The sequence below is a fragment of the Leptinotarsa decemlineata genome, unplaced genomic scaffold, assembly GCF_025532065.1.
Source record: "Leptinotarsa decemlineata unplaced genomic scaffold, Ldec_3_MD MMD2_P_RNA_scaffold_6, whole genome shotgun sequence".
NCBI lineage: Eukaryota > Metazoa > Arthropoda > Insecta > Coleoptera > Chrysomelidae > Leptinotarsa > Leptinotarsa decemlineata.
This window is the reverse complement of record NW_027412533.1, coordinates 12,479,402-12,623,580: the sequence shown is the minus strand read 5'-3', so window position 1 is coordinate 12,623,580 and position 144,179 is coordinate 12,479,402. Positions and strand designations below refer to the sequence as shown.

Below are 144,179 nucleotides of genomic sequence, written 5' to 3'. Positions count from 1 at the left end.
AACTTTGCTGGTTGGGAGTATTATTAATTTTCATCAAGTGACAGGTCAGAGTATTCATAATATTTGCAAACATTGTCTGAACCAGATCTGTAAAGGTAGATACATACCTATGCATTAAAAGAAAAAAATAATATAAAAAACCAATATATGTTTCTACGTTCGAATTGATAAGATCAAACAAGAAAACAGATTTTTTGGTTCTTCTGAAATCTACTGGAACATCCAGCATACTGTAAACTTACTAGTCTACATTCAACATCAACAAATCATTGTTTTGTGATATCGAGTCTGGTATCATTGAGATCATATTACACGATATATGGATATTTGTTAAATGTGTTAGCAGTGGTTTGTTATAGTAAATCATACAGTGTGTCACATCTAGCTTCCATTAGAAGTTTGATGTGATGAAATGATGGAATGAAATTACCAAAAAACGTTTCTTATAAAAATTTTAGATATCAACGCATTTTGCTCGTTTATAAGTTTTTCCAACATACAAATAAACTATGAAAGTAAATTGGGATGCCTATTCGAATAAATAAGATTTATTATATATTATTATTATTTTAAAAATGTTTAAAATATCCATGTTTAAAAAGGTTAAAAACTGTTTACAGCAAACAGTCATTTTGATACACAAAAAACGAAAATACGGTAAATAATAATAATAATTGCTTTTATTGACAAAATGCAGTACAACATATAGTAGATATACAAAAAAAAACAGGCAGTTCTTAAATGATATCCTACATTTTTGTCAAAATGAAATTTGATGTGAAATAAACAATTTCAACCATAACCATTTTAATACATGATAATAAGAATATCTAGTTAATAGCAAAATACTGAAATCCATCGCCAGCAAGGATAATGTTTCACTAGGAATACTAATGAAATGAAAGGAAATAATATCAATCCATTAAAGAAATAATCGTGACATATAAATAAGCGAAAACACACTGTTAGACAAACAAAATTCTAGAGAATGAAAATATAACACTTACGTGGTCACATCTGCGTAAGATCCATGAGATTCGTTCTTACACAAGAAATTTGTAAAATTTGAATTGAAGGGGTTATATTTTTAGGAGTAATTAATTTTCGGGAAAGAAAGTTTTTGGCTTTCTACTACTCCATCTTGATACAAAAAAAGGATGAGGGAATCTTCCAAAGAAAGGAAGGAAGTAATCAATTTGAAAATAAGTAAATCTATATATGGATGTGTAGATCATGCAAAGAAGTAACTTTCAGACACAAACTGAAAGAAAGTCCTCCTGAAACAGCTTCTTTCAAATAAACATTGAATTATACGAAAGAAAAAATTCTTTTGAAACAAATACTTCTATATGAACACTAATTATACAGAAGATACTTTTCTCTACTCAGTTTCTATTTCAAACATTCGTTGTGGAATAAAAATCAGATATCATTCACATGAGTTCTACTTTAAATGAATGGTAAGAAATTGCACTTACATGGAACACTGTCATCCTCACTGGTATACATCGATGTTTCGCCTTAAGACACTTGCCCCAAGGCTCTTCAGTACCAAATTGGATAACATTATAGAAAATACACACAATTCATTCATAAATTACGATTTTTGATGTCACGGAATAAGCTTGATCTGCTTATGTCTTATGATTACTTCCTTCCTTTCTTTGGAAGATTCCCTCATCCTTTTTTTTGTATCAAGATGGAGTAGTAGAAAGCCAAAAACTTTCTTTCCCAAATTAGTAAAACTTATTGATTATAGTCGAATAATGTCTCTAATATATTGGAAATCATTGATCAATTATCCACTAATATTGGATCAAATGTATGATTTTCAGTTATACAGTGCATTTCTTTAATGTCCCCCCTTTTAATTTTTGAAAAAATTGAAATTTGGGATAATGAAATTAATGCATGAATAGGTACTTTATTTTGAAGTGAAATTGACAGATAAAACGTTATTTTTTTCTGAATATTGGGTATGTTTTCCCGTGAAACGTGAGGGTTGATGTCACTCCAATAACGGCAATTTTGTCTGTGAACATTGCCGATTAAAAAAATGTACATTCGTCACTAAAACAAATATTGTGGAGATAGGTAGAGGATGCTTGCAATGGTTTCCGTCATGATTTCGCAGAATTCTGTTCATGGTCATCTTCAGTTAATTGGTGTACCATTTTAGTTTTGTATGGATGATACATATTCTTCTTCAAAAGTCTCCACACAGTAGAAGGTGTAATGTCAGTAGGAATGTGCCTGGACTATAATACTTGTATAAAAAGTTATCTGTGACGTCCTTGGACAGGGCTCTGTGATTTGGTATTTTAAAATTGGAAAAATATAGTTATTGAATGAACCTTGAAGGTGTTTCATTTAGATGGATGACAGACATCATTATAAGTGGCGACGAGGATGGACGTATATTGAAAATTTAGTCTAACAAAGGATTTGTGGCGACGGGACAATTTGGGTTACAAACGGAGTTCTATCCAGACATTTATGATTACTGCTAATGAGGTGGCAGAGGAAAGTAAACAGCGAGCAATGTTGTTGATAGCCTTAATCCGAGTGCATTTGCCTTACTCGAGGACTTATGTGTTCCCGATAAACCAGAAAATAAAGGTTTCAAATTGTTGGTTAAGTTATTGGAGAAACATTATCAACCACAATGGGCGGTTTATGCAGAAAGGTATGCTTTTTATTCTGCGAAAAAGCTTAAAATAGAAAGCATTCAAGAATATTCAGTACGTCTTAGAAGGCTTGCTACACATTGTAAATTTGGTACTTATTTAGACAATGTACTTCGGGATAAATTTATGTGGTTTGGAATGTGCCTGGACTATAACACTTGTGCCTGGACTATAACACTATAATACTTGTATAAAAAGTTATCCTTAGATGGATGACGGATATCACAGAAGGGGACACCTCACAACATTCGCGACGGAATAAGTAGACTGTTCAGGATTTACTACCATCTCACCGATTATTTGCACTCGCTGTTCTTCCGGAATGGACGGATGACCTGGGGGCTTTTTGTTATGTATACTACCGGTAGTTGTCAATTTGGATACAAGTTCCCTCAAATATTTTCTACAGGTAGGACGATTAGGAAAACGTTCACAAAATCATTTCGGTCTCATGAAAGTTATGCGTCGCACCGTAAATAAAATCGCTTAAATTTTTTCTTCCAATGGACGAGAATTGGCCATTTTAGAGATTGTTGACGTGGTACCTTTCTACTAGTAAAACCGAAAACTAAATGAGAATATTCTAACTGAACAATGATGTTCATTGTCGTACTGACATTTTTTGTCGTTTTTATAAACAAAAAATAACAAACTTCATCAGGTGGTTGGAATTGCCATATGGCAGATAAAAAGGAATATTTCTAGAAATATCGATATCAATGTGTTTTTCTTCAGGAAATTTCAAATTTTTGAGTTGATCCATTGAAAAAATAAAAGGGGAGAGACATTAAAGAAATGCACTGTATGCCACAAATCGGTAGATGTTTTGCTTCGAAGAGTTATCCTTTTATGAATGTATGGTTTCGATTGAATTCACCATAATTGGTAAATATTCTTTCATTTTACTGTAGTGAATTGCCTTCAAAAATTGGGTCAACATGAATTTCAATTTTTCTTATAACGCTATCTTAAATGTGATCATTTCTTATCGAATACCTTCAGATATTTTCCCAGATATTGAGACCTTCGTATATAATTAAATGTCACGTTATACAGTCAACGTATAAAACCATACGTCATAAGTAGAGGAAGATAATGGATCTCAAGCAAATATAAACACACTTGAATGAAAATATGTCCCATTTAGATATTATCTCAACAGAACCAATAACCGTCATCGCCGTCGATAGGTTTCAAAGCTACACTAGAATCAATATTGACAATCAGATTACCTCATTTCAATTCTACTTGAGTCATTTGAATTTCTTGATTTCTAAATTGTGATTTTATCCCGTTAAGGGGATAGCCGTGCCATATGCCACTTTGCCCTAAAGTTTTCGGTCGCTTACTCAAATGATAACCTTTTTTTTCGAGAAGATAATATTCATAAAAAAGTAACCTTTTTGGGAGGGTTTTTTTTCAGTTTGTGTCTGTACATAATCTCCACATATTTAAAATGAGTTTTTATTGTAGTTTTTTCTTTCTTCATGAAAAATGAGAAATGAAACTTTCTATGTTTTTTACCACTTTTATTTGTAACTATTGTTACTACAGTTTCGTCCTATATGGATATTTTCAAATTAATACAAAAATATTGTATTAGTTTGAGAAATGGAACTTTCTATGTTTTTTACCAATTTTGTTTGTAACTATTTTTATTACAATAGTTTTGTATTAGTTTATTACAAATAAAAATGGTAAAAAACATAGAAAGTTTCATTTGTATTAGTTTGAAAATGTCCATATAGGATGAAACTACAATAACAATAGTTACAAATGAAAGTGGTAGAAAACAGAATTTCATTTCTCATTTTACATGATGATCTCCTACCACGTAGTTGTCCACATTTGTTTATATGATTATGGAGAAATAGAAAGCCAAAAAGCTTCTTTCCTAAAAAACTCTGAATTAAAAATGTTTCCTTTTCAATTCACAATATAAAAAAGTAAATACAACTCAACTTATAATACATCATTTATCAATTCTGAGCTCCTACAAAGCTTGCTCGATGAGCTTCTTAGCAAAAAATAACCTAATAAAATCCATAAGTGAAATGTTCTGAATATTGAAAGTACTACTTGAGATAACATGCTTCATCGAATACGAAAAAAGGAATATTACTGGAGTTCATTACTACACCAAAGGTTCCAAACAGTGCATCACAAGTACGAAAAAAAGAGTTGTGCTTAAACGATATTGACTGATGAAAACCGGTTATTAGTCTTGCAATGGAAGCATATTTTATATATAAATACATCTCTAATATTTTCATACATATTAGCATCGTACTTCAACTCATACTTCAAAAAAAAATATACACCTAATAAAAACTTATATTACTTATAAATCATTATTTCAACAAAACATCAAAATAAAAAATAATTGATGACATTTTGAATACCTATTATACCCACCTTCCAAATTTTTGAAACATACCTACAGGTATTATTTAAAAGTTATTTTTTTGGCTTCTATTGCAATAAAGTCCACATAATAATATTGCGAATATTACTACTGTGGAAAATATCTGGTTCTGTAGATATTAACGTTGAGTAAAAACTCAGTAATAACATTAACTTTGGTAAAATGTTATGCTATACTTATTAATATTGAAATTCGAAATTTCAATGATTGTTTTACAGAGTGATTTCTGTTTTTGCATAACTCCTTGAATCTAGATATAATTCATAAAGTGCGTGATAAATTCCAGGTAAATAATGCTTAGATGGAGTTTTTGAGAGTTTCTTTAAAGGTTACTCATTGACATCGTTTTCGTAGAAATTACGATACGATTTCAAATTAAAAAGTTTATTCTACTCAGTTCTCCTTATGTCGCACTTGTTTTGTAGTATAGTGTATTTAACTTCACAATCACGGCAGTTCATTGATATTAATGATTCGATCAGTAAACAAAGTGAATATACTTGATAGATAGCGATATAAGACGCCTAGGATATGAGTCTGTTGGAGTTGAACTTTTACGGGCGCCATATGCCGATCACGAGACGTGAAAACTTGTTTTATTCGAGTAAGTGTCAATGATTCAATCATTTATTTATCTGAAATGAAAATGCAGAATAAACTGGAAAGGCTAAAAGAACTGTGTCGCTTGTATCCTGAAAAAAGTAGCTGAAAATAACAATGAATTTTAAAAAGATATGGTGTATATCCTAAATGTAGAGAAAAATGAATTAGCATGTGTTCAAAGTAGGATAGAAAAGTGTGCAATAATAAGGTGGGAGTAGAAAGAAACTGTAACTTCGGTAGAAAAAAACATGTTACCCTTTGCCAAAGAAAATGTATGCTAGATGAAGAGAGGAAAGCATAATGTTAGGTAATAAGAGAAACTATATATATAGTTGAGTCTGTAGCAAAAATATAAATAAAACAATGAAAAGTTGGAGATTGTATGGAAAATGAAAACACAGGGAATCACTAGATTAGGACATTCCAACACGAAAAATACCGTGCATCCTGAATCAAAATTCAGGAGCAGAAGAAACCAATGTAGTCTATATTGATTTCAGAAAACATTGCAAAATGTATCTCATATAGAAAGACAAATAAAACATTATAAGCTTGATCTGCAAGGACAAAATCCGAAAAAAGTGAACACCAAAGAGAAAATCATGGTATTCTATATCTGAAATTCAGGTTCAAACTAATTTAGTCTGTATCCGAAATAAAAGGGCTGGTGTTAAGACAGATAGCCTGTGGCTTTGCGATATTGCTGATTATATATTACCCTCTATACTAAATGTAATTTAGCAAGGTAGCCTTTAGACTACCTGCTTGTTTGAATGTTTAATGCAATGTATACTCTTTTTCTTTGAACACATTCTTACAATATTCAAAAGAGAAACGGTAGATATACAAGTTATCCTCCGATGGATTTTATTTATTTGAATAATATATGCCCTAAATACTTACTTACTAAATAGAACATTGTAGGAAAGTGTAAAAATAAGTTTGTATACCTAAGTCTCCTCTGCAAAAAAGTGAAGTGGACCATTCAATTGAGCTCTAGATAGTAAGTACCATATGATATACATATTTGTTGTAGCAATGGTGTTAGTATTTATTAAAAAAAAATAATAATAAATAGAGTTTATTCTATGATTTTCACTATAAGGGTTTTACAAAAACTGCGACACGTGTTTCGCTATACAATAGCTGCTTGAAGAAGCTCTATTTATTAGTTTTTTTTTTAAATATGGATTTTCATCAAGTATCGGCCAGTTCTATTCAATTAGTATTTATTGCTCAAGTGTTTTTTTGTAAAAAAAAAGGTAAAATAAAATAAGGAGTTCATTGTATAAGTTTGAGAATGTCCATATAGGACGAAACTGCAGTAACGTTAGTTACAAATAAAAGACGTAAAAAATATAGAAATTTTCATTTCTCTTTTCATTATGATCTCCTACCACGTAGTAACGGCTACATCCATCAATTTAGTAAAATAATTTTGTTGAAATGTTTTAATAAATATCAGAAGTTACTGTAGCACATGAAACTTTGAACAAAGTGACGAAATACTTTTTAACGAAGGTTTTAATTAATTCGTACAAGGTATGGTGCCAACATTGGCAAAAATATTTCATAGCATTAATTTTGAAAAATAAGAACTTTATTGTTTTGAGATATACCGCATTGACAATTTGGATCCTAATCGATGAAAATAGCAGTAGGTACTCAACAGGGAATAAAGAAAATTGCTAGATCGATTGTGAAGTCGCAGCTATTCACAATAATTACTTTTAATCTCTGTCGAGTACCTTCCCTACCTGATGATTTCATCTTTCAGGATTAAATTGTTCTTTTGATGTATTTCTGAGAAAACTATACAATTTAGATCGTTACATCCGACAGGGGAAGAAGCAAAGTTTCAATAGAAATATGATGCTCTAATATCTACTAGAGATTGGAGTTGGAAAAACAATAACTTCTTAAAGCTTGGTAAAACTAGCTGTACCTCTCATCTCAGATAAAGAGGAATGGTAACTGTCCACTACCTATTTATCATGTACAATCGGGAATAAAATTTTGGAACTTCTATTCGTCTTTTTGTGAAAGTGGAAAATAATTGAAGGATAATGAGTGATATATAATGGAAAACAATGGATATGTATGTACATTCTCCTTAGAGATAAATGAATTCAGAGAAAATGGATGAACCTTTAATTGATAGATAATTGAATGCGTAGTTAGGTACTAGAAATGCTTATGAAACGTAGCAGGTAGATAATCTACAAAACATTGCTTGTAATATTTATGATAATATACCACTATACAATAGTAATGGTACAATTCATATACCTCATATTTTCGAAGATTGGTTGCCTAAAGATAGTATGATAATTTGCCTACTGTTGATACATGTTTTTCGTTAGGAAGTGTTTCGATTCCGGATAGATTACCATCTTTATTTTCTGAAACGTCATCTTCGTATTCCTGTTCCGATGCAGTGTCACTATCCTCATTATACAGGGTGTTTATTAAACACGCGGCAAAAAATTAAGGGACTATTTGTGGACTATTCTAAGAATATTTTGTTCTTAAATGATTTTTGATAGGGCGCTTTGTTTCGAAGATACGGGGCGAAAAAAATGTCGACAATAACAATTTTGGTTATTTTAAAATTATGAACGTAGTCGAAATAAAAGTACAGCGTACTACACTGGACCTACCAAGTAAAAGGGGCCACCTAAAGTCATTAGTTTATACTACTCCAGTGGAAGGTGTGAAAGATTTGAAAAATCGGATAATTGCTGTAACGCAATCAGAAACGATCCTGGTGTTTTTGAAGGAGTTCGGGAGTCGATGAGGAGATTGGATTCTTGCATCCGAGCAACGGTAGTCATTTTCAACAGTTCTTGTAGATTCAGAAACATTACATGTAATTTTTGGTAATTAATTGTTATTGTCGAAATTATTTTTCGCTCCGTATCTTCGAAACAAAGCGCCCTATCAAAAATCATCAAAGGTCAAAATATCCTTAGAATAGTCCAAGGAACAGTCCCTTTGCCGCATGTTTAATAAACATCCTGTATATAATCAGTGGTCAGATCATCCACGATGATGTCTATTATAGGTTCATTTAGCATGAAATCGTTTTCAAATTTCTTTGTTTGGTCACAACCAGATTTTCATTGCTCGGAATAAAAATGATGAAAAAAAACATCGCAATATTGCATGACATGGTTGAAATTGAAAGTAACATGTTTATTTACCACATAATCTTTCAGTCCAGCCCAAACCAAATCAATTCAATTCAAATCCTGCTGATATGGCGGTAATTATCGTACAATGTTGTGATCTGCTGCTGGAAAGAGCTGATCTATTTCATACCGCTTGAATTTTGACTTATAGGGTATAAAATTCAGATTTCGGTATGTTGTTTTTTTTTTAAATGGAATATTCTTCTCTGATAACCATGATTGCATTTAGGATTTTTTGTTCGATGTCGTTGGTATTTTGTCGTTTTGTTTATTATGATATGGTGCATTATTGATTACCATAACGACAAATTCGGATTCAACTGTTATACCCAATCAAAATTCATCATAACGTTGTGATAATCACCTGTATTGATTTTCATCTAATGTAAGCATTCACCACCCGCATGTATTATGGTGTTTCATCAATATTTTCCAGTTATTTTTCACCTTTCTCCATGGAAATCCAAGTTTATGAATTTGTTTTCGCAAATACTCTCTGCAAACATGTTATTCAATATATCGGATGATAGTTTTATGAATTTCCATAAATGTAGGAACTCGTTTCTCTTTGATATGGAAGTTAATAATGCATCTGAGTAAAGTTGCCAAATCATACATGATACTCGAAATTATTTGCAAACCGAGGAACTGAATATACACTAGTGTGCTCAGAAAATAAATGCTTCACAGACCTTATTACAAGAAATTCGTGAAGAATTTGTAAACGAAACTCTCCAGTATTCTAAAACTTTATGCGAACAACTTGGAATTTCTTTCTTTCGAACCCCCAAGACGAATAAGGGCTTGTACACAAAACTGCGGTGCGACGTCGCAACGCAAAAATCTGCGAGCTCTCACTACGCATCGCAAGAACTTACGAATTGATTGGGATGAACCCAAAATCTCCTTTGTTTCTTTTGCCTGTATCTCCTAACCAATAACAAAAGTACACATTTCTTTTTACGATCCACGTCACCTCCCACATCTAGTACCTGTACACGACCTAGTTTTCAAAATACGTCCAGTACGGTTGACGGTCGTCGAAGCAGGAATGGCCACTTGCCCTACGGGCTTGTACACAAAACTACGGTGCGACGTCGCAACGCAAAAATCTGCGAGCTCGCAATACGCTTGGCAAGAACTTACGAATTGATTGGGAAGAACCCAAAATCTTCTTTGTTTTTTTTGCCTGTATCTCCTAAGCAATAACAAATGTGCACACTTTTTTTTACGATCCATGTCACTTCCTTCATCTAGTACTTGTACACGACCTAGTTTTCAAAATACGTCCAGTACGGTTGACGGTCGTCAAAGGAATGGTCACCCTAGGGAGCCGCAAGAAAGCGCATCGCAGCAATTCGTGTCGCAACTTTCTGCGTTGCGAATTCGCATCGCGTCACATCGCAGTACTGGACGTATTTTGAAAACTAGGTCGTGTACAGGTATTAGATGTGGGAGGTGACATGGATCGTAAAAAGAAGTGTGCACTTTTGTTATTGCTTAGGAGATACAGGCAAAAGAAACAAAGAAGATTTTGGGTTCATCCCAAGCAATTCGTAAGTTCTTGCGATGCGTAGTGCGAGCTCGCAGATTTTTGCGTTGCGACGTCGCACCGCAGTTTTGTGTACAAGCACTTAGTATATTAGAAAATATGTTAAAAATGGATTCGCTAAAAAAATCCTGGACAGACTATTTTTAATTATTTTTTGAAAAATGATTTTTAATTAAATTTTGCAACATCAAAATAATAAGAAAATTTTTGTCCTTACTTGAAGTATAAAACGTATAGAATGTGCAGCCGTTGGGTTGTCTATTATTTACCTGGGCGAACTACTGGTTTGTCAGGTATAAACAGGTATATCGATGCCAGTTACTTTCACTAGATTAGATAATAAAAAAAATGTTATATCATCATAAGTGCTGTTTCATTGCGAACACGTTGATATAGGGTTGTCTTCAGAAAATTTACTCCTATTAGGGGTTCGCGAACTTTAAAGATTTGAATTTTAATGCACGTGGAAATGTCTGACAGAGAGATCCGAGTCACCTTGAATATTAGAAAGTGCGCATGCTCGGTATGTAAACTATAGAGGTACCTCTACCACCCTCCAAATAGCAAACAGTAATAATATATCTATAATAGACAAGTTTTTGTAATCTCAAAATATGATAACGTGAATAATAAAAAAATCAATTACTTTGAAATTTTTGAACTCTTTCTGGAAAAAAATCAAGAGAAACAAAGTGGACAGCCGAAAATTCAAATTAAAAAATAGTAAAAAAGATGGACTGAACATCTCGTATTAAGTTTAAAAAATTTTATTACAGAACAGCATAAATACAAACATCATATTAATGAAAAATAAATATTCTTTATTCTATATCTGATTCATCAGAAGTATCATTGTCGCCCTCGAATTCTTCTGATTCATTAGATTCTTCCTCCTTCTCTTTCATTTCGACGATGTCCTGGATTTTCAAAGGAGTTTGATCTCCGATGAAACCTGTTTGACTTCGCACATGTAGAATCAGTTGCATTGAGCCACATAGTTTACCTTCTATAGTTTACATACCGAGCATCCGCACTTTCTAATATTTAAGGTCCCATTCGAGGCGACTACGATGTTGGGTCCTTTATTATTACACAGTATACTTACCTCGGATCTCTCTGTCACACATTTCCACGCGCATTGAAATTCAAATCTTTAAAGTTCGCAAACCCCTAATAGGACCGAATTTTCTGGAGACAACCCTATATCAACGTGTTCGCAATGAAACAGCGCTCGTGATGATATAATTTTTTTTTATTATCTAATCTAGCGAAAGTAACTGGCATCGATATACCTGTTTATACCTGACAAACCAGTAGTTCGCCCAGGTAAATAATAGACAACCCAACGGCTGCACATTCTATACGTTTTATACTTCAAGTAAGGACAAACATTTTCTTATTATCTTGATGTTGCAAAATTTAATTAAAAAAAATCATTTTTCAAAAAATAATTAAAAATAGTCTGTCCAGGATTTTTTAGCGAACCCATTTTTAACATATTTTCTAATATACAATATACAATAATATATATATAATATACAAAACTGAACACACATGCTCTTTCAAAGTTTCTTTTCCTATGGACAGTATTGAAGTGGCCTATAACCCTACTATATGGCCCAAAGGATCCGTTATTAGACGTTTTAAACTTAAGGAAAATTTTCAAATGAACTCCGACGCCCTAATCCAAGAGTAGTAATTAATGAACTTGACGTAAATTTTTGTGAATTTCAAAATACTGTTAACGACTCAGACACGGTGAGTATGTTCCATGTAAATGCTCAGTGTATTTCAAACAAAATAGAAGTATTTAATGCTTATTTAAAATAATTCAACTTTGACATAGTAGGTATTTCTGAGCATTGGCAGAGAGAAGCAACTATCAATAATATCAGTCTAGATGGTTAAATTCTCGCAAACCATTTCTGTAGAAAAATAAGAGAACATGGAGGTACTACACTATTTATAAAAATACTTTTGATTTCCACCCCTTAAACTTACAGCTGTATAATAGTGAACTAAATGCTGAATTTTGCGGCATAGAATTGATGAATCCTAAAATTAAAATCATCATTGTCTATAGGTCTTGCAATGGCGATATCGATTTGTTTTTCAGTAATCTAGAAAATCTCCTAAATGATATGGTGAAGGCTGGTACGAAAATAATAATCTTGGGAGATTTCAACATTGAGTTTAAAACTGATTCAAATGTCCTCAATGAGCTCCATTGCCTACTGCGTTCTTTTGGATCAAATATTATTATTATACATGAAGATACTAGAATAACAGTCTCATCCTCTAGTCAAATCGACAGTATTCTCACAAATTGGATAGTGATTATATTCATACAGGAGTTTTTGAACCCTGTATAGCTGACCACAAGGCCCAATATATCATTTTAAATGAAAAACCTATACTAATCAATAAAACTACCTAATTATTCCAGGAGAATAACCAAAGCAACTTTGAATAAATTAAAATCCTCCCTTTCGGAAACGAGCTGGGATATTTTTAAAAGCTCTACTGATGTTAACATGCTTGCTTCATATTTGTCCAACAGGTACACTTCTTTGATTCACAAACACATGCCTCTAAGGAAATCCTCACCAATTACCAATAAATCTCCAGTAATCTGGTTCGACGATTCCCTGAAAACTTTCAGAAAGACATTGCCTAACGTCAAACTTATAGCTGACGTGAGCAAAGACTATTCTGATGTTGAGCTATATAAGTAAAGAGGGACTATAAACAGCAAATAAAACTTGCTAAAAAACGAGCTTATGATGATTACATTCGTTCAGCAAAAAATAAATCTAATGCTTGCTGGAAGATCATCAATTTCGAACGAAATAAAAGAACTTGTCAAATTGCTTCCCATATCTCACCGGAAATTTTCAATGACTTTTTTGTGGATATTGCAGAAAGTATCATAAAATCTTTACCTAAATTACCCATATCTGATTTACAAAACTTTAAAAATTTTCCAGCTCCCTGCAACACCTTTTTTCTCAAGCCCTTTACCGAGCTTGAAATCACAGAAGCGGTAAAATCTCTAAAAGATTCAAACTGCCTAGATGCCCAAGATTTAAATAGTTCTATTATCAGCTATAATATCCCAAGGACATTGATAACTAACGAAATAATTTTATCACAGTTTTCGAAAGCACGTTATTTGGTAACATCCCGACGCCGAAGGCGGAGGGATGTTACCTAAAATAACGTGCTTGAGGAAGTTGTGATAAAATTATGAGTTATTTATCAATGTTCGAGGGATATTCGGTGAGATTTTTTTTTGCAATTCGAACAAAATTATTTATTGAACACACAGTTATTAAAAGAACAATTCGTATAATGATATTCCGTTGATCTTGCTGTATTTGCCTCGGTTACTGCATAGGTGTTTCCACGCATACTATTGATTATTTGGTTATGATGTTCCTGATCAATCAACAACTTTATTGTGTTGGTTGCTTAGCAATGTCATGACATAAGTGATAACTACCCGTGAAAACTATCCATGGGTAGTTATCAGTGTAATGATGGTTTCATTGGTTATTTCGACACACATGACTAGAAATAGACAAATTTGATAGGATAATTTTTTTGGCAAAAAATTTTCAAAGTAACCCTCGACATCATACTATACCCGTTAAACACGTTAGTGAATTTGATTTTTGAAACAGGCATATTTCCGGATTCTTTTAAGTTCTCCAAAGTGATCACAATATTTAAAAAAGGAGATATTTCTTCCTTGGATAATTTCCGTCCTATTTCCATTATAAAAAATTTTTAGTAAAATTGTTGAAATAATTTTAAAAAGACGCCTATATTCCTATTTTGAAACAAATAATTTTTTCTCAAACTCCCAATATGGTTTCCGCAAAGAAAGATCCACCTCGCAAGCTGTTTTAGATATAGTTGGATATGTCATTGATGGCCTTGAAGATGGACTGCATACTGCCATTACACTTTTTGATTCATCTAAGGGTTTTGACTGCGTATCACACACGCTGTTACTTGAAAAATTACAATATTATGGGGTGAGAGGAGTTTCGTTAACACTTATCAAATCGTACCTAACAAATAGATATCAAGCTGTTTCTTGCAATAATACCATTTCTACGTTCAAACCTGTAGTACATGGAGTCCCTCAAGGATCTATCCTTGGGCCCTTACTTTTTATCATCTATGTAAATGATTTCTGCAATTTTAAGGCGCCAAATAAAACAATTCTCTATGCTGATGATACCACCTTAATCTACAGTGGAAATAGTATCAACAAACTAACAGAAATATCGGAAAACATTGGAAATAAAGCTAATACTTAATTTCTAAAAAATAATTTGAAATTAAATACCAATAAGACACAACGTCTTCAATTCTCCACTGTAGGCCCCTCAAATGATAGCGTGAAATTGCTTGGCATAACACGACAATACCTTATATTGGCATCAACATACAAATCAGCTTAGGAGCAAGTTATCCAGCACTATTTATGTTCTACGACAACTTCAAAATATTACCAGCTTCGATATATTAAAAATTACTTATTATTCGCTTTTTTATTCTCACATTGGTTATGGGATTGTTCTTTAGGGAAACTCACCTGGTTCTCTCAATATCTTTAGGTTACAAAAATGAGCCATTCGAATATTGGCAGATGTAGGTTTCGGGAACCGTGTCAGCCAATTTTTAAAAAACAAGGTATCATGCCTGTACCAACGTTATTCATTTTTCATGTTTTGCTAGAAATCCACAGAATTGCGAGTACCTTACCTAAACGTTCTAATATTCATCAGTACCGTACGAGAAACGCTGAAAAGATCTGTACAAATCGCCTAGCTAAATCCCAAAAAAATTCTTTGGATTACAACTTATATAACTGTTTCCCAGTCAAGCTGAAAGATCTTAGTATGAATAAATTGAAACAATCCATTAAACAACTACTTATTGGAGGGCTGCTTTTACTGTCTCTCTGATTACCTGGGGTATTTTCAAAATCGCTCCTAAGTCTCAACATACAAGCAACATACTCATCTGACTACCGTAAATATGCTATATCATTATATCATGTTGTTCTTTCATGTGTTTAATGTTAATCTTTATGTTGCTCTACTTTTTATCTTAAATTATATTTTATACTCATCCAATCTGAAATTATTTTTGCTGTGAGTAAGAATATGTAACAAATTTGTCATAACTTGCTACAAACATGTAAAGTGTAATGTGGTTAAATAAGCTTCTATTCTATTCTATTCTATAAAATATATTTCATTCTATTATCAGCTCGGTGAAGGTCGATTTAGGTTCGGATCTTAGACTAGATAAGGAGGAAGCATATTTTTGGTAACGGAGATGCCTTTTTAATGCCCGCTGTAATGTTGGGCTCGGTAGAACTTAACCGAAATCAAGCTCCTTATGACATGAATACAGAAGAGTTTCGACTTGAGCGCCTACGTCTACGAGCTTTCGTAGTTACAGACTCAGATTCATTAAATCTGGTTTCCTGACCTCATTAAAATATATTATTCAGTTTAAACTAGAGAAAGGCTTACCCAACTTAGTCATAATGTTGAGATTTTTTTTTATTTCTGCCATAAACAATGCTAGTTGTGAAATAAGTTTTGCAAATCTTATATTAATTGAAAATTACCCAAGATCAACTATACCCACCTTGAAATTAACAAATTTTGCCATTCTTGTTTCAAAAAACTATGTTGATATAGAAGATTATGTAAAGGACTTTGCGTTAAAAAAAAACACGTAAAGTACATTTTCAATCAAATTTGTGAACAAAGAAATACTCTAGCTAAGGGATAAGTGCAGGTTGTATGAAAATAGGTTGACGGATTTACCTACTGACTTGATGTCGATGTTAAGTTACCCTGCAGGCTGCAGAAGGTCTATTGCCTTTTATTAATTCAAGTTCATCTCAATTACTGTTATGAAAATCGTTGAATCCTAGCTAAAGGTGAAGACCCATGTTTAGCGGTAAGCAACGATTCTCCTAATTTAAAATGCAAAGTAAATTCATTAATCAAGTTTTTTTGTTATCTGCGTTAGGCGATTCTAGTTGGCTCTTGTCTGCCACTCAAGTATAATCCGTTATTTCTTTTAATTGTATTAAGTTAAGCTTTCTAGTCTACGTGTACGTACGTATGCAAAACAAGGTTCTGGTTTGTTTTTATTGTTGTATGTAGGTATGTACCTAGTGTTAATTTGATTCTTTTAAAAGATGAACTACGTGGGAATTTCTGATGTACGATGTACCTACCATGTATGTGCGTACATACTGAAGCAGTGGCATAAGTTTATCTTGACTTTCAATAAGTTGTACGGATTACTACTTACACCCGTTAAATAAAATATTTGGGCTTCGAACAACTTAGCAATATGTAGGGAGCTTTTGAAGATTGATCACATGTTAAGCAAAGTTTATTTGTTTTTGACCCTGTATAAGGTAACTTCCATGAAATATCTATTTTTGAAAAGATATTTTGTGTCTCAGGTTGATATACATCGATATTGAAAAAAATAGTTCAAGTGAATAGTCAAAAATTTTCAACTAAAAAAACGTGTATAAAACTTATTCTCATTTAAAAGTCAAATTTTTGTTCAATCACAAACCATTTTGACTTTTCAGTTGAACTATTTTCCCAATATTGATATATGTATCATTCTCAGGCACAAACTATCTTTTTTAGATATTTCATGGAGTTATTTTATACAGGGTCCAAAACAAATAAATTCAGCACAACCTGTGGCCTCCTTTTAAATTGGCCACAGTTTTTAAAGCTATCATGAAAAAAATCACATATGATGCGGATTTTACTGGTCACAGTGTTTACAGTGAGCGGCTAAATTATGGAACAAATTCGTTATGAACTTTTGACAAAATCATGAAATAGGTCTACTCGTATTTTTGAATGCGATTTTCAAATGCGTAATTTGAAGATATTACATCACTGGTTTTGTCGTAGTGACGCCATTGGTGATTTTTTAAATTGAAATATAGGTATTGTAATACTTCATCTGAAAGGTTTTTTAATACTGCATTCAGTGATGATTATCAATTTGATATATTTGTACTGGGTGACAAGAAATTTATTTGATTTCATTGGGAGAATATCTTTATATTCAACAAAATACAATAGTTAATTGAGATGTTCAAACAGCCATCCATTTATCTCTTGACAATAAGCAAATCCACGAAAACATTCCTCTTGCACATTGTGAATAACTTCTGAGGCGATTTTGCTAATTCCGACCGTAATTTCAGCTCCTCTAAATTTTGTTCCGCACAAAAATTTGTAATATGTACCTAATTGGTAGGTAAAGGTTTGTGTTAACAAAGTTATCTCAAAATGAAATAACGAATCTAAAAATGTGAAAAATTCACGGGGTGTTCCATTTGCAATGGGTGATTTTCTTTACGTGCACTCTCATCGTGTTGAAAAAACGATGTTTATAACACGCCCTGCACGTATAATCCAGATTTTAAATTTATATCAAAACTAGATTTTGTTGAAAAATAACGAAAAAAATGGCCATCCATCATTTTCAAAATGGATTGGAACTTAAAACAATTGGTAGGAATAAAAGTTGTTCATAATTCAACGTAGAATCTAAAAATATGCAGGGTGATCTATTTGAAAAAACAAAGTTGATATAAAAATCAATACAAATGGTAAAATACCTCAGAATCATATCATAAGATATATTCAGAATTTTGATTTTCTTGTGTAGAAATAATACTTTAATTTGAAGGTGGTTGACAATGTTTCGTGGTGTATTTCATCAGTTCGGACTTGCATTGTCTAATATAATATAAATTGATTTGAAATCTCTGAAAGAATCTGTAAAAAATTAAAAAGATTAACCGAAAAATAACAATTTTGTTAAACAAAAATCTGAAATTACAAAATAATAACATACAAGCAACAACCAAAAAAATAAAAAAATAAAAATAATAATACAAGTTGAAAATTGAAAAATGTAAAAATATTAATAACAAAAAATGAAAAATACAAATTGAAAGATTCAAAACCAAGTTATAGTCACGACGTTTCGATTGTTAGTATCCACAATCGTCTTCGGGTGATAACTGGACTTATTCCTCCGAGATCTGACTATGTCTAGATCATTCAAGTGGTTTCACCTATCCCCTCTGCCCTCTCTCCGCTTCATTGGGTTTAGCGGGAGATGACCGTTTGGCGGAAGTTGGTCGTTTTCCGCTTGATTAGAGGTTTCCATATATTACGTATCTCTACGCGAGCTTGACTAAATGCGTTGTTGGACAACATATACGCGGCTTCTTTGAATTTTTCCTAAACCAGTGTTCCTCCTTGTGGATGATTTCAGCTTGAGCCCATTTGCTGGTTTCTCCTCGCTGTGTGTGTTTTTTGTGCTCAGCAATGCGAACTTTCAATGGCCTCTTAGTTTCACCGATGTATTATTCTCCGCACTCGCAGGGTATCCGGTAAATGTAATTCTTGGAATCGCAGTCCGCGTTTGGTGGCCTGGTTTTCGTGAGGCTGCTACGGATAGTGTTCCCAGATCTGAAGCAGGTCCTGATTTCCTATAATCCGCTAATGTAGGGAAGTACAAGTACTGGTGTGGAGGCTTCTCCTTCTTGTGGAGCTCTTGCTGTCTTTTAGCTAAAGCCTGTTTTACCATCACTCTGGAGTAACCATTCCATTGAAGGTCATTTTTGATGATGCCTAGGCCCTTTTCGAGACCTTCCTTTGTATTACAGGGCCCGAAAGCACCGTCTAGTAGATTCTTGATGATTCCTCTCTTAGTCGATTGATGGTGGTTGGAATTTCTGGTTCAGATACTGTCCTGTGTGAGTGGGTTTTCGATATACAGATGTTTCCCATTTAGTGTCGGTCCTCTTCACCAATACTTCTAAGAAAGGCAATTCGTTGTGGACTTCCTTCTCCATTGTGAAAGTGATGTAAGTGATATATATATATATATATATATATATATATATATATATATATATATATATACACTACACTTTCCTGAAGCACATCAACAACTTAAGTCCTTCTATCACTTTCACAATGGAGAAGGAAGTCCACAACGAATTGCCTTTCTTAGAAGTATTGGTGAAGAGGACCGACACTAAATGGGAAACATCTGTATATCGAAAACCCACTCACACAGGACAGTATCTGAACCAGAAATCCAACCACCATCAATCGATCAATCGACTAAGAGAGGAATTATCAAGACCCTACTAGACCGTGCTTTCGGGCTCTGTAATACAAAGGAAGGTCTCGAAAAGGAACTAGGCATCATCAAAAATGACCTTCAATGGAATGGTTACTCCAGAGTGATGGTAGAACCCGAATGATCTATGAATAGTCAGATCACGGAGGAATAAGTCCAGTTATCATCCGAAGATAATTGTGGATACTAACTTCCTAAACGTCGTGACGTAACTTTGGAATCTTTTAATTTTTATTTTTCATATTTTGTTAATAATGAATTGAAGGGATATATATATATATATATATATATATATATATATATATATATATATATATATATATATATATATATATATATACAGTGTGACCCATTTAAAATGGAACCACCCCTGTAGAATGTGCATTTTTCAATCAATCTCAATTTTTTTTAATTGAAATATTAAGCATGAAAAACTGTATCTTGACACTAACTTTCACAATTTTAGTTTCATTTCCAAGGCACTCTATGGTTTTTTTTGTTTGTCAAAAACGGCAAAAGTTTATTAGGCAATTTTTGTTTTCAAATTTGACTATACCACTGGATTCGTAGTCGTTATAAATCAAAACTGTCAAATTTTCATTAAAAAATATTTGTTAACAACGAAGTTACAACAACTTCAATTTTGGAAACAAAGTATTTGTTTGTAATTTTTATTCAGATTATAGACATATTTGAGATCTGACAACACTGTCATCACCAAGTAGAACACCAGTGAATTTGTACAGTGAAAATCCGAAGTCAACAGCTCAATGCGTTCTACAGTTATAACTCCTGAAAATATGGTAATGTGAGAGATTTGTGGTGCAAGCGTTTTGTAATAAAAATCTGACTACGCCACTGGATTTGTGGATAATATTCCCTTAAAATCATTCATTTGAGTGTAGGTTACGAGAAGTGTATTCTAGAATAACAGAAAATTAAAAATTCATTTTCAAGTTATGCAGTACTTAGTACATTCTTCCGCATAGCCGCTAAAATCAAATTGATTTAAAGCATGGAAATCATTTATTCAATAATAAAACAGAGAGCAGGACAAAAATTGTTCCCTGTAAATTCTTCATAACTCAGCTAAAACAATCTTTTAGAGGAGATATCAATAATTTGAGGAAGCTGAACTCATTATGCAAAGGTTTTATAATAAATCAACAGTAGGCTGTGATTTTGACAGTTAATCATAAATAAAATAATAGTTGTTAGTTACGTGCATTTAATAATGGCTTTGCAATTATCATTAGAAGAAAGAATTGAAATTGTGAGAATTTCTGGGGACAATTATCATAGTGAAAGAGAAGCAGCTAGGATATTTAATCACAGACATCCAAATCGACTTCCCATTGACAGAAGCACCGTCAGTAAAATTAACAAAACATTTAAAGAAACCGGTGCAGTCAGCAAACATATTTTAAAAAATAATTACCGAAGAAGAAATTTAAAGGAAGGTGCTGTTTTAGATTATTTTAGAAACCACCCAAACAGAAGTTTACGAGTCAAGTAAAAAGTATGGAATTTTGTTTGTGGGCACAAGGCGAGTACCTGAATACAAGAAATTTTTTAAACTGCATAATTTTTAGTGATGAAGCTTCTTTCAGCACCAATGGGGTAGTTTCATCGCAAAATGCTCGGTATTGGGCTACGGAAAATCCGCACTGGATCATAAATTGTAAAAGTCAATATACCGAAAAAGTTAACGTTTGGTGTGGTATAGTACAAAATAGAATAATAGGTCCATATTTTTTTGATGGAAACATAAACGGGCAAAATTTTTTGGAATTTCTAAATAACCAATTATCGGACGAAAAGATGAAATGCCTCTTGCGGAACAAGTAAATTTATATTTTCAGCTCGACGGCTGTTCCGTGCACAATTCGAGGATTGTTAAAGAGTGGCTAAATAACCAGTTTCCAAATCATTGGATAGGACGAGGTAGTGACTTAATTGAATGGCCACCTAGATCGCCTGATCTAACAATATTAGACTTTTTTCTGTGGGGTATTCTGACACAAAAAGTATACAGAACAAGACCAACGAATCGAGCTGAACTCATGCAAAGGATACGACAAGCTTGTGCCGAAATTACAGTTCAACAAATAAGAAATAGTGTAAACAATATTCGGAAGAGATACGATAAATGTATTGAACTTAATGGAGGTTTGGTAGAAGCCACAAAAATTTGAATGTTTAGTTTTAAATCAATGTTTATTTTAGTATCAGTTTTTTCTTAATGGCAATTAATTGTTGAATAAATACTTTGAAACTTGTTTGTATACATTTTGTTTTCATCAGCTATAGAAGAAGGTAGAGTAAGTTCAGAATCTCATAAAATGTGATTTTCCAGGTGCGCTGTTACAAAAGTACTATTATTTATTATTGGGAAACTTCCAAAAAGCTTACAAGTATGACCATTAATACTTCAAGATTCTATCAAGATTTGGTAAAAGCGCAATTGGGAGATCCCATGACATGAGATTCTGAACTTGGTCTACTACTGCGTAACTTGAAAATGAACTTTTAATTTTCTGTTGTTCAATTATTCAATTTTTATTTTAATTTTCACTTCTCGTAACCTACACTCAAATGAATGATTTTAAGGGAATATTATCCACAAATCCAGTGGCGTAGTCAGATTTTTATTACAAAACGCTTGCACCACAAACCTCTCACATTACCATATTTTCAGGAGTTATAACTGTAGAACGCATTGAGCTGTCGACTTCGGATTTTCACTGTACAAATTCATTGGTGTTCTACTTGGTGATGACAGTGTTGTCAGATCTCAAATATGTCTATAATCTGAATAAAAATTACAAACAAATACTTTGTTTCCAAAATTGAAGTTGTTGTAACTTCGTTGTTAACAAATATTTTTTAATGAAAATTTGACAGTTTTGATTTATAACGACTACGAATCCAGTGGTGTAGTCAAATTTGAAAACAAAAATTGCCTAATAAACTTTTGCCGTTTTTGACAAACAAAAAAAAACCATAGAGTGCCTTGGAAATGAAACTAAAATTGTGAAAGTTAGTGTCAAGATACAGTTTTTCATGCTTAATATTTCAATAAAAAAAATTGAGATTGATTGAAAAATGCACATTCTACAGGGGTGGTTCCATTTTAAATGGGTCACACTGTATATATACAGATAGAGATTTTATCAAGTGTGTATGATACAAATCAAGAATGAAATAATTCGTGGACACAACACTCCAAAAAAGGGGGGCAAACCGCGGACACGTGTTTCTGGCTATTGGCCTCATCAGCGCGGTGCAGCCAAGTGTAAAGATGAGCAACACTTGTTTGCCGAAAGCAGGAAACAACACATACGCACGGAGTCAACAACAGAAGCCAACCGCACATTTGTGGTTCCAGTTAGAAGACCTAGAATTCCTAGGCTACATCTAACATGACCACGTAGGCAGCTATAGCTACCTGCGTGACATCCGGGTCCAGGACATAAATACAGATAGAGATTTTATCGAGTGTGTATGATACAAATCAAGAATGAAATAATTCGTGGACACAACACTCAAAAAATAGGGGCAAACCGCGGACACGTGTTTCTGGCTATTGGCCTCATCAGCGCGGTGCAGCCAAGTGTAAACATGGGCAACACTTGTTTGCCGAAAGCAGGAAACATTGTTAATATTGTTAATAATATTTTTTAATTTTTCAATTTTCAGCTTGTATTAATATTTCAATTTTTATTTTTCTGTTTGTTGCTTGTATGCAATTTCTTTGTAATTTCATTTATTTATTTAATAAAATTGTTATTTTTTGGTTAATCTTTTTAATTTTTTACAGATTCTTTCAGGGATTTCAAATCAATTTATAATATATTAGATAATGGAAGTCTGAAGTGATGAAATATTTTATACTACTGAGTTCATTTATTTTTGAAGTAATTTTATCTTTTGTAATTACTATTTATTGTACTGGGTGTCATCATGCCACCTTGTTTTGGATGTAAAAAATTACTTCACTTCAGAGTATTCTTTATTTCTCATAGGTGAACCGGCATCATGTTCAATGAACGCAAGAAATTGGTACCACCGGATGGCGGATGGGGGTGGATTGTCGTTATCGGTGTTAGCGTCGTCAACGTAAGTGTTCCATCATTATAATTGTTCAAAACTGTCTTGGCTGTGACACTGGCAATATGAAGAAAGATATATGCGAATATGAATTTCACAATAAATTTTCGAAAGTTTCCTAAAAATTTTTGTTATGTATATGCTATATTGTACGGAAGCGCAGAAGGGCCCAATAAATATTATTATTACTTTATACATTATTTTCGGAAAAACTGACTTGAAATGTCAATATTCCGAGTTTACCGTCAAAATTTCAAGATTAGCCGAAATTTCAAAGTGGAAATTTTGAGATTAAAGTCGAAATTTTGAAATTACAGTCAAAATTTGTAGTTCAAACATTCGTAATTTCGAATTTAAATTTATAAGCAAATGATTGCAACAATAATCGTTTTATTAAACTATGCACCTATGCTTTTCATCTTTCCAAAACTATTCAGTTCATTTTAAAACTTCTTGAAAATATATTCTGTAGCCAAAAACCGCGAGACACCTCTAATTTCATATTAAGGAAGCTAGGACCTCTAGCTAGAGCTACTACTTCATATTTGTTTCAAATAGAAAAAGAGGTTTGATCGTATACACTATACGACCTTGGTTGCCTTTTGCATATCTATGAATACACTATCGAGGAATTATTTTCTGATGAAACATCAAGTAGAACTTTACTGTGAGATTTTCTCTGAATAATCTACAAAATCGCAACACGTGTATCACTATACAATAGTTTCCTCAGTATCACCCAATTATATCACATATCAATTAGATTTCCTGTGAGGTTGTCATTTTTTGCTAGCATTCCTTTCATCATACAGAAATTCTAGATGAAAAAAAAATGTTCTCGAAAAAATAAACATTAACTACAAAAACAGATATTGTGCATACATTTATTTTCTGATTTATCACAGTACGCAGTGGTCATGCATCATTTTCATCACCAATGTGTACTGAAATGTTTATTAACAAAATTGAAACCTAAACGCAAAATTCAACAAAAACTATTAATATTAATAGAGAAGAAACAGGCGAAAATGTTGGTTTACCGCGGGTAGGTATAGTAAAATGTGTCAGTAAAAAAATATTTTCTGAGTACAATAACAACAATTTAAAAATTGGATTTTTTAATGAAAACAGTGAAAATTAAATATCAAAAAAAAATTGAGGTCAATAAAAACGATCGTAAATATTTATAGGGCTGTATGAATGATATTTCATAGTCTTCAAAACAGAAATCTAAAATTGATTAAATGAACACTTTTGCAAAAGAACTATAACGGATAATTCAATAGAGATTTCAAACTCATCTGAAATGGGTGAAAAATATGCAGACAAATTAATAAATAAAGCAGTCACAAAACCAAGTAGAAGACAAACTATATATTTCACAGAGACAAAGCCAACCGAAATGATAGAAATATCATAGTTGAAAACATACCCCGGAGTTGATGAAATTCGGCTGAAATTCTCAAAGATTAAGCCTCTTCATAAAAATAGCGAATATCGTCCAATTTCGCTGATATTAAGCATAGTCAAAATATTTTAAAGAATAATTCAAAAAAGATTGATATGATTTATCAGTAAACGTTCAAAAATTTTTCATTTTATGTCCGTATCACGACTATCGTCCTATTTCGCCGATATTGCTTTGTCAAAATATTTGAAGAAATAATACAAAAAGATCAATCTGATTTATCAGTAAACGTTCAAATTTTTTTAATTTCATGCCAATATCATGAGAGTGCAAATCAAATAAATACTTCTAACACAAAATATCTTCTGAAGTGCGATAATCATTCGTTAGGGATATTGCCAATATAGGGTGAGACGAAAACCTCTGTTTTGTACAGATTAGACAAGCTTTAAAATGTTCTAGACGATACATTTTACAAACAATGGGTGGAATTTAGCCAGATTGTTGTTTTACGGATTAGAAGCCAAGAAGAATTTCTTCGATTGTGTTTGGAAAGAATTCAATTTCATTTACGTTAGGTTGAGAGTTCACCTCGATGGTGGTTCATGCAGTTTTAAACGAGAGGGAAACGTTTAAACAAAAATATTTTTCTTGGAAAGCAAGATCTGTTTTGTGCATCTATAAATCACTTTTTTAAAAGATTGGAACCAACTATGACAGTCGTCCCGTCGCGACAGTTTTGGTCAATTTTGCTAAACTAGTTTGTTCTATTCTACTCTTTTCACTGCCAGGTGTGAAAGTCTTTATGAGGATCAAAATGGTTTATGAAGTATTTCAGCTTATAGGATCAGGTCATTTAAGCAGGAAAACAAATGTCACGTTTGAAAAGGAGATGAATAATATTTGGCTGTGAAATCGATCGTTATACTATTATTATTTCACGTTTTTATAAACATTTCAGCTCTGCACAAGATCGATCGAGCAATCGTTTGGTCTGCTTTTCGGAGATCTTCTCCGGGAGCTTAATGTGGAGACCACAGGAGCAGCCATCATCATGAGTACCCTGGACGCTCTCATCAATTTTTCTGGACTGCTGGTGGGGCCGTTGATTCGTGCCTTCTCTTATCGTAAAGTCTCTCTATTTGGAACAGCTCTCTGCAGCCTGGGGTTAATACTCACTTTTCCCGCCAAAAGTATGCCACATATACTTGCAACATACAGTATTATTAATGGTAAGTATTTGATTCCGATTTATACCTATATTAGAGAATTATTGAGATTTGGTTTATCAAAAATGATAACTTTTCGCATACCAGAACCAAGTTAGCATCTTCCAAAGATGATGAAACCAAAGCCCAAAGACAGCTTTTGTTTCGACCGGCCATAGTTGAACCACCTGGACTCAACTGAAGACAAACGTGAGTAAGATGAGGCGATGATACTTTCCCTTAAGAATACGCTATCTATGGGATCGACAGAAGACTAAAAAATATCTAGCACCTCCGATTAGACCTATGACCGGTCGAAACAGCACTGTCTGGTGTTGCATCACCACAACACTGAGAAAAATAATTTGTCGTTGATGTAGGATTTCCCAGCCGAGGTTCTCAGTGTGAATATACTTCGGCTTTGAAGGCCCTGGATTTTTGGAATTTCTTCCTGGCGTTTCGCTGGCGCGAGTGGCTAGCTTCTTCGGAGGTTTATACATCTTGAGTTAATATATCCAATGACTGGATATTATGGCTACGTAACGCGTTTTTATGTTGACTCCTCAGGTAGTTTGGTGTGGTTATGCCCGTACCTAGCTTAGATAAATTTCGTAAAGCATGTTTCTGTTGATTCAGGTAGTCTGGATTTGGTTAGGTTAGGTCAATAACATCTGATGACCTTTTTCTACCTGCCGTCACAATGTTTGTTATTCTTGCTATTCGATTGAGGTTCACAACTTCTTCTTTTCTGTTGAAAGTATCCGTATGTTTGTGGATTTCTATTGCCTCCCTTAACAATCCACGGCCTTCAAACCCGAAGAAAATCACACTGAGAACCAAATTATCCTCCTTGAGTCATCTTTTTCGTATGTGGCATCATCAGTGAGACTTCTGATTCATAGTCACTTAGTATTAGTTCGAAATTAGCCAAGTCCCTCATAAATTGCTCCAAAGTTTCATAAGCTAACATGAAACTTGCAAAAGAGAAGTCGATACATCAGGAAAAAACATGGCAAACACATTTGGACTCTAATAAAACCAGTCCAAAGTCTCATTCCTTTTGAAATTGTATTCAACAATCCGTTAAGTACTATTATTGCCATATCCGAGCAGGATACTGCCTCAATGATCAAAACATATTTCATATAGAGTATCTTAGACAGTAGGATATTTGTTTTAGCTCTGGTTTGCTAATATTCTCGCGGAAATTAAATAATTCATGTCAAAATTTGAACCAGCAATCATGATGAAAATGAAAACTGTGGTTTCAAAACTAGATAATAAGTGAAGCTCCGACATTATTAACAATGAATTATGCTGTGAGTTATAGGACATGTCATATTGCACTTTGTTAATACTTCGCTACTTACAGTAGCGAACTTGAAATCAGCACAGCTGTTCCACTACGTAAAATAAATAATAACCGAAGCTAGCAATTTTCGTCTCATGAATACCCCATCGTCATTTAAAAAGTCATAGAAACGCCTGTGAACGTGAACCGTTATATGAATATATACAGAATAATTCCCTTTTAATGGAATATCAATCAGGGTTTAGATCTAATCACTTCAGATAAATTTATCGAAGTAAAAGTAGCGATTGATGTAACATTTCACAATTCGATTAATGTGCTAGCCTACTATTTTTACTTGCTACAAAGTTCATATCTTCATTGTAGAAGTTACAGAATAGGGGAATGCTAATGCTTTTGAAGTGTAACAGATACATCCCATTAGGATGATATTTAACTCTTCTTCATGATTTCCATACTCAAAACGCTGTCTGAGTTAGCACCTCCTTACTTCAACCTGTTCATTTTTCCTGAACATTGTAAAATTTGGGTTCCTTTTTTTTGGACTCTGTGAAGTACTAACTTCACATCAAATTTTTTTTCTTGGATTAGTAGGCTATGTCCGAAAGAAAACATGAATTCGGCCTTTTGCACGAAGAAAAGGTCTTAAGTAGATTTTTCTTAGAATTTTGAGAGTTCGCAGCTTTTGTTTTTTCTTTTCTAGGAGGTTACGAAGTTGGAGTTTTGAAAGAAAACTCGACTTTGTAAATAAAATATTATATTGAATAATAAAAAAATAAAAACTGAGGAACAACAAAACAACAGAAAAATGTAATAATAAGAATCGGTGGATGATAAACAAACCGAAGGAAAACAAACTAAATTTCTGATATGCAATACACTAAACAATAAAAAAAATATAACCGTGTACTGAAGGTACTACTAGTTTTTACTTCCTAACGTCAACATCTATTTTTGCGTGCCTTCGCCGACTGTGCTATCGTATACGGAGAATGATTGTAATACTCAGCTCGACCAGCCTATGACATTTTAATACTGGCTTGAAACTTTAAAAGAATCAAAACACACGAAAAACATTTGCGCCACTCTGTATACTACTTTTTGGCTAACTCCTTCCCAAAATTCATACAAATGTTATTCAGACAAGTACATAAAATCTCACCAACGACTATTTTCCAAATTTTTCCTCGGCTAATCCAAAAGTTTCGATCTCGAGTGGACGTAGTAATCCGTTATTCAATGTCGTGTAAAAACCTCACTTCACGGAGAGAATTCACTCTCTTTACCGGCCACGGTAGACAAAATTATTATTCCGAAATTTCACTATAAATCCGCCAGATATACGCTCATACGCTCAGATTAACACTTCTTTATTTCCCTAATAAACCATATAAATCGCGCTATTTCTCCAATCTTTAAAACATTCCTTATTATCGCTCAAATAAACGCTCGACCGCGCGTTCTTTCCGCTCTATCCCCTCGCTCCCCTACGCTTAAAGACCTCCGTCCACGACTTTTCTTTTCCCAATGCCTCTCTCCCGGCCACTTTTTCAAGATCCGTTTCCCTGTTCCAAAATCTTCGTCACCTCCCTCGACCAATTCCGGGAGGCTCTCTTTCTCTCGGGGCCAACTTCAATTAGTCGAGATCATGATTAATTAACCCATAACCCCGCCTTTTTTTTTAATGGACGCTAAGCTCGGTTTCAAGTCTCAGAATTCCGACTTCCCACGAAATTTTTCACTCAGCAAAACTTCGAAAGCCTTTTGTTCAGATTACTGTCGCCACTCTACAAGTCTTTATGACCTAGGCTGTTTATCTTATCCAAGATTTCCGTCCAGCGGTCTAGTTTTTGAAATAATAATATATGACCCACAAGTGTTCTCACATAAACATTTTCTCCTTCTCGCTAGTTAGACGATAAATTTTAAACTGTTATTTCCTTCATGACTGAAATCGTTTTATTTTTTATTTATTTTGTTCTCAAAGCGATATTTTTTTTTTCGAACGTCGCCGGTGAAATTTGTGGATTTCATGCAAATGATTCTATATTTTAAAATACGCGACCATTCCACAAGAACCAATTACAAGATATGTTCCTCGTTCTTATTATTACCGAATAATGAATTCTTTATTTCATAAAGCAAGAGTGAATTAATGTACTTCTTTTGGAACTTCTGAACGTGAACTGATGGATCCCTTAAAAGCAGGATATCTTTTTATGATTATCTAGTGTTGCTTTGAATTGCTTCAAATTTAAAATAATCATATATTGTCTCTATAATTACTACTATGTGGACTATATATGTAAATTAGGATGCTATTTATTCGAACATTAATTATCATTATTATATGTGGTTTATTCTGTTGATATGCATTACGGAAGCATCTCATTAGCCATCTTATGGTGATGTCTGGAGTTATAAGTGTATATTTCCATTATACTTTCAGGTTTAGGTGTTGGGTTAGCATCCTCATCAACATTTGTTGCTTTAAGTAATTACTTTGTCAACCGACGAGGACAAGCAATTGGATTTTCTCTGGCTGGTACTGCTCTTGGAATGATGCTTATGCCACAAGCCATACGGTACTTATTGGAATGGTATAGTTTCAGGGGGGCTATACTAGTACTGGGTGCATTCGCAATGAATGGTATTGCTGGATCATCAGTGCTTCAACCAGCCGAATGGCATTTCATTCCTGAAAAAAAAGATGAAGAGGCAGAGGGTGGATACCATCAGGTACGTCTGAAATTGTTTAGTTTTTAAAAACATTGATATTTGAAAGGTAAAAATGGTCATTTTCTTAGATTGGGAAATGAAGTTTTTTTTTGGTCAAATAATAGAAGATTTCAAATAATAATTGCGACTCTCATATCTAGTCGAACTTTCTAATTCTCTCCTTGTTAAATTTTTGGATGCAACTAAGTTGAAAATCAATGTCAGAAACTTCATAAAGAATATTTGATTAAGGTGGAATCATAATCACAGTCTAAGTTTCATATAAAATTTAATCATATTCTTATCGAAGGGTTGATCTTTTTTTTTCTATGAAATTTCATAAAAACTACCAAGCTATACAGGGTCCTGCAACAGTGGCGCGGTGTTCCATATCTCTATATAGGAAGCAGATAGGAATCTAATTTTCTATAATATTACCTTATTGCTCGAGCTCGACAAAATAAAAATATTGGCGGTCACACAGGGTGTTCGATTTTTTCTGGGCGGATCCCAACTGTGTCTTTTTAAATGGCAACCTATATTTTTTATCGCTTTTTCGGTTTCTTCATAGAAAATAAAATAAACTTTATGTATATCTGCACTTCGAAAATATTGATGGTTTTCGAGATATCTAGCATGACAGGTTTTTTTTTCCAATATTCGTCACTCAGAATATTTGAAATTATAAAGTGGTGCCAAGTCCAGTTGAAATTTTTTTTTGTCGAATATTCTACATTGGTAACTCTCTCAAACGATATATCTGAAATCGACCTGTGATATACAGGGTATGAAAAACCGCTTGCCAAATATTGTAAATGAAAATTTGCAAAATCTTCCTTATATTAAATGTTCTCTCTAGAGCCGCGGTCAGCAACAGGCGGACCGCGATCCGTTTACGGATCGCGAAAGGTTGACCCGCGGACCGCCCCAAATATTGTATTATATACAAAATACATATAAAAATTAAAATAACACAAATAAAATCTAACTTAGTACGTATTCTATTTCAAGTTGCCCGGGTAACATGTTTTACTTACTACTAATAAGTTTCCTATCCTGTGTGTGCGAATCAGACTGATGTGATTTAAATATTTTCAAAGCGCACCGCGTACTTGCTCCTGTTTTGTTTTGTTGAAAGAAGCACGTGCGCGTATCGAAATCGATAGTGGGGGAGTGAGAAAGTATTGACACAGTATACTTATACAGTAATCCCACTTCGGGTGATTTTTGGTTTGAATTTTCCACACGCAGACCCAGGAGTTGCAGTCTCAGGTCTGCGCAAACGACGAGTTCAAGACAGGCACGCAACCCTTCCATAGTTGTCGAATTTCATGGGTTTCATCCAACCTACTACACAATTACTTTTTTACTTCTTCAAGTCCTAAATAGTACTACATAATTCGAAAAGAATAGGCTGTACAGATTCTTAAATCTTCATTGATGAATTCGATTAGGAATATTTTTAATAATTGTCCCTTGATATTATCGAATCGGCAAACTCGTCCGCCATCTTGAATTCTCAAATCAATAAATGAATATGCTATATTTGACCCCAAAAATCACTACAAAGAAATTTCGCATGGATTCGTACAATGGTTCATGAATAACAAAACTCGTTCTTCATCTTGTCTTTTCTTTTGTTGAAAAGATATATTCTGTCACATCCGAATATAAAAATCTGCCGATCCCATGAATTTTTAAAATCTACTTGAAACATAGTTCATCATTGTCCAAATGATCTGGGTTACTTGAATATTACACAAATGTAAAATTATCATTTGTACAATTTTCTCAGGTGTCCAACATGGTTTTCATCGACTATATTTTTTTGAGCAGTTTATATGAATAGTTGTTATGTTGAGCAGTGTTTAGACGCTTTGGTTGAGATTGTAGTAGGGAGAAATGTCATTAGTGTCAAATACGTCAGCATTGTAAAAACCGAAATTCCTGGATACCAACATCAAAGGGGCCGACGCTAAGTGGGACTACTGTATATAAGTATACTGTGGCACTGAAAGCAGACGGCCATTCATCAGTCGCAGCACAAACAACGGATTAACCGGAAATTTGTTTTATGATTTCTGTCGTTTTCGTTCGTTTGATAAAAAATCTTTCTGTACCTACTTTGATATGGATCCTGGAACACGAAAAGTCTACACAGAAAATAGAAGGTTTTTGACAGAATGGATTGAACAATATTGTTTTACGCTGCCTGATAAGCCTCAAGCGGTTCCAGTGTGTCTTATATGCAATAAAACTGTCGCAATTGTTAAAAGTGGAAATTTGAAGCGACACTACGAATCAATTCATCAGCATTTCCACAAAAACTTTTGTCTTGGCAGTTAGGCTCGCAAAGAAAACAATCAGACATATCTCGGTTCTTACGAAATAACTAGTTCATTGCATGAGCAACCAAGAAAAATCCACAGAATCAGAGTTACGTGTGTGCTGGACGCTTAATAAACACCAGAAACCATTTTCAGATTATGAGATAGTGAAGGAATGTATGTTGGCAGTGGTTACGTCACTTTTTGAAGAAAAAAAAAGATGTCTCTGCAATTCAAAGTATTCCATTGTCAGCGAGCAGTAATGAAGAACTGAAACTTTAGCTGCGAACATTAAAAACACTCTTCTTGAACTTCTGCAAAACACCTTGCTACGCCATAGCACTTGAATCATGTGACATTGTTGATGATGAACAAATGCCAATTTTCGTAAGATTTTTCGACATTGAGTGTCAGATTTTTAGGGAAGAGTTGCTATATATTGCCGTTGAAAGGTAACACTCGAGTAGAAGACTTATTCAAACCCGTTGATAATTTTATTACGGAATATAATATCAGTTTTGATAAAATAGTTTCGCTTTCAACTGACGGGGCCCCAGCAATGATTGGCAAAGAAAAAGGTGTAGTAAAGAGAATCAGAAAAATTCAGGTTTTATATTGTATCAGTGTCTCTCACCAGGCAGCCCTTCTCTTCGTAGAATTTTAAAGAAACTAGATTTCAAATAGAGAATGACTGAAAATAATAGAAAAATGTTAGTAGAGAAAATGGACATTAGAACATTGAGGATCAAGTATTTCCAAAAAATCTATTATTTTCGTAGCCAACAACGACCAATTGTGTTTCTTGATGAAACATACCTTCATAGTGTACATACATCTTCCAAGAACTGGACGGATGAATCAACCAAAGGATTATTCAAAAACATTTCGAAGGGACCACGACTCATTATTGTCCATGCAGGAGGGACATTGGCTTTATACCTAATTGTCTTATATTTGAATCAGGCACAACATCAGCGGATTATCATTTAGAAATTAGTTCTGAAAATTATGGTTTATGGTAACAAGAAAAGTTGATCCTAAATTTACCTGTGAATGCGGTATTCCAGCCCCCAACACAAATTCTAGCAAGGCTGACATGGTGAAGTGGCTGCACAAAAAAAGCATTATGATCACTCCTAACATGTTCAAACCCGAATCAAACGAGTTGATCAAGGTAAATAAAAAGCATCAAATTAGATACAAATTATATGAGGTTCTGCTTGAACACGGACATAACGTTGTGCGGCTTCCACCCTACTGTCAAAAACAACGTGCCCCAAAAGAATATAACTTTCAAGTTGGAAGATGTGAGGAAACTGGCCGACAAGGGGTTTATTGTAATTCAATAGTAACTTAGTTGGGACAGTCTATACTTGCGCGATCGCTCGCCATCTCATTTGGCGCTTGCTCTATTTGAGTTAGGAACCTCAACATACATATATAGGTAACTTTACACAAAGATTTGTGAGTCATCTTTATATTTGCTGAATTAACGTTATATTATCGAGGAAGGAACTACAACAAGCAATATTGTGACTGTGGAATTTAAAGTGGAAGTAATTGTTTGCGTATTTTATCTTGAATTTCGTAAAAATGTTCCTTATTTTCAATTTTTTTATAATCAATTTCGTTTTTATTTCGATCAGTTTTTTAAGATACCTTTGTAAAGAACTCACTTTGATCTACTCATTCATTTATTTATTATATTATATAAACGGTAACTCGGTAACCAAATTCAGAATGAATACACAAAACTTGAAGCTATATAATGATCATTATGAAATATACGCAATCATCATAAACATGGAATAAAATATATAAAGTTGCATATAACTTCGTTAAATTAAGGAAAATATTGTTTTTCAGAATTATGGACATGCTTTAATTTTTTTCAAATTTCAGATATCCCCCGAAACATAACTTTTTTTTTATATTTACAAATTGTTTTGGAAACTACAAAGTTTTTGTTCCTTTCTCGGTGAATCGTTTTTAATGAAAAATAACATTCACGTCTTGAAATTTTGGACGGTAATTATGTAACACAATCATTTGTCATATTACTCTTTCTTTTCTAATGCTGCAGCAGAAGATACTGTTTTTCTTTGCGTCCACAGAGGTAACCATCAGAAACAATTACAAAGCATGGATAAGCATATACATTAGTATTTTATATTATCATCATCAACCATAAAATCACAAATTTTTGAAACAACTGATTCCATAATATGGTATCAGATATGTAGAAGTTAACTTGATAATCGGACATCTGGGTTAATCTTATCCAAGAAAATACTTGCCAGAAAAGAATTTTATGAATATATTAATTTTTAGATTGCAAACCATTAATATAAAAATTCAAATGCATATATCTTTAATTTAGAAATCATTTAATTTAGTTATGAAATGTTAGTCGGAAGAGTCAAAAGTGTGAATTTAAAAAAGATAAATATTGTTATGCCCTCAAAGAAATTACACAATTACTATTAATTCTTCTGCCAAAGACAAACTGCAGACAGCCAGTTATTTTCTTCAAGATTTCCCTGTTGTAATACAAAAAACAGCCAAGACCGGCACTAATGAGGCCCAAACCCGATGGGTATTCTCGGCCCAAACCCGATGGGTATTCTCGGCCCAAACATTGACACAGCTCTTTGTCGGTTGGCAATTTGAATCATTCTGTTACGAAGACCAAGACACTTCCATCATAAAAACCTACCTCCAGTATATTTCTTGTGAGGAAGTATCAATTTAAGATAAGTTTTTTTTTGGAGTTTTATTATCATTCAATTTATCTATAATGTTTAACATTAGTATGTTTAGTTTAGAATATGTTTTGCAAGCTCTCTCACTTTGTTAACGGTTTCAGCATGAAGTTTTCATTTTGATAATTTTTCACTTCATACTTCTTAGGTTATGTGAATAAGTAATAAGAAACGTATACCCTTTTTTGAAAATATGTTACTGACTTATTTAAATATTCGATGAACAGTAGATGAAGTTACAGCTTGCAGCTTGTCAAATTGAGGAAGAGACTTGAGAATTCTCTCTCTCTCTCTCTCGCTCTCATAGTCTTCTAACGAACGTACTTCTACTGGCCGGTACCATAACGGAATTCAGAAAGTTCTTCCTACATTTGACAAGCTGTACGAATATTTTATCCACCTAGCCTGATGCCATTTTTTGCACGAAAATCAATTTTTCTTCAAATTATATTTAGTGTTTAGATTGTAGTGTCGATTTCAATTTTTCAAAAATCACTAAATTATCGTCATTTCTCCTCCATTTGAAATTATTCACCAATATAAACTCACTTTGCATGTATTTAATGCATTATACATTCTTTGTTCTATTGTATTTATGATTTTGGACAAATGTAAGTCCTAGCACCAGGCAAGAGTGTCCATATAGTTTTCAACGTGAGGATAAATCGAAATAAGTATGTAATAGTACATATATGGACTCCCTTGAACCAGACCGAAATATAAACTTCAGTAAAATTAGGAAATGTTCCTAATTTTCAAGGGCAGATTTATGGGGGGTAATCCCTCCCGACATCAACATGCAATACTAAAATTAAAGGTGGAACTGAAATATCTGGCGTAAAATAAATTCAAAACAAGCAGTTTTTCCAAACATCAGAACTGGAACACTCTTCTCTAATCCCTGCTATTAAAATGGATGCAACGACGATGCACTTCGCACTGAATCTTACTACGCATCTGCAATTTGTAGCAGTTTATGGTCGTTTGACCAATAACGTTTCAGATTCCAGCAAATCTCAAGGTGATCATGCCCTGATCATTGTTTATGTGCGCTGAATCTCATATTGAAATATATTTCAATTGCTAAAATATGTAAGAATAGTAACTCCTCGTTGTTTTCAATTTCATATGTAAATTGTAACGTAATAATTACTGCAGATTTACCAGGCTAGTGCAGTAGAGATTGAAGTGGTGTTCTTTGGACTGACTTGCCAGTTTCAGATTGTATTAGGTGTCAAGCAAGGCTCTTGAAATTGAATTTTGGCTGGACGCCAGAATTTTTTGTTTTTAGAAAAAGGATAAAAATTCGAACTTCCCTTAAATATAAGTACGTTAAAATATTCAAGTGACGCATTCCTGAGACGATTTTAAGAAAAAAAGTCTATATGAACTTGTGTCCGAAAATGCTTCATTTCGGAGATACGGGGTGTTGAAATTGAATTCTTTTGTTCGCTTTTTGAAAATAACTCTTGCAAAAAATAAGTTATTTGCACGAAATTCGGTGCCCGGGGTTTTTTTGACGTGGGAAATCAGAATTTCGTATTCATTTTCATGTTACATCTAGAGGGCGCTGCGTACGCTGTCATTATTTATTTTAAATTGTTCTAACTTTTTTGACAGTAAACTTTTGGTACTTCCATCCAACTTCTCATTTAACGTGCTTTCGTGCTGCCTGTAGAAACAGTTGTTGAACTGGAAGCAATTCTGCTTGTTGCAGGTTTTGTTCAGTTTTATTTATGTAGTCGTCGATTAATTCTCCATCGAGACTATTGACCTTCAGAAGACCCACCAAATATTCAACTGTTTTTGTTATAAGGGCACTTGGAAGCAAGGACGATACAACAAAATTCAAATTTCTCCATTTCGCCAATAAACCTTAATTTCATCTATGGATTCATGTAATTAACAAAACTTGAAATTATTTGTGACATTGAGAAAGTTGCAAATTGTTTGGTTAGCCATTTAGCAATTTTAAAAGTGAGGAAACTTATGGCGGAGATAATTGGTCGCACCGACTTGCCAGATTTGTGAATTTTTGGTAGACTATATATAGTGTATATTTTAGGAATTGTAGAATAATAAATCATCTTCATCTTTAAAGCTATCAAGTTTCGACACTTCTTGAATGTGTTTTTCATTTCTGAAACCATCTTAGGCAATGGATTCCTTTATAATTCATTATGGAGACAATTCTCAATTAAATTATCAATACTCCCGTGGTAATCTTACTTGTCCAATATAAATCGGTATATAACATTAGATTTTTGCGGGAATTTTCACAATAAAATCACCCGCGAATGTCAACTCTAAATCATTGATGTGTTTCTTGGAGTGAAAGTGTACCCTGTTAGATATAGAAACCAGTTTTAGAGTCATGATTCATTTCATCTCCTAAAGACGCCAACGCGCGTCGAGAAGAGTGTTGCAGTTCTGGTGTTTGGGAACAGTGTTTGTTTTGAACATTCAATACATTTCAAATGATTATTGTAATATAAACACGCACTTACCTGCTTATATAAATTATTCCCTCCCCAAAATTCAGAAACTACCCTCACCATAAATTTAGATCTAAATTCGCCATAGGGCGGAGTCAAATTATTTTGTTTCAAATGAGTTATTTTGTAATACTTTATATTTTGGTCAACATTTTTCGTTCACATTTATTCCTCATTCCACACCATTTCTTGATGAAAAATTACTTACTTCACATTTAACATATTTCTTAGGAAATGGAGACTATAAAAGAAACTGAGGATGAAGATGTTGAGCTGCCTGAGGGACAAACCTTACTGACAAAAATCAGTTCCGAGACGGCTATCAAAAATTTGGATGATCTTAGTAAAACAAGTGGACTCACTAGAAAAACGACTTTTCCCAGAAACTTCTCTACCTTGAGTTTCGCAGGAGGACAGAAAAAACGAAAAGTTTCAACGGAATCTATGGTATCTAGCTATTCTAGGCTCGACTTCACTGGTTCTAGCATTCAGCTGCAGTTTGATGTAAGTTTTTGCAATATGATTCGAATCAAAACAATCATTCCTAAAATGGTGTTTTCTTATTTCACAAAATGGAATGCAACTTTCTCGTCCCCATTAATGACCTCTCATTGTAGACAAAAGACTCCGACGAACCTATACAAATGTCAAAGCACATGCGTAGAAACATGAGTTATCCTGGTGTTCAGTCTCACCCTATAAAAAGCCTTCCTATCACCCAACCAACAGAAAAAAAGAAACCGAAGAAAACGATTTGGCAAAAATTTGTGGAGTTTATGGACCTAGATCTCTTAAAGTGTCCAATATATCTCAATTTAGTTCTTGGGCTGTCCCTAGTGTACGTTGCTGAACAGAATTTCAAAACGGTCCTTCCGTTCTTCTTCCAGAGCATAGGGTATGACAAGAAAGATATCGCTCTATTTCTCTCAGTGCAGGCCTTTACTGATATCTTGGCCAGATTGATTCTACCTCCTATTTGTGATCGAGTAAATGTTGCCAAGAGGACGCTTTTCATGTTTGGAATATTTTCTTTGGCTATATGCAGATCCGGTAAGTCTTTATTGATTTAAGAGTATTTCTGTTTAAATCCGTGAATCGGAGAGTGAAAACATTTTCTTTCCTTGGTGGTTTCAGTTTATATATATATATATATATATATATATATATATATATATATATATATATATATATATATATATATATAATATAGCCATAAAAAAAACTTCAAACGTTAATCGACGGGGTTTTAGTTCTTGACGACGACGACCTGGCTCAAAAATAACTCAACCTAATTTTGTCAACCTCAAACATAATGTATACTGTAAAATGGATTAATACCTCGCGCCAAAGTCTGAACTTGATCTTAGTCACTGCACTACTCAGTATTGCCTACAGTGATTCTAAACCTGTGCTGACAACATAATGAATACCTACATAAAAAATGACTACAGGATAATAATATATTGTATCTTTAATTATTACCTGTAAACTATGTAAATTAGAATGTCAGTTTGAATAAAGATTACTATTATTAGATTTGTTACTAGATTTTTATAGAGTGAATCAAATTCCTAATATCTCAAGAAATACTCAAACGAGGTCATTACGAGTTTGAACAGTATACATATTAAGGGTGGAGTGGGTTACTACTATTAGAAGAATGATATGGAAATCAAAATAAACTTGCAGACTGTAACGATGATACGAATTTAATAATAAAATAAATATTTCAAAATGAACTCGAAATATTTGCCCCTCCCAACGTATCTACAAAGAAGGATATGGCAAATGCCTGCCGAATAACAACTACTTCCTTGGATAATCCCACAATGGACATTGAATTGTTTCAAGTAGACATTCGTGCAAGTTACCCGTCACAGAGGAATTTCTTGCATATACTTCGTGTTCGTTCAGACGTAAAACCTTTTTGAAGTCACCAGTTTCGGGGTATTATCCCCGAATGATCCAGATCCAGTTAAGACAACAATGTGTCCGGAACTCGAAAATTTCATCGTAGGTAGTCTGCATATACAAAACCTTCGTCCGAGACTCTAGTCGTCTCTTTCAAAATAGTTGTTCCAATTGTTGAAGTATTTGGTGGAATGATGCCTTCCCTACCCTCAAATCTCAAGGCAGAAACCTTGGCCGGAAAATGCAGAAGGCTATCATCCCAGGCATATTGCGTCTGTTTAGGGCACATGATTCTCTGATCCATTGATCACTTACCTTATAGTATGGGGAGAAGTCATTGGCTGATGATGCCAGCGCGCTCTCCGAATGTGTCGGAGCATCGGGTCCGGGCCCGACCTTTTCGAAAAAATGTAATAATAATAATATTTATTCCTTTTATTGAAAAGTATGAAATTATTCGAAAATATCTTTATTCAATAACAGGGAAAACGTCAATGGTCATATAACTAGAATATGATATAACATATTATACAGGGTGTCCCTGGACTTCCTCTTTTCCTCTCGGGAATGTATAGATGGGGTCAAAATATCACCAGTACTTCATATAACTTTTTTTCCTAAAATCCTTCGTTACCAAGTAACGGGCCCTCGAAGTTACAAAATGAAAAATGTTTTTCTTTGATAACTTTTCATGTGAACATTCAAAATCATCCAAATTTTGGTAATTGAATAAACAAATGAATTCCTTCGATGAGCTTTCATGCAGGAGTCAGTTGTTTTGCTACAAAGTCAGGAACGGACTACCCCCGACGGTTCACACCCCAAAACTTTGAAATAACAGATATTTTTCAATATTTTTCAACAAATTAAGGTTACTTGAACAATTTTATGAATAAAAGTACTCGTGTGGAAAGTCGATCGGAGCAACGAGTCTTGATAAAAATGTAGTTTCACTCGACGACATCAAACCCGCTCGTCCACCATTATTTGAAATGAATAATTATCAAAGCAGAAATAATAATGATAACGTTAATTCAACAACATTTATCCTGAGATGTCTACCATTATTCGAAAATATTAGTTTTTAAGGAAAATGGAAATGATAGGTAAAATGTTCATAACGAATTTTTATAATGCAAACACGTTTAACTAACGAAACTCAAGAGCTTCAAGAGCAAACAGAAATGAAAAATCCGCTACAGAAACTGCTCGATATGACCACCTTCTCTCTCTATACATTTTCTTAGTCTGCGAAGACACCCTCTCTGTACTTGAAATAGCATTCCAGGGTCGTTTCGTATGGCTTCACAATGTAATGTTATTCTATTCAACAATGCATCTCTTGTGTGAATAGGTGTAGCGTAAACAAGGCTTTTTAGATGCCCCCACAGGAAGAAATCCAGTGGATTTAAATCCGGAGACCGCGATGGCCATGAATATGGCCCACCTCTACCAATCCATCTATTGTGGAAAATATGGTTCAGATGGTCACGCACAATCAAACTGAAATGAGGAGGAGCGCCATCATGCATAAACCACATATCTCTTCGGGTTTGCAATGGAACATGTTCCAAAAGTCCATTCCAATCGTTCTGAATGAACTCCAAATAACGTTCTCCATTCAATCGGTCCTGTAGAACGAATGGTCCTATAAGATGGTTTCCTATGATACCAGCCCAAACATTCACGTTGTATTTCCGTTGGTGTTTGGTTTGCAATATCCCATGGGGATTTTCTTCGGCCCATATATGGAGATTATGAGAGTTGATAACTCCATCTCTACTGGAACCTGCTTCATCAGTGAATAGACCTCGATTAATAAAAGTCATATCCTCTCTTTGCCTATCCATGAACCAATTGGCATATTCCAGTCGTGCTGGAAAATCTTGAGGTGTCATGGCATGTACCTTCTGGATGTGAAATGGGTGGAGCAGTTGTTCCCTAATTATTCTATGAATAGTGGACTTGGATGTATGGAACTGTTCTGATAGATTTCTGATGCTCATTGAAGGATCATCAGCGACGGCTTCCAAAATATTTTCCTCCAATACAACGGTACGTACAGTCCTAGGAGCGCCCTCACCACCTCGTTTTGGCAAAACTGTACCTACAATAATATCGAAATAAAACAACGTGCTCAAATTAATTATCAATTATTACATACCTGTCTCCCTCAAGCTGCGATCGACACGTTCGAATGTTTCTCTTGACGGTACCGTTCGATTGGGAAAATGCTCGGAATACAGACGACGAGCTTCTGCAGCATTACAAAATGCTCGTCCATAAAATACATACATATCTGCATATTCATTGAATGTAAACTGTTCGGCCATATCAAAAAAATTCAAAATATCCTATAGAATATTGACAATACAATGATAGTCATATGACAACGCACCACTCAACAAAACAAAATCGCATTCCAGTTTCTCATTTTTTATCAAAACTTTCTAAAAGGTTTTTTTGTCAACATCTGTGAAAGAAATATTATTCCCTGGATATTTTTCACCTGATCATGTGCAGCCGTTTTTGTAGTTCATTCGTTTGATTTTCATTAGTATAGTAAATATTTTTTCCGATGTGCGTTTTTTCAGCTAAATTTAGATTCGTGTTAAAGAATTTCTCCCATAAAATTATAATTATCAGTGAAACTCCTCAACAGTTTAGCTGTGAAGAAGAATTTGAAACATTCGAATGTTGAGTTTCATGAGATTCAGATAACTGATCAACACGAAACGTGATTATTCCACACGTATTATGTACATACAAAATATGGAATGAATTCGATATTTCATAGTAGAGTAGCTTGTTAGTTTAAAAACACCACGAATCTACAGAATTTGATATTTCTTTTGAAAAAATATCTGCTATCACAATTGTGACTTAAACTTCCATATATGTACTGTACTTTTTGTTTACGACTTCATTTTAGCATACTTTGTATTATTCTTGTTATAAATGTTGTTGAATTAACGTTATCATTATTATTTCTGCTTTGATAATTATTCATTTCAAATAATGGTGGACGAGCGGGTTTGATGTCGTCGAGTAGAACTACATTTTTATCAAGACTCGTTGCTCTGATCGACTTTCCACACGAGTACTTTTATTCATAAAATTGTCCAAGTAACCTTATTTTGTTGAAAAATATTGAAAAATATCTGTCATTTCAAAGTTTTGGGGTGTGGACCATCGGAGGTAGTCCGTTCCTGACTGTAGCAAAACAACTGACTCCTGCATGAAAGCTCATCGACGGAATTCATTTGTTTAGTCAATTACCAAAATTTGGATGATTTTGAATATTCACTTGAAAAGTTATCAAAGAAAAACATTTTTCATTTTGTAACTTCGAGGGCCCGTAACTTGGTTACGAAGACTTTTAGGAAAAAAAGTTATATGAAGTACTGGTGATATTTTGACCCCATCTATACATTCCCGAGAGGAAAAGAGGAAGTCCAAGGACACCCTGTATATACAGGTGAAAACACAACATATTAATATTAGGTACATTAAAAATAAATTTTGTAACAATTTTTTTACGACACATTTTTTCAGCCTCGAATTGGAAAGGTTTGATTATAGTAATTACATTATATAAATTATTTCATGGAACGAAACTAACCATCGTTCATTATCAGTGACGGCTCGTACATTGGAGAAAAGGGGAGGCTAAAGTCATAAAGACTATATACACACAGAAAAGCCCGCCGGAGGCGCGAAAATTTTTTGGGGTACCGCACCTATAACGCAAAATACGTAATATTTGCATAAATGCAAACAAAAATTGAGTATTGCCGAAAAATTATACGTATAAAACTGACCATTAAAAAAACAAGGAAAAAGGGTTGTCTTTGAGTTATTTAATTTAAATGAACTCTTCTTAGTCAATAAATAATACTTTTCTCTTCTAAAATAACAGTTTTCTTAAAAATTGCTAAAAACGATTGAAAGTTGTGATGTACATGTAATATCAGTAGTTTCATCAATTTCCCATGCAAAAAAAGAAACACTTTCAATCTCCTTGCCTATATTTTCCTTAATAATATGTGCCACATTGTCTATAAGCTAATTTTGGATGGTTTTGAGGTGCCGAAAAAACGCTACCGTTTAAAAAAGTGCCAAATTGTGAATCATATTTGCCCCATAACATTAAAATTTCCTTGCAATTAACGCGATTAATCGAATCTTCGGTTTCATCGTGTCTGCGAAAAGCTTATTCTTGGGAACCCAAATAAATCGTAATATCGATGAGTCTTTCCCAGAGTTTTAATAATGTAAAATTAATTATCATAAGATAAAGACTTAAAATTATTTGTCAGCAACCAATGGACTATAACGTCAGATTTTTCAATTTCGTCCAACTTATCCATAATAAATGAAAAAAAGAAACTTACCGAAAAGTGAAAACCTGAAAACACCTTGAAATTGAAAGGAAACACTTTAAAAACACATTGAAAATATTACCAAAAAGCTCTGCTATAATACAATACTGCCTGTTTTATACACAAATAACAAATATTAATCAAGAAACACTAAAACGATTTACCAATATATTTTTCAGTTCCGGTCCGTCACGGCATCCTGTCTGAATAATTAAATAAAAAACAAACGCAGCCATACACTAACGACTAACGGAGACCAAATGGACTCCAGTTGGCTAGCCTCCAGTTACTGGAGGCTAGCCAACTGGAGCCTGTGTTTTTTAAAGCGGTCGGAGGCTTGGCTCCCTTGTAACGTATGTCATTTATTATTTCGGGTTGATGGTTTATTCGTTATTCGTTCATGGGCGGTGCGTTTGAGTTTTGTTGATGCAGGATATAGTATGGTACGTACTACGTAGTGAGTGATAGTGTTTTTTCGGACATATCATGTATTTATATTGAAAATTAATGGTAAAGTAATGATACCCAAGCATTTTTAGAAAAAAATAATAATCTTAATTGTTTGTTAATATATTTTAATTTATTGCGATGAATAGCTCAAATTTTATGGGGAGGCTAAGCCTCCCTTGCCTCCTCTGACGAGCCGCCGCCTCCCTTGCCTCCTCTGACCAGCCGCCGCTGTTCATCATTCTTGAAATGGCAGGCTACCAGGCAAGAAAATGTTATCACTATTGATTAAACAAATGTATTGTCGTCCAATGAAAACATTTGAGAATATCTATAAGCTTGTGAGCTCATGGAAAAAGTGTCTTAATATGTTAAAATAGTAATTTTTTTCATCTTACCAATCCCCGGAGTACTTTTGAGTACTCCCCCATTTCTTTATTTCTAATAAGAAGTTTCTGAATTTTATTTAGAACAAATGTGTATTAACTGAATTCAACATTTAATGGCTGCCCTTCTTCTGTAAGGTTACTAGTTAGTTATTTTTTAAAGAATAAATGTGAAAAAAATCAACTTTTGAATTTTTAATTATGATTACAATTTGGAGTATGTGCTTTATATAATTATTTATTATAATTTTTTTCTTGAATATTGCCATCACAGCAGTTTAAAGTATAACTCGAATATGATGAGTCCCACACGAAATGGACTACTTTGAGAAAAAAAATGAAGTTTTCAAGAGAGACATATCAGTATTTGCAAAATGAAATTTTAAAATTTGTTTCAACATTCATTTTGACTATTGATTTAAATGGTATATGTTCAGTCGCTTCCACTAGTTCATTATCAGAATACCCATATTCAGAAGCATATTTTAAAAAAATGGTTTTTCTATTTACCATAACTAACGCAAACTTATTTACGATACCAACAAATTATCAAATTATAATCACTCCGTAGTATAAAAGAAAGTCGCTTTCCGCTGTTTGTCCCTATGTATGCTTAGATCTTTAAAACTACGCAACGGATTTTGATGCGGTTTTTTTAATAGATAGAGTGATTCAAGAAGAAAGTTTTAACGTACATAACATGAATAATATAGTAGAGAAACACTAATAATTTTAGAGGTTTCTAATGTGATGTAAATGAAAACTTTTTTGTGCATACATTGCAAACACTGGCTGAACCCTACGAGATAGATACAGAAATGTACTACAGTACCTATTGTACACCTTTAAAAGGTCTACAAAAAAGTTCGCGATGGTATATGTCTATCTATTAGAGATAACCCACAATAACCAATTTTCATCATAGAGAAATAATTGCCTATTTACAAAGTGATTTGTGGCAATACAGCATTAATCCTTATCCAATCAAGTACTTAAATTCATTGTGTACTTTGAATATTTTCGAAGTTATTACAGATTTGAAATGCAGGGACATAGCGGTTGTGGTGGTACCGGCGGTGCGTGCATATAAATATCGCAACTATGGCCGCGCTTTGACCTATAGCACTTTATGATCAGTTTTGTAGTGAATATTGATTATACAATCAATAATCTCGTTCAATGTACTACCAGTCTTAAATAAATCAAATGTTCTTCAAAATAATATATTTAAAATAATACACAGAACAAACAAAACCTTACCAAACAGCACTTTATAGAGAAATGATGTTATAAGATCTCTATATTTTCATAGTTTTTGTATACATGTTTACAAAAATAAGTAATATCAAAACCATGTTTTACAACTATATATAACCAGAAATACTACAAACCAGTACTTCCCGATCGCAATGAAAATATCAGCCAGATATTTTTAATATATATTCTACCTAGAGCATTTAACCTTCGACTTTCTAGTAACAGTAAAAGTTAAGAAAAACAACAAGAAATTGAGTGTTCTATGAAAAAATATTTTCCCAAAAATAAGGAATGAATGAATTGTTGTAACATCTACCTTCACAGCCACATAAATATTATATTAATTAATTTTCAAATACTTGTTATTTGAGACACAATTACTTCTGAATCTATGCATATTTAGATAATACAATTGCACAATTCAACCAGAAAATGTTTTATGTTTAAAATATGTATTATGTAAATATTTACGACCCTTTTATATTTGTAAATGCAGCTGTTATAAGTGAATGAAATACAAAATAGTTTTAGAGTGAGATATGAACTCAATAAAAGATGAAGGTGAAAATGACGATAGTCAATCTAGTTTATTTCTCATTGTGAGATCTCAGATTGCAAACTTTCTCGAACTATTTGCTACTGAAAATTAATTTTTTTCATGGCAGACTCAGACACACCCCCAAAAATAAAATATTATTGAATTTACAAAATATGAAAGTTCTTCAATTTTTCAATGACATCTCAAAGCGAACGTATATTGACAACACAATTTTTCCATTATTGGTAAATTGTTAAAATTAAAATATAAATTAATAAAATGGATCTATTCCAGTACATAGCTATATTTTTCTAAAAAAAAAACATATTTGTTGAATTCTACTAATTATTCTACTTGAATGTTTTTCCATTAAACAGATTTCGTCCTTATATGAACCACAACCTACAGAAGTCACATTTTTTACTAACTGAAGATCAACTAACTCTTACGTTTTGATGTGCAATTATCAGTATATTTAACTCTGCTAAAAATCTGTATGTGAAAGCACAGATGCTAATGAATAAGGCGTTCAATAATGAACTATGATACCACTGAATATTTTGTGTTTGTTGATAAAGTACAAAAACCTGTTTCGTTCAATTTGATTTTTGGTAAAAAAAATCCTGTTTGTGGAAATGTGTTCTAATGTTTTATGACTTTTTGTTGGCAGCCGAGGAAGCCATTGAATAGGTAACAACACAGAAAACGTAAGCTTTCAAAATAAATTTGAAGCATATTTATTTATTTTCCTTCTGTTTCTTCAAGTTTTGCAGGATTTTTGTATAATTTCAACATTTCATTTGGACCAATGATTTATTTTCAGTTCATTTTCGTACAGAGCCAACTTTACATTCGGTTCGGAGTTCATTTATATTTCTATTTCTTGCAGCACTTGCACAACAGACTGACTGGACAATGATTGTAATCTGGTTGTTCATTTGCGGATTCGCTAGAGGTGCAACTCTTATCAACTATACGATTACCATTGCAGAGTACTCATCGACTTACAGTACTCTGGAAAAGTTACCAGCCGCGTTTGGATTGCACATGGTCTGCAAGGGATTATTTGTGGTAGTGATCGGGCCATTGTTAGGTGAGACTTTTGTTTATTCGTGTTGAAATACATTTCCAAAACAGTTGAAGTTATTGAAAAACTATATATCCATGACAAATTATTATTATTTAAATTGTCAAATCAATGATGAGTGAACAAGTATCATTCTAGTTTATTTATTTATTCATCAGAAAGTCTCCAGTTTATACAATATTGGGTAAAATAAACAAATATAGTAAATATTAAGATGGGTAAAAGTAAGAGAAATACACAGGTTTTTGAGAAAAGTTTTAAACCCCCTCAGTGACAGAAAAATATCCCAACCACTACTCAATTCGTTGTAAACACTATTGTAATAGGACTATTTTGAGTGTAGTTAATATGATGCAATTCTGTACTGATAATTTTCAAATGCCTTTTTTCATCAAAAGTGTTTAAATTCAATAGACTTATGTTACTCCCCATTTGTAGGAAAGGCATCTCGTGATAAGAGAAAAATTGTCCATTGAATATAATAATTTAATAATTCATTCATGCAATAAAATTGCAATAAAAAATTAAATGGCTATAAATGTGAGTAACATACTCAGTAAGTGACTTATTACTTGTACTGAGACTGATAAGAAATATAAACTATATACCTTGTATAAAAACTACCAGTAAAATTAAGTGTTTATTACCTATGACTACTTTAATAATTGAAATGACAGTGAAATGAGATATAAAAAACAACAATATTGGGAATTGAAAATTATATGTCAGCGTCTTGGTGGCGAAAGTGCAAAATACAGATTGGATATAGGTTAAACCTTCAAGTAAATCTGCAAACCAGTTAGATTTGAGCTTCAGTTTCGAATTAGTTTACCTATTTATTGAATTTTTTCTTGATAAGAATTTTTGGATTTTAGTAGAGTGATTTGTGTTCATGTAAATCGTGCTAATAATACTCTTCAGTATGTTGTTTTGGAAGAATTAATGTAACAGCAAAAAAATAGATAGTTAATATTCATTAGGAAATTAATAAAAGTGTGGAAAGGACGTACTATTGTCTTCATACAGCAGGGAAAATGAAAGTATACACAATCAATCAATCAATATATTATTGAAGAAACCAAAATCAGGGCTGGTAGAATGTGGTCGAATGGAACATGAAATACCAAATGTTTCGTCGGCTACTGCGGTAGTCATCATCAGTAATATGTGCTTTGATTGAAAAGGCGAAGATTATATCCCAAAGTCTTTAAAACGACTGACTGACGAGTTACCTGTTCACTTGCCTTTATGATTTCAGAGGATAGAGGGGGTGATGGTAGGGATGGTTGTTGGGCTAATTGGAGGAGGGAAATGCGATTTGTCCATGCAAATGCTCACTCCTGATTGGCCCGTATTATTGCTGGGTCGTTCTGATTGGTCCTTACTGTTACTAAGTTGTTCTGATTGGTCCACGTTGTATTCTAATCCATTTCTGGCATTTTGGAGTACTGGATATCAGGTTCTGTTGACCGGTATACCTTCTTCTTTCCTTTTTGTTGGGACCCTTATAGATCTCAATGGTCTCCCTATGAAGTCGTGCTCGGTAATGGCGTTGAATTAGGCAGGACCACGTATTTTATTACGTGGTATGTTTCTACTAGGACATATAGAAACATATTATTGCTTATTAGTGTTCATAAAGTTCATCTCTTCACTGGCATAGTAGAGATTTTTATTAATATCATTTCTTTTTTTAAGGAGAAAACATAAGCACGTTAGATTTGAATCGCTAGAGTAAATTCATTTGGAAAAACGTTCTCAGGAAGTTTATTCCACATAAACGCAGTTCTCCAAACGACAGTTTTCGAACAGTGAAGTTCGAGGTGTACCGAGTTGAACCTCGAAACGATGAACAGTCACAGTCCGTCGCGTATATTTGGATTCTTGGTGGAATCAAATGTGTCAAGTCACTTAAACAACTCCTTTGAAAGTATCTATAACAGACAGACAAATCTCCAACGTTTCTTCGATGTTCCTGACTATGAATGTTGCAAATTTAATTTCTATTTTTCAGGTTACATTCGTGATGCGACACAAAGTTTTCCAATTTGTCTCCACTCGCAGACCTTTCTCATAATACTCGGCTGTGCGGCTTGGTGGGTAGAGTATCTAATTGTGTATTTAAGAAACAGAAAAAAAGCATCTCCAAACACAAATACCACAACAAGCACATGACAAATAGATGATGATTTACTAACTGAATTCACCAAAAAAGTATTAAATTAAAGAATGAGTAATCTACATCTGGAAGTCGTCAATGTCAAAAATGGATTGCGAGGTATTTTGACTCCACATTGCATAGATATTCAAGTGGCATTTACATATTTCTATACTTTGAAATGTTATTTTGGCGACAGCAGTTTTTTTTAATGAATTTCTGTCTAATTAAAACATGTTTGGTCATATACTTAATAATACATTGTTACTTAACATAATAATGATCTCAGTAATTTACAATATTTGATCTCAATTATTTTCCAAAATTATAAAATTCAGAAATGTTGACAATAAAAGATAATGAAAAAAAATCATGATTGCTCTCAATGAAATATATTCATAGATTCATGATATGCAAATATTTCTTTTCACTATCTTCTATAAATAGAACTATTTAGTTGTGCTTGGAAGATTCCTCACTCTTTGAATGTTATTGAAAATGTTTCTTGTTGAACCTTAGAAGTTCGAACTTTTGAAATGAAAAAAATTATAAAATAGAGGCATCCAAATGATTTGGGAAAACAGTGAAACAAAACTTATGAGAGATGTGGAAATACACTATAAAAAATTAAATCAAATCAATGGAAATGCATTGTTGAAATAATTCAAACAATTTAAATCATATAGTGGAAAATGGAGAGATTTCCAACTATTCTTTACATTTTGATTGTTTGCTTTCAGGTAATTACTGTGATTACTATTTACATTTTTTTCAATCCATAAAAATATTTTCATTTTATAATTTTTTACCTTAATTTTATATATGATAATCGGCTCAGATAAGTTCGAACCTCCAAGATGAATGTTTTATAGTTGTAGGTAATGCAGATGTTTTAACAATTGAACTGAATGTTTCCTCTAGATTTGTACTTTGACAAATATGGTTCAATATATTTATTGAAATAAAAACGGTCTGAATAGTAAATTAATTTAAAACGGTTAATATGACTTCAACAAGTGTAAAAATTCAACTAATCCTAACAAGTGACACTTGTTGAAGTCAAATATTTTTATATTTAGTACCTCTCGTCTTCAATTAATTCTACAGCATTATGTGAAATTAATATTGTGCAATATTTTTTCAAAATTGAAAGACAGTAACATTAAATGATTTTTGCTAAAAAACGTAAATAGATTCAAGATAAATATATATTAGGGATATCGGAATCTTCAATTTATATTTATGCATTTTTTAAACTGTTCCATTCACTTAATTTGAACAATGAAAATTGATAAAGTTCACAATTGATATCAACTTCATAACAACATTATTTTTGCAGCCAACTGTTTTTGGTTCTATTCAATAATTTATATATGAATTCTTAAGAAAGACATCAATTTCTTACAGGAAAAATAACTCATATTTATTGAGTTTTATTGACTATTTAAACTGCTCATATCAAAAAGTACTGACTATAAATTGACTAATATATTTGACAAAATTCATTTTTTTTTTAATTTTGTGTTGTTACTCAAGACATTCTTGAATATTAAGTTGGGATTTCAAGTGTATTTGTATATTGGGGTTTGAAACTTGAAATTGACTTTAGTCATAAGGATTTTTTATCATGAGGAATTTCTCATGTTTTTTTGACAGGAAATTCTATTCTCCGACCACTCTACAAGTTTTAAAACAAAAATATTGCAAATATTAAGGATTTTGCTACAATTTTTACAAGGAAAAACATTTTTTGCATTTTTTTCCATTTTCTTGCCAAAGAATACATAGAATTAAGATATGTATATGATATATTTTTAGAAATGTATGTGCAGGAGACATTATTTCATGTGACTTAGTTTTTTATATTATCGTCCGTTTTCATTTTCCCAGTTATATTATTTATTTAGTTATTGTTTTGAAATGCCTTAATAAATATATGAGATATAAAAGTGTTTATTCATTATCTTTTTTGCTTCAATGAAACTCAATTCAATATAAAGCCAAAAGCTATTCAGACAGAAATTCATATAATCCAGTACCTAGACCTCTATTGGTATGTCAACACTTCTTGTAATGTCTGATATATCACAGCTGCCTGATGTCAGACGGGTATTCAAGACTGAACTCTGTTGGGAAGAGGAAGATTCATTATATTATGCATCAAATACTATTGTTGAAAATTGTCTTTCAAAAAAAAACATCGGCCGACCCTGGTTTTCTTCGATCTACTGCAACTTAGTCAAGATCATGCTCAACCCCATTTGTGTGTCGCTCTCGAAATTTCTGGAATGCTGCTTCTGTTCGAGAGTTGTTTCACTGGCTTTCAAAGATTTCTATGGAGTTATATAGGCTTAACCACGACAATAGAGAGCAGTCCATTTTAAAATGGCCGCCAGAGCAGAAGCGGTTTTATCTCAGCCTAAAGAAATAAATGATTACACTTGTAAACACTGTTTGAAAAAAGTAATAAATAAAGTGAAGTGCATCAAATGTGATCATATATTCCATCCAGGGTGTTTGAGACAAGCAGCTGACCAAAAAAAAACAGAATGTAAACACGAAGCAGATAACTTGATCATTCAGAAAGAGACTATAATCACAGAAGAAATATTCCTGAGAGAAGAGAATAAATTTCTCAGGCAAATTTTACAGGATAAAGACACAATTAATACAGGACAAGGAGCACTTGATACTATTACTAACAGAAAAAATCACATTGCTCGAAGGAGAATCCCGAAAATATGACGCACTCAAAAGTAATTAACTAAATACAAAAAATTCAACCAAAAACATGTTGGATAGAAAAGTTGAAAAAATGAATAAGAACATATTGAACATAAAAACTAATGAGAGTAAAGGTATTTCACCAACAGATAAAAACCTAGCAGAGTGTAGCTGTTCGAATGAACAGAGTGAGTCAAGTGTGAGAAACCAGTTGACAAGCAATAGGGGCGATTCTAAAATTACTGAACAAGTGATTGCTGCCAATATAATGCAAATACAAACAGAATCAAAATGCAAAGAGTTGATAGATCTTACAAATAAAGATGAAGAAAATGTAAACTACTCGGGGTTCACAACAGTGATAAGGAGAAGGAGACCTATGGAAGGAAGCGGATGTGGTGATGACAACTTTCATGGCAGACGAAATGCTGTGGATATAAATGAATATTGCACTGAAGTTGATGCAGAGTTTGCTGCAATAACTATATTCAATATTCTGGAAGTATGCTTATATCAGGTAAAGGAAATTTTCTGAATTTATCTTCATTTGACTCTCTCGCTGAATTTACAACCCGAAAATTTAAAAAGGTAGTGGTATTAGGGGATTTCAATGTGGACTTTTCCACTAAATCAGTAGAAAAAAAAATACTGTGTAATACATTGGATGCATTCAACTTCAGGTATTCAATACAAGAACCAACTAGTCACCAATCATTCCTCCACTTGCATTGATAGTATTTTGGGAAATTTCGACCACCACTCAGATGTACAAGTTATTAAAGACGACATATCTGACCAATATGGCCTAGAAATATCAATTGCTATAGATGAACTGCCTACTGTCGAAAAAATTAATTTAATTAAATCAATTTCAAATGTTGGTGTCTCAGAATTTAGGTTTATTATTAGTAAAATCAAATGGTCAAATTATTACAAGTCTACTGATCCGGATTTTTTAGCAACGTTTACATGTAAAGAAATCAGATATGCAAGTGAAGTAGCTTTCCCTGAGAAAAAAGTAAATCGAAGACAAAGAAAAATTAATTGGTTTGATGATGATTTGAAACAAATGAGGGATAGTGTAAATAATCAGGACATTTGGTTAATGACAGGCAGTGAAATACATAAAATAAAATATATAAACATGAGAAACAGTTACAGGAGAAAAATAAAAGAAACTAAATCTACTTGCTATAATGACAAAATTCTAAACAGTGACAATGTTGGTAAAACAACGTGGTAATAAATCAATTTAATGGAAAGTCACAAGTCGTCCATAAAAATTCAGATATTTCTGCTGATACTTTTAATTTAGTAGCTATTCAACTTCTGTAATTGATGAGCTGATTACAAAAATTACTCTCCCAGGTACTGATGGTGCAGATCTGATGAAGACTTCACTGAAAGATTCATTTTTCTTGAAGCCAACTAATGAAACTGAAGTGCAAAATATAATTGCCTCATTGAAAAATTCAAATAGTTTAGATGCCTATAACATCAGTTCCGTTATAGTGAAGATGGCATGTGACGCTCTTAGTAAGCCTATAGCACACCTAGCAAATATTTGTTTCTCATGTGGAATGTTTCCAGCGAACCTAAAATTATGTCGAGCAACACCAATCCTAAAAAAGGGGGATCCTAATGATTGCAATAACTATAGATTTATTACCATAACTCCCATTATATCAAATATCATTGAAATTCTAGTCAAAAACAGACTTCTTGATTTCCTAGAAGGGGGTAGATACTTGAATGATGCTCAATATGGTTTCAGATCAATGAGGTCTACATCACAAGCAATGACGGAAATCGTTCACACCATTGCCCATAATAAAGATTTGGGTATCAGCACTCGCTTACTTCTTTGCGATCTATCTAAAGCATTTGACAGTGTTTTACATGACATATTATTGAGAAAACTTGAAAAATATGGTATTAGAGGCATAGCATATGACCTAATACATTCTTTTTTGACAGACTGGCTGCAATATATATTATATAACAATGTAAAATCTGATCTTGGGTACGAAATCTAAAATTGTTGAGCATGGAGTACCTCAGGGATCCGTACTTGGTACCCTTTTATTTATTGTATACATAAATGATCTTCCTACATATATTGATACCACAGATGTTTTTTTATATGCCGATGATGCAACTTTTGTCATAAGTAACCAACAAGTGGGGAAACTAGATCAGTTGTCACGTGAAACACTGGCAAAATGCGAAACATACTTTAACACTAATGTTCTATGCTTAAACGCAAATAAGACTCAGGAAATAACTATTGCAAATAGATCCCAAATGTCTGACGGTGACAATGATATGTGTCTACTAGGATTCCCCTTGACAACAAATTAAATTGGAATGGACATACTACATCATTATGTAAAAAGCTCTCAAGGTGTTGCCACGCATTGAGAGGACTAAGGAGTTTAGTTTCGAACAATGTGCTGAGAACTGCATATTTTGGCATGGCTCATTGCCACATAAACTATGGAATACTGATATGGGGTGCTTCCTCACATGAAAGTGAAGTATTCATTATCCAAAAAAAGATAATGAGAGATTTAGAAAAAGTTGATTCCAGAACCCATGCTAAACCAATCTTCATAAAATGGGTCATACTTACATTACCTTTCATGTATATACTATAAGTAGTATTAACGTATTCCAAAAACACTTTATTGTGAGATTTTCACTAAATTGTTTTACAACGTTTACAGGTACTTTGATTTCAGGTACTCCATAAACTATATATATATATTTAGTATTGAATGTGTAGAATTAGTTGAAAGACACGCCAGATGAAGCCATTGTATGGCGAAACACGTGTTGCGTTTTTGTAAAACAATTTAGTGAAAATCTCACAATAAAGTGTTTTTGGAATACGTTAGTTATGGATTTTCATCAAGTATCGGCCGATTCCATCATATATAAGTAGTATTGTTTATGCATAAAAATAAATATAATAGTGGCTCCAGCATTCACAATTATGATACAAAACCCAAAGATATCATCAGGCTACCGAAGATGCATTATCAAAACACAGCCAAACAAACGGAGTTTTTTCCCATAAAAATATATAACACTTTGGCTAGTGAGTGGAGAGACCTTCTATTCTATTTCTAGTTCGGAAAGTGCAAATTGAGCTAATAAGGCGATATAAATTTGAATAATAGTTTTTGTTGTATTGTCAGTCCAGTAGTGAAATAAAGCGGAGTTTAATTATACACTGTAGTCAATTATTGTGGAACCTAGGAAGAAACAGGTAACAATATCTCAGGTTCTGAGTGAATTTCGGCCATTTTATGAACACTCAGTGCAATCAGCTATTTAGGATGTGTTCCTCGAGGGGGGATATAAGGAATCCCAATATTGAATTAGGGTATGGTCGAAGACTGACCACAATCTTGGTTAAGCATCCCATAAGTAACAGCTGCTGTCATATGCATAAAAATGTGGTTATATATTGAACATGGTTTGAAATTTGGTAAATTAAGATACTGGCAAGTACTGTAATGGTGGCAAAATGTCATTACATTCTGCCAGAATTAATATAATAATAGTAAATAATCATACATAGACCTAGAAGCAGAGTAGAATGACTTTAATTTTTGCCTATAAAATGTATTCTGAAATACAGTACAACTTCGATAATCCGGACACATATCGTTCCAAGCAGCGCCGGATTAGCGAGGTGTCCGGATAACTGGATTAATATTTCAATAGTTTTATTTTAATATACATATGTACATTGTACATACTATGTACATAGCTTTTTTTCTAGGTATAAATAAATCATTGTACCCTAATTACAAAAAAGATTATGTTTATATTTCAAATTATAATATACATACATAATAAGTATGTATGTACATATGTACATACACATCCTGTATGTCCACGCAGGTACACAAACATTAAATAGAAATAAAAATACATTATGTAGGACAAAACATAAATTACAAATACAAGACAAAGATATGCAAGTTTAAACGGTTTTGAAAAAACTATCAATTTTTTTCTAAACTGCCTTAGAGCTTGCTAATTCAGTCGCTTTTTCTTTCACGTTCTTTAAAAGCAAAATTTCGTGCATTGGTAAGTTGTTTTCTTCAGCCCACTGAATTCCCAATGTTAATGCTTTTACAGCATCGCTGTGTTTCACTTTAGTGACAACAATCTCAATATTCCCATCTAAATCTTCATTGCTCTCTGCATCCTTAGATTTTAGCGCATCACCTATTAACTCCTCTTCAGTCAAATCAACAATGACTTAATTTTTGCCTAAAGCCCATTCAACAATATCTTCCCGATCCAAATTGTTCTCAGGATCTATCACAAGCAAGGAAGCAGTAATGGTTTTTAAATCTTCCTCATTTATTTGACAAAGTCGTCTTTGAAGTTCTGAAAGTGGAATGTTCTCTTCATCAGATTCCTCTTCTTCTGCATCAGTTCTTTGGTTCGACCATAATGCTATCCAACTTTTTTGGATATTTTTTTCAGATATGGACTTCCAAGCAATATCTAGATTAACAAGTGCATCTTTTAAATTAAATTGCTTTAAAACTGTAACTAAATCGTCACCTTCGTGAGCGATAATGTGATTTAGTAGCCTCTTTCTGTATGCTACTTTTATGTTTTGTATTAAGTTTTGATCCAATGGCTGTAAAACTGCTGTGCAGTTGGGCGGCAAAAACATGACTCTGAAATCAGGATCGAAATTTATTTCTGTCTCAGGTGGATGAGATGAAGCATTATCTACAAGTAACAATGCTTTATGAGGTCGGTTAACATCCGATAAAAAACGTTTTACGTCGGGTATAAAGCAAGTCTTAAACCATTCGAAGAACAATGTCCTGGTCATCCAACCTTTGCTGGTTGCCTTGTAGTTGACAGGTAAAGTAGCATTCTTAAATGCCCTTGGATTTGCGGATTTTCCAAGAACTAAAAGGGGTAACTTATGAGTTCCAGCCGCATTGCAACAGGGCATAAATGTTACGCGATCTTTAGATATTTTTCGCCCTGGAGCTGATTGTTCCTGACCATGAACCCACGTAGTGTCCGGCAAGGCTCTCCAAAAGGCCGCTGATTCATCAGCATTATAAACTTGTTCACGACTTAGCTTCATTTCATTAACCACAGCTAGAAATTTTTCTTGAAATGGTACTATAGCACTTACATCGCTGGAAAGTTTTTCACCACACACTTTAAGAAAGCGTATTCCGTGCCTTTTTTTGAATTTGTCAAGCCAACCTGAACTCGCAAAAAAATCACTCTTTCCACTTATTCTTTCATAAAATTGTTTAGCTTTCGTTCGCAAAATTTCAGAAGAAATAGGTACATGAGCACTACGCTGCTGTAGAAACCATCCATATAAAGCAGCTTCAACTTCGGGATGTTCTCCCTTTCGGATAACCTGCCTTTTACCTGAAAACATTATGTTTCATAATAACATTACCTGCAATAAAAGTTAAATCATACATACCTGCTCCACTGAATGACTCCGACACAAATCTTCTTATTTTAGTTTTGTTTTTCTTTATATCACTTACAGTTGATTTTGGAACGTTAAATTTCTCAGCCACACGGCGTATGCTTCTCACCTTATCAAGAAAATCTAATATTTTACATATCTCCGCAAGAGTAACTGTATTATGCGGTCGTTTATTTGGCGCCATTTTTTTTTAAGATTGACACACAACGCACGGTAACTAAACGATAACTGACCGCCAAAGGCGCCAAACCCGTTAGGTTGCGAACAATATTGGTTTTGACAAGTTTAAAAAGGAAAAATCCGCGTTTAATATCGATTCGTATTGAAAACATTCATTTGTCCGGACTACATAGGTAAAATATCCGGACACCTAGGAACGCCGGAATACTGGAGTGTCCGAATCAGCGAGTGTCCGAACTAGAGAAGTTGTACTGTAATCTAACTTTGCTATCTTGCTTAAAAATCGACAACTTCAATGAAGTTCCTTATTGAGAATACTGAACTTCATTGGAAAGTGTTTGAACTTTATGAGTACCAATCCTCTTTTAGTAATATTCTATTCTCCGGCCGATAGAAGTACTTTTCAAAAATTCAAAAAAAATAGCAAATTCTCAATTCTCTTCTCAATGGAGCCTACATCATAATGATGTAGACTCTATGTGTGAAACTTTCGATGACATTGTTCAAAAGATAATTGGTTAAGCATCCCATAAGTAACAGCTGCTGTCATATGAATAAAAATGTGGTTATAGGTATATAGAACATGGTTTGAAATTTGGTGAACTAAGATACTGGCAAATATTTTAATGGTGGCAAAATGTCATTACATTCTGCCAGAATTAATATAATAATAGTAAATAATTATACATAGACCTAGAAGCAGAGTAGAATGACTTTTAATTTTTGCCTTTAATTTTTGTAGATCAAATTCGTACCCAATTTGATATAGCGTAAAAAAAAATAAGTCTCTCATTCCGAGTCAAATGGCTTATAATAATCAAACAAATGTATCAGCATACTCTATTGTGAATGCATTTGCAACACACTTCAGGGGGTGTGTATATAGTCAAGATGACAATGATACGTACTTGCCAAGTCGGATAAATCATCAGTACTTAAACTTAACAAATCAACAAATTATTGAAGATAATAAAAAATAAGTTAAATCATTAATAAGTAGCATTTCGGTGCCGCTAGAGATTATATTCCCTAAAATATGGAAATTGTCAAAAGTTTGTCCTGTATTTGAGTCTGGAAAAGTAACAAATGTTGAAAATTAAGGACCAATTACATTAATATCAGTTTTTTCCAAAATACTGAAATTACACCATCAGACTTAATTTATAACCATGTTCGTTCTTTGCTGTCAATTTTTCAACATGGCTTTATCAAGGCTCGTAGTACTGAAACTGATTTGTGTTTTCTTTCAATTTGTCTCAGATGTACTTGATAATAAGCGTCAAGTTGACGTCATTCATAAGGTGACATAGTTATGTTGAATGTGATGGTATAAAATCCTCCTGCTTTGTAGCGAGTTCGGGTATCCCACAAGGGTCTAATCTTGAACCGTTATTATTCATACTATTCATAAATGACATTGCCCATGATATCACTTCTCATAAATAGCTATTTGCAGACGACATGAAAATATATTGTGAAATCCAAGATGAAGCAGACTGTTTCACATTGCAGGAGGACATAAATTCTTTGACTAATTGGTGTATTAGAAATAAATTGTACTTAAACACAAATAAATGTGAAATAATGAAATTCAACGTAAAATGTTACCGGTAACATTCAACTATGTACTAGATGGTGAAAGTTTAACACGAATCACGGAATCAAACGATTTGGGGGTTTTGTTTGATAAAAAACTCACGTTTTCCAATCATTTTCGGAATGTAATATCAACTTCAAAGAGAAGTCTGGGTTTCTTGATATGCAATTGCAAAGAATTTAAGATCTTTCATTCTTCAAAAACAGTTTACTTAACATTGATCAGGAGAAAATTAGAGTACTGCAGTGTCGTTTGGAATCTGTTCCATATGAAACATATATCTAGTTTAGAAAATGTGCAATTTCAAAAAACATGGTGCTTATCCCGAGAGGGGTTATAGCTATGACTCATTGTTGTACGACTTCCAAATGATATCTCTAAAAAAATTCAGGCAAAGCCAAGATTTGTGTTTTGAATATACAATAATACCTGGACAGATAGATTGCTCGCCTTTACTGTCTCAAATGCTATTCAGTGTACCACGTATTTCATCTAGATTCTGTAGCACATTTCATATCCTGGTTTCCAATACACTGCATCATTTTCATTCTCCCATAACTACTGTATCTGAAAGTGTTAATAATGTTCCCAGTGTAGATATATTTTTTCTAACGTTCAAACAATTAAAAAAAGAGATTCTCCGTTTCATTCAAAACTGATTTTACTATATGTATAATTATCATAATTATAATTGTATACACTTGTGAAAGGATGCTGGATATATTGAATACATAAATAAATAAAAAATGTAGGGAACTTTCAAAGAATGAAAGGAATAAGTTTCCTTTAGATACAAACTGGAAGAGAAAGCCCCCTTTGAACATACAATTTCATATGAACATGAAGTCCTTTTGAAACAACCACTTTCATATGAACAATGAATTACACAATTTTCACAAGAAAATTACACACAGTGACAAATGGAAGAGCATTGATTCCTTACATGGAATCCGAGCATCCTTAAGGTGTACTTATCAAAGTTTCTCATTGAGTTAACAAGATGATTTTGAACCTCATTGCTTTCTTTCTTTGGAAGTTTCCGACATTATTTGTATATAGATGGAGAGGTAGAAATCCTAGAAGTTACTTATAGAATAAAATAACAAGAAAAAAACACATTCATACTTCTGTATCTTTATTACATTGCAATATGTGCCTTTTTAATAGGTAGGTGATATTATTTTTGTTCGATACAAATCTATGTTCGTCCTTTATTTTTCATTGCAAGGCAACTCAATGGATTCCTGATCCAACATTAGACAGCTCATCACATTTAGGAACATTACTTTTCAACCTATTTGTAAATGACTTGCATAATGTTATTCTACATATTGAATTGCTTCTGATTACTGATGATCTAAAGATGTTCAGTTATTCATGACTCATCTCATACTGAATTATTACAGTATGATTTATCTAACTTTGTACGTTAGTGTGATATAAACTTCTATCTAGCTGATAGTTACAGATTATTGTTACAGTACACATGTGTGAATTGGCTAATTATTCTATAAAAATAGGCAATGCCAGAAATAAATAAATAAAATGTTTTTTGGACTGGTTTCGGGAAATGTATGATTTGATGAATAGAAAAAGAATAAAGAAATTCAAGGATAACAAAAATTGTAAAGATCATGTACATAATTATTTATTTTTTCCTTCTTAAAAGTAATTTTGGTACATAAATTCATATAAATTATACACGAATAACGAATAATAAATCTTTTTACAACATATTTACAAATTACTTTGATCTCCAGGTGAGGTTGGTTTTACTAACAGAGAGAGCATGCGAATAGCTGCAGTCAGCTTGATTTTTGCAATATTTTCCAAACTTGCAGAGTTTCGGATGATAAAAAGAACATGTAATATTTGTACATTTTGGAAAGAATTTACAGATCTGGGGTTGTGTTACAGGCAACTTTATGGATAACTTACTCGAAGTAGAAGTAATTCCGATGTGATTATAGGGACAATCTCTTTTTGTGCAACCTGTACCAAACTTACAGTTAGGATGAAAATATATACACTTCTCACCAAATCTACAATTTGGAAACATCTCGCAGTTAGCACTGGGATGCACAAACTCACACTTGTCTCCTTGCCTACAACTTGGCCAGTATTTGCATCTTTCCTTATTTTTAATGGACAACGGTGGACGAGCAATGGGCAGCCGGTCAGGTACATTCAATTTATTAGACACCTGAAAATTGGCTACATTAGAATAATGGAATATAAAATACTAGGGTCTATGAATTTGCTGAAATTTCAGTGAATGCACACTGAAGATCACCCCAAAAAAGTATTGCTCAATATAAATCTCTGTAGAGTTCAATTAATCAGTAATTTGTCATATTACAGTTTACATGCATGTCAGTTCTTAATCTAGATCTATCAACTACTATTAAATTTGTTTTTCTAGAAAAAAACGTATCAATGGTATAGAATTTAATACACGTAAATGTCATTCTATAATTTTTAGTCCCAAACATATTCCTTAAGCATTCTCTTATTCTATAAATCAAGTCCTACTCAATAATGTTGTAGAAATAAAATACTTGGAATTTACTTCTGGACTATTCACTTTCATTTCAACCCAAGATATCAGCCACTGTTAATAAGTCTCTCAAAATGCTTGGCTTCCTAAGAAGATGCGCCTCAGACTTCACTGATATCAAATGCCTAAAAATTCTGTATTGCTCTCTGGTAAGAATTCATCTTAAATTTGTATCCTTAGTATGGAGCCCATCATATGCAAGCCACATCAATATGTTAGAACAAGTTCAGAGAAAATTCCTAGGATTGGTTGCATTTAAAACCAGAATTACCCTGAGGACTACATAAACAAATATCCACAGCTACATTCTCTCAGCGATCTCCAAAACTCCGTAACAGATAGGATGATAAAGACCTGGAATTATTCACTGTCCCTCATTGCTATTCAATACAGTTACATTTTCTCAACTACACGGCAGAACTAATCAGTATGTTTTTAGTTGAGTTTCAGAAGCAGTTGAATACGGGGTGGAATATGTAGTTCCTTAGAACGTTTCTCTGACGGAACGATCAATTCAGTGATATATATCAACACTCCAAAAAGGGGGTCAAACCGCGGACACGTGTTTCTGGCTATTGGCACCATCAGCACGGTGCAGCCAAGTGTAAAGATGTGCAATACTTGTTTGCCGAAAGCAGGAAAAAACACATACGCACGGAGTCAACATCAGGAGCCAACCGCACATTTGTGGTTCCAGTTAGAAGACCTAGAATTCCCAGGCTACATCTAACATGACCACGTAGGCAGCTATAATAGCTACCTGCGTGACATCCGGGTCCAGGTTATATATACAGATAGAGATTTTATCGAGTGTGTATGATACATCCCAGGCTACATCATGTTAGATGTAGCCTGGGATCTCTCAGCGATTCGGTTTTATCTCCTCAATCGTTGCAAAACGCCATCCTTTCGTGGGTATCTTCAATCTTGTGAACAGGAAAAAGTCGCAGGGAGCCAAAACTGGTGAATACGGTGTCTGAGGCATGATTGCCGTGTTGCTTTCAGTAAAAAAATTACGAACAGGCAATGACGAGTGCTTTATCGTGATGCAACAGCCATGAATTGTTTTCCACAATACCAGACGTTTTTGTCGTGTTGCTTCTCGCAAGCGGCGAATAACCTCAAGCTAATATTCTTTATTGACAGTGCGACCGTATGACGAGAGCTCCTAATGCATTATATCACGGCCATCGAAGAAAACAGTGAGCAAAACCTTGACATTCGATCGAACTCTGCGTGCTTTTTTTGGTCTTGGCTTTCCTGGGCTCTTTCAATAGGACGATTGGACTTTGGTTTCAATGTCATAACCATATACCCATGATTCGTTACCAGTTAAGACCTTTTTAAGTAAATTTGGATCGCCGTTGACGTCATTCAACAATTCCTGAGAGATGCTCATACGACAGGTTTTTTGGTCAAAATTCAGCAATTTTGGAACGAATTTCCAAAAAAATTCGCATGGCATAAGCCAATCGATATGCCGACATTCTCAGCAACTTCTCTAATAGTGATTCCACGATTCTGGGGCATTCAGGGCGAGCGTTGTCATTCACATTTTCTCGACCTTCTGTGAAAAGCTTGTTCCACTTGTAAACATTTTTCTGACACAAAGTAAAATCACCTTATGCCACTATCAACATTTCAAATGTTTTTGAGCACTTGAATCCAATTTTTAAACAAAATTTGAAGCAAATTCTTTCATCTTTTTTTTTGATAGCAGAAAATCGCCGAACATGCAAAACATTTCCAACTTTTATGCCTCTCACCAACAAAATAAACATGCTAAACAGCTGAAACTGTAAACATATATTCGAGACTAGTGTACCAACATAAAAAAATCGCTAATCGAATGTACCTAGCCCGCGAAATTTGAACATTCATCTTATATTTTGAACAGATCTGGTATACTTCAATTTCATTGAAACAGTTTTGCAACAGGTACTTATAATTTGTTTGAAGGTGGTTGACAATGTTTTGTGGTGCATTTCATCAGTTGGGACTTTCATTGTCTAATATGATATAAATTGATTTGAAATCCCTGAATGAATCTGTGAAATATTCTTTCGAAACAATTTTATTAAGCAAAAAACTGAATTTACAATGAAATAACATACAAGCAACATACAACAACAATGCAGAACTAGACACTTTCCTGAAGCACATCAACAACGTAAGTCCTTCCATCACTTTCACAATGGAGAAGGAAATCCACAACAAATTACCATTCTTAGACTTATTGGTGAAGAGGACCAACACTAAATGGGAAACATCTGTATTTCGAAAACCCACTAACACAGAACAGTACCTGAACCAGGAATCCAACCACCACCAATCGACTAAGAGAGAAATCATCATGATCTACTAGACCGTGCTTTCGGGCTTTGCAATACAAAGGAAGGTCTCGAAAAGGAACTAGGCATCATGAAACATGACCTTCAACGGAATGGTTACTCCAAAGTGATGGTGGAACAGGCTTTAGCTAGAAGACAGCAAGAGATCCACAAAGAAGAGAAGCCGCCACAACCAGTACTTGTACTTTCCTATATCAGAGGATTGTCGGAAAGGATAAGAAGGATTGGGTACAAGTATAACATCAGAACCTGCTTCAGATCTGGGAACACTATCTGTTGCCGTCTCACGAAAACCAGGCCACCAAACGCGGACTGCGATTCCAAGAATCGTACATCGGTGGAACTAAAAGGCTATTGAAAGTTCGCATTGATGAGCACAAGAAACACACACAGCGAAAAGAAACCAGCAAATCCGGAATAGTAGAGCATGTTTGGACTCATCAACATAACATCAAGCGGGCTCAGGCTGAAATCATCCACAAGGGGGAACACTGGTTTAGGAGAAAATTCAAAGAAGCCGCCTATATGTTGTCCAAAAACGCATTTAGCCAAGCTAGCGTAGAGATACGTAACATATGAAAACCTCTAATCAAGCGGAATACAACCAACTCCCGCCAAACGGTCATCTCCCTCTAAACCCAATGAAGCGGAGAGAGGGAAGAGGGGATAGGTGAAAGCACTCGAATGATCTAGAAATAGTCAGATCTCGGAGGAATAAGTCCAGTTATCACCCGAAGACGATTGTGGATACTAACAATCGAAACGTCGTGACGTATAACTTGGTTTGGAATCTTTTAATTTTATATTTTTAATTTTCATTTCTTGTTGATAATTAAAAAAAAAACATTATTTTTCATCTAGTGTTAACAGTTAATTTTTTTTGTTTTTTTTTTGGTTGTTGCTTGTATGTTATTTTATTATAATTTCAGTTTTTCGCTTAATAAAATTGTTTTCAAATTAATTTATATCATATTAGACAATGGAAGTCCCAACTGATGAAATGCAGATACTTACAATTCTTCTTACGGTCTAATTGACTGGGAGGGAAATGAATAATTAAATTAGATTCAGTAGATTGAAGTGGAATATGGCACACAACAAAATATTAATAATTATCAGAAAAATAAAATGAGAAATATCTCAAATCACTTAAATAGAGTAGTGTTGTAAGAAACAACATTCAGATTTAAATTCTGCATACTCACTTTAGGAGACAATCTATCGAAAACTATTGGTGACGGTGATTTCTTCGGCTCTAATCTCGACTTAATTGAAGGCCTCAAACTAGACACTTTCTTCTCCGATTCCGCTGGTTCTGTAAAATCAATCCATTAACGATGAATATGAATGGTCATTCTAAATACATAACATTGATATTTATTAAAATATAATAAATTGAATTCTACTTATTATACTGGCTTATCGAAATTTAATTTATAACACTTTTACCCGAAGGTGAAAATAATAATTTTCAAATGTGATGAATAAGAGAATATGGATTTGTGCTAGTGACCATGAAATTTGTAGTTTTGAGCTAGGCCTGAAAAAAGATTTCTGCTGGTATGATTGAATTTGATGTATAAAATCAACCACATCGGATAAAAATTGTCCAGCTTCAATACAAAACTGATTACATTTGTTCAGAAAGACAAATTATTTTATCAATAATCACGAATCAAAGAAATGTGGCAAATGTTATGATCACTTCAATAATGAGTATTTCGAAATGTTTGAATTGAATAACTATTTATTTCACAAGAAACATACAATTTGTTTCTAGGAGGAGACTTAACCAATAATAACATAAACAGTAATAAGTTCTACAGTAATACATATCAATGACAGAATACTTTATTAAAATGGGCGATACTCAAATGTTGGAGAGAGGATTAATGGTAAATCAAAAGAATTTTAATTTAACCTGACGTTTCTGTTTTTTATTAAACCATATTCATGGGTGCTGAAAGTATAAAATATCAAGTGGTTATATCACACGTTAAAATGTAAGACCTCGTTAGTCCTTAGCTCGCACAAGTTTCGACTTCTGAGAGTTGTCGTTCGTAGGGGTGCGATACATATATACATGGGAGTTGCCAACGGGGGCAGTTGCCTCCCGTTGTAGCTAGCCACAAAGCGACCAAAGTGTGAGCAATTGACTTCCTGACCTATTAATAAATTCCGCAAATGAATTCACAAGGTTTAATGTATATTGTAGAAAGTATTGAAATATTCAGAATAACATTAAGATTTTGACATCTGTTTTTAACATCACGACTATATCATATTTGCCATTAAACAGTGTAAAAATATGTAGGTAGGAATGGTTGGTGTGTGTGTGTGTGTGTGTGAGTGCGTGCGTGCGTGCATTGCATTTCTTTCTACGACAGCAGTTCACCAGCATTCACGTTAGTTTTGTATAATTTGTATGCGGCATATCTGAAGTAGAAGTTATTATTACGAACATACAATTTTAATTGGTTAAAGGAGAAACAGATTTCAAACAGGTTTTAAACAGATTTACATAATTACACCATTTTCATATGTTTACTTTCAGCACCCACGAATATGGTTTAATAAAAAACAGAAACGTTAGGTTAAATTGAAATACTTTTTATCAACCATTGACCCTCTCTCCACAAGTACATTCTTGAAAATTTGAAATTGCGTCACAAAAACATCAAGACATACTCTCGAATATATTCAGCTTATTGCTCGTTCAATGAAAAATTAAATGGAAGAAAAAATTATATTGACTAATAGGAGCAAAGTATTGATTATCTCAGAAACCTGGATGAATGAAGAGATAGAATGCTGATGGGTAAAATTTGGAACCTCTGGCGTGAAATTAATCTTTCGAAAACATTTTTCCTCACCAGAATAAAAATTAGAAAAAAATCAAATTATCGTCATCGCATGTTGAGAGACATCAGTTTTGTTCTGGAGAGGGAAAAGTGTTTTCAACAGAGATGAAATACTATTGCAATTTCGAAATTTTCAATTCTATTTACTCATCCAGAGTAAAACGAGGAAGAGGTACAGAAAATTTGTGCAGAAAGATATGGAATTTGAAATTACTGATATAGATACAGAAATTTGGTATGTTGCAGTTGAATTAACCGGTTACAAGACAAGACAAGACAATTTATTTTCCACTGAATGTTACAATACAAGTACCATACATTATGGGAATCGTCACTAATAAGTAGGTTATAATAATATTACAATTTCACTTTTTGGTCATAAAATAAAATAAATTAATATAAATAAATAGGTACATGTACACACTTTAAAAATTAATAAATGAAATATAAGTTTATCAATACTAATTAGGATTATTTATTAAAAATTTGAATCAAAAGACTACTGTTTCATGTGGTCCGAGTCAAAATTTTCATTCAAAAACTCCTGAACTGAATAATAGCATTTCTGTACTAAAAACTTTTTTAGATAATTTTTAAATAAACTTGTGCTGAGTTCTCTAAATTTCTTAATTTCACATATTTTATTGTAGCATTTGATTCCTATGTAATTGGGATTCTCCTGTCCGATTGATAATCTAGAGAAACATAAATTGATGGTGTTCTTCTGCCGTGTATTATGATTGTGAACATCCTTTCTTGTTTTGAGAGAGTTATGTTTATTTATGATGTGAACAATTATTGAGTAAATGTACAAGCTTGGTAATGACATAATACCCAGCTCAACAAAGTGGTTTTTACAAGATGTTTTGCTAGATAAATTCAGCATGCACCTTATAATTTTTTTTTTGAGTGATAAATAATTGACCACTATTATGGGCTTTTCCCCAGAAAATCAGACCATATGACAGGCATGACTGAATAAGGCCAAAATATAGTAGTTTCAGTACTTCCATTGACACTGTGTTACGCAAGTTTCTAATAATGAAGCAATATGAGCTCAGTTTTGAGGATGTATGTTCAACATGATCGTTCCATGTGAGTTTTTGATCCAAGTGGACCCCTAAAAATTTTGTACAGGTCGAGTTTTCTAATGATGTTTCTTCAGTTTTAAGTAGTATGCTCTGGTTCACAGTGGCATTTTTTGTATTGAAGTAAACAGCTATTGACTTGTCTATATTCAGAGATATGTTATTATTACCACACCATTGGGTTATGTTTTTGATAGATTCGTCAGCTTTGTCCTGTATTTCCCCCCTTGAGTGTCCAGTGATGATTAAATTAGTGTCATCTGCATAAATAATTGGATAGCTTGTTTTATTTACCTCCATGGGTAGAACAGTTATAAATATATTGAATAAGGTTGGTGACAAACAAGGCCAAAATTTTTGGCCTCCTTTCTACACCCCTTTTGCTTGTAGAGTGGAACATCTCTAGAGAACTTCAATTGTTCAGGGTATTTACCTTCATAAAAGCTTCTATTTATTAAAATACTTAGTGGATGTGATAAAATGTCACCAACAGCCTTCATGACATTTCCTGGTACATTATCTATACCCGGTGTTTTTTTGGTGCAAACTTTTAATATAGTCTTATGTATTTCTTCAGGATCGGTAGGGTATAAATAAAATGAGTGGAGCCGGGATTTAATTTTTAGGGTATGGTTTAAATTTTCTGAACCTTTGTTTTTGTTTTGTTCTATGAAATATGTGTTAAAGAAGTTAGTTATATCCTTATCATTTCTTAAGACTGCACCCTCAGTGTTTATCATTTCAGTTATTTTATCCTTGTTTTCCTTATATGTGTTTTCTTTTATTATATTCCAGCATTCCCGATTCATGTTGTTGGAGTTCAGTATTCTATCGTCATTAAAGGTTCTTTTTGCTATATTAACTTGATTTTCATAATATTTCTTTAAACATTTATATCTTAATGTATAACTATCATTATCAAGTCTTTTTGCCGTTTCTGCTGTTTCCCTAACCAGTTCTGAGAGTTCTTTAATTTTTGGGGTGAACCAATGGTTTTTATTTTTTCTTTTATTGTTACGAAGTTGTTTTGTTGGAAATGATAACTCAAACAGATCAAGGAATTTATTGTAAAACAGTGAGAAGGCTTCTTGACAGTCTGCTTCTTCATCTAATAATTTGTTCCAATCTACAGGCAACACACCTTGTCTGAAATTTTGGATATTATCGGTACTGAATATTCTACCCGTTGTAATAAAGTAATCACTTTTCTGGTTAATATTAAAAGATAATAGCTGATATGTATGATCCGATATTTCTGTGTCAATTACCTGTGCCGAGTAGTTTGCAACATTAGTAAAGATATTGTCAATGCACGTTTTACTGAATTTTGTAATACGCGTAGGGACGTTAAATGTTTCTTTTAGATTATACTCATTAAATGAATTGAGCAGCATTTTCTTGTTTGAGCGAGAAGAAAGGAGATCCACATTCATATCACCACATATCAGATTAGAATAATTTTTAAAAAAAATATTATTTATGAAATCATTTAATTTGTTCATGAAAAGATTAAAATCAGAATTAGGTGATCTATATATTGCACATATTATGGTTTTTCCTATATGAGGTACTTTAACTTCTGTACAACATACTTCAAAAAGTTTTTCAGTACATACTTTGCTAAAATCAAGTTTTCGAAATGTTAGATCTTTTTTTGCGAGTTTACATACACCACCATGGTTGAATTCTTTTCGACAATATGAGTTTATTATCCTGTAGTTACCAAAGCTTAGGTTCTCCATTACTGTTTTGTACCATGTTTCAGATATACATAGAATATCCACATCATGTTTATCGAGTAGTATTTCCAGCCTGGGAATTTTTCCTGTTAGTCCCTGTATATTGATATTCATCACGGTGAAGAAGTTTTGCTCCTGAGGGCTGAGATTTGGTGATAGTTTTGCACAAGATCTCTGCCTCCCTATGGGATTTTTCCTTATAAAAAAGTAGCTGGACGATTTGTGTTGTCCTCAGTAAGATTTTCTTCGTTGCAAGATTTATCATTCAGAAGGTGTCGCCCTAGGTTGAAGTTGAATCTATTGAACAGTATTTTTTTCGGCCAGAAGCTGATCTCGTACACTTGTTGCTTGAATTGTGGTTCTACTCCTATTATGAATGATTGAATATCAGTTCGGCTGTTTCGAGTTGTCAATTTTTTAACACTCTTACTATTAGATTTAGTGCATTCTTCAATGTATTTTTTTATATTTTCTGGTTCCATTGCATCTGGAACTCTGGATATAAATAACCATATTTTCCTATCCGGGTTTTCACGTCCATATAGGTCATTATTTCCATCTCCATTTCCTGTTCTATATTTATTTTTTCACCTTTTTACTTCTACGAAATCATCATTACTGTCTTCTTCAACTACGTCACTAGTTAAGTATATAACTTCAAGTTTTTTTCTGGTTTGTATCTGCATGATATCATAATTGATTTGATCAGCCTGTATTTTCGCTCCGTCCTGTATATTGGACTTTCCTGACGTTAAAGACCTTACATGGTTTTTGTGTTTGATTTCAGTGCTTGTCCCCGCATATTTTTTATTGGGACAGTCCTGGTCTTCTGACTGTTCATTTTTTGTGGTCTTACTTTGTTGGGTGTTTTTTACTGTAGATCTTACTAGATTTGGTTTGTTTTGTATTTCGATTTGTTTTAATTTATTTTCCAAATATGTAATTTTTTCATTTTGCATCACTATAATTGATTCTTTGTCAGTTATAATTACGTCTTTGTCTTGAATGATTTGTCTTAGGAGTTTGTTTTCTTCTCTGAGGAAATCCTCTTCTGTTAGAATTATGTTCGCCATTGATTGTTCCATTTCATGTTTACATTCGGATTTTTTCAAATCTCTTGCTTGTTTCAAACATGCAGGATGAAACCATTCTCTACATTTGTCACATGTCACTTTGTTAACAACTTTTTTTTGGCAATGTTTACATATATAATCTGCTTTTTTGTGAAGAGCACTTGCACACATCTGGTCACTTTCCGCCTTATTATATATTAAAATGTTTGAAAAGCTTTATTATCTAAAAAAAATGTGAGAAATTTCTTGAAAGTTTTAGGTGAAAAACTTTAAAAAAATAGATTCTGAATTGGATTGTTTCATTTTTGTAGACATGAATACCAATATTTTGAAATGATGAACAAATTAACTCTTTTCCCAATATATGCCTTTCGAATGGTTTCACTATTAATAATGATAGTGTGAATATAAACAAATTACACGAACCAAATAATATAACAAAATATTAGTTATTTGAAAATTTTTCTAGTGGAAATTAATAAAAATAGATGATTTCCAACTATATCTGAATTAATGAAACTCTCTGATAAATTTCAATATAAAAATATGCAATACTGGTGTTCCATTACACATAATAATAATACATGACAGAATGGTGCTGGATACAGCCTGTAAAGTCGTCAGGAGTTCGGATCCCCTTTTCTGCCTGGTTCGTGACTGTGAGAGAGCAGGAACTGGAGCATTTCTCTTTAGGGCAGCTGCTCGAGCAGCTGAAACTCGGTATAGTTTTCGACAGTGAACGAGGTGACCACCCACAACTCTGTTATCGAGTTGAAACCTTTCAGCAAAAAGCTCAGATAAAAGCCGCAGAGATCACCTTACTTCTGCGGAAACACAAGGATAAGCCAATGCATGGGGTCTTCTTCAATAACATTGTAGACCTTGGCTTATCAAAGCGCCTGACCTTCACTTTTCTCAGGTCGAGTGGGCTGAAGTCGGAAACTGAGGGTTTCATCATGGCTTGCCAGGATGATGTCTTCAACACCTCAGTCTACCGCAGTCGCGTGATGGGTATAGAGGTTCCTGACACAAGGTGTAGGGCCTGCCGCGAGGCGCCCGAGACCCTAATGCAATTGCTATCAGCATGTCCAGCATATGCGGTCTCGGCCTATATCCATCGACATAACGCGTCCCTAAGAGTGCTATATTACCATCTACGGCACTCTTATAGTATTGACGAGACACCGGTGTTGCCCTACGCTCCGGGGAATATTGAATCCGTTGTGGGGAACGAGAAGTGCCGAATTTATTCCAGCTCCTGGCGAGACGAATATCGTCAGAAAAGAGGAGAAAAAACGGATAAAATATCGAGATTTTCTCTTCAAATGATGTCCTCTCTACTCTCGAATCTTAAAATCATACCGGCTTGCCGCACTAAGATTTCTGCCTTAGCCGCACAGATGCAGAAGGCCGTCATTCTTGGCTCACTGCGCTTGCTCAGGGCACATGATTCTCGGATCCAATGATCACTTACCCCACGGTGTGGGGAAGTGGTCATTGGTTAATAATGCTGGCGCGCCCTCCCGAATGTATCGAGGCTTCGGGGGATAGGGCCTGACCAGCTCACACTACGATAATAATAATAATAATAATAATAATGGGATTACTTTTATTTTAATAAAAAGATCATATATTTCTGGAAATACATTGTATATATTTATTCCATTATTTGAAATAAATAGATTTCCAAAATTTTCAAATATTAACTATGATAATAATTCATCTGACCATTTTTGGTACATATAGTGAGTCAAAAATATAAAAAACACATAAATAGGCAATAAGAAAAAAAATCAAGTTATAGACATGAAATTCAGATAAATAAAAACTTTAGACTAGCATAAATAATCATTCAAGTATTCCTGGTAGCTATAGTAGCATTTTTCAATAAGAACAGATTTGGACGGTTTATAAAACACATCATGAGATTTAGATCCCTTAATCAAAATTGGCAGTTTATTGCAAAAGGTAATGAAATAATGAAGGAGCAATTTTTCAAATTTAACTGGTTAATAAATTCTCTCGAAATTTCATATAAATTTGTTCTGAACATAAGGAATTAACTTGCCTGGTTCCAAATTTCAGATTAGATATCTTTCATATCTAAATGTTTAAGACAGCAGATTTGTGATTTGTATACTTAAATAATGTCTAGGTTTGTGTACATTTAATTTTGGTGCTGAAAATGGCATACATTAGTAACAAAATGAATTTATTATAAAGATAAATTTAGAAATCCTTCACCAAAATCTGTGAGAAGCAAACAATGAAATCAAATGTGAAAATTAACATAAAATACATTTCAGTGAATATATGTATGCATGTGAGTATGCATTTATATATGTATATGATAATCATTTTTGAGACTCAAAGTATATTCAATCATCAATTTTTTTTGGTGTTCTGTTTGTACTTATTTTATAGTTTTGAATAGTTTTTTCCACTACATGTACCTTTTTTAGGAAAATAAATCGTTATTATTAAATGTTGCTCTTAATCTGTTTACTGCCTTACCCAGCCTAGAAGAATATAAAATAAAATCGAAAATTTCTTCTATTTATTTCATGAGAAAGAAAAACTTTATCAGGAAATCTTATGGCTTTTGATGAATTAGTGAAAAAATGGTAAAATTATTGTGATCAGAACTTTCATTGTGATAAATTGTGTTTAAGTTGATAAATTTGATGTTTCCCAAAATAAAACCAAAAGTATCTTCAGTATATTTGAAGAAATAGAAGAACTTTGTACCCACATTTAGTTGAAGTAAAAAATAATTGCTCTCTTATGATATTAGATTTAGTTAGATTAGTTATTTAGCTCTATAGACAAAAATATCTAGATAAAACTGTTTTTACTTAAAACAGTGAAATTTGTTTGCCGCCAATATTCTATAAATATTCCGAAATTATATAATTTTTTTTATAAACCACATATAAATGTTACCAACCTTCAAGAGAATTTCTAGATGAAGGTACATATTTTGGAGTTTCCTTCACTACGTTTTTTAATGGTTTTGGTGTATACATTTCTCTCTCTTCTTCATCATCGCTGCTGGTCTGTGAGACCTTCTCCAGAATCTTATTCCTGAGTTTGACTTTTTCACTGTGTGACAATTTTCGAGCTATCGGAACATCCTCATCTTCTATTACAAGTCTTCGTTTGAGAGCCTGTAACAAAAAAAAACATATTTAAATATGTGTCATTAGTGAATCTTCACTTCCTTTTCGTAAGTTATTCCTGTTTCAAATTTTTCATGAACCTCAGAGTATGTTTTGGAATTTTGAAAACTCTAATTTCGCCCCTAATGATAATACAATATCAGACACGCGAGTAGTTTCTTACAAAAAGGATCAATTTGAGCACCATATTTTAGATACTTATGTTGATTTAGATCAAAGTAATAAATACTAAGGTATTTAAAAAGTATTGTTGATTTTGAAAATTCAGCTGCTTCTTTCATAGATGATCTAGAAATGTCCTGAAATTCAAAATATAATTTGCGCTGAAAAACAATCTATTGTCATCTACATAGTTCATTATTGTATTTTCTGGATGTGTTTAACTTGTCAAGACTACACTGTAGTAAATGGACTTTCGAGAATGTGCTGAAAGCAAGGACGGATTATTCTAGGGAATATAACAGTGCTTATTTAAGCATGTTAAGTTGCTGGGATAGAACAGTTCATGTCATCGGCAATAGCAAGTGAGAAGAAACTCAGTAGTATATAAAGTATGGTTTTTGCTTTCCCACATTTTTTTGTACGAAAATGGAGAAATAGAAAGCCAAAACCTTTTTTCCCAAAAATGAATCTCTCCCAAAAATATACCCCTCTCAATTTAATAAATATCTGATCTGATTGAAATCAAGTTATATTATTTCTATGAAATATTACCTGCCGAATGCCGCTATTTGTAGCTTGCGCAACACTTTTTTGAGCTTCAGCTACAGCTTTGAGCAGTAGATTCTTATTTGGTTGCTGCATATTAGAGGGCAATCTCCTAGGTTTAACTTGTACCATACTTCTCACTTCTCTTGTTTTCAGTTCGTCTTCCAATTCGAGTTCTTTAGATTCTTTTTGTGGTACGTGTATTTTTGACATCACACAAAGTCTACCAAGTATATTCTGGAACACAAATCAAATGAAATATGATATAGTTATATATGAAACCAATGTTTCTAAAACTAACCCTGTTTTCGGATTTTCTTGACTTGACTTTTTGATATTCTGGTGAGTACCTCCTGCTAGATATTCTTTTTTTCCCAGAATGTCTCTCCTCGCGCCTCTCTTTGTCACTTTTTTTATCTCCTCTTCTTACAGAGAAGTCTTCTTCCTCATTAGAACTTGGTTCTCCGGAACGTTTGGGAAAATGTTGTTCTTGTCTTCTGTATTCTGAAGTATGTTGTTTCAGATCTGCCTCATCATTCGAAGGTTTTTTTCCTAATCTATCTAATATTGATATTCTTTTTGGAGGAGGGTCCTCATCAAAAGTGATAGGTGTATGCCTCCTGATTTTTTCAGGAGTGAAGCTAAAGTCCATATTCTCTTGGGTATCAGCAATTCGCTGCTCATTACCAACTTCTGCTTCAGATTCATTTGTACTTTCTAGTTCAACTATTCTATGATTTTCTGAACTGGTACCTTGAGGCTGAAGTGATTCGTTTTCCAATGTATCTGGAAAAAGTAAAATAAGTGAAAAAAATAGTAAAATTCATTAACAAGAAAAAACTGTCGGCGCGTTGGGTGCCGCGTTTGCTCACGTTAGACCAAAAACGTGTTCGAATGAACATTTCCAACGCTCTTTTAGCGCAGTTCAGGGGCAATAAATCTGAATTTTGCCACCATAGATGAAACTTAGATACACCATTATACGCCTGAAACAAAAATACAGTCCAAACAGTGGACTGCGAAGGGGTAACAGGCTCCAAAAAAAGCAAAAACTGTTTTATTGGGTGGGAAAGTTATGGCGACTATTTTTTGGGATAGTCATGGATCTATTTTAATCAACTATCTTCAAAAAGGAAAAACCATTACAGGAGCATACTACGCATAATTACTAAACAAGCTGAAGGCAAAACTTGCGGAAAAACAGCCACATTTGCAGAAAAAGAAAATCCTGTTTCACCACGACAATGCACGATTTCACACCTCAGCGCTTGCCTTACTAATAATAATAATACTATATTTATATAAATACAATATACAGGACAGGAAACTGTCAACACAATAAAATAAAGATACTGGAATCAATGTAGTCGCCGCGGAGCGCCAATTAATTTTTATTGTTGTTTTTATTTTCATAAAGATACAAATACAAATAAAAATTAAATGAGGTGATAATAAAACAAGTACACCAGATATAGCCCCAAGCGACTTCTTTTTATTCCCTCATCTAAACATTGCGCCCGGACAGATTTTCTTCAAATGAAGAGGCAATCACCTTCGTGAACAATTATTTTGCAGAAAAAAAAACGCCGAGTACTATTTGGACGGGTTACAGAGATGGAAGCATCGCTGGGAGAAGTGTATAGAGTTGAAATATAAAAAAGATCTGGAAAAATGGCTTGTATCTTTGTTAGATAGTCAATTTTTCAGATAACCCTCCCATATTATTTCTTTAGTTCATGAAGTTTGATAGAAGAATGCAAAAATCATACCAGTAAATAAAAAAGGGGCAAAAATGAGTTTGGCAACTACATGCATATCTCATTGTTGCCAGTGTTCTCTTATATTCTGGAAATCAATATGGATTTCTACCAAGCAAATCAACAGAAAATTCAATTTACCAGATCCTGAAGTTTGTGGTAGATCAGATTGATAGAGGGGAAATATTAACTGCCATATGTTTAATCTTATAAGGGTCTTTGATTCACTCGATCATAGTATTCTCCTAAAATACCGTTAGAGGTGTAGCACTGCAGCTGCAGCTCACATAAGGGTCCCCCAAGGATCTATTCTTGGACCATTGTTTTTCATATTATATGTAAAGGATCCGTCTGAAAATCTGACAACACTAGCTGTTTTATTCGTAGATGACACATCATGTGTAGTATATTAGATGAAAATATTGGAAATTTTTTCAAATAAGGCAAAGAAGGTAGCTAACGAAACGCCGAACTAGTGTGATAAACGGTCTCTGCTAAATATTTATAGCATCACAGTAACGTGAACATCATATCACTGATACAATCAAGAAATTGAATAGAATATGGTCTGGTTGAAAAAAACGACATCACCAGAAGATGGCAAATAAGACTTTGCCGAAACGTTGTGAATATATATATATATATATATATATATATATATATATATATATATATATATATATATATATATATATATATATACCGGGTGTCAACGAATCTATTAGACAAGTCATAATTTCTAGACTATTAGGAGAATTGAAATGAGATTTGGTATAGTTGAATGGTATGTGGAGAGGAATGTTTTCACATATTTTTCACTTTCCGGTCACTTCCGGTTTCAGCGGAAATGGCTCCGGTTCTGAATTTTTAAATGGAACACCCTGTATATTGTAACATTTTTGGATTTCTGAGACAATTCTGGATCAGAAACTGACATTTCCGGAAGTTTTTCAGCCTACTTGATTTTTTCAGAGTCACTTTTAAAATTGCATCTAGGTGGCCATGATCGGACGTAAACTAATCTATGGACCTCAGGTGATATCAGAAAATTGCAATAGCGGAGTTTTAGTGACTAGTGTGTTGAATATGAATGAGACAAGTTTACAAAATAACATTTTCGTGTCTAACTACTATTTTTCAAATGGCGACCATTTTTTGACAAGCAATTTCCGAAAAAAGGATTTTTTGACGAATCTAACGTTACTAATTTATTTGCGATTGGATCAACAAATTTAACAAATTTAACTAATAATTTCAGCGATGCACTTAGATTTTTTGCAATATCCTAAGTTCTTGAAAATTCCACTATAGTAAATTTTCAAAGTGCATCCCTCCTTGTTCAAGACACATTTCAGCTCGTTCAATTGTTTCTCTCAACACGTTTTGTAACATTTGAGGCGATATACTTCTAAATGCCTGTTGAATCCTTTCTTCTAAGATTTCGAGAGTGGCTGGGGCTGTTGCATAGTAGACCCTTTCTTTTACATATCCCCAAATGAAGAAATCTAACACAGTCAGATCCGGTGAGCGGGCAGGCCACTGTACTGGACCGTTGGTTGCAATAACTCTATTATTAAAATGCTCTATTAAAAAATCAAGTACGTCTCTGCTATTATGGGGTGGTGCTCCATCTTGCTGGAAGTAAATTTGCCGTAAAACTTCTAAAGGCATTTCATTAAGATGATCCTCGATTTCATTTTGAAGAAAACCCAAGTATCTAACCCCTGTTAACTGACCTTGAAACAATAATGGACCAATTATTCTGTTTCCAACGATACCAGCCCAGACATTGACGCCAAACCTTTCTTGAAAATTGCCCTCTCTCATTGCATGTTGATTTTGTTGGGCCCAGTACCGACAATTCTGCTTATTAAACATGCCATTATTTGTAAACCGTGATTCGTCGGAAAATAGAATGAAGTTGATAAAATTTGGGTTAACTCTATGATTTTGAAGCAACCAATCACAAAATACTACTCTTCTATTGCCGTCGTCAGCATACAAATGTTGATGTAACTGATATTTAAATGCTCGATATCCGTGCTTTTTCAGTATTTTTCTTGCTGATTCGTGACTTATCTGCATTTCTCTACTAATTTCTCTTAAAGAAACCGTTTTGTCAACTTCTACCATAGCAAGAACGTTAATCTCAGTCTCCTCATTTATGACAAACCTCTGTTCTGCATCTCGATTTCCCTCTTGCCTAAAACGACTCTCAACATAGGGAAAATACTGATGAGATGGGTGTTGCCGATTGGGATATCTCTGAGCATACAACTCAGCAGCTTTCCTTGAATTTCTGTGGCATTCTCCAAACAATAACAACATATCCACTTTTTCACTTTGAGTATACATTATTTCGACGAAAAATTGAACTAAAATTAACGAAAATCAAGAGAAACTTCTACTTTCTGCTCATAAAGCTTTTGTCACTGTCATAACCTAGGTGAGCGTTTTGTTCTCCAAAGTGGACTTGATGGAAATAACCGCAAAATATTATGCATCATTCCTATCCATGGCACCCTTGACAAAAGTAAATGAATTTGTATCGAGTATTTTCCTCAGTAATATTTAATTTATGTTCTTATTTGTAATCCAATCGCAAATAAATTAGTATCGTTAGATTTGTCAAAAAATCCTTTTTTCGGAAAGTGCTTGTCAAAAAATGGTCGCCATTTGAAAAATGATAGTTAGACACGAAAATGTTATTTTGTAAACTTGTCTCATTCATATTCAACACACTAGTCACTAAAACTCCGCTATTGCAATTTTCTGATATCACCTGAGGTCCATAGATTAGTTTACGTCCGATCATGGCCACCTAGATGCAATTTTAAAAGTGACTCTGAAAAAATCAAGTAGGCTGAAAAACTTCCGGAAATGTCAGTTTCTGATCCAGAATTGTCTCAGAAATCCAAAAATGTTACAATATACAGGGTGTTCCATTTAAAAATTCAGAACCGGAGCCATTTCCGCTGAAACCGGAAGTGACCGGAAAGTGAAAAATATGTGAAAACTCTCCTCTCCACATACCATTTATCTGTACCAAATCTCGTTTTGATACACCTAATAGTCTAGAAGTTATGACTTGTCTAATAGATTCGTTGACACCCGGTATATATATATATATATATATATATATATATATATATATATATATATATATATATATATATATATATATATATATATATATATATATATATATATATATATATATATATATATTATATATATATATATATATATATATATATATATATATATATATATATATATATATATATATATATATATATATATATATATATATATATATATATATATATATATATATATATATATATATATATATATATATATATATATATATATATAGAGGAGAAGGTAATCGTTGCTGACTAGTTAGGAATGGAACCAACAAATAATGGGGCTGAGCAGCAAATGAAAGAGTACTCTTTAAAGTTTGTCCAAGCTTTCGGAAATTTAATAAATTGTTTCCATCATCAGGGATGAACTTTTTTGAGGATGTTTCATACGGTGGTCATGTAAAATATTGGACACAACATGATGGATGAACATTGATACAATACATTTATAAAACTGGTTAAAGGATGTCTAATATTGGATAAAATATTTGTGAAAAACGTTACAGTTTAAAATTATTTTGAAGGAAGAATAATGTCACATGTCGAAATTTCACAAAACCTTTTCTATATATATATATATATATATATATATATATATATATATATATATATATATATATATATATATATATATATATATATATATATATATATATATATACAGGGTCCTGCAACAGTGGCGCGATGTTCCATATCTCAATTTAGGAAACAGATACGGATCTAAATTTCTATAATATTACCTCATTGATATCTAGCATGACAGGTTTTTTTTCCAATATTCGTCGCTCAGAATATTTGAGATTATAAAGTTGTGCCAAGTCCAATTGAATTTTTTTTTGGTCAAATATTCTACATTGGTAACTCTTTCAAACGATATATCTGAAATCTACCTGTGATATACAGGGTATGAAAAACCGCTTACCACATATTGTAAATAAAAATTTGCAGAATCTTTCTTATTTTAAATGGAACACCATGTATATTATTGATCCATTAGGAGCGCCAACGAAACCTCTACAAATTTCATCCAGTATTTCCTATGGCTAGGTTCAATCGTTTTTCTTAAATAAGCAATTTTTTCGAAAAATTGTAGTTCTTTCTATTTCTACGCCAGAAACTCAATGTCCATTTGACCACTGATTTCAATTTGGTACATTATAGCGTGTCCAAACAAACATTTTTCTAAATGGAAAATTATTTTTTTCATTGGATGCAGAATTTTTCCCAGAAATCGTGCAATATCAAACCAAACAAGATTAAATGAAAAAACATTATGAATATTACTAATTTTTTTTCATGTTATGGTGTATATTCATGAATTCAAGGCTTAAGTTCTAGATATTTAAATTTGTCAACTGACAAACTACAACACTAAAAAAGAAAGAGTTTAATGAAGGTTGATAATGAAACTTTTATAAAATATGTTCAACATGTCTTCCATTTTTTTAAATGCAGAGCTGAAGTCTATGTTTGGAGGACTGTTCTATCCTGCGCAAGATAGCTGGTTAATGCTGCCAAAAGCATTCGTTATTCTAAGTCGCATATTTTCTGAAGAAGCTGGTGGCTCGACGTAAAACATATTTTTTATGTATCCCCATAAAAAAAAATCCAGTTTTGTTAAATCTGGTGAAGTAGCGCGCCACCGTACAGGCCCATTCCGTCCTATACATTTATTGGGAAATACTTCATTTAGATGATCTCTAACTTCTGCCGAATAGTGAGCAGGTGCACATACATTGTTCCATTCATATGTTCCTGAAAAAAGTATGGACCAATTACATATTCTCCAATGATGCCTCCCCAGACATTTATCGACCACCTATGTTGATAGTCCACCTGTCTCAATAAGTGGGGATTTTCTGTTGAATAATAATGGTAATTATGTCGATTCACAAATCCATTTTTATGGAATGTCAATTCATCCGACCATAAAATGTTATTGAAAAAATATTCGTTTCGACGAATTTTTCCCATGGCCCAATTGCAAAATCTCACTCTTTTCTCAAAATCGGCATTCAGTAGTATGAGATGGATGAAAGCGACGTTTCTTTAAAACTCGTTGCACTGATCTCTCACTTATATCCACTATTTCACCAATTTGTCGTTGATCTTCTTCAACAGCAAGAAGAACTTGCAATTCATTATCTTCATTAGTAGCTGGCTTGATGCGCTCATGTTTAGAATAATAGATACATCCAGTTTCAACAAATCGTTTTATTTTATTTTATTCGCTGAAGGTTGTTTTAGGCCAAAAAATATGGCACAAATTTCGAGATTATTGAAATTATTGTAATTATTCAAGAACGTACATTTTGCGCTGTAATTCAAAACTTGTTTATCTAGCAACAGGTGATTTTAGGCATGGGGCTATATTTTAAGGAAAGGCTTGGACAAAAAATATGCATCAAATAAAGAAATTGCAAGGTGTTCTATTTAGAGAATAAATGTGTTATAAACATAACATATATCTCGATCACAGCCGTCACATATGGATTTCACAGTAAAAAAATCATTGATATTATGGCGATACAATGGAGAATTGTCATTTTTAGAAGAAAAAAATAAGAAAAACTATAGGACACGCTATAATGTACAAAATTGAAACAAGTTATCTTTCGTACATTTTTATCAGTCGTTAAATGGATTTCGCTTTGAAAAAAGTCTTTCATCGAGTTTATGGCGTAGAAATAGGAAGAACAACCATTTTTCGAATAAAATGCGTTTTTAAGAAAAACTATTGAACCTAGCCATAGGGAATACTTGATGAAATTTGTAGAGGTTTCGTTGGCGCTCCTTATGGATCAATAATATACAGGGTGTTGCATTTAAAATAAGGAAGATTCTGCTAATTTTTATTTACAATATGTGGCAAGCGGTTTTTCATACCCTGTAATCACAGGTAGATTTCAGATATAGCGTTTGAGAGAGTTACCAATGTAGAATATTTGACCAAAAAAATAATTCAATTGGACTTGGTACAACTATATAATTTCAAATATTCTGAGTGATGAATATTGGAAAAAAAACTGTCATGCTAGATATCTCGAAAACCGTCAATATTTTCGAAGTGAAGATATACATAAAGTGTCTTTTATTTTCTATGTAGAAACCGAAAAAACGATAAAAAAATATAGGTTGCCATTTGAGAAAACACAGTTGGGATACGCATATATACAAACACACACACACACACCTCATCTGGCACTCCTCAAACTGCTGAGGAGTGCCAGATGATGACAGTACTACCAACTGTCGAAAGCGCTCGCAGATAATTATTAGAAGATATAAAGCTTCAAATCCTTTTTGTAGAACTTAATATTGATATATATATATATATATATATATATATATATATATATATATATATATATATATATATATATATATATATAATTTTATTTTTATTTACTGATTTTCATTTTTTGTTCAATTGTTCTATTTTTACTTGTCGAAAGCGCTCGCAGATAATTATTAGAAGATATAAAGCTTCAAATCCTTTTTGTAGAACTTAATATTGATATATATATATATATATATATATATATATATATAATTTTATTTTTATTTACTGATTTTCATTTTTTGTTCAATTGTTCTATTTTTACTTGTATTTCATTTCACTATTGATTCATTTCAGGTTTTTTGTTTAATATAATTGTTATTTTCAGCTATCCATTTTTTATTCTTCTTTTTTTTTATTAGTTCCTTCAGGGATTTCAAATCATTTTATATAATATCAGACAATGGAAGTTCAAACTAATGAAATTCATCATGAGACATTGTCAATCACCTTCAAACAATTATTATTAATATTATAGATTATGTGGGTTATTTGGTCTGACCAATTAAAGCAAAGGTTAAGTTGTTGACCTTTGTTTTGTGTGTTGTTACAAAGTTTAAAGTTATCAAAAATCTCCTTATGAAAATGTAATTAATTTGGATAAAAATTGAATAAGTCAGGCTGGATTAGGAGGATACTGCAAAATATAACAGTATCATTGATTCTATGTCAACAGATAAATGCTCCTTCAAATTTGAATAGTGTTTTTGTACTTTTACAATACATACAGAACAAACGACCATCAAGAATCTGTACTTGTTCTAGTGTGTGAAAACTGGAAGAGGTTCCAATTCTATGTTATACATAAAATTTTGCAGAAGAAGAAATTTTTTATAATTGTCTAGCCATGGTTTTCTCAAAGCCGTTTTTAGGAGGCACAGGTACCAGAGTATTTCAAGAACAATACTCATTTCACTGTAATCCACCATCAATATGATGTTAAAATTGAGTATAGTATGTATGTATATGTCATTAGAAACTTTACTAAAAAAATTATGAATTTTTTATCTTTTATACGTATTTTAAAAATTGTTGTAAGCAATTGACCATATTCACGAAAAAATGTCAATACACATCTGTTTTTGTGACTAATTAAAATTACAACAAGATTTGTCAGCGCAGAAACGTAAAATCGTTTTGTGTCGAAAGACTCCGCCCACTTAAGTCATATTTCGCCAATGTACTATTGATATTAGTTTGTGTGACTCAACTTGGTTGGCGCGTACTTTATCAAAGGATTCGAAAGGGTATGATTCGCAAGTACGGAGTCACAACGGAGATAAAACGAGGTACCAGGCAAAGAGTTGATAGTCATTCGTAGTAGAATCGTTCGAATAATATACGTATGTATTATATTTTGTTGATTGTTGCGAGCTATTTTCATTGAATATTATAGCAAATGATAGAGTGTTATTCTAATCTTTTACGAGTCAGAAGTTGGATAGTGATCTACGTGAGAAATGGTGGTGAAGCCGAGAGATTGAGGAAAGACCGAAAGTTCATAATGCCGAAAGAAAAAGAAAACAAGGGACCGAGGGGTTCCATCTCATCATCCAGTGATTCTTTATCATCCTCATCCTCATCGAAAGTAAGGAAGTTGAAAACAATACAAAGAAAACTGAACAAAAGAACCGTGTCAGTTGCAGAGATGACGCTTGCATAAATTTCATCGTCCTAAACGTTTGTCCTTATGGCAAACATCAGTTCAAAGGGTAAGGGAGCCAGGCTCCAACCTGATTGAAATCAAGACGACGTGCAGGTATAATGAATCTTGTATTTTCTTCATTACTTGGCGTATTGCAGCTTTTTTGGATGAAGAATGTATGGGTTATGATATGTATTTTTGACTTCTTGGTCAATCTTTCTTATACAGCTGAAAACCATGTGTGAAACAAAGCTGTTGTAAAAAAACCCAAAAGCCTACCAATCTTTGCCATCACACTAGCGCTAATATCTGTGTCTAAAGTCTAGACCAAAACTCGCGAGGTGTTCTTTTACTAAGCTAATGCAATGTTATGCAGTAGCTGAGCCATGTATTCCTACTAAACCCAGATTGAGATGGTTTTCTTTCTGGTGAACGTTTTAGCGCCAAGTTTCAAAGTTGCGGGGTCCGCAGATCCGCGTTTTGAAGGTACAGGATTTAATTTTGCAGGATTACAATTAGCCACGCTCCAGTTGACAGATCGAAGGTGATTGAATTATTGCTGCTCAACTGCTAGACGATCAGTTGAAGACAGAAGTATACTGCAGAAAGAGGTTATCAAGAGAGATACCAAGCAATATTTTGATATTTATATGTTGAAGGATGAGAAAGTGTTGAAGGATTAGAAAGTATTGAAGGACTGCAAATGAAAAAGCTATGTGGGTCATTCCTAAGTCTTCAAGATGACAAACTTACAAACTTTGTCAAGATGATTGTGAGCATTTTGTATTTAAAAAACCACAAAAAAAATCAATGAAAATTATTGGTTTGCTGGTATGCAAAGGCTTGTAAAAAATATGTCAATGCTTGTTTGAACTGCCTTCATTACAAAACGAAAAGCAGAAAAGAAGGCATGCTGCATCCGAATGTGAAGGCTCCAATTCCTTTTCATACACTACATATTAGCTCACATAAGTTTCGACTTTTGAGAGTTGTCGTTCGTAGGGGTGCAACAGCTGGTTCACGGAAAAACTGATTTTTTTTAAACAGATATAGATCATCTAAGACCATTTGTAATCAGCAGCAAAATAAATATCTGATTGGAGTCGTAGATAGATTCACAATGTTATGTTTCATCGAAGCTGTAGAAGAAACTACCACAAAATTGCCTGTAAAAGTTTTCCTAGATAGGGTTCGTGACTGTTGAAATGGTACTAGTACAAGGCTAGATAATAAATGAAGCAGTGACTGTCGAGAGGGCTACAGCACAAGTAGAAGGCTCAGTCACGATAAAAAGAAGGAATTGTCGAGATGGGTACCGTATAAGTACAAAGCTCAAATAATAACGTACCCTGATGTAACTCTTAGTATTTTATTATATTAATGATATTTCTCTTCTTTCAGACAAAACTACTGTGAAGACGCCCGAGGATAGGCTATACGACAGGATTGCCGACTGTTAGTAAATCGTGGCAGTATTCCTTTGTTTGATGCAAGTCGCCTGTTACGATAATGTGTATCAAAGTATTCGAAAGTGGATGATTTATAAGTACGGAGTCATAACGGAGAGAAAACGAGGTACCAGGTTGAGAGTTGATAGTCATTCCTGGTAGAATGGATCAAATAATGTAAGTATTATATTTTGTTGATTGTTGCAGACTATTTTCATTAAATATTATAGCAAATAACAGGGTGTTATTCTATTCTTTGACAAAAGTCTGTTTTTGATGGCATATAAGGGCTGTTCGATCGATGAGTACTTAGTCTCACCACCCGACAGCGCCACTATCGCAAGATAAATTTACTATTGGCTGATACATTTTCGTAAATGGCTACTATCAAAATTTCAGCCGAATTGTTCGCGTATTTTATAGAAATGGAAAACGACCAGTATCGGTCGGTGATTCGAATTTTGTTTTTGGAAGGGGAATCGCGCAAGAAGGGCGCGTGGATGTTGCATACGATAACTCTTCTCCTTCGATGGAGACCGTCAAAAATTATTTTAATGAAGTTCAAAGTGGTCGCATATCGGTTTTTGATAAGCTAAACCCAGGTACCCCGAAAACGGCTGCCGCTGAAAGATAACGTGACAAATATCCACGGTCTCGTATTGGCAGACCACCGATTGACAGTAGACATCTTAAAAAACCGCGAGGGTCATATCCTGCATGAAATTTTTAGCATGAGAAAGGTATCAGAGCGATGGATGCCAAGTTTGCTCACTTCTGACAACAATCGTAAGACCGCTTCAGAGCAGTGTTGGACGCTGTTCAAACTCAATACAATGGAGTTTCTATGTCGTTTCGTGACCGTTGACACCAATGAACAGTCGAAACAGTGGACTTATTCAGAAAGGTAAATGGCCCCTGTTTTCTGGGATTTACAAAGTGTGATCAACATAGACTACATGGAGAAGAGCAAAACTGTCACAGGGCTCTACTATGCCGAATTACTGGGCCGATTCGACTTCGAATTGCAAAAAAATGCCCAATTTGGCAAAGAATGAAGTGCTCTTCCACCAAAACAATGCACCCGCACATCTCCATCGTCGCCTCGACTAAATCAGGCTACGAACTATTGCCCCATCTACCATATTCACCAGATTTTGCAGCGTGCGACTTCTTTTTGTTTCCATACTTGAAAAAGCCACTCACCGGGGAGACATTTGAGTAGAATGAGAAGGTTATCGCCGTCACGTAGGCGTACTTCGCAGATCCCCAGAAAATGTATTTTTCAGACGGGTTAAAGAAGTTGGAACATCGCTGGGTCAGGTGCATTTTAGGCTAGATTCTTATCGGGCCACCCTCGTACAATACTCTACAATTACAATACTCTACAATTACAATACTCCACAATACAATTACAGATTGTATTGTGGAGTGGAGTGAAAAATTAGTCTAAAATACATAAACCTCTGAAAGGCTTCAGATTAAGCTATTTTATATCAGATAGTTACCATTAAAATTTTTAATAAATTTGACAGCTAAGTAAAATACAGTTGGCCAATGTTTGGTTATTAGATATTACCATACAGAAAAATTCTCACCTTTTTCAGATTTGATGTTTTGTAGTTCTGTTTCCAAATCGCTGTCTACTGTGATTCCCAGCCTACTTTTCACATTTCTTATTTTTCTCTCAATAGCTTTCAAATCTGCCTCACTTGATGAACTAACTTCTGAAAGAAGCGGGATATCAAAATCATCATCAGCCTGGTCTTTGTTTTCACTGACGACTATTATCTTTCTCTGATCTGAAAGTCTATTTACATTCATTGGTAAGTTATCAGTCAAAGATTTTTTCAAATCCTCTTCCCTTTTTATATTATCTGCAAGTTTTTTAGAAGACTTCTTTTCTTTCTTTACTTTGATATCGGGTCCATCATTTGATTTTCTTTTCGTAACCCTCTTATATACTTCTGAAAAATTAGGTTAAAGTTAATTCGTTTTTGCATCTCAAAATACTCACATTTGGACTTTTTGCTTATGTTATAATTTATATGATCTATAATAGTATATTATGCAACGATCATGTAATGATGGTTATTAAGACACGAGCATTAACCGGGATACGAAACAAGCCGAAGGCGAGTTTTCTATGGTATATGCGAGTGTATTAATAACCATTACATGAGAGTTGCATACGCTATTTTTTCTAAACCCGATAAATAATGAAAAACTATAAATATTATATTTGTATTGAACACATTTACAGTAATTAATTCATATTTTTTTTAAAAAAAACACAAACTTAATGGTATTATCATGGATATATGAAAACTATAAAGATTCTAATTATATTTATATTGAATATAACAACTGTAAGTAATCTGATCTTTTAAAAATATTAAGGTTATTTATTGTGCAATTTGAAAAGTTTATTCCAGGTACCACTGATTTGGAAGTGGAAGGAATATTTACTTTTATCTCATTGTTGTTAGTCTCAATAGAGTTCAATATTGTATTGGAAATGCTGATTTTATTTTGATTTTGACAAATAAAGCAATTAGTTACTTAGGTTAGAATCTAGGACAAACAAAGGAACAGGATTCTTGATTGAAAAATTATGGGTTTCTATTGGTTGATAATCTGTATCGTTATGAAAAATCTGTATCATAATGGATATCATTATGAAACGGATTATGGTCATATAAGTGTATTGTTAGAGTACGGGTGTAGAAAAAATAATGTTTTGGCCGTTGTTTACAGGTTATGTCTGACGTTTCGTCAGACAAGCTATGACAGTATAAAACCATAGGCAAATTCCAGCATTGTAGTTTCTTGATAATGTATTCCGCAGTAGTAGACGGAACGTCAGACATAAAACCTGCAAACCACTGCCAAAAAAACGGAGAATAGCTTAAACACTGTTATCTCTGGCTGTGAAAGTCTACATTCGTTGATTTTAATATTTCCTATTGAACAGTTTAATACAAGCCAAGATAATAAAAATATTTCGAAATGATGGGTACCTGCATGCATTTTCACACCCTTTGAAATTTAATGTACAGGGTACAGCGCGATGACCGTCGGTTAGTCGTATTTTGGAAAACAATAGGATTCATATACTGAAAATTGGCAAATATAGGTTTTTTTAATAATGTTTTATCATCTGAAAATGAAGGCGTTTTTTAAACATTTCCATTATACCGGAAGTTGGAAAACTGCACTTGTAGTTCCCATCTTCAAAAGTGGTAATAAGTTATTGTTTGAAAACTATCGCCCTATATCGAAACTTTGCTCGATTTCCAAACTTTTCGAATCAATCATTTGTGACTATATATACTTTGATATTGGATCCTCAATCAATAATGAACAGCATGGATTTGTAAAACATTGCTCGATGGAAACCAATTTATTTATTTATACTGAACATCTTTTGAAGAACATGGATACAGGCTACCAGAAAACATCTGAAGTCAAGGACTTCATGTCCTTGACTCTAAGCTATTATTTGACTCGCATATTAACTATATTGCAAAAAAAGTCAACAAAGCTCTTGGATTTCTGATCAGGACTTGTCACGACTTCCTTAATACTAACTCTGTTCGTACACTTTACATGGCTTATGTGAAAAGCCAGCTCAGTTCTGCTTCAGTTATTTGGAACCCCCTGTATATTTCGTAAATCCTCGGCGCCTCAATACTGAAAATAGTATAGTGGAACAAGTTTTTGTTGAGATCAATCATGGAAAAGCTAATTTCGTTGTTTGCTGTGTTTACATTCCACCCTGTCCAAGAGATGAAGTGTTCATGAACTATTACGTTGAAGTTGATCGCCTTGTACAGATATATCCTCGTCATAAAGTTGTTATCTTTGGCGACTACAATTTATCAGAAGCAGAATGGATGAATGGGAACTTAGGTGTAGTTATCAATTCTCCAGATAATTGTAAAGCAGTGCCATTGTGTGAGAGTTTCTGTTACTTAAATTGTTTTCAAGTTAATGAAATTCCACATAGTCGTGGCGTAATGCTCGACCTTCTGTTTACAAATATTGCTTCCATGCTTCCAAACACATAGAAGTATAAGTATTCCATCAGTCATCTCCAAAATATTTGATTGTCTTGTAACAAAACAACTTTTTTGGCATTGCTCCAGCAGTCTAACTAATCAACAACATGGCTTTTCAAAAGGTAAGTCCACAGCGACGAATTTATTATTATATCAGAAGGATATATTGGATGCATTTGAGAAGCGTGGTCAGGTCCATTCAATATATAGGTACAGATTTTTCAAAGGCCTTTGATAGGGTAAACCATATTATATTGCTAAATAAACTTGAATTTTTTGGATTAAACGATACCATACTATCGTGGATTGAAAGCTTTTTGAAAGAGAGAATTCAGTGGGTAAAAATTAACAATTATATTTCTCATACAATTAATGTTTCGTCTGGGGTTCCTCCAGGCAGTCATTGTGGACTATTGTTGTTTAATATTTTTGTCAATGATCTTATTGACGAAATTACCGATTCTAAAGGATTACTGTTTGCTGATGACTTCAAGTTATATCGCTCAATCCAATCTGTAGATGATTGTCTAATACTTCAAAATGATTTAAATATTTTGTATGAATGGTTTAAGAATAATTGTTTGCATCTCAATCTCAGTAAATGTCAATTCATTTGTTTCAATCGCTCGCAGTCACCAGTTACCTACCAATACTGCATAAACTCCCTCCTAATCAAAAGTGTAAATGAAGTCAAAGATCTTTGTGTTACATTCGATACTAAACTATCATTTTCTTCGCATATTACTAAAATCACACTGAAATCTTACAAACTTCTATGTTATGTATCCAGGTTAAGCAAGGATTTTTCGGCTAATACTTTGAAAATTCTTTTCTGTTCCTTAGTGAGATCAAATTTGGAATACGCCTCTATTGTATGGAGTCCTTATTCTATTCACAAACTGTCACTAGAAATAATTCAGAATAAATTTTTTAAAACTACCGCTTTTAAATTAGGAATGCAAATAGGTCTTTAACATAACAGTGACGTTTGATCTAATCTTCGTTTAACTCCTATGGAAAATAGGATTTACTTTTTTTATATAAAATATTGTCAGGGCACTTTTATTGTCCTGAACTACTCAGTTTGATTAATTTTAAGGTGAAGCAACGTGAAACAAGGGATGATACATCTGTCTTCATGGTGAACAGGCACGTGACAAACTATGGACACTATAGTCCTCTATCTAGAATTCTGAGAGAGACTAACGAGTCAGGTTTCAATTTTTTTCATAACTCTTTGGAAGTATTCAAACAGGAGACCAAGGATTATGTATTTTCTATTTAATTATGTTTTTACTATGTTGGTTGTTAATGCGATTATATATCAGTTTTAGTTGGTTTTTACTGTGTAGGGTATTCATTATATAATTTTGTATTCAATCATTGTAATACAGGGGTTTCCCGTTTATACTGAATAAATAAATAAATTGAAAGACTTGAATCTATACAAAGCAAATTCGTAACCTATATCAGTAGAAAATTCTTTCATAATCTCAAAGATCCATTACAAATTAAAATATATCTCAATCTAATACCTTTGGCGGATAGACGCCAAATAACTGATATTAAGTTTCTATATGAAATAATAAATAATTGTTTGGACAGCAGTTCTATATTGAACCAACTTTTGATAAATGTACCTCTGTATAATACCAGAGGATTATATTCATTCCAAACAAATCAAAGTGAAACTAATTACTATTTGAATTCTCCCCTAAATAGGTGTTGTGAATACTACAACTCTGTATCCAAATTAATAGAAATTGACATCTTTTCTGATTCCCCCGCAACCTTCACCACATCTCTCAAACGTTCATACAATCACCATTTTCATATCTAACTATTGTAATTTGCACTACACTGCACTGTTTTTAAACACGATATTGCATATTATATATAATAATCAAATCATTTATTGTTATGTTCACCTCATCATTTGTGAATACTCTTTTTGGGTTTGTCCCGTTTTGTATTCCACTGAAAATAAATAAATAAATAAACTTCCTTGATTCAAATTTAACACACAGTATATTTTCATATTTTTGAATACCTGGCATAATTCTAATATGAGTTTATGTAATACACTCTATACCAAAAATGAACCAGATATTCATTTGTTTATTCAAAAATAGTAGTTATGCGACTCTCGAGTGATTCCCTCATAAAAATCAAATATTTGATATATTACATAAATAAGCTATTGTTTATTCATCAAAATACTTCATTCCATCGTCTTGTAGGAGTAACATTTCCAAAATATTATACAAGGTGTTCAAAATCGATTACAAATTCTGAAGATATAGAAATGGGCCAAAACTCAGTTTTTTATAGAACACCCTGTATTTTAGAATAGTTTTGAAATTCTGAGATGATGTTGATTCGTTTTCATGAAACATTTCCTGTATCAGAAATCAACCGTTCACAATATATTTAGGGTTTTTCTTAAAAAAATATGCGTAATTTACGCATGTCTTCCTCAAAACTACAGGCTATGAAACCCTAATTTCTAAAGTTACAGAGCTATTAATTTGCAATCATGGTTTTCATTGAAGGCAGGATATCAGATGAATATATTTTATCGTTTGATACAATAGAAAAGTATGGAAACAAATGAAGGTAGTTGTTGATTTATTGATGTTGTCATTTGTATAAGTGTATTTTATGAATTGTGAGCAAAATTTTTCCAGGGATTTATTAAGTAACCCAGAAGTTTACCGAAGACCATGTAGTTGTAGTTCTTTCTACATCGGAATCACGAAAAAAAAGTGTTAAAACTCGTTTGACTGAGCATAATTGAAGAAGGGTCGGACGTTCAACACCTAGTCCAGTAGATGTTTAGAAATCTGTTATCAGTCTGTTAGATTATTCGAGCCGTAAACATCCAAATTCAGGACCGTATTCAGTTAGTGATGAAGTTTAAATACTTAATACTTTCTCGCCCAGATGGCGACTGGGCGCCATGTGGAAAAAAAATGCTGACAAATGCTTCATAACCATGGACTATAATGTCAATATCTTCAACCACTACAAAATGGCTGAACTTTTAACAATTGCCTGAATACATTGCCATTTAACTACATAATATGAGGTAATAAGCTTGAGGTCAGTTCAGAAGATGCTCGAAATGGTTGCCTTGAACTTCTTGACATATGAACAGCCTTTCCGATACTAAAGCAAATATTATGGAGATGGATGCCTTGCAATGGTTTCCGTCATAATTTCGCAGAATTCTGTTTTCGATCAGGGTCATCTTCAGTTAATTGGTGTACTATTTTAATTTTGTATGGATGATACCTATTCCTCTTCAAAAGTCTCCACACAGTAGAAGGAGACATCTCACAAACATTCGCGACGGAATAAGTAGACTGTTCAGGATTTAATACCATCTCACCAACTATTTGCACTTGCTGTTATTCTGGAATGGACGGATGACCTGGGAGCTTTTTGTTATGTACACTACCGGTAGTTGTGAATTTGGATACAAGTTCCCTCAAATATTTTCTAAAGATAGGAAGATTCGGAAAACGTTCATTGAAAATCCTTTCGGCCTCGTGAAAGTTACGCGTCGCACCGTAAATAAAAATCGCTTCAATTTTTTCTTCCAATGAACGAGAATTGACCATTTTAGAGATTGTTGACGTGGTACATTTCTACTAGTAAAACCGAAAACTAAATGAGAATATTTAACTGAACAATGATGTTCATTGTCGTACAGACATTTTTTGTCGTTTTTATTAACAAAAAATAACTTAACAAACCTCTTGTGGTTGTTGGAATTGCAATATGGCAGATAAAAAGGAATATTTCTAGAAATATCGATATTAATGTGTTTGTCTTCAAGAAATTATTAAATGTTTCGCCATTTTGTAGTAGGTGAAGATATTAACTTCATATTCTAGGGTTGTGAAATATTCGTCAGGAGCTTCAAAATGATGTGTCACAAGACCCCCCTTTCCATTTAATTTTTTTCCCAGGTGGCGCCCAGTCGCTATCTTGAAAGTTTAATGTCAATTTCACTTCAAAATAAAGTATTCATGCATTAATTTCATTATCCCAAATTTCAATTTTTTGAGTTGACCCGTTCAAAAAATAAAAGAGGGGGGGGACATTAAAGAAATGTACTGTATATAGAATCGATCACTTTAAAACATCGGTGTCTGAAAGTTACTTCTTTGCATGATCTACACATCCATGTATAGAGTTACATCCTTCCTTTCTTTGGAAGACTCCCTCATCCTTCTTTTTTTTGTATCAAGATGGAGTAGTAGAAAGCCAAAAACTTTCTTTCCCAAAAATACTCAATACCTATTCTATACCCAGGGACGCGCCAAGTAACTTCGGCGCCGTCGTGCGAAATATTGATAAGTGCCTTTATCAAAATTACCAGGGTAGAAATATTATAATCAATCACTCCTTCCCATTTCAGGGTGGAAAACTATGAATTTTTTTCTACATCTACCTAGATTTTCTTTGAAGAAAACAATAACTACACAGTACACTTATAAAAAATAATATATTAAACACTATATTGGCTATATTGCACAATAAAACAGAACAGAATAAAAACTATGTTAAAGTTATAAAATATTACTTAAAATTATTAAAAAACTGAAGATCAAATAAAACATATTTAGATTGCGATTCTTTTTTATACAAATACACTTATTATGATGAAAACCAACGGAAATTTCTTATAGAAATTGAACTTTTCTTGCTTTACCTTTGGCAAATTCATTAATTAGATTTTCAATATTCAGCTCCTTTAACAACTCCGATTCTATAGAAATAATAGCAAGATTTTCTAGCCGCTCCTGACCCATTCTAGATCTTAAGTAATTCTTAATTAGTTTAAGTTTAGAAAATGATCTCTCGGCTGAAGCTACAGAAATCGGTATAGTTAATAATATACGTAACGCAATAGTAATGTTTGGGCATGAGTGGGCCAAGTATTTTTTGCAATGTAATTAAGTGTTTCTACTACAGATGTTACGTTTCCGTCGCAAATTTGTAGAAATTGTAATTTGGTTAAAAGTTCCGTTCCGTCTATGTCTCTCTCGTTTCGATTTTTGTCAGTTAACACTTCTTCAAGTTTTTTACAAAAATTTAATTGATCTTTATCAGAATACTTGCCGAAATCCTTAGTATTCCACAAAAATTTGAAAACATCGGCATGGGAGGATAACAGCTCAAATCTCTCATTTACAGATGAAAGAGTAATATCTAGCATTCCAAAAAAACAGTTGACTTTGAATTTTAATTCTTGGTTTTCAATTGGCTGATCTTCACTTTCATAGGAAAATTGGTTTTTTATTCTTCGTGGCCGTATGGTTTCTGCACTTTTGAATTTCGCATCTACGTCCAAGGCAGTTGCCAATTCTTTGGCATCTACCAGCATCTTACTGAAGCCTTTATTTTGAAAAGGCAATTAGGTTGTTCAAACTTTCGCAAGAATTTGAAATATTAAATTGTTTAGTTTGCAGAATCTTGGTAACAATATCGACTTTACCCAGTATCTTGTGCTACAAGACTAACATACAGACAAAGTCATAATTTTTAATTTTTTTAGCTAAAGAAGAAGCTAGATGTTTTGTAGAATTATCAAAATTATTCTCGGAAAAAATTTCATATAAAGCGTCGTATATTTCGCCCAACTGAAATCTTGGAGGGGTTACCTCATCAATTCTACTAACTAGACCATCTGGTCTCTGACAAAGGTTTTAATGTTAAATTTGAAATGTTACGTTTCAGAACAGACCACCGATTGTTTGAGGCAGAAAAAAAGTTATATAACTCTTGAACAGTTGAGAAAAAGTTTATACAAAATATATTTGATTTCACAGCATCGTTAATGACAAGATTCAAACTGTGGTTAAAGCAAGGAACAAATATTGCACGTGGATTAATATCTAAAATTCTTTTTTGTACACCTTGATGTTTACCTTTCATATTCGAACCATTGTCGTATCCTTGTCCGCGTATATTATAAATGTCTAAACCATAATTTTCTAAAATTTTCAGCAAAAAGTTGGTTAAACCTTCCCCTGTTGTATTACCTAATGGCTGAAATGTTACAAAACGTTCTTCGATACTAAATTCATTGTTTTTTAAATTAACGTATCTTATGCAAACAGAAATTTGCTCCTGGTGACTCACATCAGGAGTACAATCTAGTATTATAGAAAAATACTTAGCTAATTTAATTTCTTCTAAAATATTGTTTCTTATATTAATTTAATAGTTTCGTTTTGAATTTTATCTCCGAGATAAAGTGGCATATTTTTTTGAGATCTATTAATATGTATAGACATGACTGGGTCAAATTTTGCTATCATTTCTATACATTTCAAGAAATTTCCATTATTTCTTTCAAATAGCTTGTTACTAGAAAAGCCAAGTTTTGTTCGGCCAAAAATTGAATTGTATAAAATATTCTTTCAATGACACTGCGCCAGTGTTTCGTTTCAAGTTTTAATAAATTTTGCATTTCGGAATCTACAGTTCGGTTAGTTGTTAATCTTTCTGATAAGTCTGACCAGAAACATGAATTTTGAAAATGAAATTTACTTTTTTCGTGAATTTTTAAATGTTCACTTAAGTGATGCCAATCATTGAAACCGTCTTGATTACTTAATTTGGTATTTTTAAAGGTCAATGAACTCGGACCGTTGGTGTCAGTGAATATTTTACAACATAAACAGAAAACTGCATTTTTCTTAATAGAATATAGTAACTAATTTCGCTGAACCTTTTCATCATTGGACAAAATTCGAGTGAAGTATATATCAGAAAACTTACGTCCACCTGTGTCCTTAGGATACATCGTTTTATTTTGATAATAAACGGGACCTTTTTCTACAAGTTCTTGTATCTGAATTGGAGATAATATACTCGGCCAAAGACCTGGATCGTTATAAAGGGGCGTATATTCAAATGAATCGTCTTGTTTAGTGAAACAACTCAAATTTGATGGTACTGGTACTAATGGAACAGACTGAAGCATGTCCAAACTGAAATCTATTGGTTCCTTATTGTCTTCCTTTTCTAATTCTGATGTGAATTTTGATGTCGATGGAAATGGAGTGTTGTCAGTGCTATCGTTATCAGTAGAACTACTATCTTGTAAAGTAATAGATTTACGAAAAAAATTAGTAATTTTTAAATTGCTCTTCTCCAAGTCTTCCTCGCATTTCCGTTTATTAAGCAAGTTTTGATAACCAGACAACTTATTTTTTTCTTCTCTGGCCATCTAGGTAAATAAAACAGATTATTAATTAAATTAAGTACATTTTTTCAAAAGTTAAATGGTTTTTATTGAAAATAAAGATAATTATAATGATGTAGATGATGAGCTAAATGAAAGCTAAAAAATAATTCGATGGCTCCTAGGTACCAGTCATCACACAACTCTCCTAATTAATCTAGGGCATTTATCAGACAAAAATAAAATCGTCGGGCGCGTGCAATTTCTATCAAGTCATAAAAAATGCTTTTTACATATTTACTTAGATTACGCTACGCCCAAGGATTTAATTGTTTTGCTTGATCAATTACCAAGATTGATGAGGAGAGTGGTGTGATGATTGGTAACTACGACCTAACGAATTATTTTTTAGTTTTTAGTACATTATCTACATCATCAAACAATTTTTCATAACACATTTTTGTTATGCAATAAAATTTCATAATGTATATTCCTATTTGCCGCGCCGTTTAGTATTTTAAATGACATCAGGAACAAACAAAATCTATTATTCCACAAATTATTGTCATTTATCTATTATACATCGCTGTAATCACTTACCTTTGTTTTTAATTATTTTTCACTTCACAATCAAATAACTGTACTATTGCAAATCAAAAAATCAGATTTTTTTCGAATATTTGTTACGCTCCTACAGCACAGAAGGCTATGACAAGAGTGAGAAAACTTTGCAACAACCCGTTTCTTCGCCACTTCGCCTTTCCAATAACGTTTTACAAGTTTAAACAAGAAAACTCTTGCCGGGACTGCGCGGCGCCTACACTTCTAGAGAAGACAAGTAAGTAGGTAGTTTAAATAGCATTAATTTCAAATTTCACCACCGGTCAGCATTGGTGAGTAATAAAATTATGTGTTAGGTAAATAACATATGTTAATAAAAAAAAATACTAGAGTATTTTTGGTAATATCAAACCATAAAAGTTTATTTTCAAAATTGTATGGGTTTTCAAAATTTTTCTAAATGACATATGTTGAGATGCAATTTTTTTCTTTATTTTAAAACACCTGGTCTGCATTCATAAACTTACTCAGAATATGGTGATCTTATTCCAAATCGTTCATAAACATATTGAGGCTTACTCAATGAATCAATTAGCAAATAATCACACTTTGCTTACTCTTGGTTAGTAAGCAAAGTACAGCAAAGTATAATCACGTGCAGCAAGCGAAGGAATGTCATCAGCATGAGGCCGTAAGAATTCAGTATTTTATGAATTTTTATTACCAAAAGTGAGTTTTGAATTGCTGATTAGCTATATATCTGAAAGTTGATACTTGCGACAAACTTCAACTTCAAATTGACGACTTTTCTAGAGAAATTATAAAGATATTTCTTTTCAAATTTAGCAGGTGTCCCTCTGTGAGATAATTACCAAGACCTTCCAAACAAGGGTCACAAATCCGTGATCAGCCAGCAATGCCCAGATTATAAAATGAAATTTGAAAAATTTCAGGATCAGAACTATGAAATTGTATACACACCTGGGTTTGTAACTGTTACTTCTTTCAATTTTTTTAAAACGATATGAAGCCATTCCACGAATGTTGAGGTTTTTGTATTTAGAAATAGGTTCAAGTCATCATTCATCTGTGATTTTGTTCTTTTATTGGCTACCATAACCATGATATAATCAGGCAATTCATCATCTGAGAAAAAAATTGATTAGAATATGATATTTCTCAAACTACAAATTAAACTTACCCGCATAACAATTCAATTCTAGAAGTTTGGCTTTAATGGCAGACTAAAAAAAAATTCAAAACTGTAATATTATTGACATAACCTTAAACGTAAATGTGAATAAAAACCTAATCTACAAACCCTCATCTTTTGACCAACTTCAGCTCCAACGTTATCCATTTTTTTAATACTAAATTATTATTTTATCGACTTTCGTTCAATAGTAATAGTACTTTTGAAAAGTAAATCTATAGACGAATTATTTACATTTCTAAATTCGAATGCTCACAGACGTCAAATGTCAATTCATGCAGTGTTGTTGATTGAGAATTTTCAAGCACATATTCAATTGTCCTTTCTTCTTCTCATTTGTGACAGTACTACAGTACCTTTTGCGCATGCGCATTTTCCTATTCCTTTTTTGTGTATATGAACATTAGCTGTATTCAGGTTCGCAATTGGGACGAATTTGAAACGGTTCAAAACAATTGTTTGACTGTTTATAAGACATAGACTCGCGTAAAACTTTTCTGTATTCAATAGTGCTACTACTTTGGACTGTTCTGATGATTAATCTGAATACGGCTATATATACGAATCTTGATTTCTACTATCCACAAGTAGGTTTGCCAGTTTCATTACTTTCATGATTGATCTGTAACTATTGGACATTTGTTTTACGTTGTTTACCACTTCCAGAGTCAAAAGTTGAACCAATTGGACTCTGGGTAGACAGTGCTTGAGCAACGTCCTGGTTCCTGAAGTAGAGAGGTTCAGCCGCTAATGATGATGTGGATGTATTCAATATTGACCTAAATTTTGTTCCACTGTTGTACTTGTTCATTATTTTGCATATTTTTGAAAACTGTGTGCCCAGGTGCCCACATTTCCAAATTGTGCCCATTTTGGCACAATTATTTCACGATTAACAACATTCATTTTATGTGTGTCATTTTCCCTTGGTAAAATGCCTTTGAATTCTTGGTGTCTTCAAAATATTCACATTTGGAAATAATCTACAATTTGGACTCGAATAACCTATTACCTACTCTGAATAACTTTCAGTGTTGCACCAACCTTTTAGAAAAATACTTGAGCACGAACGGCAAAAGTACTGAATATAATGTGAAGTACAGGAAAAAAATCCATCATTATATTTTTCATTTGATACTTAATCGCGATTTGACTCATCCAAAACAAACACTGCTCCTAAAGACCAGTAATACATTAATTATTCATGAATTGATTCAGTTCATCTTCTGATGACGACAACTTAGTCGGTTCAATGCGTGTCGAGAAGAGTGTTGCACTTTTAGTATTTCGGAGCAATGCTTTTTTGGATTTATTCATGACAAAGATTTCAGTTTCACCTTTCTAGAGGGTTATCCTGCTGAAAAACTAATCTATCCGGTGTTTTCATATAAACAAATCAGGTGTAGTCGCAATAACCGCTCCTAGTATTTCTACCACAAATCACAACTACTTTCAGATCCGGTTCTACAATCGATAGTTAATTGAGAATTGATTTTATTAAAACAACGATAAAAATAAAAACAACAATAAAAATTAATTGGCGCTCCGGGGCGACTTCATTAATTCCAGTGGCGCATTTGCTTTTTCAGCTGCAGGAAAACCAGAAATTTATTTCAAAATTTGTGTTTTTTCAAGTGTGTCAACTCTCAACTGATTGATAGTCACCTTAACTGAAATATGACGTATGGGTTGTCAGTTAAAGTTAATTATCATATTATGTCAAGAGAAATTGTGACAATATATATATATATATATATATATATATATATATATATATATATATATATATATATATATATATATATAAAGTGGTAGTTATATATATATATATATATATATATATATATATATATATATATATATATATATAAGGAAATAAGGGTTATGATGTTAGTGCCTACTAAAGTGATGAAGTGCCAATAAGACCAAAAATAATTAGTTTCAGGACAAATTATTTCGTTTTCTATTTTAAAATGATAAATTAATTTTTCAATACTTCATGATTTGAATGTTCTTCCTTCACTGTTGAATTCCTTCTAAATAGTTTTCTATATTATTTTTTGTTCCTCAACTATAATGTAACGAGCAAATGTTCCTTCTCTTCTGTAGTGAAATTGAGAGCTATTTTTCGCCTCTTTTCATATTTGCCAATATTCTGATGACTGACTCGGATTAACTGCGTCATGTATATTGAACACATTTGAAATGTTTAAAATTTTTCTTAAATTGAGGTTGAAGTCGATCATATTTTCGTCTTATTTCGAATAGATCACGATGACCAAGTACTGATTAACAATAATTGTTAATTAAAAAACTCTACGATTGGAAAACAATTTCAATTTCGATTCGAAGTCAATCTCTTCAACCACTGATCAACACTTCAACCATCGTTTGTAAAACCACGTTAGCACAATAACCGCGCTAGGTAATATTTGCTTTTATGAACTAAACTCAATATTCAATATTCAAGTTCAGTGATTATATACTAACCATGTCTACGTTGAATCAACATTTTCGTTTTAAAAGATATTTGTTTGCTATGAGAATAATTTCGAGAATCAACTCAGTTGGCAATTATAATTTTTTACGAGTAAGAGTTCGGTTGGCAAAACTGAAATTGTTAAGGTGCGGAGCAACGCCATATTGTATTATGTTCAATGAGTTAAGTGATGTTAAAGGTAGTGAGTGTGAATATTTCCATTTGGTATCGAAGAAAGTGGTAGTTATACCGGAGAAACATTATTTCCTTAATATGAGGACCTCCAAAAGATAAAACCTTACAAGGTCTGTATATATTTATAGTAGCAAAATTGATATCAAATTGCACCATACGCTTGACAAGTCGTCACAAAGCTATGGCTTTCTAGATTGGATTTTTATATTAAGTTTTTACATTTACAGAAAGTTTGAAATATACGGTTTAAGTTTGGAATGTCACTGCAAAAATGAATGGTCATGATTAACTTTGGACATGATGGAAATGAAATAATTACACAGGGGTCCGTTATAAGCCCACTATTATTATTACTTCATAATATATGTGATTGAAATTATGATTTTTTTATTCATAAAAATATTAAGGTAAATTTATGGAAGGAAACCTAAATTTTCAGAAAATAATTTCAGGCTAAATTTGTACCATATTCCAGAATGTTTTGCTCTTCTTTCAAGGGAGGTATCTTAGTGCTAGCTCAATATCAAGCTGGCAGAACCCCACCACAAAAAATCTTTTTGTTGAATTAGACTATGCCATAATTTTCGGCTCCTATTCCCCCTACTGCTGATTCTCCAAATTAGTTGTTTTTTTTTTTTAAGTAATCAGTCTGCCCTGTTAGCTTTAGGTACCATCAAGCTGACAGAACAAATCAAAATCCTTCATTTTTTAAATTTGCCATAATTTTAGGCCTTCTTTAGGGTCATTATCATATCGAACCATTTTTTGCTTCCGATTTAAAACTGAATATTTGGGTGACTACCTCAGGTTCACATGACAGAAGCGGATATATTATTTTGAAAGCATTTCTACAATATGGAAGAGATAAAAATATATCGAGAATTTTAGGCTTCTGGGGCTGATTTTCCATGTGTGTTTTTTTGAAATCAGTGGTATCTTCTAGCTTTACCAAATCGAAATTCTTCCTTTTTGTAAATTTAGAACTTGTAAAAACTTGAGATTCACATGATAAAAGCTAAACTAATTTTCTGGAAATAGTGTAAGTTTGATAAAAGTATAGATACTAAGAATAATTTGACTCATTTTGGGCTCTATTTGCCACCTCTTTTCGATTTACTATTTGTTTTTTTTTTTTTAATTTTTGGGTCATTCTATTTTTTTTTTTGAGGTTTCAGTTGATAACAGAGGACTCTATTCAGTAAAACTCTTCTATATTTGTCGAGCTTTCGGCAATGTCAAATTCATCATTCTATCTTCAACATATGGAATCCTCGTTTGGGGACATTTACCACGCTGTTCCAAACTGTTTGGCCTTCAGTGGAATCCCATCAGAGTAATAAATGGCCTCAGTTTTTCAGCAGATGTCTAGGTCTACTTTAAGATAAACAAAATCATGATGTTACCATCTTTATATATTTTTTTATGCTCATTATGGATCCATGAGAGACATCACATATTTGAAATGCATAGTGATATTCACCATTATTACACAAAAAATGCCACTCATAGCTCCTGAATTTATAGGATTAACAAAGAGCAATTATTCTTTAAATTATTACATACTTAGATTTTATAATAAAATCCCTGAAGAGGATATACCATAATAAATTTACTACTACAATTAAACATATACAGGAATGTTATTACTCAATTGGTGACATTTTTTATTATCTTTATTCAAATAATTTGACCATAATTTGTTCATAGAGCCTGTATTCTTTATTATATTTCAATTGTAATTTTTTGTTACTTTGAATGTATGTAATGTAACCACAAACTTCCCCATGTGTAAAATCTTTATGATTAGAGTCATAAATCTATGTATATTTCACCTCTGCTGCGAATGGAATAACCTCACCTTTAAAGGAAATCTGTTAGAAAATATAGTTAAATTATTCAGATTCCTTTTCCTTTTAGCATCCACTATACAGTAAAGGAATTTGTTAAAAAAAATTCTCTCATGATATTTATGCCTGAATTCATGTATTCATGGGATATAAACGTTATCAGCTTGACTGCTGGAAAATAATGATTGATTGATGCAACTAATTTTTCTTTATTTTGAGTAGTTCAAGTTCAATATTAAATTCTACTCTATATATATATATATATATATATATATATATATATATATATCTTCAAGGTAGAATTGTCAACATAATTATTCTACAAAAAGATTTTTTTAATTTTCCAGGTCTACCCCAATGACTGTGATATTTAGTGTCTAGGAACAAGAAAAATTCAAAATGAGTACACCAGAGGAAATCAAGGCGGAATACGCATCCAGCTTGGCTGACTTAACTTTCAACAGCAAGCCCCTCATAAATGTACTCACCATGTTGGCTGATGAGAATTCTCCAAATGCAAAAGTTATTGTGGAAGCCATCGAAACGCATCTGTCAAAGGTTATATTTTTTTATTGTCATTTTAAAAAATATGTTGGCTTATTATGTGGGTTATATTCGGAGCTCTACGCTGTTCCACAGGCTGCCAAAGATTTTGTGATTAATATTAATAAACATTTACGAAGTAAGCCATTTATTTTTGCATTACATCTCAATATACGAGGGAGGTTAAGGTTACAATAAATGTATAAGTTTTTCTCGTTATCATTGATAACTGGGTTAATGGGTTTATGAATAATTCAAATGGTTATTCTGGCAGTGAATTGATTTTAAATCATCTTCCACATTTAATCTTACTTTTTATCGATCACAAATTTAAACTCTAGTTTTATTGATCAGATTACAAAAGCATTTTTGAAATTTTCTCATTCTGGACATGAAAAATTGGTTTAGTAGTAAAATAATAGAATAATCTAAAAGGAATTTTTAAAACATATTTAACAAATAAAAAATATTTTTGAACTAATAGGGGAAGTTGAAGATCTTTATTCGAGTTTTTCATTGATGTAGATACTTAACTTTTTGCAGCAACAATTTTTCACTTTTTATGGTTGGGTTTTAAATAGGTCAAGAGGAAAAATAATGATATATTAAGAGACTGTCTGGATCAACAATCTACTTTGACTTTTTTAAATTTTGTTCATAGATGTCACAATTTCTCAAATATTTTAAATTGAAATTATTTAATTGATGTTTTATAGATATTACAAACTATTAAAATTATAAAATATAATTTTTGTCTACAAAAAGGTTCTATAGCTTTTTTGTAGAAGTATATATATGGTATTCTGTATTATGAATTGAACTCCAATCATTTTGAAAAGGATGACTTCTACAAAAAAGCTGTAGAACCTTTTTGTATACATATATTGGGTTCGGAGAACCCGAAAAATAACGCTTCTAGTGCTTTAAAACTGTGCCAAAAAAAATGGAATATGTCAATAATATAAATTTTTTGAAAACAGTGATTTCGAAAAACTACACTATTTTAACATGAAAAAAGTTTTGTGATTTTTCCTATTGAGGTATTCAAATTTTGAAATTACTTGCAATTGGAAATAATTGAAAGACAGTATCACTATTTTCCGGATTTGAAGGCAGTGGAATTTTGTAATTTTTTCCTCGGCCGAGAAAGCTTCAACAATTTTGTCAATTGAGAGACAACTGCAAAGTAAATTATTTTGCTTTGAATTTACAGTAGTGAACTTGAAATATTAGGTGAAGTCATCCTGAATACATATATTTTCCTCTATTTTGCTTATACTCAGAATACATAAGGCTATGAAAAAAACAATAAAACAAATAAAAAGGTGTTGTCTTACAGGTCAACTGATAGAAATTTTACTTCAGCTCTCATAGTAAAAATAGTGTTTTCAGTTCATGAAAATTTATTCTTGGTGATACTCAAACAGGTATCTTAGTGGACCAATTGAAATAATTATCTAAAAGTCTATTGATTTTAGGTAAATCTCCTAATTATTTACAGAAGTGGCTATATTCACTGGATACATTTGCAATAAGGTTTGATACAATGTTTTCATTTATTATAGAAAAATTACTTTATTATCATATTATGAATACACTGACCCTTAATTGATGAAAATTAATAACACTATCTATGATAATAATTATACAGTTTTCACACTATAAATTTTATTCAAGACATGTTTCACTACATCATAACATCATATATAACAATAGGTAATTACAACACCTGATTAGATAAATGATTGATTTTGGCAAAACAGGAAGCTTTTGAAAAACGTTACAATACAATATTTCTTCTAGGAAAACAGGAAGTTTATAAATATGTTGATTATTGCCAAAACGTAATCAGATAAATGATCAATTCTACCAAAAAAGGTAGATTGTGAACGCGCGTCGAGAGACTGTAATTTTGTTCTGGTGTTTGGAAAGTTTTTTCAATAGATCAATATTGTAGTGTAATTGTTTTTTGAAATTGTATATTTTTCACTAGAATCAATCACTTATTTAAGTTTTGTAATTATCTACTGTTATATAAAAGACATTGTTGAATAGTTTGACGTACCAGTTCAACTGATGAAGCTACCTTGTAGTAAAACGTTTCTTGAATAAAATTTATAGTATGAAAATTGTATAATTATTATAGAAATTATTATCATATTATATTTGTTAAACTTGAAGTAATATGAATTTATTATTGAATTTAAACTTGTGTTGTTAGAAACTCTTCACATCCATAGAAAAATAGTGAAATATTTCTTTAATTTTAAAAATTCATAGAGAATAACGTTTTTGAACTGAGCCTATTTTTACTACTGCCAGATCAATAAAGTCAGTGCTACTAAAAGTTATCTAGAGTGCTAAAAGAAAAGTGCCTGTATATTGGACCATTTTCATGTCTCCAACAACATGTAGGTAACAAGGTGTAGATTTGAAGTAATGTGATCTGAATTCAATTCATTTAATTTCTATAGTGTGAGTGTTTGTTGTGTGTAGGTCTCCACAGATGTCAAACTTCCTATCCTGTATCTCATCGATTGTATCGTCAAGAATGTTGGAGGAACTTATACTTCTTTATTCAGTCAGAATATTGTGTCTACCTTTTGTGGAGTATTTAAAGCAGTAAGTATATATCATTTTACGATAAATTCTTTAAGAAAATTGAAGCAGTAATCATGAATAGTAAAACTGTGCAAAGTTGCTCATTTCATTCATGGTTTTAGAAAGAACACCTGTTGATGGAAGCTGAATATACTGGATTTCATTGAATATATTAGACAAATCATAACTTCTAGACTATTAGGTGTATAAAAGGGGATTTGCTATAGGTAAGCGGTGTGTGAAAATGAGAGTTTTTGCATATTTCCTTTGGTGATGAATAAATCTTTCCATCTATTTATTTTCAATCATATTTGGTTTTACTGGAAATGACTCCGCTTTTGAATTTTTGAACATAACGTCCTGTATATTTTATCATTTTTAGATTTCTGAGACAATTCTGTTTTGAAAGTGTTTACGCTCACTTACATTTTTTAGTCACGTTTAATATTGCATCTAGGTAACCATGATTGGACGTAAACTAATCTAAGGACTTCAGGTAATGTCAGATAATTACAGTTGCAGAGTTTTAGTGTCTAGTATGATAGTTGAAAATAACAAAGTTGACAAAATGAAATTTCATTTGAAATAACATTTTTGTTGAAACAAATATTATTAAGGAAAATCTCTGATACACCTTATACTCTAGAATTTATAACTGGTCTAATAGATTTGTTGACTTTCAGTATTGGATTTTTTGTATTTGTACTGTGAGAAGTCCTCTAGTAGACCTTTGCAAAATTTGTGATTAGATTCGTATAATTTATTTTTTACTTCAGACAGATGATTATATATAATTCAATATTCAATATAAAATAGAATTATTCAAAACCTGATATATCTATATGTGGAAGAAGAATTTTTTTTTTGACAAAGGTATGGCAGGTAATCTATAATTTTCATATTTTGACAATTTGTCAACAAAATATTGACATGTTCAGAATGCGAGAAAAATTGTTCATTTCAAAATCGTTTCTTGACCTAACCAGCTTGTCGAGTAAATTTTTTAATATTAAAATAAATGTAATATTAGTGTATGAAAATATAAAGCATTTAAAATTCTACTCATTTAATTAACAAACTATTTTGATTGTATTCAGATTCATTTTTTTCATATTGATGTGTATTACTTAAGACACAAAACTACTTTTTCAAGACTAAATAAGGTGTTACCTTATTCAGGGCCAAAAAAACTTGCCATCACCTATGAGTAATTTTCAATTGCCCTATTTGTATTTTATAGAAAAACAAGTATGAAAATGCTTAAGAAAGCTATTATATAGCGAGACTAGTGATTTTGTAAACTGTGTAGAGGAAGTCTCCCATTTAAGTGTTATGGTGCTAGTTTGAAGAAAACGTGAGGAAAAGGCATTGTCAAAACTAAAAAGAAAAAATCTTATGTGGCTGAAATTCAGAATTTTTTTTTCAAATCTGTTGAAAAAAATTCGTTAAAATCTGTTTTTCCGTTAAAATATTTTTTTATTGTTAACCAGAGAAACAAACCTACCCTTGAAATTTTTTTGTAAAAGGATTAAAATTTGATACGTAAATCACGTGAAGCAAAGATAGATGCCAAAGTCAAATTTTGAATAAAACTATTATCAGGTTGACTGCCGACCATATTTTTGATGCCGTTATGTTTTATTTGTTTTTTGCAATTCGTGTTGTCAATTATAAGCCTGAAAAAATTCATAAGGCTGCATCTGCCCAGAATCTCTTTTGATTTTTTTTTTTATGTTAACTGTTTCAATATATCTGTTTTTGTCCACTTGAATTTCTTTTCCGCATCAGTCGAAGCTGAATTGGTATATACAACCGAAACTGGAATATTTCCTAACGTCTGGTTATCACCATGTGCATCTGAATCACTTTCTGATTCTGATTCGGAGGGATATTCGTCTTCGGACCCTGGCAAATATTCGTCACCACTGCTATCTTCTAAACACTGCAATAATTCTTCATCTGTGAATGCTTACCTACTGTACACATGTAAATTACGTTCTTTTTTCTGCAGTCCAGAAGGTCCAGGTTTGGCCTCCATGTTTAACGACACAAAAAATAAAAACGGCATAACCAACTATATCACGTGTTCAACAAATGTTTTCAGAAGGACACCAGTGCAGCTAAAACTTCCTCTAGCCAATGCCGAATAATTTAGGCATACACAACACTTCAATCGGAGTGGGTGGCATCGCTGATTGATGCCCATATACTCTGTTCGGAGTAGTCGGCGCTCAACCTGTTGATATAAAAATTGCCATGGGAAATGTACTTTACTCTGGTCGCTGTGTATAATTTAACTCTAAATTTGTAAATAGTGTTTCTACCAGAATTTCTAAAATGAATTAAGAAGTGTATTACATCACAATAATTGACTCCAACTGAATCATCAATGGAGAAATTATTGTATCGAACAGCTTTTTTTGGATTATGAATGTTCTTGAATGGGACTAAAGGTGAAAGTTCATTCTGTCAATGCTAAATAGATGAAGTTAGAGTTTGAATTAATGTATATCAACTGTAGATGACGCCAACATGGTTGGTAAAACTCGCGTCGAGAAAGATTTCACATTTCTGATGTGGGACGAGTTCTTGGATCCAACCTCAAGTTTAATTTTGAAAATGTACAACTTCTACAATTTTTGCTGTGAGCTTAGAGGTCAGAAGTGAATAAAAATTGGCATCAGTCAATGATCACAATCTCAAGAATAATAATTAAACCCCCTCCACTGTATATGGTACAATCTATTACAAGTTTGAATTCAAAACAAATGATATGTGATGGAAAAGTGAAAATAACCGAAATAGGGCTGAAACTCATTTGTTGCCTCAATTCAAATCAAAATATATTTTATTTTTCCAAGAATGTGTTCTTATTGACAAGGGTTGTGGAAAATATAAATAAAAAAAATATGCAAGTGAAATAAAGTTCCATAACTATTAGTTGTTGCTTGAAATTATCATGAAATTCAGATAGTCTATTTTTAATGTGTTCCACAAATAAAGGAGAATACCATATTGTAATGCAGTATCTGACTCTCTCTCAACAACTCTCACTGTATGGCGTCCTGCTGCTAATAAATAAATGGTCAAAATGCCTATCAAATTTCAGTCACTCATCCTAAGAATTTGATATCCTTCATGATTTTAATTTTCATTTTGCAAGTGCACCTCCCCTATATCACATCTGAATGAGACCACATTTGTTTTGTTGATGTTGAAGAATGCAATATTGGCATTGGGCCATTTCTTCACTTCTTATGTCAGCGCTGATTTGGCCAGATAAATTTGACGTGGTATTTTTGTGTCAGAGAATGGTGGTATCTTCAGTGAAAAATGTGAATTTACTATTATGTCAACATGGACTAGGTCATTGATATTAGTGAGAAACAATACAGGTTCCAAAACGGACCGTTGAGAGACACCACAGCCAATCAAAAGTTCCTCTGATAAAATACCATCTATAAGGACGGCCTGCCAAAAATGAGTTCGCCAAGGAACAGCCCGATCTACACAGTCGAAAGCCTTAGATAGGACATAAAACATGTCCACAGCAAATTCTCTTTCATTGAGATTAATTTACAGGTTTTCTAAGACAATAGAAATCTCAGACCTACAGAAATCATACATAATGACCCTCTAAAAATATAGCATAGGTTTGTCGTCTTTAATATGTATTCTAATGGTTCTTTTGAAGATTATATTTCCTTATTAAATTAGGGTGGATAGCTAATCTTATCGTCTAAGTTTGTTGACTTTCTTGGCTTCCTTGTATAGTCCTGCCATGCTAAGATGTAGTTTGAAAAATATATTTTTTCATTAATCAGCTGTCGTCTTCCTACGAACAGCAACCCTCAGAAATCGCAAGGAAACATTTCCGAGCAAGAGATTAACTTAGTGTGCTTTTTCTAGCAAGTTGAAAGGTATGTTGCCAATAATAATAAGCAACTTCAGAAATACAAATTTATTCTGAAGGAGAGGACAAACCAGTATTAAAATGCCAACCAGTTTTGTCGGCAAAATTTTCGAGAGAAATTATCTCCAACGAGCAATGGTGATCCCTATCTCTGCACAATTTTCACCATGAGAGAGCACGAATTGAAGCATTTCTTGTGTAGGGAACTTGTCTTTGTTTTTGGTGTTACACTAGATAAGTTGAATTGCAACACTGTGTTGGAACCTGTTCAGAAAATAATTTACTCCTTTATTTATGTAAGGATGAGCCAGTGCAGATCTTCTTCAATAAAGTTGAGAAATTTAATTTATCAATGAAAATGACTTTCCTTCATCGGATCAAGTAGGCTAGTCAGAGAAAGGCTCACTTTTTCCTGTTAGCATGGTGTGTTTAACACCTATTCAATTAATCACTGTGCTTTATTATCTAAGAAATACATCCAATTGACAAAGCATAATGGTACAATACTATAACAAAAAACAAAATAATTTGTAAATAAAATAAAAATGTTAATATAAAAATAACGAGTCCCGACAAACTGAAAGTAAAGGTTGAGATATTTAAAAAATATAAAAAAACCTACATCAGAAGTTGTCTCTAAATCTGTATTAAAAATATTCAGCCAATCTGTAACAAGTAAAAGATCTTATATGCACTATTACGGAATGCCTTAGGTTTACTATACTTTTCGGTTTGGCAGGAGAATAATTCAAAATATTTCAACTCCCAGACAACATATTGTTTGGTTAGTGTTGTTGGAGTCGGCATAGGTATATCGTGTAAAGTAGGTCTTTTCGGATGTATAGAGCTCTCTTTGAAATATAAAGCTTACCGTCTAAAAGGAACAAGCAGTGTATAGTTAGTAATTTCTTATGGATGAATAAGGGTTTGTGTCACTAATATCTACTTTGTAGATGAATTTTACTGTTCAATTTTGCAATTGGCATGCTTAACATATGCCTGTTATTTAAAAACAATAACTCTATAGATAATCAAGAGAAACTTATAAAATGTAAGAAGTTCAATTATTATATCATTAACCATGCTGCAAATACCTTTACCGCACGTTATTCTAACCTTCTTTTCTCACTCAAAACAAATGGTTCTGTGGTGTTGTAGTAATACTTTCTTTTCAAATTCCCGCAAACTAATTCACTTAGTAACGTGTTTATATGTTTTGCTTCTCTTCAGCTTCCTTCACCTTTTCATCTCATTTTTCTTTATTTACCAGACCTTGACCCGTGACATTTATTGTGATACTTACCAAAACAATAAATTCAAGGTGGACGAAAAGACGAGAGCGGAGATGTTTAAATTACGACAGACGTGGAATGAAGTATTTCCTCAAATGAAGCTCTATGCAATAGATGTTCAAATTAACCTCCTCGACCCTGCTTGGCCTGTTACTGCACAACCGCCTTCAAATAGCATTCACTTCAACCCAAAATTTTTAAAAAAGGTAAGTTTTTGAATTCTTTTATTTCATCTAAAGTAATGCAAAACCTCAAAATTTTATGATAAATCTACCTTTTTTATGAAATCTTTTTTGCTTTAGCAATACCATAGGAATAACCAGCTTGATAAAACCTCGAATCAGTAACACGAGCGGTTTTTTAATAGAATTGAAGGGGTTTAGGAGTGACTAATTTTTTTTGGGAAAGAAAGTTTTTGGCTTTCTACTACTCCATCTTGATACAAAAAATGTGGGAATCTTCCAAAGAAAGGAAGGAAGTAATCAATTTTAAAATAAGTAACTCTCTACATGGATGTGTAGATCATGCAAAGAAATAACTTTCAGATTCAAACTGGAAAAAAAATAAAGTTTGAACATAACTTTAAGGAAGGAAAATGCCATTCTCATTAAAACTGCTGCATTTGCTATTTCAATAAAATTTGTTTTATAAATATAGATAATAAAATGAGTGAAAGTAGAAGTTTTCGATAGCGAGGATGTGATATTTTCCTTCCTCAAAGTTTCAATAACATATGCATCTGATAAACTTACCCTGATGGTTATGCAAATTGACTATATCTGTAACTTAAGGATGTTTATCAACTTTTAATAGAGTTTGCAATGCTATTTTTTGCAGACGACTTCTCCAAAACCAAAATCAGAACCTGAACCACCAAAAATTGTGGGAACAGTTCAGCCGAACATTAACAAGGAAACTCTACTGATGCAGGAACAATTAATACAGAAACAAAAGGAGCTTCTTGAACTGCAACAAAAAAAGCTAGAGCTCGAAGTATTGCAGACCCAAGTAAAATTACAGGAGCAAATCAAACACAATCCGGCCGTACCAGGAAAGGTAAAAAATTTTATATTTGGTATTTAATCTTGGTCTAATTGAATTGGTTCAATTTTTATTGAACCTTTACTTTGTCATGAAGGACGACTCTTGAAAAGTCTGATTGAATCCGAGTGATTTTTTTAATAAGATGTCATAGATGCAAATCATTTTTTTCCACTAAATTCTGTTCTTTGGGAGCTATTAATTAGTACAATAAAATCAATCATTTTAAAATTACTTGCTTGAAGAACAGTTAATTGCATAACAATTACTATTCCCGTATAAATATCAAAGTTCAGTACAATTGTGTGACAATTCAATAAACTATTACACAGAAAGTGAGCTCCTCAAAATAATCGATTTTAACCTGATTACAAATCAGTTTTATATATAGTTTGATATCATTGTATGAATCCAAGTGCATTGAACAAGTTCAAGTTTAAAAGTTTGTTGCATCACAAATACTCTTCTTAATAATTACAATTAGATGTATGAAAGAATCATCAACATTGAATACTGTATGGACGGCATCAACAAAAAGTCGGCTGTTTTTCTAGTGTTATCTGTTTTTCTTGGCGCTCTCAGAATTAAAAACAGTTAATAGTGGCTAGCCATTAGTTTAATTAATATATATATTTTCGAGGCAGGACAGGCTTTGAAAACTTACAAATTGTTGCAAATGCAAATTGGATATTGGTGACTGGGATTATTTAGAATGTTACTCGTGCAAGAGACCAATACATAGTCAGTGTGCCTATTCCGAACTATCAGCACCAGAAATGAAATGTATGTCACCCAGGAAGAATCAACTTCAACGAGAAAATTGCAGAAATGACGGAATGTGATATTCAGAAAAAGAATGTAATGATATTTGGTTTGTGTGAACCTGATAATTCAGTTGATAGAATGACTGCCTCAGAAATATTAAACGCTGCTGATCGTGATATAGACCAACAAGGAAATTTTAATATAAAAATATTTAGGGTAGGACACCTGAACGAGAACGCAAATGCACCAAGGCCTCTAAAAATAACTCTGCTATCACCTGAAGATGCAATGTCAATTATTCGCAAAGCCAAAATCGTAAAGGAAATAGCTAAGTTCAGAAACCCTATTATCACATTGGACAAAACCCTGCGGCAAGTCAAGTAACACAAATCTGTGAAACAAGACTTAACTAACCGATTAGCTAAATATAAGGATCAAATACGTGAATGGTGAACCAAAAATAACAAAAAAACTGCTAACTGTGTCTAACCAGGAGCAACACACACCTCCATTACTATTAGCAGAACATCTGAGGCTTAAATACCAAAACTTAAATATTTTATAAAGCTGCATCAGCTGCTGAACACCATCTCATAGGAATCTCTGAAACCTGGATATAATCCAACATAAACAATTCCGAACATGTGGACATTTTCTTTATTGTGGTAAAAATCTGTTTTTAGCATATTTTCATGTGTATATGTGTGTGTATATATATAAATATTTTTATCGGTAGATAGACTTAGTACATGCTTGTATACATTTTTATCTTATTCACACACGCTTTGTCAATAGGATTCATTCTTCTGACAATAAAGCTTATGTATTATTATTATTATTATTATTATTAATATAAAGTTTTTAGATCAGATAGAAACCTCAAAGCGAACTCAGTGTTAAGAGGCGGTGGTGTTTTACTGGCGGTTAGAAATGACTGTGGTATTATGGAAATAGACATATCGGATCACCAACAGTTCATTATTATTTATATTGTCGGTTGTAAGATATCATAAAATCATTACATTCTACTGGTATTTGTTACATACTTCGTTTTTATTATCTTGGTATTCTTATAAATAACTACAAGATTATATATTACCACAGAATACTTTGTAAGCCATAACACCAGCTCTATTCCGATTACTGGCCAATTATATGTTTATAAATAAATAAATAATTTATTTGAAACACTAGAATCACTTGAATTACTATATGATCAAAATCTACCACCAAAACCAACCACTTTTTATAAATAAGGCATCGGAGGATAGAAATCGCAACTTGCAAAACATTCAACAATTTATCAATTTCTATGACCTGTAGCAACACAATAATGTGCTCAATGAATCAGATCGATTCCTAGATCTCGTATTATCAAATAATTATGGCTGTAATGTCATTCATGATGACATACTATTCATCCCTGAAGATGATTATCATCCAGCTTTGAATATTTCTCTAGTATTTGAAAAACAGAAAAGTGGAATTCTGTATGATGACAAAGCGTTTTTTTTTAAATTTTTGTAAAGCAAAGTTTCCGCTACTCTATTCTTTGTTTATGAATACAGGTTGGTCAGTACCGAAGTAAACTTGGCAATAGACACTTTCTATGCAATATCTTATTCAATAATGGACCAATGTGTTCCTCTTAGACCAAATTTTACCAGTAAATATCCACCCTGGTTCAACAGGGATATCATAAACGAGATCAAACTTGAAGATGAGTCATTTAAAATATTAAAATCAAACTATATGTGATCAATTTAGAAATCTTCGTAGATCAATAAAAACCCAGATATCTCAAGCCTACAAGGAGTACAAACAAAGCAGACAACTTGATCAGAACTGATCCCTCCTCATTTTGGACCTATATGCATATTAAAAAGCACTTCAAGAATTCCAAATGTTTTATTCTTAAATGATAGAGAACTGAAAAACCCGACTTCAATAGTGAACTCATTTGCTGAATTCTTTTAAAGTGTGTATGTTTCTTTCGATAGTAATAGTAATATTATTAATTCCAACCTTTCAAAAAGAACCAACAAAATTTCCCAATAAATGCATTCTCTGAAAATGAGGTTTTGCAAACTCTTAAAAAAACTGAAACCAAAATTCACAGCTGGAGATGACAAAATTCCGAGCTTTCTAGTAAAAGACTGTCCATTCATTTCTGCAAAGCCACTTCAAGTAATTTTTGAAGACCGAGTATTTTCCCGGTAGATGGAAAGTATCAAAAATATGTCCAAAATTGAAATCAGGGGCTACAAATAACATTCTGAACTATTGACCCTTAACAATTCTGTCCTACGTTGCAAAGATCTTTGAGATGTTTCTGTATAACATTTTTCCTAATGTGGGAAATAGTATAACTCTATATCTACACGGTTTTATCAACAAACGTTCAACAATAATGAATCACATGTGTTTTACGCAATTTGATGGAGCTTACCCATCCCAAGGAAATGATAATAGAGTGTTGATAAATGGATTTGCACTGTTATCCTTAGATAAGAAGAAGATATGCTTGTATCATTGTATATAAATTGATTCATAATCTGGTAAACTGCCCAGATTTGTTATCTTAACTAGATTTTCACATACCGAGAAGAAGTAGTAGAAACGAAATCTTCTATTTGCCCATATCAAGAATCAGTTGTCAATAAAATCCCAAGTTGAAAATGCCTGTAAAATTTATAATAGTTTCTATTCAGAATGATATTTTTGTTGTTCCATTTGGATGCTTCAAGTATATAATTCGTGACAAGTTGATTTATATGCAAGTCTAATCACAATCTAATTACAACCCATAGAGGTGACATACTGTGTTTCAACTCTCTGCACACTGCCAATTCAATTAGAATTCTACAGATATGTTTTTTTTATTATTATATGTATGTATCATTGTTTGTATAATATACTATTCTATTAGTCTAGTGATTTTATATGCTGCCATTGTATTCTATTTCACTCATACTTATTGGGATTACTCCTGTTAGACAATTTAATTATATACATTCAAAAATATACTTTGAATTTAATCAAGAATTCCATATACTATAATGGTGGTTAAGTTGTTCAATCACTTACCATTAGAAATGAGATCTGCAAATCTAAGCAACATTCATTTCAAAAAGGCGGTGAAGAACCTACTTGTTGATAGACCCTATTATAGTTTGGAAAAGTATTTTAACGGAACCTTTTAACAATGAATTAACAATTTATTCTTTGTACTATCACTTTATACATGGTGGTGTTTTATCTATACATTTTTAGAACTTTTTTTATATTTACATTAATACATTTTTGGAACTTTTTTTTATATCTACATTTATACTTTTTTAAAACATTTTCTATATCTACATTGTTTGGAAAAGTATTTTAACGAATCCTTTTAACAATGAATTAACAATTTATTCTTTGTACTATCACTTTATACATGGTTGTGTTTCATCTATACATTTTTAGAACTTTTTTTATATTTACATTAATACATTTTTGGAACTTTTTTTTATATCTACATTTATACTTTTTCAAAACATTTTCTATATCTACATTGTGTTTCTTGGACTTTGTCAATAAGATGCAAATCTTCGGGCAATAAAGTATATTTTGATTTGATTGATTTGATACAAACAAAAAATTGATGTAACTGCAGAAACAAATTTTAAGCTATTTTAAATACAAAAATAAAAATATAAATAAACATATAAAAACCATAAATGTACAAACGAGATTTTTTAACCTTTTAAAATTCATCCGGTAACTTATTGAAGCACATGATATGAAAGTGTTATATTGTCGAGATTTCTTAAAAAGAGTCATGTGATGTTGCTGAATTCGCAATAACTCTATGTTTCTGGTATTATAATTAATATCAGTGGCATTTTCCAGGTTTTACTTGGTAAACATACTTTTCAAAATAAAGATGGAAAGCACTGTCAAGAATTTTTCTCTCTGAAGATAGACTAGCAACTGCCCCTGTAATTCATATTGAATAAAAGCCTTATTATCCTCTGGTGGGCAATAAAAACTCATAAAATCCAAATATTAACATTAAAATTGATATGAGAATATCATTACATAATAAATGCAGAGTAATCCTGATTAATTCATTGTTGATTTCAGCTGGTAATACATTCTTCATTGATTTTTTAGCATGTATGATCTACTTGTTTATCCTAGTTATCCTATAACACATTACTGTCATTGAGGCATTCCATTAAAGAAATATATAAAAGAGAGAATTCCATAGGACATTTTACTTTGAAAATGCATGGTAGGCAATAAGAACAACACTTTTTACAATAACCTCGACAGTTTTCAAGAGACACATACATGCAGTGATGAAAATAACCATATCTGTAAGTGCAGTTGTAGTAGATTTTCCCTCCTGAAATCATTGTTGATTGTTGATTTAATAAGCTAATTCAAGTAATTTTGATAGGATGGGAATCAAAGAAATGGGTCAATAATTACTGATCATGATTTTGTTACTCTTTATAAAAATTTGTAATACTCTGAAGAATTTGAAGAGATCTGGAAAAATGCCTTCTTCAAAATTAGCATTGATGGAAAAAGTTATATATAAACTCATCTTTTGTGAATCTTAATGAGTCGCTTGTTAAACCCGTATATATCTCTTACCTCTCAACATTATTTCTGTGATGCTATATTTCATGAGTAACTATCGAAAGTAGTTGAAATATGAAAGTATACCAAAGAATATGTTGGTTATTGAAAATATTTTACTTCATTTTGAAAATATACATTTTTTTCAGAGTATACTTCTCAAACCAGAAGTGGCGAAACAGCTCGTTCCTTCGCTAGGGAAAAATAGACCGGTTGGAATCGTAAGTTACAATAAAATTGTGAGATTTTGATCAACTTTTATTATCTCGTTATTTTAGGGTGTAGCAACTGCAACACAGCAGCAAAGATTGCAGGTTACAAACAACAGTACTCGAATAAATCCTGTAAATAGGGATCTGATCGATGCAGCATCTCGGCCTCTCATCAGGGATCCTAGACTTCTCAGACAACAGCAAAAGTCGTCGAATAATAACTCAGGTGTTCAGTTAGGGCAAAGGACTGCATTTTTAGAGAATAATAAAATTGTTACAAATAAAGTGGGCGGTCGAAAAACTCGAACCGATCCACGGTTGCTCAATAAAGATGATGTCCCACCCCAAAAAACTGATACCACTAAACCCGCTAACCTCCCAAAATCCCACAAATCGCACAAAACATCACGAGCCGGATCCAGATCAACCGACTCTGATTCTAGTTCTCTTAAGTCTAGTTCTAGTGGCAGTTTAGATTCTCCCAGTAAATCTAAAAGTGACACAGTGAAATCTGCTGCAAAGCACAGAAAAAAAGAGAGGAGTGACGAGAAAAAACTGAGTCCGACCAAGGAGCCGAAACATAAAAGTGAAATTTCTAGTTTTAAGGGTGTTAAATCTACTGTGAAAAATCGTAACTCTGTTAGACGCCATATTGGATCTCCAACGCCCGACGTTCCACAGGACGAGGATCTGCGATCTTTCGGGCCGCCTGAAAAGCAACCGCGCTTGCAGTGCGAGCCGCCAGAGGAAAAAAGTAAGACATTTTTTAGTGTTTTCTTGGAAACAGTTTTTAGTGAATTTTTTTTCAACATTCAACCAAAACGCTTCTCAATTTAGTGTTGATCCCAACTTTTGAAACCAAATCCTTTCGCTAGCAACAAATACTTGAACAGCCCTTTAACAACATGTCTGATCCTGTTCAGTGCATTTTCCAGCATTATGAAAAGATGATTTGAATAGTGATCTATTATAGATGAAGGTGTATGTAGTCTTGTAATATTGCACATGACCAGTTGGTGAACACTGATATGATCTTTGCTTGCTCTATTATTATTTTTTTAATTCTAAATTGACAGCGTCCTTAATTTATAGTGAGTGTTTTGAAAAAAGGAAGTGTGACAAAAAAGAAATTATCCGTGAAGATTTTTAGTGGATTTTATTAAAGATTTTCAAGAAAAACTAACTCGACAAGAATGTATAGAATTACTTCCTGCGACTTTTGGTATTGAAGCATGCTCAGAAAGGATTTGTGATGCACTGTTTGGAACCTTTGGTGTAGTAATGAGTATTACTGGAGTTTTTTCCAACATCAAACCGTTATTTTAACACCTCGACATGTGTTTCAGTCACCAAGTGATCAGTTTGATCTTCCTCTTGAAGATAATCACTTGGTGATCGAAACATGTGTCGAGGTGTTAAAATAACGGTTTGGTGTTGGATAAAACCTCCAGTAATATTCAGAAAGGACTGTTTTACAATGGCTAGCAAAAAAATCAAAATGGTTCAACACATGAAGAGGTACTCTTAAAATGAAGTATCGTTTTTTAATCATTGAAAATATAATGAATGTAATGACGAGTATCCTGAAAGATTTTCTAATTGCAATTCATTCAAGAGTTTGTGTACAAATTCAGACATTGTCATAACTTGTCGGAAAATAAAAGTGGGGCAGTTAACCAAATATTTCTTGTGGTTGGTTTGAATAATGGATATCTAATAGAACTGCTTTCATGAAATTATCCTCAACGAAAAAAGGTACCTCATGTTTTTACAGACTTCATTACCTGACTTACTGGGAGATATTATGACCACAATATGACAACACTGGTTCCATTAAGATAATGACCCTGTGTTTTTTTATCATTGGTGCTTGAGCTTGTGGAATGGAAATCAAAAGCAACGAGAATGCCGTCCCTATGGAGTTTATTACAGGACTACAAATCAAAGTCTAGTACATTCTTGGAAAGCTGGAGTGAGTTGGAAACTAATGAGCTCGGGGCAATTTGTCTGTTCATGTCCAAACAAAACTCCCAGTCTATGCACAGAAAACATCAAATTATCCTATCTTGTTCTTACTAGTCAGTGAGCTATGCTTGAAGACTGGCGGTAGACAATTCTAAAGAAATGAACTTTAAATGTTCAAGCCGGTCTCGGATATACCTACACAGTAGGTTGAATGGACTGACGCCTATCAGAAAACAACTACTCCCTTGGCAATGGCCACGAAGGGCGTTGGATTATATCTGACAGGCACACTTGCAGACCGTTCTGCAAGTGTGCCCGTTCCAAAATTGAAGGTTGACTCTTTCAATTGTATTGCCATTTGCATATGCAGGAAATTTTCTGTGAAGATTCCTGCACTGACGCCTGTCGGCTATAATCCAACGCCCTTCATTGTATTAGCCAGGGGAGTAGTTGTTTTCTGATAGGCGTCAGTCCATTCAACCTACTGTGTAGGTATATCCGAGACAGTCTTGAACGTTTAAAATTCATTTCTTTAGATTTATCCTATCTCGCTTCAGAATTGGACACACAAGGTTCACTGATCAACAACTGATCTATTGTTGAAGATATCATCAGCTCGTGCCCAGTTTTTCAACCTGAAAGACATACTTAAAATCTACCCAGTGATTTTAGATGTGTGTAACCATAACCTGTAACCGTTATTACAATATCTAAAAGCTGTAAACATTCTATATAAAAAGTGATTAAATTGTAATGAACCTCTGCTTGTAGCGTTCAGGTTATCATACCATTATTTTCTGAAATTATTCAGATGCATTCAAAAGAAATCACCTCTTATACAGGACACCATTCGAACACTTTTATGTAAGGTGAGTTGCCAGATCCCAATTTATGCGAAGTTTTGAATTGACAATTATCATTTGTCTTGTAACTCATGTGTATCTTTTGAATTTTCTGAATACTCTGTATATATATGAACTCTTCATCATAATCAAATCGTTTTTCATTTCAAATTTAGGTAAAAATTATTATCAAATTTTCTTTGTTGTCATTCCAACGTTGGCCGTTTTTTTTCTGCTGACTTTTCTAGGATTCAATTTGTTAAACCAAGCATGATTCTTTCAAGAAGAATGCTTTGATTCTATATCTTTTCTGTGAAGGGATATGTACCAAGGTAGTTCTAATAAAGAATTAAGGGACACGGTCTTGGATTTTAATTCTGCTTCTTGTTGAAGTTGATAATTGGCCCTTCTTGATTTAGTGGAAGTTAAATTCTGGCTGTAAATTATTCCAGGAAATTCCAGTTTTTTTGCTTAATTAAATCACAAGATGCCCAGTTTTTGACGACGAACAGTTCGATACTCTCTTAAGAGGTAAGCTTTCGAGAATGTTGTCTCTGAAATTTGATAATCTTCTATATAGCTCTCCTAGTGTTGGGTTTGTGTTCATTAAAATTCATTTTCAGGATATTAGGATTACATCAGGCGAATAGGTGGTTTTTTTTTGGGAAAAAGTGAAACGAATCACCCCACTATCTTACATGACTAAAGTACATATCTTTCCAATCTTAACCTTTTCTTCAATATTCAAGAAACGTCTTTGATGTTGCCCAACTGGATGGCATACTAATCATAAGAAACGACATTAGCACTGCCATGCGGATATAACAAATGAGGCCAGAACTTATAATATAAATTTTGACTTATAGTGTTTTTCAGATCCGGGATAATTTATTTCAACTTTCCTATAAAGAAACCAATAGGTAAAGTGTTCAATATAATCATTTGAAATAATTGTGCTTACGATGCATAATTTTGTGAGCTGATCCATAGTAAGTACTATGGGAATGGGTTTTTTTTTATCTAAAATGTGATTTTGTCTTCCAAAAATTCATTTCTCGGTTTTTCCATAATTTGTTTGTGTCCACAGACTAGCTTCGCATTCAATTTCTCAGCTTTATAAATGGTTGCTACTTGTATTTCCACAAAATTCGGTGGTGCTCACTTTTGTGTTTATTAGAATTTGTTGAAACGAACTTTTCAAATGAACCCATAGTACTTTCCGGCCAAAAGCCATCATTCGCGAATGTGCAAAAAATTATTGAAATGTCAATAGTTTGCTGCACACTAATAACCCATCGTGAGTTATTTTTAAATAAAAACATAAAAATGCGTGGATAAATGAGGTATAATAGTGAATATGAACCCAAAACTCTTTTTGGACCTATAATGCAATTGCATTGCAATTTGGGAATCGCAACTGCAGTCTTGGATTAATCAACACTGTAGAAATTGGCAAAAGCAAATTGAAAAACACCTTGAGTGTAGATTTTTTCTGCATTGTACACAATCACTGTGAATTATTCAACTTTTTGTGCAAATTCAATCATTTTTGCTTCTCTGTATTGAGAATGCTAATAGAATCACTGTGTTAACTAAAATGTGCCATTAGTTACATTTAGTAGAAAATTAACTGCACTATTTCATCTTCGAATTGGAATAATAATAATAATTGTAATTTATTGAACAAAATTACAACTTTGTTCAACTAGCTATCGACCGAAGTCCTTTCAGTTAATTTTACAATATCGAAAAAATATATGGATACAAAAATGAGCAAACAAAACAATTCCATTGATAAAGTTGTGTTAATTTTTCTAACAGTGTTTCTGTTGGTTGTCGATGTCGTACTCTTGCATGGGGGTTTCTTGTCAGCATACTTTCTAATGATTCTACATTGTCGTCTTTTCTAGCAAATTTCTGAGTAAGTGACGGTAGTCATTTCTCGATAGGGATATTACCAGTGAGTTGGTACAGCAGAGGGTTTGGAGGGTTGTGTTTGGGGTTATTGGGATGCCTTAATCTTGTTATTTTCCTTATAGCCGTTGATTCAGATACTTTAATTGTTTTCAAGGCCCTTTGTTTGATATTGAGAAACAGTTGGTGCGAGTATTCAATAAGTGGACGACAGATTAGTTTATATATTCGGCTTGCTATTGATATGTTTGCACCTGCTCCTGGGTTTGTCAAACTTGTGAAATGTGCGGCTCTTGCAATTACTCTTTTTTGTTATTGACGTGGCTGTTAAAATTTAGTCTAAAATCAAGCGTAACACCTAGGTAATTAACTGTCAATTTTGTATGTAAGATATGTTGGAAAACGTTGATTGTTGGAGATGTTGCGGAATTCCGATGATTAAATATGATGAACTGAGACTTAGATGGGTTTGGCTGGAGCCTCCATTTATTGAACCAGTTTTTTGTTATTGTTGCAAGATGTTCCAAATTGTTAATAACTTTGTCTAGCGTTTGATCGTGCGCAATTAGGGAAGTGTCGTCTGCATACTGGAGAATATATGCTTCATGCCTGAAGTGGTTGATATTCTCTTGTTGGTGATGATGAATATCAGAGCTGTATAAGTTATATAACAATGGTGAGAGCGGTGAACCCTGTGGAACTCCCTGTTCTAGGATAAATTCGTCTGAAAAAGTACTCAGTATTTTAACTCTCAGTTTCCTGTCAATTAGCAGATTCTTAATTGTATGTACTAGATAGTTAGGACAACCCAGTTGATGCAGTTTGAATAAAAAACCCTTGTGCCAGATGCTTTCGAATGCTTTGTTGATATCCAGAAAAATCGGTGCCGTTTTGTTGTTCAGCTGGGTTGTTCCAATGTTGTTCGTGATAATCGTGAGAGGGTGTATAGTAGATCTTCCTTGTATAAATTCAAACTGGTAGCTTGTAATTTTATCATTAAGCAGTTGGAGTAAACGGTTTCGTAAAAGTTTTTCTAAGTCTTTACTAATTACAGGCAGGAGAGTAATCGGACGATAGCTGTCTGTAAGGGAGTGATCCTTGTTTGGTTTGGGAATTATAATTATTGTGCCCATTTTCCAATTGTCAGATATATAATGCATTTTAAGGCAAAATTCATAGCTTTTTATGATATACTTGTGAATCTCAGAATCTAGCTTTCTCAATATGTTTCTTGTGATAAATTCATGCCTTGGAGCTGAGTTTTTTCCCTGATAGATAGAAGAGACACATCAGGTTTTTATATGAATTTTACCACAGAATTCAGGTTCAAAAATCTATGTTTGAAGCCAATAACAGGATTTTTGAAGAAAAAATAACGATAATGCTTTATTTCACTACAAATTTTATGGAAATGGTCAATGCAAGAAACACAAAATATAAAAAACCTATATAAAACAACACTTAGAACTAACAATTGCACAAAATCAAAATCTAAATATCTAAAAATTCATTCAATGAATAAAAACAATTTTCATTTGAAATACTTTTCAATTTTCTTTTGAATATCAATAAATAATGTACTTCCCTCAAATGACCAGGGGAGCTTGTTGAATATTTTTATTTCAAAGTATTCAGGTTCACTGAAGTAACTTTCACTCTTGCATGTAGCACATAAAATTTATTTTTTGTTCTAGTGTCATGGTGATAATCACTTCGGTTCATTTTGAAATTTAATTTGTTTTTGAATACATAAATACATATTTGAAATATACGGAAATATATTGTCAAAATATGCAGATCTTCGAAAATTTGTCTGCATGATTCTCGTCTTGGGACATCTGCAATACAATGTAAAATCCTTTTCTGAGTAACAAATTCATTTCTAGTCATGGATGACCTACTCCCCAGTCTTGAATCAACCTGGGCATATTAGATGTTGAGCAGTTGAGTCATAGTCAAAACTGTTATCAGATTCATGAAGTCAAATTTCATTGAGTTCAACTTGAAGACTTCATGTTAGCAATGAGCATTTCAGGTCAAGCGTTTGTCAAGGAGAATTTCCAGGAACTTGATACGTGAAATTTGGAACCTCTGGCGTGAAATGAATCTACCGAGTTAGCATCATCATATAATCTCCTGATGATATTAACTTATTTAGTGAAATACGTGTCGAGAGACAGTAATTTTGTGTTTTCAATAAATTCCCAGGAACTTAACACTCGTATTGTATTTTGCAATTTACTGACTGGCTGTATAATACATGTCAGTTTTTTGGTATAATCTATAAGGAGCCCTGCAATTATGCTTACAAAATAAGCTTTTGTTTGAAGGTGATTGATGATGTTTCATGATGAATTTCATTAGTTCAGATCTCCATTGTCTGATATTATATAAAACGATTTGAAATCTCTGAAAGAACTAAAAAATAAGAATTAAAAATGAAAAGCTGAAAAAACAACTATATTCAGCAAAAAAACCTGAAATTAAAAGTGAAATAAAACACAAGTAAAAATAGCACAATTGAACAAAAAATAAAAAAGTTTTCAAGCCAAGAGATTTCAAGCCAAGTTACTTCACTTGACTTGGCAGCTAGTCATTTTTCTTTTTTCTTTTTTAGTTCTTTCAGGGATTTCAAATCATTTTATATAATATCAGATAATGGAAGTCCTAACTAATGAAATTTACAAATCGAGCTATTAGTAATAGTTTTGTAACAGAGTTCATATAGCAGAGGCATAGACGGAAGCGCAAAGTTTTGACCTTTGCAAAAGCGGAAGTCACGGCGGAGGTGGATAAATGAAGAAAATGGATTTATTATTAACCATCTATTAAATATGTATTTTGTAATCTAAATTGTTGAGAGGCAATTGAAGTGTTATGGCCTTTTACCTTCCACAATCTGAGAAGTGAATAAGTTTGAAATATAAATAATAAATGGCAAACCGAAAACTTCAACCTGAAAAGTTACAGTTTAATATAAACCGTATAATTAGTCAGTAAATTGTCGTATTTATAAATTTTGACCATAAAATTTAATGATTTAATTTTTTTTATATATTTATATTTCTGTTAGGAATCACACGTTTAAAGGGAAGACCTCGACTTTTGACAGTTGTCATTCGTATGGGAGCGACAGTTGGTTAACGGAAAAACAACAGATTTTTTTCTTAAAATGTTAGCATATATCATTGGCGCTAGTGTCGCATTCATATACCTACTTCAATTCGGCTTTATAACCTCCGATAACTGGAATGTCTTTTGTGACCCCCTAAAAGACAACCCTGTTAACTTCATCATTTTACTTCAGTCGCACGATATAGTTTATGCAGCTAGTGCGTTACCTCTGATTTTTGAAATTATTTTTAAAATGAGTGCTAAAAGTATGAAAATGGTACAAATGGTTACTTTTGAAGGTGAGTGATAATAATTATTTATATTCAGACTTGCAAACATTATGTGGCAGAATTAAATATCAAATGCTATTTGGTAGATGAAATTGTGTTGGGTGGTGAGCACACCCCTGAATGTGTATCTGTAGAGTAGGGAGGGTGAGTGTAAGCCCACAGCACTTAGGACACATGTGACCCATTGTACATCCTCCCGAGGAGTTGTTCCCCTAGTTCATCGTCCATCCTGTCCTTTCCAGGAGGGTGTACAGGTCACTGGGAGACATCTCGTTTATATCGGCAGGTGTAGGCCAAGACTCGCCGAACACACACTCTCTTATTGATGATAACTCCGGGCACTCGCATAGGACATGCCTGACAGTCTCATCTTCCTGTTCACACATCCTGCATAGAGGTGTGCCCACTAGCCCCTTATTATGGACGTGTTTCCTTGGTTGGCAGTGGCCAGTCAGAAATCCTACTGTTAAGCGTAGATTTTTCCTGGTCATTGCCAAATATTTCTTCGGCGCCAACTTACCAGGGTCGCCCAAAGTGATCCTGGCAAGATTGCATCCTTTGATTCCATCTCATCTCTTGTAAGGATTGAGCATGGGTGTAACATTTGGCTAGTTCCGCAATTGTCGAAGTCATTAAGCCGTAGGTGCCACTGGGTCCTGAAATTCTTAGTCCAGCTGCTTCCTTGGCTAAAGAGTCGGCAATGCGATTACCTTTACTCCTGTCGTGCCCTTTAATCCACCTCAGACCACTGAATGTGTTCATCGATACTCAGTTTACCAGGAGACCAACGCTTTGGTCAACGTGTATCAGTGGAAAATACCTTGATGAGATATATGTATATTTACTTTCCGAAACATTACCGATTTTAAGAAAAATATATACAAAAATTCCAATCATTTTTATATCATTCTCGGACAAAATTTATGAATACAGGTTACTGACTAATGGAACTCGACAAAATTTTTGCAACTTTGAAGCCCAGAATGGCACTCTCCTTCATGAAGAAACCTCCGTTGAAACTCCATTATAAACATGCTGAGATGGATTTTATTTGATCGTTTGCATCGCAGTGTTAAGAAAATCACGCAAACATCTGTTATTGATATTGACACAATTTAAATAACTTGATATGCCACATTTGAAATCTCTACAAGTATTGAACTGTGAACATTTTTCTTAACATGAATTTAAAAAATCATGATGCAATCTATTGTTCTGATAGCAGTTTCAAGATTTGTGACTAGCATAGAAAGCAAAACAGGAGGTTCAAATAACACCAAAACTCACACATTTTGTTGTTATTTGAAACTCTTTTTGTTTTGATTAGGTATAGATTGATGTTATGTTGAACTTTTTGAAACAAATGAAAATATTCATCCGATTAAGAAGTGAAGTAAAACAACTTCATCTAATTTAGCAAACTTAAGTTAGGAAAGTTAACGGTGAGATTGAAAAAAAATATTTATTCTTTTGTTAACTCACTTTTCTGATGAAGTGAAAAACTATAGTGAACACCAATGACGTAAGATTTTTACAGAAATGTAAGACAATAATTATACTGTGGTCAAAATTTGATGAGATTGTCAACAAATGTACAAGAAACATTTGAAATTTCATAAGTGTTCCCTAATCATAAATGACACATCAAGCATTTCTGTATCAGAAATATAGGGTGAAGGAAGATGATTACGCCATAAATTGCATTACTTGGGAAGGCAAACATTTGTAATTTGATGCATAATAAATTGAAACAGATATATTTTTTATGTTTTCGGGAATGAAGCTTTTTGCTTCCTACTTCTCCATTATATAAAAAATGTGGGAAACTTCCGAAGAAGGGAAAAAAGCAATTACATTCAAAATGGACTCTGCATAGATGTTTAGATTGGAAGAAGCCCTTTTTAAACCTCTTTCAAATGAACATTGAATTACATGAAAAACAGTTCCCACTCAGTTTGTACTCCACACACGTTCATTATTCGAGTTCAACTGAATGGGAAAAATTATTTTCGTGTAATTCAATGTTCATAAGAAGGTAGTTCTTTTGAAAGGGCTTCTTCTTTCAGTTTGTATTTGAAAGAAACACATATGCATGATCTATAAATCTTTTTTGAGAGTTCATTCCAAAAATAACAATAATTAGTACAAGATCACTCTTCTCCATACTAACTATCAAGTTAGTATTTGACTAGTTCCAGTTATTCATGATCTCCATTTTTCGATTATATAAGTTCAAATCTCAATCATTCAGTGTTCATATGAATTAGAAGACATTTTTTTCCAATTTATTTGATTTTTCATCTTTTGGCATGCTGTTCAAGTAATTTTGTTGCTTTTTCTTGGTCCAGACAATCAATCTTCTGGTTGTAGACCTAGAAACGAAGTAGTGGCACTAGAGGCTAGTGACTAGCCTAATAAGTTAGTTAGTTTTTTTTAAAGTTTTTAAATGCCTCTTTTTTGGCAACTCAGATTTTTTCCATAATAACTTCTCATTTGAATTTCCTATCAGTAATTTAGAACTATTTTATCTCACAAGGATAAATGTAAGTATCCAACTTATATTGTCATCAAAATCTTTATCTTTATTTATTCATTACATATAACATGAATATTTTTTTGTAGATTCCAATGTGGTTTCAACATCGAAAGGTTTGGATGTTGATTTTCGTCATTTACCACCTCCAGCTATTATCACTAAAAAAAGAACATCTTCTGAAGCATCTCCTGACCAGCACAGCGCCAAAAAAAGTAAATCGGAAGTTTTTGACAAGTAAGTGCTCAATTTACCCATTATGTATTTATCTTTTTTATGAAAAGGATAGGAATAATAAAACTTACACAAAATAACTTGTTCAACATAATTCATCAAGATTAACAAAATTCAAACATTTGTTTTCAATGAATCTAAACTTATTCAGGTTTAGTAGTTCCTGCCAAGAATCATTCGTTGTTTCTACTCGACTTTTTTGATCAAGCATTGAGAGCGAATAACATTTGGTAGTACGACAAGATCTAGAGTACGATTAGTGCAAACAAAACACACCAAATTTTATCCCAATCAGTAATAGGGTACATTACAACTAAAAATATTGCTTTCAAGTTGAAAACAGTCCTTGTTAAGTAATAATTAGAAGCATATTACATTTTCCATGTTCCAGGTTATTTGGAGACGAGGATACGGATCTAAGACAGCTGCCCATTACTGCAGAGCACCAACCAGTTACTAGCACGGAACAACAACAACCTGTTATTACGGAACAACGTCCCCCTACTCCACCTCCACCTATCATATCTTCAAGTGAGAGTCCTACAGATAGCCCTAAATCAGAATCGCCCAAAAGTAATTTGGATGCCATTAGAGCTAAACTGGCGAATGCTACAAACAGAGACAAAATACTTTCTAAATCATGTAAGTATATAAAAATGAGTTAATCATCATAAACAAGATTTAATCAATAATTTGAAATTAAATCATCATTCACAACTATTGTATATATCATAAAAAATATAACATATGCAAGAGCTTATTGAAGTAGTCAATTTGTCATTGAATTCTTGAGCCTTATACTCGTACTCAGTCCAGTGCTCGTTGATAAATGTTTGATTATTACTATTATAGAAATCTCATTGAAAAATAATTTTCCCACTATCTTTTTTTTATGAAAATCCAGTTGCGAAGAACAAAGTTGAAATGTGTCATCTGATAAGTGTGTATCAAATTATGGATACACCGATCCCTTACCTGATGAAAATTAATAACAGTGTTCCATTATAAAAATTATACAATGTTCACAATAAATATTATTTAAGACATGTTCCCCTACATGTAATCTTCAGTTGGACTGATACATCAAACTTTCCATACATCCACAATGCCTTTTATATAACAGTATGTAATTACAAACTCAATTAGATTAATGATTAATTCTTGTAAAACAGTTAGATTTTGAAAAAATAATTACAATATTGTTACGTTTTTACCCCTGGGTTGACCAATAATTGACTACACTGAATAATCAAACTCAACTCTATTTCACTTTAAATACAACAATCACTTCAACTATTATTTGAATGTCTATCGCCTTACTAGATCGCTTCGCGGACCGCACTGTAACTTTCACTTGACTGTCGATATGCTCGTGGCTAGCATTTATATATTGTAATCGAATGCAGTAGAAATTTCGTCGAAGTTCTATCAAAATCGGTAGCATTATTCTCGCTGCTTCTAGAGCGGCAGGGAACATCGTACATTCGTGCGCTCTTAGCTATGTCATAATTGGTTTATGGCTACCAGTGGCGCCAGGCGTTATTTTCTTTGGGGCATGATTTACAACAATAATAATTCTGGAAAAACAGGTATAAATTTGTTGTTTATTGACATTTCATGAAAACAAGTTTAACTATAGTGAGTGAATAACTTCTTGTTTGTTGATTGAAAGAAATTTTGAATTCTTACTATTATTGATATACAGAGCTTCCATTATGTTGACTATTGGCATTTTATGCAAAAAAATTATGTCAGTAATTAACATATTTATGAATCACCTGTTTTCCTATTTCTTTCTATGTATTTCAAAATTAGGTTATAAGGAACCAACTGTTAACTTATACAAACCTAAAAATATTTCATATATATCAATGACATACAAATTCAAACCTCACACCTTATCAGTTGGCAAAAAACAAATTGAAAAATCTAAGAGTTTTAAATATCAGATCAAATATTGGTGAACAATCGATTAATTGAAGTGGTTTTAAAATCTATAATAATTTACCAAATCCTTTGAAAAATATCAGCAAAATGAGATATAAAAGAAAATATCTCCTTATAAACCATTATATTATTGATATTTTATATATTTCATACACTTTCATTTAAGCTAACATTACTGTTATTATCTAATTAGGTTTTGTAATTACCTACTGCTATATAAAAATATTGTAGAATAGTTTGATATAGCAGTCCAACTGAAGAAGCTACTGTGTGGCGAAACACATCTTAATTGGAATTTATTGTGAAAATTGTTTAATTAATTATTGTCATGGATAGTGTGTATCTTGAATAATTGTATTATTTGCACTCATATTAGTAAAAATTATATCAATAAGGTTTTGAAATTGAACTAGTCAAGTTGAACTCGTTGACAATATTAAACACACGTTTCACCAACCAATTTGGCGTTTTCAGGAGATGAAGTAAACTAATGTGTTTACTTCACCTCCTGGTTGGTGAAACGGGAAGAGTATTGCAGTTTTAGTGTATAATAATGTGTGTTTTTTTTTCAGTCAATAAAAAGCGACTTAGAGCTTTGGAAGATCAAGATCTGAGAGTTCCAAAAGTATCCTCAACAACTGACTCACCTCGGAAAATAATAATTTCTCCTGAAGATGAGAAAATCATCAAGCTTGGCAACCTCACCAAAGAGCAGGAGAACCTCCTTCTCAACAAAATAATTATGCAAATGGAGAAAAATAAATTGAAAGAAGCCAAGAAAAAAGACAAAGAGGAATCATTCAACATATCTTTGCAACCAATAAGTGATGAGGAATTTATTAGTAGTGACGAAGAGAAAGGACGTGTAGATAAGGGGCAGCAAGAAAAATCTGAACCGGATCTCAAACCAGAACCAAACAAAATGAAGCCTATTGCAGAGGAAAGCTTGATACCTTTCAACGACAAAGATGAAAGGTTGAACGTCGGACCGATGCCACCACAAGGGGATTTCATGCCCGGTCCTTTCTTCCCAAGAGATGGTAGAGAAATGAGAAGATTTCCTGGTCCTCCTAATTGGAGAGGTGCTCGAGGCAGTCGACGTTTTTGGGAAAATCCACCAAGAATGCCTGTCAGGCCATGGAATCAACCAGCCCCATGGAGAAATTTGCCTCCTCATCAACAGCAAAGGGACTATCCTCCACAGCAGTTTCCACAGCCTACAGATTTCCCTCCGGCACCAGAAGAGGAACTTCCAGTTTCTTCCGACATTGAGCCGAAAGATCATTTACCCAGCGGAGTTGTCAATGAGGATGAGATCAAGACTATTGTCATTGATGGCGTTCCGAAGGATATTCGATTCTACGGCGAGTTGGGTATCACGTTCATCAGCTGGGATGATCCCAGGGAGTTGACGTTCCAGGATGATGGTGTACGACAGATCACATTCAACGATAAAGAGTGTTATGTGTTTGCTTTGAACCATCCGTACAAAGAGGTTCTAATCAATGGAAGTCTTCATAAGGTAAAGATTGGTGCTCCCAGCAGGGAGATCTTCATCGATCAGGTGCCTTATGAATGCTTCTTTGGTAGTGTTATTCGTATTGACTTAAACGGAGTCAGTACAACCTTGAAGCTGGAAGGACCGCCACCTCCAGTGAAAATTGGTGACACGAAAAGAACAGATCTAGTTGCTGGCAAAATTAATGTATGCATAGACGCTAAGGTTGTTGTACCCGTGTTTCTAGATGCTAAAGTTCAAAAGTTTGTTCTTGAGGGTGAAACGCACACTTTGAAATTTGTAAATGCGTTGGAAACAGTTTTAATAAATGATGTACCTTTTAATGTTGAATATGGTGGTCTCCCTAAACCTATTGTAATAAATGGTAAAAAACATTTTATAAGATTTTCAGTCTTGCCTAAAGGTATAAAACCCGGTAGGGTGAATATCAGGGATATGGAGGGCAAGGGCAACATAAGCCCTAAGTTTGACGAGAACAGTCAAGACAGCAATCCTGATATCGATGCCTACGATCCAGCTCTGCCAATCATGGGAAAGATAACAATCTCAAAGGGGGCCGACTCGCCTGATAGGAATTCAAATTCTCCTAACTTCTATAGGAACCTCTTGCAGCAACAAAGTTTGAGTAAGTGTAGTTTACAAATTTTTTTTTTTCACTAGTGGAGATAGTCAGTCAGCTATTTCTTAAAATTGACAATAGATAGGGTGTCCGAACACTGCATATTTACCTGATAGATCAATATTGCTGATATAAAGATCATTTAGTTTTTTGTCAATTTTAGTTGCCTCTATCGTAATAAAGTAAGTAATGACTTTTCAATTCTATTATCAAAAAATAGATGTATATTTTTTGTATTGAAAAATAAAACTGGAACTTCTAGCGTAGAATAAATCCAAAACAAGCACTTTCTCAAAAATTAGAACTGCAATACTTTTCTCGACGCTAGTTTCATCAACCATGTTGGTGTCTTCAAGAGATGAAAAAAACTAATACCTCACTCTGAAACTAGTCTCTATATTATGATTATGTCTAGGATTCTGCTGTTTTCTAACTTTCGAAAAAATCCAAAAAAATCTAGTGTCTTATACCGATCTCAACAATTTCAGGCTATTTTCATTCATTCTTTCGCCATTCTCCAAGGCGTGTTGAGCAACACTAGATTTTTCAGGTCTTCGAAATCAGATATGTGCTGTGTGTTCTTTGCAATGAGTTTTAATGGCATGCTTAGTCTAACCGATATATTGTGTGTCAGAGTTCTCACAGCTTATTTTCAAATTCATTGAAAACAAGATCTAATTCGTTGGTGTATCAGTATACACTATATACGAGTATTTAAAAAAAATCGAACCAGTAACCTTCAAAACTTGCTTAGTTCAACAAATGTTGGTAACCCTAAAGATAAGATGTTGAAAAATGAAAAGTTGAAGATTTAAGCAATGAGCTGCCAGGATTGTTACAAAAAATATATCGGTTAGACTAAGCCAGCCTTTAAAACTCGTTTCAAAGAATCAGTAGCACATAGCCGATTTTGGGGACCAGAAAAATCTAGTGTCGCTCAGTACGCCTTGAAGAACGGCCATAGAATGGACTTTAACTGTCTGAAATTTTTGAGATTTGTACATGACACTTGATATTTGGATGCTCTTGAAAGTCAGGAAGTAGCAAAATGTGATATGCAAACAATAAATAATGACAGAAGTCCCATTCCAATTCCCTTCCATTATTCATCTTTTAATGAATCACTGGGAGGATCTGCACGAAATCATTGATGTGCGTGGAAAAGTGAAAGTTTACTCTGTTACATATCAATGGAAACCAGTTTTAGAGTTAGGAATTAGTTATCTTCACCTCCTGAAGACGCCAACTTGGTTGTAGACACGCGCTTCGAAAAGAGTATTGCAGTTCTGGTGTTTGCTAAAGTGTTTGTTTTAGACTTATACACTGTAATCCAGATACGGAGGGCCAGCTTGGAAAAATTGAAAACTCTGAGAGCCATGAAGTAGCATTAAGGGAAAAGTTGCTTATTTTTTATTTTATTTATTTATTTATTCCATAAATTGCGTAAACTACAAATATGAGTACAAAATTCTACATAGTACATATTATGGTTAAGGCCTTGAGCTTAAGGAAGCTATGTAGGCCATAAAGAAGATACATATATAAATCAATTAGAAGAAAATGAATATGAGAATCAATTATTATTTTAGAGCTTATACAAATAACGTGTTGAAATTCAGTAAATTCCTATTAGTATTTTGAAAGAAATCTATCTAAAGTTATTTAAAAAGACATTTTGAAACAAAAAACACCATTACCAATTTTGTCTATGCTTGCCACCTTTTAGGAAACAACCACGATTTAAACATGGACTACGACATATTACATACAGAAAGTAACAGACAAAATTGAACCTCTGGAATATCTAGAAATCAATTAACGTAAAATCTACCTTTACCAGAATTAATCATTTATTTAATGAAGTTTTGTTATTACCTACTATTATATAAAAGACATAGTAGATTAATTTGTTTAATCCGCATAACTGGTGAAGCTTCCATGTAGTGAAACCCTTCTTAAATAAAATTCATTGTGAAAAATATATAATAATTATAAATTTTATTATGATCCTCCACACTATTTGTTATATTGTAATAATATCTGATATTTTCTAGATAATTTAGAACGACTGTCCAATGCTATGACACCTACATTGGCTCCCCTCCCTACAGCTGGAGCTTATCAGGTTGAAAACCAATCGAATCTGGATGTTCCAAAGAATGAAACTACAACTTCCAAACCAACTCCAGTTATAAATATCAATGACTTGTTTCAGAAACTAGTAGCCTCTGGTTTTGTTACTTCTACAGACCAGAAAAAACCAACAGTTTCCCAGGTATGTAATTTAGCTGTGATCAATATTTAGTGAAAAATGGAGGCTTTAGTAAAAACTAAATTATAGAGAAATGGTTCATAACAAATAATTTTCCAGGAACTTATGAAGGAAAATCCACCTAGTTTAAACAAAGAAACTCCTGTTGAAAAACCAATAGTGAAACCTATTTCTGGTCCAACGGTCTCTAAACTCAAAAGAAATACCTGTGAGAATCTTAGGCCAATTACATTTGAAAAGCCAGAGTCACTCAGGATTCGACAGAATGTTCTCTATTTAACTCTGTATTCCGGAATGCAGTGTAGCAGTTGTGGAATGAGATTTTCACCTGAGGCTAGTATGCAGTATAGTCAGCACTTGGACTGGCATTTCCGGCAAAATCGAAGAGGAAAGAGGAATTACCGTGTTGCAAATAGCCGAAGGTGGTACTATTCCTTGTCTGATTGGAAGAATTACGAAGAACTAGAAGATTTGGAAGAAAGAGGTTAGTATTGCTGGTAAAAAATTTGTTGGCTCAAAAGTGTACTTAATCTTGTTATTCGAAGCTTCATAGATAACATATAATTTTCAGAGAAAAATTACTTTGATCAGCAACAGCAGCAAGCTGATAATGTTGGAGAGGAGGCAGAAGAAGACACCGTCATTCCCAGTGTTTCTGCCGATCCTGAATCAACAGATGAATGTTGCGATGTTTGTCGAGATAAATTTGATCAGTTTTTCAATGAAGAAAAGGAAGAGTGGCACCTGAGAAACGCCATCAGGATAGAAGACAAAACATACCATCCTCTCTGTTATGAGGACTATCAGGTTAGTAACAAAAATATTGTAGAAAAATACATTCAAAAGTAATGTATTCAAGTAACACTTCATTGTGAAAATTTCATTGGACAGTTCACAAAACTACAACACATGTTTTGCTATACAAATAAAGTCTTCTAGAACTACCAGAATTCCTTAACGACATGAAATGAAATGTAATCTTTAGAATGTTGTATTTATTGTATTTGTCTCTGAGAAAATGAAATAAAAACTTGGAATTGTTGATATTGTGAAACCTACGTACCTACTTCAATATATTTTATATAATTTATAAGTTATATTTCTGTATCCATGCTGTATTGACCTGTGTAAAAACTTGATGTTTATTTTAACACCAATAAAATATTCTATTCTATACAATAGCTTCCTCAAGCATATGAAGTGAAAATCTCACAATAAAGTGTTACTTGAATAAGTTTTGAATTTTTATCAAATATCAACCAATTCCATCACATATGTTAAGAAGTAATATTTTGAATTGTTTTTCAACATCAGCAATCTCTTTTGGACCAAACGGGAGATGAGAGTAAAATCCAATCACCCGAACCAGCTAAACAAGAGGAAACAACTATTCCAGGCCTTGAAATAATAATAGATGTTGATGATGAGGATGAAGACAATAATGAGGTAGACACGGAACCAACGGAGGTGGTATCCTTGGAAAGTGATGAATCCAAACAAGTCGAGGACGAAAATGATAAGACTGAAAAACTCCCTGAAGAAGGGGAGGATGACGACGACGACGATGACGTCATTCTTAATGAGGTAAATATATCTGTTTATGAAGAAAAGAGAATTTAAACTTTCTATGTTTTTTGCCACTTTTATTCGTAACTAACGTCACTGCAGTTTTGTCCTATAAGGACATTTTCAAACTTATACCTTAAACTAACAATGATTAATTACAGTAACGCATTAGCCCTTATATAACATCACTGTACATACATCAATTTATATCTGTTTATTGTCTTCATGATCCCATTTTTTGTTCATATGACTTAATTTTTTTTTGTTCAGGTTGCCCCGATAAAGATTGTAGTTGATGATGATGATGAAGAAATGGGCGAAGATAGTATCGAATCTGAAACGAAGGGCATCGTTAAAGTTAAAAGAGAAAGTTTGGATGATGGATTTGTCGAGGTGTCAGGTCTTGTAAGTCTACAGAATGGAAAACAAATAAAGATAAAAGCAGAGCCTGTAGATTTAGGTGAGTTTATAATTTAAAAAGCTCTTAATGGTTTCTTTGTTTTGGGAATGATCCGAATGCTCTACTTGAACCTTTGAATTTACAGCAAAACAAGTGATGATTTTTTTTTGTATAAACCCTGCATCTATTCATATGAAAAAAAAACATTTCTATAAACCCTGCATCTATTCATCTGTAAAAAAAACAAATTGAAACTGTACATTTTCAAAATGAACAATGATCAGTGCAATCATTTAAAAAGTTTAAAGTTATAAATATTATATGGAATACAGGTTTATTTGTTATTTTAGAATCAAATGAATTTTTCCAATCTATCAGCATGTATAACCATTTTTATGTGAATCTGGTCAATTGATATTTTATTTTTTAGCTTCAAAATCTACTATTGCACTATTTAATTGAATCAATGTTTATTCAATATTTTCTGTAATTTTACTACTTTCAGAATTTTGGTCTTCATCTTGTTCTTTCTTTTATACTACAGGACATGTCTTCACTACTATTATAGACTCTGCTTCAACAGTTTATCAACATTCTGTTTTGATCAAAATAAAATAAGTTGAAAACACTTTATTCATGTTAGTTGTATCATTGGGATTGATACATCAAACTATTCTATAGTGTTTTATATACAGTGTCATCCCCAAAGTATGCACCATATGCGAAACTTATTTATTAAGGGTTTTTCGACAAAAAGTTATTTTAGATAAAAGTTTTTGCATCGTCTACAACTAAACATGCACCAACAAAATACAGTACAACAAACGTAATATACGAGGAGCCTTCAAATATTTGATTTTGTGACAAGAGTAAAGTACTCTTATTTTGAAAAATCTCGAGAAATGTTATTTAGAAAAGTTGTTCAGCATTGAAAAATACATCTAGATATGAATTCATGGCCATCTAGTGAAGTTTTGCTAAAACGATAAATAGACAGCATCCTGTATATGACGGTTCATTTTAAAAACCTGTAACAAACTCATTGATTTGAAAATCAATGAGTTTGTTCCGAAATACCTATTTTATTTTGATGTTTTGTGATTTGATATTATTGAATATTAAATTTTTGTTACAATACTGTATAATTTGAGTAATTTTCGGTGATAACAAAAAATAAAAATAACTCTGCACCAAAAACTGAAAATTAATTTACTTTACGTAGTTGTGTAATTTGTAATATTACAGGCTTTTTAAATGATCCGTCGTATACACGATGCTGTCTATTTATCGTTTTAGCAATTTTTGTTTTGTAGTCCTCATTTAAAAAATTGGGTAAAAAAATAAAACTTCACTTAGATGGCTACGACTTCAAATCTAGATGTATTTTTCAAATCTCGAGATATGTTATTTCTAAATAACATATCTCGAGATTTTTCAAAATTAGAGTACTCAATAAGATAGATGATTAATTCTGGTAAAATAGGTTGATAAAACAATTGCAATACTATATTACTCCCAGGAAAACAATTTGTAAATATATTAGTTATTGGCATTTTATGCCAAAATTTGATTAGATAAATGATTGATTTTGGTGAAACAGGTAGATTTTAAAATATGATATTACTCCTAGGAAAACAGGTAATTTAATAATGTTATTTTATGAAAACAAATTTAACAATAGTGGTCATTGTTGGTCATTTGAAAGAAAATTTTCACTCACCATTGGTATACTTGTTTTCATAAAATAACATATTATATAAATTACCTGTTTTCCTAGAAGTAATAATGTCACTTCATTAGTTCGGAGTTCCATTGTCTAATCTAATATATAAAAATGGATGTTTGGTTGGTTGGTTGGTTGTAAGTGATAAAAAACTTCTACATTGCTTAACCGATCGTGATGAAACTTGACATTTATAAGTTATTTTTCATAGAGAAGGTTTTTAGGCTATCAATTTTTCTGTAACTCGCCACTGGATGGCGCTGTAGAACAATTTTTTGAAAGCACTGTTCTATAACGCTGCGCACGCTTAAGTTTGTTGTTTCTGATTCTGTCAAAACATTGGAACAGCAGCGATACAGCAATATAATATCTACTAATTAGTACTACAACTACCAAATTCTACGCGGGAGAAGCCGCGGGCAACAACTAGTATGATATAAATTGATTTGAAATACCTGAAAGAATCTGTAAAATATTCAAAAAGAGATTAGGTGAAAAATAACAATTATATTTAGCAAAAAAATTGAAATTACAATGAAATAAAATACAAGCAACAACCAAAAAAAACTAGAGGTGAAAATTAAACATTATTAACAAGAAATGAAAATTAAAAATTAAAAGATTCCAAACCAAGTAACTTCACGACGTTTCGATTGTTAGTATCCACAATCGTCTTCGGGTGATAACTTCGGGTGATAACGGGTTATCACCCGAAGACCGTTGTGGATACTAACAATCGAAACGTCGTGAAGTTACTTGGTTTGGAATCTTTTAATTTTCAATTTTCATTCCTTTTTTCATCTTGTGTCAATAGTTTTAATTGTTTTGTTATTTTTTGGTTGTTGCTTGTATTTTATTTCATTGTAATTTCATTTTTTTTGCTTAATATAATTGTTATTTTTCAGCTATTCTCTTTTTTAATTTTTTACAGATTCTTTCAGGGATTTCAAATCAATTTATATCATATTGGACAATGGAAGTCCGAACTAATGAAATGCACCAAGAAACATTGTCATCTAACTTCAAACAAGTGATAATGTATTCTAAATGTTTTTCAAAACTTAACAACTTTATCGGAATTATTAAAAAAAATCTGTTTAAAATCTGTTTAAAATCTGTTTTTCCGTTAACCAGCTGTCGCACCCCTACGAACGACAACCCTCGGAAGTATAAACTTGTGCGAGCTGAGGATTAACGAGGTCATACCTTTTAACGTGTAATACCTAACATTTATCTTATTCAGGTTTGACATAAAATGCCAATAATTAAAATATTTACAGATAAAGTGTTTTTCTAGAAGTAATATTGTCATATCTTTTTTTAAAATCAACACGTTTTACCAGATTCAGTTATCTATCTTATTGAGTTTTGTAATTACTTCCTGTTGTACTAAACACATTGTAGAATAGTTTGATGTTCAACTGATGAAATTACCATGTAGTGAAACACGTTTTGAATAAAATTTATAGTGTGAAAATTATATAATTATTGTCATGGAACATGTTATCAATTTTCATCAAGTAAAGGGTCATTGTATTGTGTAATTTAGAACACTTCATTAACTTCATCCACAAAAAAGGAGCCATCAAATAACAAAACATATATTGTTGTTTAATATAATGTTTACTTGAAAATCTCACAGTACTTCATTATATTACTACAAAATATCATTATTTTGCCTGAAAAGTTATCTGAATCTGATGATTTCAAAAATAACATTGAAACTGAAGTGAATACATTACTTTCATTTCTCTGATATCATAGCATTATATTCTGAAGTATTTTTCCCTCTTTTTATGGAACTATTTTCTCCTACAGGAAAAATAATTTAAAAGACAGCTATCATATTTCAAATTCGTCATAAGAGTTAGGTTACAAATTTTAGAAAACCATTGTGGTTTTCATAACCTCACTATTAATCTAAACCAAAATTACATTCGAAAATTTCCACATTATGTTAGGTTTGTCAATATGCATCTGTCACATTTTTTCAATTTGGTCATAACAATTACTAATCCAAACTGAAATTACATTTGAAAACTTTCGTGTCAAAATTATAAGATCTGTCAAAATGAGATTTTGTTGATTGATTTGATCCCATACGAATGTTTGAAATACAAACGGAATGGAGAAAAGTGTTTTTCATATATTCCAGCGTTCATATAAAAGTATTTGTTTTGAATGTATTTTTATTTCGTGTAATTCAATGTTTATATGAAAATAGCTGTTTCGAAAGGTCTTTTTCTTCTAATTTGTGTCTTTGAAATTTATTGCATCCTTCCTTTCTTTGGGAGATTCCCACAATTTTTGTATCAAGATGGAGAAGTAAATTAATCTCTCCTGAAAATATACCCTTTCAATTTAAGCATTGTATTATATTTCAAAAACAAGGAAAAACATTCATGTATTTTTAATAACCTTTATCTTTACATTTAGATGATGTACCCCCCGTCTCAGTTAGCGAGGAAACACCCATTGTGGTTTCAGAAAAATCTCCCGAAGAGGAACCGGAAGAACAGCCAGAGGAGCAACTGAAAGAAATTCCTCTTTCTCAAACAGAATTGCTAACTACCATGGATGGAAATATGGAGTTACTGTCTAATACTTCTTCAGTGCCTACCAGCGGGATAAGTTGTAACAAAATAAAAATTAACATTAGTAAACCATTGCCTGTGATAAATAAGGAGAAGGAAAGTGTAGTGGAAAGTGAAACTCCTTCAGAAACCTATATAGACCCTTTTGAACCTTTTCCTCCTGGGGAAGAGCCAGAGGCTGCTGCTCTGAAACCAGCACTGAAGAGTGTTAGGTTAACGAAACTACCTCCAGTGCGAAAGGGACACGAACTTACGGGGCTATGTTCTATAATGTGATTTTCGATGATGTAGACGATTTTTAGAATATTTTCTCGTAGATGGGCAATCACGTTTCAGTAACACGGCAATTGTGCCTCTTATTATTTATTTAAAAGTAATTTTGTTGAAATTTTAAGGAAAACTGATTGTGGTGATTGTCCACACGCACCTTGTGTATATACATGTATATAATTTGAATATATATTGTGATTTAAACAAGACTAGGCCAGAATGTTGATACTGAACGATTTTCAAGACAATGAATGGAAATCAATAGTTTTTTCCATCCGACCATTGATACTTTTTAGTGTCAATCTAGCCGATGGTGAAATCTATTGAGTTCTTTTTCAGAGGATCAGTCACTACCTAGAAATGTAATGAATTATTGAGAAGTGTCGGAAGTGTTTACTTTTGGATGACATTGTTTTTGTTTTCTTTGTTTTGCAGAGAATAGTTGTTGATGATTTGTTGGAAATAAAATATTTTTTTAAAATATCGTGTATATATTTTCAGTGGAAGCACCACTATTCTTTATTTGAATTTACATTAATAGTTTGAAATAATTCACCCAAGGTACTTTATCTCTTTAGAAATGTATATATTTCAATGGGTATATTAATAATAAATAGGTTAAACGCAAATTTTGGTTTTATTCTGACTATTTTCCCAAGACATATTTCTACCATGTGGTTTCAGCCAAATCTGTCAAATTGTATCTAGCGCTACAGTGATTTGTAGTGCAATA

The 144,179-nt window shown here is 32.9% G+C and overlaps 3 protein-coding genes across 6 annotated transcripts in view; 2 read left to right on the top strand and 1 right to left on the bottom strand.

Moving 5' to 3' along the window:
* LOC111503344 (uncharacterized) overlaps window positions 1-52,157 on the top strand; it is a 66,523-nt gene extending 14,366 nt beyond the window's left edge. For 2 of the 3 annotated variants that reach the window (XM_074170006.1, XM_074170005.1), the window contains exons 2-8: window positions 23,721-23,814; window positions 26,175-26,445; window positions 30,183-30,472; window positions 38,267-38,539; window positions 38,653-39,085; window positions 47,846-48,049; window positions 50,058-52,157. In XM_074170006.1, coding sequence (XP_074026107.1) covers window positions 23,734-23,814; window positions 26,175-26,445; window positions 30,183-30,472; window positions 38,267-38,539; window positions 38,653-39,085; window positions 47,846-48,049; window positions 50,058-50,218 — 1,713 coding nt within the window. In that variant the 5' untranslated portion in view covers window positions 23,721-23,733 and the 3' untranslated portion in view covers window positions 50,219-52,157. Of the gene's footprint in view, window positions 1-5,585; window positions 5,717-23,720; window positions 23,815-26,174; window positions 26,446-30,182; window positions 30,473-38,266; window positions 38,540-38,652; window positions 39,086-47,845; window positions 48,050-50,057 lie in introns of those variants that run through there. The other variant, XM_074170007.1, reaches the window with a different exon arrangement.
* A 9,676-nt stretch (window positions 52,158-61,833) lies between these two features.
* Window positions 61,834-100,407, bottom strand: Nab2 (Nuclear polyadenosine RNA-binding 2). The gene is made up of 9 exons (XM_023157632.2): window positions 100,236-100,407; window positions 100,116-100,158; window positions 99,896-100,060; window positions 88,690-89,058; window positions 76,057-76,541; window positions 75,762-75,992; window positions 74,816-75,035; window positions 66,313-66,422; window positions 61,834-62,402 (listed from the first exon to the last, which is right to left on the bottom strand). Exons 1-9 carry the CDS (start codon window positions 100,272-100,274, stop codon window positions 61,944-61,946), a joined length of 2,121 nt encoding a protein of 706 aa, XP_023013400.2. The 5' UTR covers window positions 100,275-100,407; the 3' UTR covers window positions 61,834-61,943.
* Window positions 100,408-102,723: 2,316 nt separating this feature from the next.
* Pcf11 (Pcf11 cleavage and polyadenylation factor subunit) lies at window positions 102,724-143,927 on the top strand. 2 transcript variants are annotated; one of them, XM_074170004.1, is made up of 16 exons: window positions 102,724-102,911; window positions 104,996-105,206; window positions 107,688-107,813; window positions 113,027-113,203; window positions 113,835-114,053; window positions 119,582-119,653; window positions 119,711-120,398; window positions 130,392-130,539; window positions 130,928-131,178; window positions 133,056-134,627; window positions 136,676-136,896; window positions 136,993-137,377; window positions 137,465-137,700; window positions 138,208-138,477; window positions 138,730-138,919; window positions 143,019-143,927. In XM_074170004.1, exons 2-16 carry the CDS (start codon window positions 105,048-105,050, stop codon window positions 143,450-143,452), a joined length of 5,148 nt encoding a protein of 1,715 aa, XP_074026105.1. In that variant the 5' UTR covers window positions 102,724-102,911; window positions 104,996-105,047; the 3' UTR covers window positions 143,453-143,927. The 2 variants fall into 2 exon arrangements, with proteins under 2 accessions (XP_074026105.1, XP_074026104.1); XM_074170003.1 differs by having other exon boundaries at window positions 112,976-113,203.
* Window positions 143,928-144,179: the final 252 nt, after the last annotated feature.

What these genes read in the sequence shown, in the direction of transcription:
- Nab2 (XM_023157632.2), bottom strand. Translation starts at nt 100,274, where the DNA reads ATGGATAACGTTGGAGCTGAAGTTGGTCAAAAGATGAGG. An exon ending in AAGTTGGTCAAAAGATGAGG is followed by an intron (nt 100,159 to 100,235) that starts GTTTGTAGATTA and finishes ATTTTTTTTTAG; the next exon opens with TCTGCCATTAAAGCCAAACT. An exon ending in AAACATCAAATCTGAAAAAG is followed by an intron (nt 76,542 to 88,689) that starts GTGAGAATTTTT and finishes TACTTTTTCCAG; the next exon opens with ATACATTGGAAAACGAATCA.
- Pcf11 (XM_074170003.1), top strand. Translation starts at nt 105,048, where the DNA reads ATGAGTACACCAGAGGAAATCAAGGCGGAATACGCATCCAGCTTGGCT. An exon ending in TCGAAACGCATCTGTCAAAG is followed by an intron (nt 105,207 to 107,687) that starts GTTATATTTTTT and finishes TGTTGTGTGTAG; the next exon opens with GTCTCCACAGATGTCAAACT. An exon ending in TCTGTTATGAGGACTATCAG is followed by an intron (nt 137,701 to 138,207) that starts GTTAGTAACAAA and finishes TTTCAACATCAG; the next exon opens with CAATCTCTTTTGGACCAAAC.